The 142,782-nt window shown below is 40.1% G+C and overlaps 11 protein-coding genes, 1 long non-coding RNA gene, 1 other non-coding gene and 1 pseudogene across 15 annotated transcripts in view; 5 read left to right on the top strand and 9 right to left on the bottom strand.

Moving 5' to 3' along the window:
- The window catches only part of rubcn (rubicon autophagy regulator), a 24,365-nt gene extending 15,166 nt beyond the window's left edge, over positions 1–9,199 (top strand). For all 3 annotated transcript variants that reach the window (XM_085247389.1, XM_085247391.1, XM_085247390.1), the window contains 9 exons: positions 1,626–1,686; positions 2,668–2,800; positions 2,877–3,022; positions 3,348–3,412; positions 3,508–3,746; positions 4,048–4,109; positions 4,201–4,354; positions 4,490–4,583; positions 7,427–9,199. In XM_085247389.1, the coding sequence (XP_085103515.1) occupies positions 1,626–1,686; positions 2,668–2,800; positions 2,877–3,022; positions 3,348–3,412; positions 3,508–3,746; positions 4,048–4,109; positions 4,201–4,354; positions 4,490–4,583; positions 7,427–7,563 (1,091 nt within the window). In that variant the 3' untranslated portion in view covers positions 7,564–9,199. The remainder of the gene's footprint in view (positions 1–1,625; positions 1,687–2,667; positions 2,801–2,876; positions 3,023–3,347; positions 3,413–3,507; positions 3,747–4,047; positions 4,110–4,200; positions 4,355–4,489; positions 4,584–7,426) is intronic.
- A 1,977-nt stretch (positions 9,200–11,176) lies between these two features.
- On the bottom strand, positions 11,177–19,318 carry LOC146558852 (5-hydroxytryptamine receptor 3A-like). Its single transcript, XM_085245922.1, has 9 exons — positions 19,264–19,318; positions 18,526–18,686; positions 18,377–18,421; positions 17,905–18,011; positions 15,537–15,706; positions 15,217–15,377; positions 14,510–14,720; positions 13,782–13,991; positions 11,177–11,506 (listed from the first exon to the last, which is right to left on the bottom strand). The coding sequence occupies exons 1-9, from the start codon at positions 19,316–19,318 to the stop codon at positions 11,202–11,204; spliced, it is 1,425 nt and encodes a 474-aa protein (XP_085102048.1). The 3' UTR covers positions 11,177–11,201.
- A 14,667-nt stretch (positions 19,319–33,985) lies between these two features.
- Positions 33,986–40,575, bottom strand: LOC146558851 (5-hydroxytryptamine receptor 3A-like). Its single transcript, XM_085245921.1, has 9 exons — positions 40,521–40,575; positions 37,592–37,755; positions 37,385–37,429; positions 37,156–37,265; positions 36,426–36,595; positions 35,702–35,862; positions 34,898–35,108; positions 34,441–34,728; positions 33,986–34,203 (listed from the first exon to the last, which is right to left on the bottom strand). Exons 1-9 carry the CDS (start codon positions 40,573–40,575, stop codon positions 33,986–33,988), a joined length of 1,422 nt encoding a protein of 473 aa, XP_085102047.1.
- A 3,417-nt stretch (positions 40,576–43,992) lies between these two features.
- LOC146558850 (5-hydroxytryptamine receptor 3E-like) lies at positions 43,993–50,559 on the bottom strand. Its single transcript, XM_085247593.1, has 8 exons — positions 50,446–50,559; positions 50,098–50,142; positions 49,715–49,821; positions 48,935–49,104; positions 48,649–48,812; positions 47,682–47,892; positions 44,967–45,176; positions 43,993–44,781 (listed from the first exon to the last, which is right to left on the bottom strand). Exons 1-8 carry the CDS (start codon positions 50,557–50,559, stop codon positions 44,507–44,509), a joined length of 1,296 nt encoding a protein of 431 aa, XP_085103719.1. The 3' UTR covers positions 43,993–44,506.
- Positions 50,560–55,982: 5,423 nt separating this feature from the next.
- LOC146558849 (5-hydroxytryptamine receptor 3A-like) lies at positions 55,983–59,233 on the bottom strand (annotated as a pseudogene).
- Positions 59,234–67,365: 8,132 nt separating this feature from the next.
- LOC146558848 (5-hydroxytryptamine receptor 3C-like) lies at positions 67,366–73,385 on the bottom strand. The gene is made up of 9 exons (XM_085245920.1): positions 73,325–73,385; positions 73,114–73,277; positions 72,902–72,946; positions 72,517–72,620; positions 70,241–70,410; positions 69,949–70,112; positions 69,460–69,670; positions 67,732–67,941; positions 67,366–67,649 (listed from the first exon to the last, which is right to left on the bottom strand). The coding sequence occupies exons 1-9, from the start codon at positions 73,383–73,385 to the stop codon at positions 67,366–67,368; spliced, it is 1,413 nt and encodes a 470-aa protein (XP_085102046.1).
- A 1,265-nt stretch (positions 73,386–74,650) lies between these two features.
- Positions 74,651–78,008, bottom strand: LOC146558847 (5-hydroxytryptamine receptor 3A-like). Its single transcript, XM_085245919.1, has 8 exons — positions 77,987–78,008; positions 77,670–77,763; positions 76,616–76,734; positions 76,320–76,489; positions 75,903–76,077; positions 75,451–75,633; positions 74,749–74,921; positions 74,651–74,671 (listed from the first exon to the last, which is right to left on the bottom strand). Exons 1-8 carry the CDS (start codon positions 78,006–78,008, stop codon positions 74,651–74,653), a joined length of 957 nt encoding a protein of 318 aa, XP_085102045.1.
- An 8,971-nt stretch (positions 78,009–86,979) lies between these two features.
- LOC146558846 (5-hydroxytryptamine receptor 3A-like) lies at positions 86,980–91,103 on the bottom strand. Its single transcript, XM_085247726.1, has 9 exons — positions 90,375–91,103; positions 89,882–90,045; positions 89,641–89,685; positions 89,408–89,514; positions 88,948–89,117; positions 88,692–88,858; positions 88,263–88,473; positions 87,627–87,812; positions 86,980–87,542 (listed from the first exon to the last, which is right to left on the bottom strand). The coding sequence occupies exons 1-9, from the start codon at positions 90,379–90,381 to the stop codon at positions 87,247–87,249; spliced, it is 1,353 nt and encodes a 450-aa protein (XP_085103852.1). The 5' UTR covers positions 90,382–91,103; the 3' UTR covers positions 86,980–87,246.
- A 153-nt stretch (positions 91,104–91,256) lies between these two features.
- Positions 91,257–93,128, bottom strand: LOC146558845 (receptor-transporting protein 2-like). Its single transcript, XM_085247727.1, has 2 exons — positions 92,834–93,128; positions 91,257–92,451 (listed from the first exon to the last, which is right to left on the bottom strand). The coding sequence occupies exons 1-2, from the start codon at positions 92,980–92,982 to the stop codon at positions 92,124–92,126; spliced, it is 477 nt and encodes a 158-aa protein (XP_085103853.1). The 5' UTR covers positions 92,983–93,128; the 3' UTR covers positions 91,257–92,123.
- Positions 93,129–93,990: 862 nt separating this feature from the next.
- Positions 93,991–96,304, top strand: LOC146558844 (receptor-transporting protein 3-like). Its single transcript, XM_085247395.1, has 2 exons — positions 93,991–94,212; positions 95,116–96,304. The coding sequence occupies exons 1-2, from the start codon at positions 94,067–94,069 to the stop codon at positions 95,447–95,449; spliced, it is 480 nt and encodes a 159-aa protein (XP_085103521.1). The 5' UTR covers positions 93,991–94,066; the 3' UTR covers positions 95,450–96,304.
- Positions 96,305–96,665: 361 nt separating this feature from the next.
- Positions 96,666–100,573, top strand: dynlt2b (dynein light chain Tctex-type 2B). Its single transcript, XM_085247396.1, has 5 exons — positions 96,666–97,032; positions 97,568–97,701; positions 99,395–99,464; positions 99,862–99,925; positions 100,001–100,573. The coding sequence occupies exons 1-5, from the start codon at positions 96,986–96,988 to the stop codon at positions 100,046–100,048; spliced, it is 363 nt and encodes a 120-aa protein (XP_085103522.1). The 5' UTR covers positions 96,666–96,985; the 3' UTR covers positions 100,049–100,573.
- A 9,665-nt stretch (positions 100,574–110,238) lies between these two features.
- LOC146558842 (U6 spliceosomal RNA) lies at positions 110,239–110,348 on the top strand. The gene has a single exon (XR_014888857.1). It is a non-coding gene; the product is annotated as a U6 spliceosomal RNA (small nuclear RNA).
- A 1,241-nt stretch (positions 110,349–111,589) lies between these two features.
- On the top strand, positions 111,590–119,143 carry LOC146558841 (uncharacterized). The gene is made up of 2 exons (XR_014888548.1): positions 111,590–112,686; positions 116,523–119,143. It is a non-coding gene; the product is annotated as an uncharacterized LOC146558841 (long non-coding RNA).
- Positions 119,144–140,511: 21,368 nt separating this feature from the next.
- Positions 140,512–142,782, bottom strand: part of nmur1a (neuromedin U receptor 1a) — a 9,327-nt gene continuing 7,056 nt past the window's right edge. The window contains exon 3 of the mRNA XM_085246584.1: positions 140,512–142,333. Coding sequence (XP_085102710.1) covers positions 141,954–142,333 — 380 coding nt within the window. The 3' untranslated portion in view covers positions 140,512–141,953. The remainder of the gene's footprint in view (positions 142,334–142,782) is intronic.

Here is a 142,782-nt window from a genome sequence, read left to right as displayed (position 1 = left end):
TGTTTGTTCATGTGGACAAAATAGGTTAGAAACACTTAGGCTTCAGCCTTTTGTTTCTTGTGTCCAAACTTTTTTTGAGATGTTGCTGCCATCAAATCAAAACAAGTTAATATTTATGAATAACCACTCTTAGCAGTGGCAACATGTAGTTTCCTTCCATAACTAAAAACCAAACACAGTTAAGATGCTATCGGCTCAGTCTCATACTCACTCAGTTATTTTATTTCCCTTGTGTCCAGTATCTAATCTCTTTACAAGAACTTGTCAGTTTGGAGATGAGCCACCTGCCTCCTCACCTCAGTGAAACTGTGCTCTTGCCTTTTTGTGTTAGTGCTTGTTGCTCAATGCTCCGGGGTTTTGGTGGTGCAGGAAGACGAATGTGCCTGTACCTGTCGGGGTTTAAAGAGGCTCTCGGGAGGAGACGAGGGAGTTAACCAGTTGCATCATGTGGCTGTTGTACATTTGAGGTTATCACGTATTCATCCATCCATCCATTCATTCATCCCAGTCATTATTCATTACTTCCAACATGTGTCCAATGACCATCTGGTGTTGTCACACATGCGTCCTTCCACCACGTGTTCATATTTAAAGAAGTTAGCTCAGTAACCAGAATGGTGCTAGGATTATTCCTGATAAGGTACACTTCAGGAGGAATAACAAAGAAGCGGTTATCTCTTAGGGGGATTTCATTTAGACATCACAGCTTTAATTTTCTCGTAGCATTTTCCTGAAAATGCACCGTTTAAAGGGAAGGCAAAGAAATTGGCTAACACCACTGACTACAATATCCCAACAAATCTAACAGCTTTCTAACTGTGCTGTAATTGCAACTCACTCCTCTGAACACAGACTGATCAAAAAGATCAATTGTCAGAGCTTCTATGCACACATGATTTACGTTGTGCCACTAATTGAAAATTGCACATTCACACGATGATTTTTAATCATCTCGAGCAATCAGAACAAATGCAACCGTTCAGACCTTTGTATCTGTAGGTCTTGAGTTTGCTTAGTAGAAGCTATTCATAACACACATAATCAAAAGATTTTTAAAATCCATCTTATCTGTTCTGCACCAACTTTAATTGCCTGCAATCCTGAAATTTTGGCTGTAACCTGCACTCATATGAGCAAACAGGAATGTTGATCCTGAAAGAAACTGGTAAATCCATGCAGGCGGTCTCCTGTTCTGCCAAACCTGTGCTGCTTTTGTCTTTGCTCGCTAGTTTCTTTTCTTTCTTTTTTTTAAGAACACGTTTTAGTGATGATATTGAGACTGTTTAGCTTTCACTGCATGTTTTCTGCTTAAGTGAATTTAAAATTAGCTTGAATTAGAAGAGAAGAGATGGTGTGGGGTTTTGTTTTTTTTTTTTTTTTTTTTTGTCAAATTTATCTTTCTCGATTTGTTTCACTTTTTAATCTTCAACCTCTTTGATTAATTTTTTATTATTATTTGTTTTTAACTCTGCTTTGCTGTAGCAAATAGTGGCAACAAACCAAAGAAACACCATCCACTCGCCAGTTGCTTGCAAGCCTTTGGAAGCCCTCTCTTAAAAATGAGTCCTGTTACTGTTTGTTTTCACTCGGCCAAATCTCCTTTAACGTTTTGCTGTGTCTTCTAGATGCAGACATAAAGCACAGTGTAAGCTCCAGCGGCAGATCTTTTCTCAGCTCAGATTCATTGTAAGTAAATTTTTCTCATTTCTCTTTACATCATAATTTTGTCAGTTTTACTTTAAAAACTGGCTCAGTACCTCACTAAGGAACAGCCCTCTGGCTCGACAAATCATGGAAGCTCCACTACCACATCGTCGTTCTAGACAGACCAATCACTGCAAGGACAGAGGGTCTCCTGACCCCCTTTATAATAGCCACTGGCCCAACCACAGGCATTTTCAAATAGCCCTTTTCCTCTAGTACTTACTGGGGGCAGCTCAGCTCGACTCGACTCGGTTTTTCAGGTTTTCTGTTAGGTGGCAGTACCTGATACCAGGTACCTTTTTTATTACCTACTGAGCCAGGGTTCCAAACAATCTAAAGCAATTGGAAAATTTGACATCAACAGACTGCATGCCACCAATTTGACACTCAGTGGCGTCACTTGATGAGTCATGAGCGTCTCCACAGAAACCTGGCAACGAGGGAAATGACTACCCACAAAACTCTATGGTTCCCGTGGCTGACAAAGTGCCGTACACTGAGTAGCAGGTATACCGTCACCTCAATGTCCTCCATTGTTGTGGTGTTCATGTCGCATGCAAATGACGTCACTGGACTTTCAGCTGGATTGCTGTATCAAGCTCGTGTACATTGGATGGTACTCAGGTCACTTTTTCATTACAACTAAGTCAAGTTGAGCCAAGTAGGTGCTAGGTGAAATAGGCCAAAAGTATTTCCTCTACGTGCCCATGCCCCATTGCTCTTACTGTTATTGTCATACTAATAACTTACTGATAATACACAAGGACCTATTTGGAGTTGAAGACCAGAGTTGAAGTCACTTAAACAAAACAAAACAAAGCGTGCTTTAGGTTTCCTACACTCCATTGACTTCATTTAGTTAGTTTAATCAATCAGTTGAATTCCAAATTTGAACATTAAAATGAATCAAGTTGTGGATTTTACTGTCCCTTTTTTAAAAATGTCTTGCTTTCCTGTGTGTAGCACCCCCTCCTTCCTCCAGTCTAACTCAGCTGAGTCAGTAGCCATGGGTTTACTCAGGCAGTTTGAGGGCATGCAGCTTCCTGCAGCTTCTGAGCTCGACTGGCTGGTCCCAGAACAGGATGCCCCTCAGAAGGTACATATCCCTGCCGCTTGCAGTTTTCCAAACATGGCACTGAACATTGTACTCAACTGATCATGCTGTCTCCCAGTTGTTGCCTATCCCAGACTCTCTGCCGATCTCTCCTGATGACGGCGAGCACGCAGACATCTACAAGTTAAGGATTCGGGTCAGAGGTAACCTCGAGTGGGCGCCGCCGCGACCACAGATCATCTTCAACATTCATCCTGCACCCAAGTGAGTCCACATCATATGCATCTTCATCTTTGTGAAAATAAATTAAAAAAAATAAATAAATGTATGTATGAAAAATAAATAAAAGCATACTACAGGGATTAAAGTGGATACAGTAGGTGGAGAAGAGGAGTCTAAATTAGGGTTCTGTTAGCACCAATGAACTTAATTTATATTTTTCAGGAATAATAGTGATGACTGTGGGCTCTTTCACAGAAAATTTAAAGATATGCTTATATTTATTAATCATTTCAGACATGCAGTAATCAAGTAAGAGACACAACTGTTTGCAGTTTGCATTTTTTTTTAACTTATTGTTGTCTTTCAGGAGGAAGATAATTGTGGCTAAACAGAACTACCGCTGTGCTGGCTGTGGCACCCGCATTGACCCAGGTATAACCAGCAACAACATAAAAGCTAAAGGAATTGTTCTGCGTGCACATCCTTACCTTACCTCCCTGTGTTTTTGTTGCCTGTCCCTGCCTCAGACTACATTAAGCGGCTACGTTACTGTGAATACATCGGCCGGTACTTCTGCCAGTGCTGTCATGAAAACTCTCAGGCTGTGGTTCCCGGCCGGGTGCTGAGGAAGTGGGACTTCAGCAAATACTATGTCAGCAACTTTGCCCGGGACCTGCTGAGCAAGATTTCTGGAGATCCGCTTTTCAACCTCAACGATATCAACAGCGAGCTGTACAAGAAAAACAAATCTCTGGAGACTGTTCGAGTGAGTTCAGAGGCAGCAGTGACATTATCATGTTCAGACTAACATCACCAACATGCAATATCATTAAGAAAGAGTGTTGGAAAATAATTCACACTCTGTCTTTATCTTATATCCTGTATTTGAATTTATTTTTGCAAGTGCTTCAATGAATTACTGCACATACTTCTGATTTTCCTGGAAAATATAAAGAGATGATGGTTGACTTGAGACTTTTGCATCATACAGTAACACAGCCTTACAAGTCATGTTTATTTTTCTCATGCACAGTGAAGTAAACATAATTTTCTAATGTGGTATTCAGGTTTTGAGGATGCAGCTTTTTCACATGAAAAATCTCTTCAAGACGTGTCGCCTCGCTAAAGAGTAAGAGATCTCTGCTTTCTCGTAGTCCACGATCATTTCACAAAGCTTGGTAACAAACTTAATTCGAGGTTGTGTGTGTCTCTCTCCTCAGCTTGTTGGACAAGTTCGACAGCCTGCCGGGTCACCTGACAGAGGACTTTCACCTCTTCTCCCTCAACGACCTCACTGCTGTGCGCAACGGGGAACTGGGTTCCCGAATGAAAGAGCTGCTGAAACTTGGTACCATGCACGTAGCCGGCTGTGTGGTAAGATGAGAGTCAGGTTCCTCTATAGATTAAAATGGGCTTTTGGACAATAACATCAACAAATACAATGCTTTTTGTTTTTTTTCGTGTTAATCTAAAATTTCCTTATTTCCTTTCCCCTCATCTTATCCTCAGCTGTGCCAAGCAAAAGGCTTTATTTGCGAGTTCTGCGGGAACGACAAAGACATCATCTTCCCTTTCCACCTGAGCAAGTGCCAGCGTTGCGAAGGTGAGCCCTCTCTGCTGGTGGCAGGCCTGGGTGGTGCAAGGCCCTCCTCCCGCCTCTTCGTTCAGTTTACCTGGCCAGATTGGAAGATCCCCAAGCCTCGTAGCCTGGCAAAGGCCCTCGCGATGGGCATGAAAGAGGGGGTGGGTGGGGAGGAGGATTTAGGGATGGGAGTAGATGAGGAGGTGAGGAGTGGAGAGCAAAAGGTGCGACAAGCATCAAGAGACACAGCACAAGTGAGACATGAGAAAGGGGGACTATTTCAAGGTTTTACTGCTGGAAAACTGGTTAAAGCTTTTTCCCGAAATAAGCTTAATGAGGAGGAGCAGGTAATGACAAGAGGGGGGGATTTGGGGAGGAAGGAACAGATGGCGCATGATGACAACGGAAGCGTTGGTCAGCACGGTGGGGTGGAGAGCAGTGAGGGGGAACAGAGCAAGGAAAAGGAGGACAGACATACAAGAAAGGAAAAAATGAACTTCTTGAAGGTTTTTCAGATGGACAGATTAAAGAAAAGCATCTTAAAAGCAGACAAAAGGGACAGCGACAGAGAAATAGGCAGCAGCGTGGAAAGTTTAAATGAAATTGGAAAAGAGGGGAAGGGAGGTGGCAAGGCATCAGTGCTAGGAAGTCGAGTCAAAGGTTCTTCAAAAACAGACGTGGAGGATGAGCGGAAACCAGAAGTGAAAGAGGAAGACAGAAATGAAGAGTTTAAAAAAAGATCCTCAGAGGAAGCACGGGGAACGGCAGACGAAAAGAAAGATGGGGCCCAAGCTGGGAGAACGGGGAAAACTGAATCTGTGGCTGACAAACATCCCGTTATGAGGCTAGAATCTCATCAGCTGACAACTGTTGTCTCCAGAGGGAGAAGCGAGGAGAAGGAGGAGAGTAGTGGAAGTGGGGAAAGTGATGGAGGAAGAGGAAGAAACCCTGGGGAGGAAGGCCAAGAAGAATCAGGAATTGTGACGCGGAGTAACTGGAGAAATCATAAAACTCGCAAAGGCAGGAAAATAACCAGAGGCAGGAAGATGAGGGAAGGCATGGAGGAAAAATAAGACAAGAGGGGAGAACACAAAGAGACGCGACATAGATCATGATGCAGGGGGAGGTGGAGGACACGAGTAAGGAGGGCTGTGTCCTGGGATCACAAAGGATTAGGAAACCTGAGTAAACCTGGAATCAGCTCACAGCAAACAGTTTAATTTCATACATTTGCTGGATTAAAACTAGCTCCTGTTTGTCCAGAACAAGCGATGGATTTCTGGTTGCAGTTAACCAAAGGCCTCACGGTTATTTATCCTTTGAATAAGACTATCGAGCAGTTATTGTACAGTGATTTAATTTTGTCTACCCTTGAGGTACATGTTTTTTTACAGTGTTCAGTCTTGATATTTAAAATGTTACTACCCCAAACGCACATTTTTGGCAGTTAACACTTGTGTAGCTGTGCATTAATGTTTACCAAAACCAGAAAGTCTTACAGAAACCAAGTTGGACAATCCTTATTGCCAAGAGTATGATGATGATGATTATATTGATACCACTCTTATATTTGCCTGTTAAAGGTAAAACAACGGCCTATAAACGTCTCTAAACTTTGCAGATGCACGAGTTGGGCCTCACGTGTTTACATCCAGTGTTAAATATGTAGTTTTAACTTTACTTTGCAGACATAAGAGTGGTGTTCTCTAACTGCACAGGACAGGCTGAACTGTCCCTTTAGGTGTTGTAATATGTCTTGTGTGTTAAATTATTATTAGATGTTGTAGTCGTACCTTCATATTTCAGCCATCTTTTTCCCTTTACAGTTGGTTTTTGTCACTGAGGTCTGGTGTGTTTCTGTAGTTACGGTGCTGGTGGAGGGGCGATGTTTTTGGGCGGGGTTTTTTTGCGGTGGATCTCTTTCGGCTGAGGTTGTGGAGGTGCTGGCGCTCTACGTTCCCATCTTTCTCTCTGAGCTCTGAGCTGCTTCCGTGTTGTTGGTGTGTGTCACTGTGAAAGAGACGCTGCTCCTTGTAGTTGCTGCTTTTATTCTTCTTAAGAGCTTTTCTGGGAACGGGTGGCAACTGTACTACAGTGGTGCGTCGCTCTGAAACGTTTACATCTCTGCATGCTTCGTTTCGGTGGGTGTTTGTGTTTGTCTGAGTCGTTTTCTCGCACGTGTTCCACCTGAGCTGGTGATTTCATTCCCTTTGTTCGTGTGTGATGTCGGCTGAAGAAGAGTCAAGTAAATCTGGACTCTGCTGTTGTTGTTGCTACGCTGCCTCGCCTGTCTGTGTTTTTAAACCCTTTTCTTTTAGTATTTAGGCTTTTGTCGAAGGAACTACTTTAACGTGCGGAGGTGACGACATGGATGTGAATGTGTAATTTATGCTTTTTAGTAGCTTCTGCTTCTGATTGCTATTATTTAAGCTGGTTTTTATTTTATGTCCTCATAAAATAAACATTGTTTTTGAATTTGAGTTGCCTGTTTTTTCATGAGTCCATCATCAACAGAAAAAAAAGAGATCCCCGTTAGAGCATCGTATGGGAATGAGGCTGAGTAATGAAACGGGACATGTCTGGACAAGTTTCCTTGTGCTGAGCTTATCCCGGGATATGACTTGCCTGACATACCTGCTCCTTGTGGCTTTCTGCCTTTTTCTTCTGCGGCTTTTATACCTTCCCCGCTCCACCCATCGTCCCTCAGCTCTAATTGTGATTGGCTGCTGTTTGTGCAGTCCAAACATGAAACTAGTTAAACTGGTTTACACTGCGCAGGTGTTGCTTTCTTGTTAAGATGACACACAAGCTCAGTTAAACTGGCTTTCTTTTTAAAAAAATGTTTTCTCTCCGCTTTTTTTCAGACTGCCACGCGTGTTACCACCGCACCTGCTTCCGCACAGGTAAAGACTGTCCTCGCTGCCAGCGGCTGGCAGACCGGAGAGAGAGGATGGCACGCAAAAACATGGAGGAGCAAGAAGATGAGGGAGGCGGGCCTTAAAGCTGGCAACAGGGGAACCTCAGAGAAAGAGGAGGAGGAGAAGCACAACACGACGATGATTGTAGTGGCTGACCATCTCCCGTTCTGTTCCAGCCTTTGTAACCCGGCGAGACGGCCTTTGCAAACAGCTGATTGCCTCACATGCAGGTTTTACTACATCAGGGCAGCCGCATCACTCAGAAAGAGCACCAAGGCTGGTGTTGATTTTTTCCTATGAATCTCTTTTAGACATGCACTTTACTCTAAGAATGCGTCCTGCTAGAATGGTAGTGATTTTTAGAAATCAGCTCCCTGATTTGGCAATTGGATTAGATTTGTCTGTCCTTTGCTGATGACTTTATTTAAATTTCCTTGTAAATATGAACTGAATATTCTTGCCAGCATCTCCGTATGGTAGTGCTTCTGTTGCTCCAAAGGGAGTTTTACAACAGGGCACCTTTCTTGCTTCAGCTGTGCTGAATCATTCCTGAATTAATAAAATCGCTCCGTGTGTGTGAATGAGAAAACGTGCTGCCTTACACAGATGTTTGATGCTCTTATGTTGTAGTTTCATGTGTGAAAACAGCCAAAGATTCTCGACCTGTCAGAAAGTCCCCATTTTTCACTTTTAAATCTTTAAATTGGGATTTCAAAACGTTAGATTTGAAGAGCTGATCAGTTTCCCAGTTAAGACGGTGTATTTAAATAACCCAGGAGTGCTCTCTTCCTCGCTCCTTACTGTCCTGTTTTTAGCTATTTTACACACATTTGTGTGGCTCTTGGACAAAGCTGCATTCAAAAACACTGGACATTAGAGGAGGTGTTTCAAATCAGCATTGAGTTTTTTTTTTGTTTTGTTTTTTTTAAAGAATTGTGCTGCTGCTTTGTGTGCATTTGGTTACTGGAGAGAGGTGTGTTGTGAGTGTGGGTGCTTGTGTTTATTTGCGCACACGTCTACCTGCTGTGCGTGTAGCCCAACTGGCACACGGCTGCTCGTTGTAGGTTTTGGAATATTGGAGAAGGTTTGGTTAATTGCACTGATCCCATGTTTTTGTTGGAGGGGCCGATGGTGGGACATCACTCTTTGAGTTTTTAGATGTGTCAGGAACATGAACCCTGATCTTGAACGGTCTTAAAAGTTCCTGCCGGTTGAGTTTCTCAACATTGTGAAGATGCACAAGGTAGAAGAGACCATTATCACTTCTTGGGCTAAATTTAGTTTTTTCTTCCAGCAGTTTGAAAGTGTAAACACGACGGTTCACTGTTTGAACACGGAGTTGTGTGCGAAAGCAATTTTTCCAATGGGACTGCTAGCTTGGAGTCTCCTTTAACTGTTTAAACTGACCGTAAGGTTCTGACCACGTATGAGCGTGCTGTTATCACCTGTAGCAGATGATTAATTTCAGTAGTTGAACCAAAAAATATCTTTACAATTCTGATCGTTTTATTTTGATGACTTTTTTTGCAAACCCAGTATTGCACAGAGGAATAGAAATGTCTGATTATTGGCTCTGTTGTGAGCTGAATTGATCACATTTGTAGTCCTGAAGTCCTTTGATAGACTGGATAAAACTCCAGTGTATGTATCCCATCTGTAGATTTGAGTTGTTGAGGTTTTGGGCACATAAGGATAAAATATCTTTATTTAAAACTGCCAGAGACTGATTTTTGAATTTTGAGATGCTTTTTAGAAGAAACACTGAACAAAGTGACTGCTGAGCTCTACTGACAAACCTCCATTTAGATGATTATTACTATTGGTTTTGTTGCCTTTAACATGGACGAGCGAAGGAGCCTTACAGTGCACTACAGATCCAAATGTATGCTATTAAAAAAGTTAATTATTATGATTAATATTGTGTGTTCATTTGCTTTGGTTCTGTAATCATGTTAATAATAAATGACTGGCTAGACTGTTAATAAGTGTCATTCTTCACTTGAACTTTTCTTGGTAAATAAAACTGAAGTCTTGGAAGTTCATCTGCTATGTATGTTCATAATTAGTATTTCATACATCAGAGTCACAGCTGCCAAGACCCAGAGGTGGAGGTTTTTCTTTGCCTGTTTTGTTTTTGTGTGATTGCAAAACAATAGGCTGGCGCCCCCTGGTGGGCCATGAAGGTACTTCAGATCGACTATAGGAGATCATTAACAATAACCCATTTTGAACATTTCCTTCATACATGTAATTTGTATGCAGTTTAAATAAAAGAGAATGTATAATTTTTAATGTTGCACTTCTGAACCTTTAATAAGCCATAATCCTATTTATACGGTGAATCAAACGATTATCATTTTGGTTTGATTTCTATAAGAGTCTATAGGAAAACTTCATTGGAAGTGGCTCCAAAATCTCATAGATTTTTCTGTTTAAAAACTCTGATTATGATAATTTTGGAGTCCTTCCATGAAAAAGAAACTGAACTAATAAAATAAAGCCAAGTTATTTTAAAAATGAATAAATCCGTAAAAATTAATCGCTGTTTTGTTTGTTTGTTTTTTGGGGGGGGGCTACTTTCATTTTTGATCTATTTAAAATAAATTAAAAATAAATAAATAAAAATCCTAATTTGCAAAAGTGAAGCTGTTAATGAAGAATCAAGTCATCAGAAAATCAAAATAAATGAAAACCCAGCTGAAAGTCTTCATTTTCTGCTGGTGTGGTGATTGGAAATGATTGCCTTAGGTGATATCCGGTCACACTGATGAATGCATTTGGAGCAAATTTGGGGTTCAATACTGAAGTGGTTTGCAAATCAAACCTGATCGGTGGACAGCCTGCTCCCAGTCGTCTCCGTACAGGTACTAATCAGGCTTGGCCCAACCCAACATGTGGAGTGCTCGAGGTGGCGGTATAACCTCAAACTGAAGCAGCTTTAATTGTCATAAAATGTAATTTTTAGTTACTCAGTTTCGATGCCAAGCTGTTTAAGTAGCAGAGCTGAAACCATCGCTTACATTTCATTGTCACAGAAGCTGATGTCTCATGTATTTATTTTCTTTGTCACAAATTGCTGTTTATGATTATGCAGGTAAACCACAACCTGTGAAATTGAAAAACAATACAATAATAGTTGTAATAGTTTTAATTGCTAATGAATCTTAAAGACAAGTACAACTTCTATTAATGGCATTAGAGTCTAAATGTGTTCAAGGTTCTGATCTGCAAGGAAAATGGTGGTTACTGGATGTAAGCCGAGGCCTGTAAGTTTATGAATGTGTCCCTCTTTCATTATTTTTCTCTGGCTACTGATATGTTTGGGGGGGGGGGGGGGAAGCTCCAGTAAATAGTGTCAGGATACAGTAAACCACAGTTTGTGACTGTAAAATGCAGAGTTTGCCAAGGCCAGCTACCTTACAGCTCATTAACTGATGCTATTTTGATTACAGGAATGAAATGCAGATAACAGAAGCAGGGCTATTTTCATTATACTAAATAATGCTGCAATTCCTGATCTCAGCAAATCTAACTCATGCCCTCTTTGCTCTTGGTTTGTGTATTTGTCACACTAAAATGTTTCAGGTCATCAATTCCTTTGATCTGAAACATGTACGTGTGACAAATATGCAAACAAATAAGGAATCAGCACGGGGTCAAGTGCATGCGTGAAGTGAAGATTGCCATGGCACTAATCCATGTGATGCAGTTTTTGATCTAATCATGTAGCAAATGAATTATTCCATATCCAGATGCTTATTATTGTGATAAAGCTCACAAAAATGAAGATGATGTACAAGCCAAACAGCAGACGATCGATCACTGTCCCGATCATTTCCCACTCCTGCGTGGCTTTGGTCTCTTGACAGTATTTGTCCATCTGAACTCGGATGGCTGTGAGCTCTCTGCCTAACATCCTCAGTTGTTCCAGAACTGGGTCCGGAGAGTCCAGAGAAGCTGAAAGTGTAACATCTGAGATGCTCTGATGGTCGGAGAGGTTTGTGGCGCTGGTGTTCGCTGATGGTGCTGTGAAACACAAACAAAACACCCTGAGACCACAAAAAGTGGTTACTTTTTCTTAAGTCGTAGATGGTGATTAAAATCGACTCGACTATATTACTACCGGCTTAAATAAGGATAAGCATAACGTACTTTTCAGCTGAGAGATACGTGGCATGACTGTGGAGAGTTGTGACCTAAAGTTTACGTGTCCAGATTCATCAGGATCAAATTGTTTACAAGTTTTAAAAAAAATTGGTACCTCGAACTGACTGCAAGAAAATGATTCATGCGTTCATATCGAACGGGTCAGACTGTTGTAACGCTCTGTTTGTAGGACTACACCATCATCAGAGTTCTTGCATATAGGCAAATATAACCATTACCCAAGCGTTTATGTCACTTCACTGGCTCCCAGGACACACACACAGATTTGCCTTAAAAATCCTTCTATTAGTTCTTGAAGCTCTCAGTGGTTTGGCTCTCTGGTACAAGTTAATATAATTCAGTGAAGGAGAAACTTTCAACTCGTTTATTCTTCTTGCATCCCTCCATCCATGGTTTTCAACTTATCCGGGGCCGGGTCACGGTGGCAGCAGCCTAAGCGGAGAAGCCCAGACCTCCTTCTGCCCGGCCCCCTCCTCCAGGTTGTCCAGAGAAACAGCAAAGCGTTCCCAGGCCAGCTGACAGATATAATCTCTCCAGCGTGTCCTGGATCTGCCCCAGGGCCTCCTCCCAGTCGGACATGCCCGGAACACCTCACCCAGGAGGCATCCTTGTCAGATGCCCAAACCACCTCAACTGGCTCCTTTCAAAGAGGAAGAGAAGTGTTTCTACACTGAGCCCCTCCCGGATGGCCGAACTCCTCACCCTATCCCTAAGGGAGACGCCAGCCACCCTTTGGAGAAAGCTCATATCTGCCACTTGTATCTTGCTCTTTCGGTGGGAACGTACACCGATGGATAAACTGAAAGCTTCGCTTTTACGCTCAGCTCTTTCTTCAACATGATGTACAGCCTCCGCATCACTACAGTCGCAGCACCAATCTGTCTGTAGATCTCCAGCTTCCCTCTCCTCTCACTCGTGAACAAGACCACGAGATACAGTCGTGGCCAAAAGTTTTGAAAATGACACAAATAATATTTTTTACAAAGTTTGCTTCTTCAGTTTTTATCATAGCAATTTGCGAATACTTCAGAAGGTTATGAAGAGTGATCAGATGAATTGCAAAGTCCTTTTTGACATGAAAATAAACGTCATTCCAAAAACCTGCATTTCCACTGCATTTCATCGCTGCCATAAAAGGATCTGCTGACATCATTTCCACAATCTTCTTGTTAACTCAGATGAGAATGTTGATGAGCACAAGGCTGGAGATCATTATTATTACTCATTTATTGAGTTAAAATAGCGGACTGGATTTGTTAAAAGGAGGGTCATTTTTGAAATCATTGGTTACCTGCAAAGAAACACATGCAGCCATCATCGCGTTGCATAAAAGAAATTGATTCCATCCTGTTTTTTAAAACTCCAATTGCTTATTTGTACTATGCTTTCATTTTAGAGTGTACTTAAACTCCTTTATTTGGTGCAGGAACTCGTCCCTGACCCTCAGTGGGCACTCCTTTTTCTGGCTGAGGACCATGGCCTCAGATTTGGAAGTGCTGATTCTGAATCCTGCCTCTTCACACTCAGCTGCAAACCACTCCAGTGCCAGCTGGAGGCCGTCACCTTATGAAGCCAACAGAACCACATCATCTGCAAAAGGCAGAGATGAAATTCTGAGGCCACCCAAGTGGAAGCCTTCTGCCACTTGGCTATGCCTAAATATTATGTCCATAAAGATTATGAACAGATTCAGTGACAAAGGGCAGCACTGTTGGCGTCCAACGCACCAGAAACATGTTTGACTTATTGCTGGCTATGCGGACCAAGCTCCTGCAACATTTTTATAAGGATTGAATGGCCTGTATCAACGGGGCTAGACACCCCATACCATATCCTCGAGAGGGTAAACAGCTGGTCCAACCAAAACATAAACCAAATTGTTCCTCCTGCATCCGAGGTTCGACTAACGAACGGACTCTCTTTTCCGGCACCCTGGCATAGACTTTCCCAGGGGGGCTCAGGAATGTGATCTCCCTATAGCTGGAACACACATTCCTCAGCCATAATGCCAGCATTATGTTGTTTAACCTAACACATAGTCCACTACAGTCAATACAGGCCACAGCTGTTTCTTCAGCTTGGGCTCTTAACAAAATCTTCTAGTAATAACGGGACTATAAAAATAATAACGTACCTTTGTGAGATGGATTGAGGGAGACTGTGACTCGGTTGCTCTTTTGCTTTGGAGGGATACAAACAAGAACAGCTAGATAACGTAACACGAGGACACTGAGCCAGTGAGGCACTGCGCTGTACTCTCTGGGCTTGTACTGAATGTTTGTGATGAACAGCGTCTCCAACAGGCTGGCAACCATCAGCGCCAGACTGATGGAGAAGAAAACATCTGCAGGAAACAGCACCAAAGACAGGAAGAACTCAGAACAGTTTTCATTAAATCATTTTCACATGTGAGCTCATATTCTCTTTCTCAGTCTTAGTTACCATCGTGTTTAAGAAATGTCTGGATTACAGCCATAGATGCCTTATCTTGCTGTGTGTCATTGACATGACAACTAGAGCTAAAAAAAAAAACCCACACCCCAAGAATAAATGTGTCTTTAGTAGGTGGAGCCTTTTGGCAAGTTGACACTGATCGGGATCATCCAGTTTTGCAAAATGTACTTCGGTGAAGAGTTTCACAGTTTAGAAAACTTGTTTTTTTAGGAACTGACAGTTTTGGTGAAAATTTGATTTCGAGACGTCTGTTCCACAGATGTTTGAATTCAACCCTTCATAATCCAAAGGACACTGTATTGTCTTTCAGAAACACTGTCTCTAACCTCCTTAAGTGTATAAATACAGCACAGTGTATTTCTTCAAAAGAAGAACTATGCAGCCGATACTACATTTATGTACACTCACTGATGAGCGGTGTTTTCTCCCCGGTAACAGGCAGCAGGTCATTCATTATGAGCAGGAAGACGGTGTAGCCCAGGATGAGTGTCATCTTGAAGGAGGATCTGTCCACGCTCTGTGGGGGCAGCACAAAACTGAAGAGGTCCACTGTGATTAGGAAACAGCTGGGGACCAGGAGGTTGACCACATAGACGATTGGTCTCCGTCTTAGCACGATCTTGGGAAGAGACAAAAGTATTAAACCTGTAAGAATTTTGTTAGATTGTATGCATCAATCAATCTTTTTCCTTTACAGCGATGTGACTGACAGAAAATGATTACATCAAGTTGTTGCTGCTAAAGTCACTGAATCATAGGATGTACTTAGTTTTTACCAACTGCTTCAGAATTTTGGTCAATAAATGAGATGTCTCATTACATCAAATATTAGAAATGAAGCTTTTAAAACGGAAACTACTTCCAAAATGCTGGACGTAATCCCTGCTGTCCTGTGCCACCACAGCACAGTTCAGTTTCTTTATGTTTCACTCATGCATCATCTGCACCTGATTTTACTTTACTTTCATTCTCACGACAAACATGTTCAATATGATAGCGACTGGTTTATAAAGGCTTCCCATAATTAGGAACTATTAAACAATAAAGTGTGATCAGCTATAACAGTACAAAATAAATTATCAGAAGGATGAAAAAGTCAGTAAAAACACGCTTACATAGTATGTGATCTCAGAGTAGCTTCCACTGTCTAAATGCAGGCTGGAATCGGCAATATTTATATCTGTCAGCTCCCACTCCCCACTGGTTACTATCACATCTTGGGACTCTTTCAGGACCTTTTCAGCTGTGGCGCCTTGAATCATCTGAATATCCGTAGCTAGAGTGACATTCAAGACTTTTGCTTATTTGCATATTAGCACATAGTTTTGTGTTAAAATCAGAATATGGATGCTCTATAGGGATGTTTTAGAGTTTAAAAAATAATTTTTAAGACTCTTTGAGATTATTATTTTTTTAAATTTTCAGGCAGCCTTACCAAAGTGTATATATGATCCGAAGGTCAACGAGCAGTTTTGGATATCAAAGGGAAAGGTGTAGATTCCCAATTGGCAAGAAGTGACCACTGTGATGGGCTTATCATCATATACATGACCTGTATTATATAAGTAGACATAGGGAGTTTTGGTAGAGCTGGCTTCGTCCAGGCTGGAATAGAACAGAATACAATAATAAAACACTGAAAAAATATATATGAAAAACAATATATTCAAATCAGGTGATGAGTGTAAGAGAACAATAATTCATTATTATCAGGATGTCCTAAAAACTAAATGAAAAGTCTTCAGCTAATCCAAAATGCTGCAGCAAGAGTCCTGACAGGGACTAGAAAGAGAGAGCAGATTTCTCCTGTTTTGACTTCCCTTCATTGGCCATCCATCCATCCATCCATCCATTTGCTTCCGCTTATCCTTTTCAGGGTCGCGGGGGGCGCTGGAGCCTATCCCAGCTGTCATAGGGCGAAAGGCGGGGTACACCCTGGACAGGTCGCCAGTCTGTCGCAGGGCTAACACACAGGGACAGACAACCATTCACACTCACATTCACACCTAGTGGCAATTTGGATTATCCAATTAACCTATCCCCACAAGCTGCATGTCTTTGGACGGTGGGAGGAAGCCGGAGTACCCGGAGGGAACCCACGCAAACACGGGGAGAACATGCAAACTCCACACAGAAAGACCTGATGGTGGAATTGAACTCAGGACCTTCTTGCTGTGCGGCAACAGTGCTAACCACCGTGCCACCGTGCTGCCCCCCCCCTTCATTGGCTTCCTGTTAAATCCAGAATTGAATTCAAAATCCTGCTCCTCACATACAAGGTCTTAAATAATCAGGCCCCATCTTATCTTAATGACCTTGTAGTACCATATCACCCTATTAGAGCACTTCGCTCTCGCTCTGCAGGCCTACTTGTTGTTCCTAGAGTATTTAAAAGTAGAATGGGAGGCAGAGCCTTCAGTTTTCAGGCCCCTCTTCTGTGGAACCAGCTTCCAGTTTGGATTCAGGAGACAGACACTATCTCTACTTTCAAGATTAGGCTTAAAACTTTCCTTTTTGCTAAAGCATATAGTTAGGGCTGGACCAGGTGACCCTGAATCCTCCCTTAGTTATGCTGCAATAGACATAGGCTGCAGGTGGATTCCCATGATGCATTGAGTTTTTCCTTTTCAGTCACCTTTCTCACTCACTATGTATTAACAGACCTCTCTGCATTGAATCATACTTGTTATTAACCTCTGTCTCTCTTCTACAGCATGTCTTTATCCTGTCTTCCTTCTCTCACCCCAACAGGTCACAGCAGATGGCCCCGCCCCTCCCTGAGCCTGGTTCTGCTGGAGGTTTCTTCCTGTTAACTCATTCACTGCCATTGACGTCTATAGACGTCAATTACGTTTTTCAATGGGAGGGGCCAGAATACAACCTCGGGCAGCTTGTCAGTGAATTTTATTTTTTCATATATTTGTAAATAAATTGTTTTGATAAAACATAACCTTTCTCAGTGTTATTTCTGTTTTATAGAAGTGAAAAACTATTTTATATGTTAGAGGTGTCACAAAGCAAGAAATATTAGTGTCAAAGGCACTTTTCTGCTTGAAATGTATTTTTCACAAAAAGCTCATTTTCTCCCTTTTTTTGGTCAAAACAGGCATTTTTGGTGGAACCCACCTCTCTTCTACAGCTGATTACTAAAGAATGGAAAATGGTAGAAACAAGCTTTTTTTTTGGATGAAAGAAGAGAGTCTGTTCTTCATTTTGGTAGGTTCAGCGTTTATATGATCATAACACACAGTTTTCTGTGGCTCTTCAAAAATGAGTAAAAATGCTCAAAAACCCTGGCAGTGGGGAGTTACCTGATTTGAAAATGGCTGGCAGTGAATGAGTTAAAAGGGAGTTTTTCCTTCCCACTGTCGCCAAAGTGCTTGCTCATAGGGGGTCATATGATTGTTGGGTTTTTCTCTGTATGTATTATTGTAGGGTCTACCTTACAATATAAAGTGTGATTTGGCGCTGTATAAATAAAATTTGAATTGAACAACACTGAAAATAAATGTCGCAGCCTGTCCAGTAGGTGGTGCAGAGGGTGGTCGGGGTTCCTGATTAGTTTATTTATCTCCTGCTCCCCCAGCAGACCACAGCAAAGTACACTGCACTCATCAGGACGTAAGCTTCCTTAGCAAAGAAAACCTGCTCTTCCACTTTCTGTTTACAGAGCAAGTGTTGGTCTCCCAGCTCAGTTGTGGACGGCGATGTCTCTCATGACTGCTTTGTCATTTCTGACATTTTTAGTGTTTTAATTAAAAGTTAGTTTCTTCGACTTGATTTAGAAAATTCATTAAACTTACAGCTGTTTTAAGTGAATGTCTGGGACCCAAAGGTTGTCCCGAGGAACCGAAACTCTTTTAGCTGCACATTCCTTCTCATCCCAGTTCAGTCCTTCGATATCCCACTCCTACATTAAACAGAACAACAGCAAAACTGTTCCACAGCACTACAGCTATCATGCTAACTGCTGAAACAGGGAAACACAACATCTGGCATTAAGTCATGTTAGACTGTAAGAAAAAGTTCCCAAGTGATAATAAATATTTGAAATTACTGTTACAGACTTAAGGAAATCTAAAATAACAAGTAATGTATTCTTTATGTTTTAATTCAGTGGCCAAACATTTTGATTCATTCTTATGATCGCTCTGGATTGGTTCATTGTGCTGAAAATACAAATAGCTGCAACAGAAATAATTTACAAAATGTCAGTATAATCATATAAGAAATGTGACATTATTGTATTAGTTCTGAGAGCTGTTCAAAACATACCAGGACCTGCCATATGACTGAAGACAGTGTTTGGGATTTTTCATTCTAAAGATGAGTAACATTAGAAAGTATATTAGAGTCATAAGGATTATTAGTTCCACATAGATGACATGATGTTAATATTTTGTGTATAAGCTGTGTAGACTCACCACTCCTAAAATTCCTGCCACTGTTATGCTGATGGATATGTTTATTGGCTTTGCAAAGGTTTCGACAGGACGCAGCAGTTTGTTAGGGAACAAATGATTTGTGAGTTCATCAAACAGGGCAGCAGGAGTTGGGCTGGTGCAGTTCAAAGCCGCCACAAAGCCTGAGATCAAGAAGAGAACAAGCAAATTAAACGTACCATTATGTTAAATGCTTGAACATGAAAACACGCAGGCTCAGTTCTTCCATTTGTATTTTTTTTTTTTAGTGCAGCAGATGCTTATTTTATTACAGCGGGTAAACACGTGAGAGCCGAGTGTGTTTACTCGTTTCTTTTGTTTGTAATGAAAATGTAATTGTACTGAAAACACTGAAAAATAAAAGCAGATCCAGTGCTGCCCTTTATTGAGATAGATGTAACTGAATGACCTCCTTCGTTTGAAAATTAATGACAAAAATAATAGTGATGGGAAAGTTTTTAAACATTTAACCATTTAGCTTCTCTGTTATGTATTAATCTGCATGTATATCACGTATAAAGAAATGAAGGCAATACTTTAACTTTAGTCTCTAAGTTAGGTTTGTTTTTCTTACAGGAAGTTTTAATGCTAAATTTTAATAAATCCTTCATACATTAGTAAATATGTGTAAGGTGTTACGACTGTGCAGGAAGTAAATCAACACATTGCTGTCGCTTTCTTTGTTGTGAAATGTGTTGATAAAATGTTTTCTTGCCTTACCTTGTAGCAACATGAAACAGATGACGATCAGCTCAGCAGCTTTCACACCGGCCATTTTCTGTCTCAGCTTTATTTAGCCCTTATTAACATGACAAGTGGCTGATACTCTAAATTACAACAGCTTGGGTGCCGTCACATACAGATAAAGCTGTGAGGATGCGCAGGTGAAACCAGTAACCACCTTCAGAAACTAATATTGACTTTGCAGTGTGACACACGTACCTGATGCACGCGTCCATCCACACATTGTTGCAAGTGTTTGGATTCAAAGCAGGTTTTTATCACTTATCATCTTCACTTGGATTTGTTCCGTATGAGTCAATCACATGATGACTGTTGTGACAGCTTTTTTTTTGGCAACAGGCTCTGCTGCTTTCAATTTTCAATAATGTGACATAGGTACGCAATTATAATTTGTGGTGTGATATTAGGAGATCAGTGAAGATTTTAACTAGCAAATAGTTTTTACAGACCAATTTGAGCTGGTTTGATGGAGATAAATGGGCAGCAAGCAGCCTCTCCATTGCCAGAGAGCTCTAGTTTTGTCTCGTCTGACTAAAGGACGCACTTCTAGTGTGCATAATCTTTCTTCAGGTTGTCCTTAGTATACTTCAGTCTGCTGTCTCTTTTGCAGAAGTTGAGTTTTTCTTGGTTTGCAATCTTGCAGTCCATTCCTGTGCAGGGTTCTAGTGATTGTCTTCTTTGAGACCACAGTTCCTGACTTGACTAAATCATTCACTCATCTCTTAGCATTTGTTATGGAGTCTTTAAACACACATTCTCTCTCTCACTAGTTTTCTTTCCAGAGTCTTTGAACTCTCTTGATTCCTGCCTCTATGTTGGAAATCCTGTTAAAAAGTCCTTAGGACAATTGTGTTGGTGACAGCTTTTGTTATAGTATCAATAATATATATAAATATGGAATACTGATACATGTTTGCATAGACTTCTGTGGAATATGGAGACACTCCTGGCATTATATGAGCAAAGTGAGACTCATTTTGTCAGGTTTCGTGGAGATGAGTGTAAAGACCCAAACAATCCCTGTTATGATCTCAGTGATGGAGAAGCTTTGATGAAATAATTTGGTAAAAAGTTCAAACTTACTTAGGAGGACCCCACCACGCCTGCTTAAAGAAAAGTAAATGTGCTGATGTGATGGCTGCCCTTACAGCCACACAGTGGTAATATCACCATATTAGTGTAGAGGCTTTTACATAACATTGCATTCACACTTGTCTTTAAGTATAAGAATTAATTTACAGGAGAAATAACTGATTTGGTTCAGAATTAATTCACATTTCCACATAACACTGCATTCTAAAATAAGTGCGCACATTTTAGTTTACACTGTTATGTATGACTAATCTTTTGTTTTCTGAGTTACCTTAGTTGCAGCTGCTCCAGTCTCTTGTTTGAGGAGCCAAGAGGTGGAAAAGGGGCGGAGCGAGCTTTAAAGGAAGACTGCAAATTGGTTCATTCCATAACTCGGGACCATGGGGGGAAATTGGAGTTTATTATGTTGGTTTCAGTTAGGCTTTGTGTTAGGAGAGTTAGGAGTTAGGAGAGGTGGAGGAAGATCTCAGCCTGGGCGTCTATTGTCTTGTGTAGTCTGGAAGATGAGTGGATGACGGGGTGGGTGCAGTTTTCTCTGTGGTGGGGTCGGGTAGGCTGTCCCGGGCTCTGTAGGGCCAGGCGGCGCTGCTGAACTGGGCCCCGGTCCGGATGGGCCTGGGCCCCCTTTTGCTGGTGGGTTGCAGAGTATGCGGGTGCCTACTGGGGTCAGCGGCTGGCCCCAGGGAGGGGTCACTTGCCCCGCCCTTCCTTCCCTCCCCATCTCCAGCTGCCTCCCTCTTCCCACTCCACCACAATCACCCACACATGCAGGGCCTTGGGGTAAAGGTATGTCACCAGGGTGCGGGGGAGGCATCTCCCCCTCTGTCCCCTTCTGGCTGCCTGTACTTCAATTTTATCCCACAACTTAGACATTCACATTACTCACACTCTCATTACACATACATATAGGATCTTGGGGGTGGGCACGATACACGGTATCCAAAAGACCATCAGGGGGTACACCTCACCCCTGGCGTCGTTGCCCACCTCTCAATTTTAAATACACGTAGACATTGAGGGCTAGCAGGAGGGACCATGCGCTTACCTGCTGCTCTCTGGCAGGTAGCTCCATGCCCTCCTGGGTTTTAAATGCACCTTAGAACACACATGCATCAACACTACAATGAGCGGGTGGAGGGAGGTTTGGAGTCTTCTCTCACCCCCGTTCTCTGCGGCCTGTTGGAGCGGGGGGGCTAGGAGGAGGAGTTGGCTGTCCGACTGCGGTCTGGAGTGTGGGGCCTCTCTGCTGCTGCCGAGTCGGGGCGGTCTGCCTCTCCCCACCGCAGGGAAAAGGGTAACACCACCTGGGTCTGGGTGCAGTTTCCCCCTCCAGGGGCAAGGGTACCTAGACCCGGTTCGTAGAGTACGCTTGGGGAGTGTGATCGTGTGTACAGCGTCTCTTTATGTCTGTCTCCACGTTGGGTGAGTGTGGAGTGAGTGCATATGAGAGCATGAGGGTGGGAATGGATGTTTGTATCTGTGTGTGCCTGTATGTCTGTGTCTATATGCCAGTGGCGGACTCCCTCAGACATCGGTGCGTTGGTGGTTCTTTGTGTCCGGGGATGGGCGTCCGGGTAAACACCGGCTCACTCCTTGGCGGCCGCTTATCGGGGCCTGGAGCCTGGGGCTTGCTCGGGCCACTTCTGAGGTGGGTGGCTCGGTCACTCAGGCACAGCTGGCTGCCGGCGGAGCTCACGGGTGCGTCACTGCAACCCCCCCTGGCTTCTGCTCCGCGGCTGCTGGGTGAGCCCTCATCTGGGACTCTCCTCAGCTCTTTCTGGGACAGTGGCGCGGCTGCCCCTCTGTTGGTCTTCCTTGGTCTCTTGTGTTCTGGGGGCCTCTGGATGTCTGGAGTTTTGATCTCCTCCATACCTGCTTCATGCCCTGGAGGACGGGGCTGTGGCCCCCCCACACCCTCTAGCAGATCATTACATGAAGGAACCTTTTAAAAAAAACAAGCGCGTCCATGCTCACAGGTGTACACACGGGTGATCACACCCACAAACTACACCCTTTTTGGCTCCTACCTCAAAGCACACTGTGTTCTGTTGATCTTATGTGCTGCACAATAATGTTTAATATTTAGTATTTACTGTCATATTCCCATATATCATTGTGATGTTGTTTATTCTATTACTCTTGTTCTCTTCTGCTTGTTTTCTTTTTTCTTTCTCAACAGGTGATCCAGGTGATCGATAGATGCATTTCTTTTTCTTTTTTTTTCTGCCCGTTCTGTTGGTTTTTGTCTTTTGCCCTTCTCCCCCGTCCCTCTTCTCAGCTGTTTCTCTTTCCCTCTTTCTTTCTCCCCTTCTTTCCTCCAGTCAAGTCTGTCCCGTATTCAGCAAGTGAAAATAAAATAAACAATAAAAGGTGAATCAAATGGACCATTATGGCAAGGCTGGGATGGTCAATTTGGTAAAGTAAATCCGTTGGGCATCTTTGTTTGCCTTTAGACAACAATTCTGATGGCAAAAGAGCCAAACGGGACAGGCAAAAAAAAAAAACAAAAACAAAAAACGACTAAATAAAACAGGCAATAAATTAACCAAAAGCAGTTTAAAAAAAAAAAGAAAAAAAAGAAAAGCCAGTGTGCATGGATTCATCCGTGTTTGCCATTACACACTTCAGCACCATTGGGCAGTGATTTTCAGGTTCCTTTTCACATGTAATGTACAGCTGGCCACTACACTCTTTGCAAAAGCCTCTGATTTTAATAAAACAAGATACAGTTCTACAGAAGTTTGACTCTTGCAAAAAATATAGGTCGGCCCTTTCATGTAACATTGACAGTTACCTAAGGTTCACAGTTCTGCAGGCTGTTTGGAGCCTTTGAGTCCAGATTTGCTGAATCACTGAAGTGCACTCCTGTGTATGTTAATTTTATACAACTTGCTCATGACAGCCCACATACAAATGACAGCACTTTTGTTAATATTAGCATTTGACTTAAAAGCTACAGTTCACATATTATTAGGTTAATGTTTTAACAACCATTAGCATTTTAGCATATACCCTGCTGGTAGCACACTAGATGGAGTAAGGTAATGTTAAGAAACATGGTAGCCAGTGATCCACAACCAGCTTATTGGCTCAAAACACCTTATCTAATTATAAACTGATACGCACCTACTGGCATGCCCCTTTAAATTTCTTCATAAATGTTATTTAATGTTATTATTACGGCAGCACGGTGGTTAGCACTGTTGCCGCACAGCAAGAAGGTCCTGAGTTCAATTCCACCATCACGCCAGGGTCTTTCTGTGTGGAGTTTGCATGTTCTCTCCCCGTGTTTGCGTGGGTTCTCTCCGGGCTCTCTCCAAAGACATGCAGCTTGTGGTGATAGGTTAATTGGTTAATCCGAATTGCCCATAGGTGTGAATGTGAGTGTGAATGGTTGTCTGTCCCTGTGTGTTCGCCCTGTGACAGACTGGCAACCTGTCCAGGATGTACCCTGCCTCTTGCCCTATGACAGCTGGAATAGATTCCAGCACCCCCTGCGACCCTTAAAAGGATAAGCAAATGGATGGATGGAATTTTATTAATATCTTTAAAATAATAGCACCACAAACAAAAATTTTTGCAGCACAAACCTGTGACATCAACTTCTGTTTGATTTGGGTGATGTGGGGGGCTGGTTGACCTTTTGACGTTTGCATTTTCATTAATATCTTTAAAACAGAGGCAGCACAAACGACAATTTTAGCAGCACAAACCAGCACAAACGTAGCACAAACGCTTGATACCACTTTTGTTGGATTTGAAGAAGGTGGGGGGGCCAACTTCACTCACATGGTATCACGTTGTTCCACCCTCACCTTGCTGTGTTTCTTCCTTCGGTTTCTTGGCTAAGCTTTAGCTCTCAGTTCCTGGTTTGTTTTCTAGTTTGTGTTTCCAGTTTCGTCTCTAGTTTTCTGAGTTTTTTTCTATAGAAAGTCTTCCCAAAATTAAAAGCGGCTGCTCTAAGTTGTCAGTCTGTGTACGAGTCCTGCATTTTGGATCCTTCATCCTGCCACTGCACCCTCCTTGACACAGGCTCAGTTCTTTTAATTTTATTGGTGTTTCAAATGCTTTTTTTTTTTTTTTTACTGCTGCACCAAGTTTGCTTAAGTACTTTAAGGCTGCCTGTTCATTCAAGGGAGATGAAAAATACATTATAATTGTAGCTAGTAATATCACAGATGATTAAATAAATATATTTTAGGTAGATGCTTGTGCATTCTTAAAGTCTTATTGAAGTATGTCATCCATACATGCCAACCCTCTCGATTTTTCCGGGAGAATCCCGAATTTCAGTCCCCCTCCCGAATATCTGTACAATAATAACATTTAACTTATTTTATCCGATAAACACTGTAAAATTCAAGTTTTTTGTATATATATGTATATGTACAAATGTCTCCCTAATTCTGAGGTCTCAAGGTTGGCAAGTATGATGTCATCTGTTCAAAGACCCTCCCAGTCAGTGCTGTTCTCCATGCCTGTCTTACTGTACATGATGTTGTTACACAAACACTTTAAAGGTGATCATTTAGGACTTAAACAATAATACAGACAGCAATGTAGTTAAACATCTTACATTCAGTTTTATTAGGAATGAATTAAAAAAAAATCTAGTCTCCTATTTTTTTGTGTCATATAGGAAAAGAAGCATCAATATCCGATGAGAAGACTCATCGGATATTGGCCTTACTGTGTGTTATTTTGTGGTGTTTGGTGCAGTTTTCTTGTTTTGTAGGATTGTTTTTTTTTTCCCAATGGGAGGTGAATATCTCTAACAAGTTTTTTTCACATTTGCACATCTTAATTTTTAAGTGAAATATGCGTTTTGAGTTTATGTACTTTATGCATATAAGGCAACGTTTTCCTTTTGCAGTATTTTTGTGTAGTGCATTTTTCTGTGTTTTAATAAAAGGGGAACAAAGGTCAACCAAAAATGATGTTATTATTTTCACATACTTACTCAGGTTATGCGAAGTGAAACATGCATTTTTTTTTTGGGGGGGGGGGTAATGTGCTGGAAAAGCTTGAAAATGGACTTGAAAGTGCTTAGAAAGGGCTTGAATTTAACCCTGAAGAAGGTGTATGAACCCCGCAAGGCAGGAAAGTAAAAATCTCAAGAAGGAACTGATGAAAGTGCAAGATGAAGTTGAAGAGGAGAAAATGGAGTTGATGGGATTCCTCAAAGCGATGACAGACGCTGAAGTGACCAAGAAAGACTGTAAAAATGCACTGAAAGACCTACAAATGCACAAAAAAGAAGCTAAAGAGCTCCTGAAACAGTAAAACTGGCCAAACAGCAAAAAGAAAAAGTTAAAGATGCCAAGCAGCACCTAAAGAAAACCTTACAAGAGCTGAAGGCAAAAGAAAAGAAAGCCGAGGACAGGAGAGTGCAGAAGAAAAACTGTCCCAGCAACATCGAGTTTAAGGGGAATGATGGATCCACAAAGGAGGACCAATAGTTTCTTCTTCCTTCCCCCTTTCTCTCACCCCAAACCTTTTTCATGATCTTCTCTACCCCCACCCTGGCCCATGACAAGTGTTATGTAAAACAGTACCACACTTTCCACTCTGTAACTGTGAATAAATCCATTATTGCTTTATTTTACAATGCAGTGCAAAAATATTATGCTCCCAATCTTTTTTTGAGCACAAAGCTTTTTTTGCCCCTTCCTGACTTCTTAAGTTTTATTAAGTTTCGTTTTTTTTAAAATGATGATTTCGTGTTTTGGATTATTCAAATTCAAATTCAAATCTTATTTGTCACGTACACAGTCATACACAGTACGATATGTAGTGAAATGCTTGGACAACTGCTCGTGACCTAAAGAAAACAAAAAAAAAGAAAAGGCTATGAATAAGATAGGAAATAAATATGAAAAATTAAAAAGGGTAAATTTAACTAGGAGGGAATAAAATATAAATTAAGGTTAAAAATGAAATAACTGTACAACACAAATTAGAATGAAGGGTAAATTTAACTCCCCTCCTTGAATCGCTACCTTATCGTGGTGGAGGGGTTTGTGTGTCACAGGGATCCCAGGGGCTATGTTGTCTGGGGGCTTTTGCCCCCTGGTAGGGTCTCCCATGGCAAATTGGCCCTGGGTGAGGGACCAGACAAAGAGCGATTCATAAGACCCTTATGAAAAGGAAACCGAGGGAACAGTTTACCCTGCCCGGGATAGGAGGCAGGCCCGGGGAGGGTGCCCGAGGGCGAGCGTCTGGTGGCCGGGCCTTAGTCCATGGGGCCCGGCCGGGCACATCCCGAAGAGGAGACATGGGCCCATCCTCCCGCAGGCCCACCACCCGCAGGAGGCGCCATAGGGGTCGGGTGCATTGTGTGCCGGGTGGCGGCCAGGAGCGGAGGCCCTGGCGGACTGACCCCCGGCTGCCAAGACTGGCAATAGGGACATGGAATGTCACCTCTCTGGTGGGGAAGGAGCCTGAGTTAGTGCGTGAGGTTGAGAGGTACCGGCTAGATATAGTCGGGCTCACCTCTACACATGGCTTGGGCTCTGGAACCAGTCTCCTGGAGAGGGGCTGGACTCTGTCTCAGTCTGGAGTTGCCCCTGGTGAGAGGCGGCGGGCTGGGGTGGGTATCCTAATATCCCCTCGGCTTGCTGCTGGTGCGTTGGGGTTTTTCCCGGTGGACGAGAGGGTTTGCTCCCTGCGCCTTAGGGTCGGGGAACGGGTCCTGACTGTCATCTGCGCTTATGCGCCGAGTGGCAGTTCAGAGTACCCCGCCTTCTTAGAGTCCCTGGGGGGGGGGTGCTGGAGGGTGCTCCACCTGGAGACTCTGTTGTCCTGCTGGGAGACTTCAATGCTCACGTGGGTAACGACAGCGAGACCTGGAGGGGCGTGATTGGGAGGAACGGCCTCCCTGATCTGAACCCGAGCGGTGCTCTGTTATTGGACTTCTGTGCTAATCACAGTTTGGCCATAACGAACACCCTGTTCGAACATAAGAGTGTCCATAAGTGCACGTGGCACCAGGACACTCTAGGCCGTAGGTCGATGATTGATTTTGTAATCGTATCAGCAGACCTGCGACCATATGTTCTGGACACTCGGGTAAAGAGAGGGGCTGAGCTGTCAACTGATCACCACCTGGTGGTGAGTTGGATCAGGTGGCGGGGGAGGACGCTGGACAGACCTGGTGCACCTAAACGCGTAGTGAGGGTGTGCTGGGAACGTCTAGCAGAGGCCCCAGTCCGCGAGATCTTCAACACACACCTCCGGCAGAGCTTCAACAGCATTCCGAGGGAGACTGGAGACATTGAGTCCGAATGGACCATGTTCAGCGTCTCCATTGCCGAAGCTGCTGCATTGAGCTGCGGCCGCAAGGTGGTTGGTGCCTGCCGTGGTGGTAATCCCCGAACCAAATGGTGGACACCAGAGGTGAAGGGAGCCACCAGGCTGAAGAAGGAGAACTATCGGGCTTGGTTAGCCTGTGGGACTCCGGAGGCAGCCGACAGGTATCGACAGGCCAAGCGGAATGCGGCTCGGGCAGTGGCTGAAGCAAAAACTCGGGTGTGGGAGGAGTTCGGAGAGGCCATGGAAAAAGACTTTCGGACTGCCTCGAAGAGATTCTGGCAAACCGTCAGACGTCTCAGGAGGGGAAAGCGGTGCTCTACCTGCACTGTGAATAGTGCTGGCGGAGCGCTGCTGACGTCGACTGAGAAAATTGTCAGGCGGTGGAAGGAATACTTCGAGGACCTCCTTAATCCCACTGACACGTCTTCCAAGGAGGAAGCAGAGTTTGGGGATGAGGGGAATGACCCGCCAATTTCCGGGGACGAGGTCACTGAGGCAGTTAAACAACTCCTTGGTGGCAGAGCCCCTGGTGTTGATGAGGTCCGCCCCGAGTTCCTGAAGGCTCTGGACGTTGTAGGGCTGTCCTGGTTGACACGCCTCTGCAATGTTGCGTGGAGATCAGGGGCAGTACCTGTGGACTGGCAGACCGGGGTGGTGGTCCCCATCTTTAAGAAAGGGGACCGGAGGGTGTGTTCCAACTACAGGGGGATCACACTCCTCAGCCTCCCTGGGAAAGTCTATGCCAGGGTGCTGGAAAGGAGAGTTCGTCCGCTAGTCGAACCTCGGATACAGGAGGAACAATGCGGTTTTCGTCCTGGTCGCGGAACACTGGACGAGCTCTTTATCCTCTCCAGGATACTTGAGGGTGCATGTGAGTTTGCCCAACCAGTCTACATGTGTTTTGTGGACTTGGAGAAGGCATTCGACCGTGTCCCTCGGGGTGTCCTGTGGGAGGTGTTGCGGGAATATGGGGTGTCTGGCCCATTGCTACGGGCCATTCGATCCCTATACAACCGTTGCAAGAGCTTGATTCGCATTGCCGGCAATAAGTCGGACTCATTCCTGGTGGGTGATGGGCTCCGCCAGGGCTGCCCTTTGTCTCCGGTTCTGTTCATAATTTTTATGGACAGGATTTCTAGGTGCAGCCAAGTGGAGGAGGGCTTTCGCTTTGGTGGCCTCAGAATCTCATCTCTGATTTTTGCAGATGATGTGGTTCTGTTGGCTTCATCGGGTGAGGGCCTCCAGCTCGCACTGGAACGGTTCGCAGCCGAGTGTGAAGCAGCGGGAATGAGGATCAGCACCTCCAAATCTGAGGCCATGGTTCTCAGCCGGAAAAGGGTGGAGTGCCCACTCCGGGTCGGGGATGAGTTCCTGCCCCAAGTGGAGGAGTTCAAGTATCTCGGGGTCTTGTTCGCGAGTGATGGGAGAAGGGAGCCGGAGATCGACAGACGGATTGGGGCTGCAGCTGCAGTAATGCGGACGCTGCACCGGTCCGTCGTGGTGAAGAGGGAGCTGAGTGTAAAAGCGAAGCTCTCAATTTACCGGTCGATCTACGTCCCTACCCTCACCTATGGCCACGAGCTGTGGGTAGTGACCGAAAGAACGAGATCGCGGATACAAGCGGCAGAAATGAGCTTCCTCCGAAGGGTGGCTGGCCTCTCCCTTAGAGATAGGGTGAGAAGTTCGGCCATCCGGGAGGGGCTCAGAGTAGAGCAGCTGCTGCTCCACATCGAAAGGAGCCAGCTGAGGTGGTTCGGGCATCTGACAAGGATGCCCCCTGGGCGCCTCCTGGGTGAGGTGTTCCAGGCATGTCCCACCGGGAGGAGGCCCCGGGGCAGACCCAGGACACGCTGGAGAGATTATATCTCTCGGCTGGCCTGGGAACGCCTTGGTATTCCCCCGGATAAGCTGGAGGAGGTGGCTGGGGAGAGGGAGGTCTGGGCCTCTTTGCTTAGGCTGCTGCCCCCGCGACCCGGCCCCGGACAAAGCGGATGATGGATGGATGGATGGATGGATGGTAAATTTAACTGGGAAAGAATAAGATAAAATATATAAATTAAAGTTGAAAATAAAATAACTGTACAACAAAATACACAATATAGAACTATATAAGAATGTATGAAGAAATATAAATATAAATAAATATATACACAATAACAGCAGCTGTACAAGTATTAACCGGAAATGAAGAATATAGTGACCAGTGTTGTGCAATCCACATTATGTCTTGTGCAGTGCAAATATGCTTAAAGTGATTTAAGTGATGAAGTGAAAACAATGTCCAGAATGTCCAGTGTGTGTAAGAACCATATGTGTGGGTCAGTACTGTGTGGTGGTGTGATTGAGAGACCGTATCACCTGCGGGAAGAAGCTCCTCCTCAGTCTCTCTGTGTTGGTCTTCAGGGAGCGGAATCGCTTTCCTGACCTCAACAGAGAGAACAGTCTGTTGTTGGGATGGCTGAGGTCCTTCACGATCTTCCTGGCCTTGGTCCAGCACCGCCTGCTGTAGATTGAGTGCAGGTCAGGGAGCTCGGAGCGGATGGTGCGCTCAGCTGACCGCACAACCCTCTGTAGAGCTCGTCTGTCCTGCATGGTGCTGTTCCCGAACCAGGTTAAGATGTTTCCCGCCAGGATGCTCTCTATGGTGCACGAGTAAAAGTTCCTGAGCACCTTGGAGGGCAGTTGGAAGTCTCTCAAGCGTCTGAGGTGGTAGAGACGCTGACGGGCCTTTTTCACCACGGTGTTGATGTGACAGGACCATGACAGGTCCTGCGTGATGTGAACTCCGAGGTATTTGAAGCTGTCCACTCTCTCCACTGGGCACTCGTTGATGACGGGGGTCTGGTAGTTCCTCTCCTGCTTAGTGCTGAAGTCCACTATGAGCTCCTTTGTCTTACTGACGTTTAGAAGGAGGTTGTTCCTCTGGCACCAGTTCTCCAGATTCCTAATCTCCTTCAGGTAGGCCGTCTCGTTGTTATCAGAGATCAGGCCCACCACGACGGTGTCGTCAGCAAACTTGATGATGGTGGTGGAGCTGGTAGTGGCCACACAGTCATATGTGTACAAAGAGTACAGCAGGGGGCTCAGAACACACCCCTGGGGGGCTCCAGTGCTGAGAGTGGTGGAGGCTGAGACATGTCCGCCCATCCTTACTGCCTGTGGTCTGCCAGTTAGGAAGTTGGAGATCCACTGACACATAGATGAGCTGAGTCCCAGATGCTCCAGCTTGGTGGTGAGTGTGGAGGGAATTATGGTGTTAAATGCAGAGCTGTAGTCTATGAAGAGCATTTTAACATAATTCCCCCTTCTAGTGTCCAAGTGAGTGAGTGATGTGTGGAGGAGATGAGAGATGGCATCGTCTGTGGAACAATTGCCCTGGTAAACCTAAAGTGAAGCCTTTAGGTTTTTATTTCCAGTTCTTTTGTGACCCCCTGGATGAAACGTCGATGGGCTACGTCCACACGTGCACGGGTATTTTGCACCCAAATGCATATTTTTCTATGCGTTTGGGTCTTTCTAGACTTGTGATTGCTCACCATTTAGTTTATAGCGTTTACATGTGGACGGAGATATTTTTTCAAAACTGCACGGCTCAACAGGATTTTCTTTTTAAAACAATTCCATTTTCAAAAATACCCATGTACGTGTGGACGTAGCCTTGGAGTAATTTTAGTAGGTCGGTCAGTTCAAGTCCCAAAGTCACAAAGAAATGCCTTTGTAACCCTTTCCGGTAGTGATGTGCGATACCACTGATTTCCTTTCCGATCCGATAACAAGTAATATTCAGGGTGGTATCGACGATACTGATCCGATACTTTGTAGAAAACTTATTTTATTTATTGTATAATAATAATAGCGTCATAATGATTACAGGACATCAGATTACTTGTTCTTATCACTTAATAATGCAGGGTTCATCATATAGAAATAAAAAACTGAAGTTGTGCGCTATTTGAACACCTTGCCTGCCTGCAGCACTAAAGGACTCCCTGAGAGACGTCTGTCTCGCCCTAGCAGCACCTGTCCCTCTCCCACTCTTCAGTTCGCCTCAACATACGCTCGTCATATTCTGTGATATGATTTACTCTGAGGTGTTTGACACGGTTAGTGATGTTGCCACAACCATACATGCCAACCCTCCCGATTTTTCCAGGAGAATCCCGAATTTCAGTCCCCCTCCCGAAAATCTCCCGGAGCCACCATTCTCCCGAATTTCTCCCGATTTTCCACCCGGGCAACAGAATTGAAAAACCATATCGCAGAATTCATAGCGCGGCCCAGCCAATTCCAGTTTCCAACAATGACGGCAGCTACTTAGTTTTAATATTACTCTTTTTTCTCTTTCTGGGTCGCAAAAAAGCTTTTAACATATTTTCAGGTGAGCATGTAGCTGTGTAAACTTCAAATATCTGAGCCGACCGACACATCGTCTTCAAACCCCCGCGGCCTTTCACTACTCGGGTTAAACATGATATATAAGTCACTTTGATAACTTAAATATGTTATTGTTTGGCTTTTTCAGTGTTTTATTTGTTCGTGAGTAAATCGGTTTGGCTGAGATTAAAGTTATTAGATTAGATTAAATTAAATTTAACTTTATTAATCCCTCGGGAGGGTTCCTCCGGGGTTTTCACACAGCTGAATAAACGTTAAACAAAAAACTAATTAAACAAAGTGTGAGACGGTCGAGAGTTTACGTCAGCGCCTGGTTATATTTTAGATAGCAAGGAGCAGACGGCAGAGTTTCACTCCACCGAGGGAGCTCGTGATGTACTACCCGGCTTTCTTTAGACCACGAAGGCCGGGTCCTCAGGTGGAAGCAGCCTCTGAATTTGGACACCCCCGCTGTTTCCGGGCCGGCCAATAATAACGGTGACATTTAACGTATTTTATCCGATAAATAAACCCTGTAAAATGCATTCATCCCCCCTCAACAGCCCTTTTGAATGTCTCCCTAGTATGGCCACAACACCTCACTCTTGGAGCACTTTTTTGCCACTTTTATCGCAAACCACGTCTCAGCTGTTTGTGGAGGTAAAATAAGTCCGCACATGACTCCAATTACACTCAGCCATTGTTGTGAGTGGTGATGTGCGGATTGATCCTGAAATATCGATTCCTCCGATACCAGTCATTTATGTTCTAGAATTGATTCTCATATAAAATATCAATATTTTAGTAATTTAGGGTAAATATGTAGTTCATCATTAACAGGAACAGTGGAAAGAAACTATATCATTCGGATCGTTTACATTCAAAGGAATTACTTCCTCTTCCGCCTTTCATAGTAATGTGCGAAATACGGCTGTATAAATGTCTCGCAGCCCCTTGGCGTTTTTTTAAATCCTGCATATTATTAAAAGGTGGTGATGGCGAATAAATAGTCCATCAAAAGCTTTGTGGGTCAGTCCATCTCAGCCCAGGATCAACTTTATTGCTGGCTTATTGTTAATATCAGGTAACAACAACAAATTTTCATTTCCTACTTTATTGTTCATACTTTTTCTAAAGTAGATTTTCCTCTGTGACTTGTGTCTTTGATTTAAAAAATAATGGTAAGCATCACTGTTTTTATTTTCAGAATTACTAATTAAGATTTTATTTTCATTAAAATTTCTTTCTTTGACAAAATAAAAATAATAATAAATACGTGTGTGTGTTTAAAATGGATTAAAAATGTAATGCGTCTGAGAATTTATTACCACACGACTCTTCTTCAGCTGATTTCACACATAGAGACAAGAAAACTGCATTGTTATAGTTCACTTCAGTTATTATGTTACTGTTTTCTGTCATCAGATCTTGGGTTAATTTTAAAAAATTTGTAACTGGTAGGGTTAATAAAAGAAGCTACTGCTGTACATGATTAATGGTAAAAAGCAATAAATCTAAAGGCATGCTATATATATATTAGCACTTTGAAAATCTTACTGATCATGCAAAGCTCAAACCACATCGAATCATACATTCATCCACTTTAAGCAATATGATCTATCCCCAAATGCACAGCCAGTTTACAATCACCCGTTAACCTAACATGCATGTGTTTGGACTGTGAGAGAAAGGACCTTGTTGCTCTGAGGGAAGATTAACTCATTTATTACTGTGGCAGATGATGGTGATGATGACCAGCCCCTGTCCTAAAACCACTGCACTGTATTTATCAGTTGGCCTGTTTCAAAATTACAAGTAAATTATACTTTATGTTAGAGAAAAAAAATACAGTCCTTGTCATGCATTCACGTTTTCTAATTGTTTATACAAGACACCCATCCTGGATCATATCAATATTCATTTAGGTTTGAGTGATCCAAACGCACCACATTGTGACAATAACCATAGCATAGCAGCTGATGATCAGTAGATAGATACGAAACAGCAGGAAGTCAAGGACATATCCTACATGGCACCACTGGTCCAACAGCTGGCTTTCCTTCTGCAGAGAGACGAGGTGGGCACGAAGTTCAGCAAGGTACTGACAGATCTGTTGCAGTTCAGGCAGAGCAGATGTACCTGGCAGAAAAGTGGAGATTAAAAAGTCAAATAAAGAACACTCCATAATATATTTAACACCACAGATATCTTTTAATTTAATACAGAATAGAACATTTGCCCATGTAACCTTTTTGTATCTGAGTGAACCAAGTGATGCCTGCCAGTATGTTTTCTCAAATACTTTTAAGGTCACAAGATTTTTCAGCACCAATTGGCCATTGGCAGTAATGACAGAGTATTATGTAGGTTGGCTACCGTTACTAACTGGGTGCTGGTCAGGTGCCCGGCTGGCTGGTTGAATGATCCAAGGACCAGAACTGCCATTGGAGTTTCCAGGTTTATCCTTCTGTGGTGTAGAAGGTGGCTGGATATCTTCTGGCCAGCGGTAGCAGATGAGGTTTGCTATATGTTTGAGCACAACAATCCTAACCCACTTTGGAACCTCCCGATATTTCAAGGAGTTATGGTGGAGGACATTTGTAATGATGACTGTTTCCAGTAGACTGATAACCATGAGGGCAAGACACACTGAGAAATAGATACCTAGATTGAAGAATCAAAGAACAAACATTAAAGTAGTCATACATTTAACTTTTAAGATGTTGGCCGAGTTGTTTATCAGCACTTTTAACAGGCAGCTAAATTTGGGGCCTATAAGCCTTCCAACCATTTTCTTCTACTTATCAATAAGGTGGTTTATAACAGTATGCACCTATGATGGGAGTGCCATTTGCTGTACTTGGCAGCAGGTCGTTCATGATGAGCAGGAAGACTGTGTAGCCCAGGATGAGGGTCATTTTGAAGGAGGCACGGTCGACGTTATGGGGAGGCAGGTAGAAGGACAGGATGTCAATGAGCATGAGGAAAGAGCTTGGGATCAGAAGGTTGACCACGTAGAGCACTGGGCGCCGCTTTACGACCACCTAGTGAACAAGAAAGCACATGCAGTTTAGATGCATCTTCACAGGGTGTGACTTCTGTATTCAGAAAAGTGAGTTTTTAATTTTGCATTCACTTTCTGTTGGTTCTTTTTTAGTTTCTATAAACTGATAGATACTGAATTAGTAAATGCTAAATTCTAAAATCTGTTCACCGACTCCTGTTTGGGGATGAGAATGTACAAAACCATCTGCCTGTTGCAGTTCAAAAAGTTTGTATAGGAGACGTAAGAAAGGAAACAGTTAGCTAAAAATCACTTTAAAGGTCTACAGTGATGCAGTGGCTTGCAGATAATCTGTGGTCAAGCAGTAAAGCCTTTTGGATGGTTTTAAAAACAACTTCTGACCTTAATAATAAGAGACTCAGCTACATGTCACACTCTGTGTTGAGCTAAACTATACCTGCTGGCTTACATTGTATATTTGCCATACAGACACTAGTGGTAAATAGCATTAATAAGTAAGCATCAGTCCCATTGTTGCTGTGCTGTGGAGTCTCTGATGCCCAAATTAGTTTCAGTCTGTTATATTTGTTTTATTTAAAAGTAGGAAATTCAGTGAAAGTGTGGCTCTCTGACCCAGAAGGTGATGATGTCCCATTCGTCGATTCCAAATTTAAGTATGGAGGTCTTTCCCAGTATGTCCACCAGCTCCCACTCTCCACTTGCTTCCAGGTATCGTTTTGAGTTTAGAGACATCTCCTTAAAAGGCAGAGCTGGACTGACCCTCACATCCCGTACTATGTAAGACAACCACAGCAACACAATACACTGTTAGGTATACATACAAAAGTAATTTTGTAATTTGCACACAATGTATGATAGTTGTGTGATTGAAATGAAGATGTTTGGCTTTCATTTAAGCGGTTTAATAAAGGTATTCAATTAACCCTTTAGGAAATACAGACATTTTCAAACATAGTCCTTCAAATTAATTGGAGTCAGTCTCATAGCAGTTACCTAATCTCAACCCAAACAAACATGTTTTTTATTTATTTATTACAACCCAAAGAGACCCAAAAACAAACAGCAACTGAAGGTGGCTTCAGTAAAACCCTAGCAGGGAGGAAAGGGAGGAAACAGTATTTGGTTAGATGGCTTCTGCACTTCAGGCAGTCAGAGAATTTGTATCCCAGTATTAAAAACAATTATTATGTTTAAAATTATGTTACTTTGTTCCATTAATATTATTTAGCCACTGAAGATGTGAACTATGTGTAAAATTGGCTGTAATTCCTAAAACGGCTGATGCAATTTTTTTGTTAAACCCTCTGAATTAAAGCTGAAAGCAGCCCATTCTTACTGGTGTGCATGTAAGAGCCAAATGTAAATGTGCAGTTTTGCACATCAAAAGGAAAACTGAAGATCTCCAGATTGCAGGATGAGACGAGCCGCAGCATCCTGTCCCAGCGGATGTGACCCGTGTGGTTAACGTAGACGTAAGGACATGCCTGGGAGACGTCGTCATCCACACTGGCAGGGGGAGGTGGGGAAATTAGGAAATAGTATAATATTGAACAAAAACAATGACAGAAAAGAGAGATCGTATTTGTATCAGTCCCACTGTGGATACATATGTATGAGACAGTGTAAAGTAAAAATAGAACTAAATACAAGTACAGTCATTATTTATAACTCCATAGTTTTATAAGTGCCCCTGTAAGTAATTACAGTAATCAAGTACACACAATACTAGGACCATAAGAGGTCTGTATCCATCCTTATTACACCTGTGGTTCCTCCACTGTGACAAGCTAAAATGTCTGCATGAAAAGGTCGATAATGTACCTGCAGATGACATCTTAGAATATCGACATGGTTTGTATTTTGTAACTGGACTTCAGGATCTTTGGCTGATTCCAAGCCTGTTCACAAAAATATCTTTTTCAGATCTGTATCAGCATTTCATGCTTATCACTCTGTACTTATGGCAACTATGCATGTGTGGTTTTGTGCTTAAAGGTTCATTTTGCTGAGCTGATTAAATGTATAAATGTTATTATTTAAAAAAATGTTTTATTTGAAGTGCTTACAACTCATAAACAATGATGTCCGGAGACCAGAGCTCCTTCACAGGTAGAGAAATCTTCGTGACACCATCACACTCCTTGGGGTCCCAGACCAGGAACTCATTGTGCCAGTACTGCCACAGAAGTAATGCATTCATTTTAAACCTCCAGTGTAACATTTAAATATGTGAGCAGCTTTTTACAGTGTCCATGGTTATACTTACTATAAGTTTGACATTTATTGAGTACTTACCAGTCTCAGCCACAAGAAAGTAGTGAGCATCTGAGTTTTCTCATTCTGAAATACAGTGAATATGAGTAAACCTGTTGTTGACTGGTACCACTCAATTCGAGTTAAAACAGCATTAAATAAGAATAGGTATGATAATAATATGGGGTTTTAGAGAAATTCCTTAAGAAGTCTTGGTGCATTTCTTAAAGTGGTAATAAGGAAACTCACCACACCGAGGACAGCATACAAAGTGAAGGAGATGTTGGCTATGGTGGGATTGCTGAGGTTCACGGCTGGCCTGAAGGGTTGGAGGTCAAAGACAGCCTGCAAGGACTCGTGTGTTGGGCCACTGTGGCCATTTTTACAAGACAGTATACTGTAACATACAGACACTGACCACAGAGAAAATGTATTTCATAAAAACAACAAAACACAAAGAATAAACTTTGCTTTTGAGTTTTTGCCTTTATGGATTTTTACCTATAGTGTCAGTTTAGATGGGGTGACCAAGAGGGTCACCTCAAGGCACTTTATATTGTAAGATAAAACCCCTAAAATAATGACCCCCTTGGAGCAAGCACAATAAATTGAAATCTATTAATTACTGTATTTTTCTGACCATAAGGCACACGGATTATAAGGCGCACTGTCGATGAACGGGTCTGTGTTTTTATACATAAGGCGCACCGAATTATAAGGCGCTTGTTAAGCAAAACAAGCATTAGCATTCATCCTCCAGCTTCACTGTTTATGCTATGCTATGCTAATATAGCTGTGCTGCTAGCGATCACGGAGCACATCATTATATACCAGCTAGCCCAGGGGTGTCAAACTCAAATACACAGTGGGCCAAAATTCAAAACTGGAACAAAGTCGCAGGCTAACGTTAATATTTATTGAAATATATTTATTCCTCCAGATATAAGAATGAATCTTTTCTTATGGACTCAAAAACGTTTTGCTGAAAAACTGAATATGGAACAAGCAAAGCTTAATACTAAACTGTGGTGGACCACTGGAGGGCTCCACTCACACCCAGTTCTCAGGAAGTGTTGTTGCTGTGTTTTGGAGGGAAAGTGTTCAGTTCTGTGGTGATGAGTAATAAATGAGCAGTGTTTATCGAGAGCTCTCGTGTCGTCTGTGTTTACCTCCACAAAACAATATATATATATTAGCTGTATAATACCAGTAGGCCAGCTCTAATAGTAATTTGGTATGGCTTCGCGGGCCAAATGTAATTAGGTTGCGGGCCAAATTTGGCCTGCGGGCCAGAGTTTGACACCTATGAGCTAGCCCAACTTCAGTAACCCTACAAACGTCACTGCTGTTTAGTTTTCTGTCTTCATTTATGTTGGAAGTGATAGCAGAGCTGTATGTTTGAATTGTTTCAGAAATCTCTCAGTCAGAACATGCTATATCATATTTAGGTGGAAACTAGCGAGCTAACTTACGGCTAACTTCTATCTCTGTTAAATTTAATAAATCCTATTTTCATGGATGCCTGGATGTTAAACGTAATTGTTACATCTGGTAAAGCAGCAACGCTGATCATTTTATTAAAGATGAAAGAATTTAGACAGTTTTTACCTCTCATTGATGCCGCAGTGTTGATTTGACTTTGGGACCCGAGGCGGATGGATTGTTGGACCCAGATTACTCCGCGAGACTCCTGACTACGGTAGCCATAATGCTCCAACAATCCATCAGCAGTGCGGCTTCATAGCTTACAAAAGTCGTACTAAAACATTTTTGACAGTTTTTTGAACGCTGTGCCACATAAAATCGGTTCCAGGTCAGTAAGCACAACCAGAATTCATACATAAAGCACACCGGCGCACTGTCGTTTTTTGAGAAAATTAAAGGATTTTAAGTGTGCTTATAGTGGGAAAAATACAGTAGATATGATTCAGAAAGGTCATTGGAGAGAATTGTACTAAACAAATATCAGTAGTAGTGCAAGTAGCTGTACATAATATTAGCTGTGAGATGGCGATGACTAATTTATTCTCTGATGGTTTAAATGTATTTTGTGAAAATATTCATTTAGTCATTAGTTGTTTCGATTAAAGAAAAACTTGATTCAGCAGCTCTGACTGTTTGTCAGCTTGGTTACAGTGTTGAAAAGAAACCTTATGATTCTATTCTCTTTTTTCAGCAATGAACAATAAGTGCCCTAGCTTCACCGAGGAGTTTTTAATTTTTGGTTTTTAAAGCGCAACAAACTTTTTTCTTAAACTAAATAAGCGTCTTCTAAATTAGTGAGATGACTTTTCCTCTCCAGTTTACAGCTTATCTGCTTTCAGGTGTGTGTTTATGAGTTACACTAGGCACTTCTGATTGTAGACTTTATGATGGATTTTTATAGGCGTATTTCATACATAAGACATAATAATGTGTATGTACAAAATGTTACTTAGTTCTATCATTTTCAATCAGCCAGATTTGTTTTGATTCTTAACTGAATATTTTAAAATGTATGTACTAACACTGTATGATAATTCTTCATATTTAAACAATAAGAACAAGAGTCTAATGTCCTGTATTCATTATAAACGTATAGTTTGAAATACTCTCATTTTTAATCCAAACACATCAAGTTTTTGCTCAAAGTATCGGTATTGGATCAGTATTGCTGCCTGAATTTTACTGTATTATCAGATCAGAAAGGAAATCAGTGGTATTGCACATAAGATAAAGGGGGGGGGGGGGGGGGGATGATTGAACTTATTTATAGCACTTTTAGAAAGAGATCTGCTGTAATCAAATGTTATTCATCAAATGTCAAATCAAATGTTATTCATTAAAAGCCATTAAACAATAACGACAGTTGCCAACTAGAAGATGAAATAACAAAAAATATTTATAGCAGTAAAAAAAACAAACGTCTTTGCAGTACTTATACTTAGAAAGTGTGATTCTAGCATACCACAGTGACATAAACTAAATGTACAAAAGGGAAAAGAAACAAATATATTTGCACAGTAAGACTGATTTTAACCTGAACCTGACAGATAAAACCTTTACATTAGTAATAATTAAAATAATAACAGTCATGCTTATCATTATTATTAAAAACATTTGTTGCAGATGAAAACCTGCTTAGGTTTAGAAAATAAAGTATGAACACTTAAGTAGGAAATAGAGGTGTTATCATTACCTGACATTAAGAGTAATCCTGTGATGAAGTTGATTCTCTGCTGAGACGGGCTCATGCTGAAAGCTTTTGATAGACTAAACTTTCTCCACCACCACCTTTTAATAATGTGCAGTGAAAAGCTCCTCCTGATAACACACACACACACACACACATACTTGTTTTTGTCTCTTAAAGAAATATTGTAATGATGAACCTCTGGAGATTTAGTGCCTCCTTAACCACAGCCACTACCTGCCTTACCCCGAACAAAACAGCAATCTTAAGACTAATAAACACTCTATTGTTTAAATCATCAATGTTTTATACACATTTTATAAGTGTCTCACAAATAACAGATTTCACTAAAAAAGAACAACAAAAATAATAAACAAAACAATATATGTGCTAGAACTCTGTTGTGCATACCTGTCAAACTTTCAGGACCCTTTAACACGTTTTTTTGTGTTATTATCTCTTTTATTGGGACAGCTGTTGAACATAACAGTAGTTTGCCTTTTTACACTTTCTTTGCTGTCACATTTTAACTTGTAATTGAAAAATAAAGAAGACAGAAAAAGAAGAGAAAAGAAAAGAAGAAGAGAAAAAAAAAACTAGGGTTAGGAGGCAGCAGGGCAGGTAGGTTTACGTAGTACTCAGGGTTGTAACATCATATACAAAATCACACCTCATATGCTTAACATAGTCTGTCCATTTAGACCATATTCCATAGAAGGTATCCCTCTGAAGTTTAAGAGAAAATGACACTTTTTCCATCGTATAGATCTCTTGTACAGAATGTATCCAGTCTTCTATCGTTGGTGGTTCAGGCTTAAGCCATCTTCTCGTAAGAGGCTTTTTACTTGCGGCCAGAAGGATATACAGGAGTCTTCTGTCATTGGAATTCAGTTTATCCACTGGTGCATTGCACAAAAATATGGTCTCAAAAGTTGAAGGAAAAACAAATGAAAAAACATTTTGTAAATGATCATGGATTAGAGACCAATACTGGCGAATAACTTTACAGTCCCAAACCTTTAACGTGTTTTATTATGCAAACAGTCACAATGGCAGATTATTTCAGTCTGTTTGAGGTCACTGAGGCCTCGTGAATAGATTAAAAAACAAACACACAAACCAAAAATCACCAACAAAAATAGCAGTAAATAGAAAACTGTGGTCTATGCAATGCGTCACAAACACATACAGGGTAGCACAGAACTTGTTTTTCACACCTACAGTAACCGTTCACCCATTTTGTTTTTCAGCACCTCCACCTGTGGGAGCAGCAGTCTTTTCCGATACCTTTCGGTGTGTACTGTGCTAATGATCCACACAATTATTTTTGGATTTATGCTTTTTTGAAAACCTATGACAGGCTCTGACCCTGATACATAGCTTAAAATAAAATGTATGATTCTTAAATTGTACATTTTGTCATAAACAAAGACAAGAACAAGGACCCAAGGTGCCAATCAAGAAAGACACCCCTACTTCAAAACTCACACCTTCAAGCTTGAATGAAGTTTGCATCTGTCCACGTGGACAAACCAAACGCTTTCTAGAGAACATTTTTATGGTCAGACAAGACAAAGACTGAACTATTTGGCCTCAATAACAAGCGGTGTGTTTGGAGTAAAGGTGAGACTTTGAAACCAAAGAACACTAAACCGTCAACCATGATAGTGGTAGCAAAATACTCTGGTGCTGTTATGCTACCAGTAGTACTTGTAGATAACACAAATGGACGGAATATTCAAACGGAAGACCACCTTCAAATTATTTAACTTTACTACAAATCAACAGCTAGATGTTTGCAACACATTTCAATGTTCCCAAAGGATAATGAAAGCAAACACACATCAACACTGGTTTTGGAATGCATAAAGCAGACTAACATTAAGCTTCACCATCCAAGTCAGGAAACTAACCACTATCAAATCTGCCAAAAAGAGTAATCAATTATCTTGAATTATGCCCAACCCATATGGAAAAGAAATAGAAAAAACTTATAAAAGACTTGCATCAGATGTGGCCTACTTCATATAGTGAATCATATAAGACTTATATGATTTACTCATGAAAGTGGCCACTTTCATATATTGTTTTAGTAAGTATCCAAAACATACAAGTTTCATTTATATAATTTTTCTAGGGTTCTTATATCTGTTTTCACTCTTGTATGCTTTTCATACAAGTTTCACACAAGACAGATACAAACTTTATAAGATTTATATATATCTTTTCCATATGGGAAGGCTTGTTGATGGCTGCACAAAACCACACAAAAAGATATATAACCAAAAATTAGTGGGGGTGGCTATTTATATTCGACTGTGTGTGTATACTCTTAACCCTGTGTGGATTAGAGAAAATCCAAAATAATTCTAACTTGTTGTTTTTAAAAGTCATTAAAGATGTATGATGTAGAACTCTTGGAAGGCTCAAATTACCCCGATAATCAGGTTCATAATGAAATTATATATTAAACTTGGAGCTACTAGTCAGGCAAGTGTGAAATGAAACACAGAAAAGTAACATTTTGAATATTGTAAACACTTGCTAAATCAATAAATTCAGCATATTATAATCCTTTTTTTTAACCAGATGAACTCTGTAGGTGACTGATCTGTTGATTTCATCTGAAGCCAAACACAGTGGTTATAAAGCAGACAGAAGACAAGATTCATGACTAATAGATGGTCAACGACCAACCCAGTTCCTTCAACACGCTGTCCCCCAGGTGTGGTTGGATGGGTGTGAGGGTTTCTCTAGATGCGCATACTCTGCAGATCTGTTAATGAGAAGCTGTCTGTCTTCATGTTGCTAAATATAATGTACTGAGTGAACTGCAGTTAACTTTTCCAAATGGCATTGTATTTTTACTTTTTGTATTTAAATTGAATTTCTTTATAATTCCAAAGGATATTAATCAGTGGGACACCAGTAGTGGAATTTTAAATGCTGTTTAATCAATTACACCATCCATTCATGTATTTTAAACAGAGATGAGAAGACAGGCTTCCATGCACTTCCATAACTCAACCAAACAAAAGAAAACAACAACAATCTGAGCAAGTATTGCACTTTTTCCATCTCAGTTGCTTGTTAAAATTAATTGTAAACTGCAAAACTGACAACTAACTGACCAAGAGTGACAGCTTTTTTATTATAATAATTCATAATAATATAATGACATGCTAGTAATGCCATACTTTTAAAGTCAAGGTCTTTTTAATTCTAAGATTAAACAAGACAGAAATTTACCACTAACTTTTGAATTAAACACAAAATAACAAACAGCAAAGAAAATGTGAGAAAGACCTTTAATATTTTCACACAGATACAAAACAAAAGATCATACTAGTTACACAAGATCAGAAATTCTTAATAGTAAGTAATAGAATAAAGGTAAAGGCAACAAGTAATTGATACTTAACACATAAAATATTAATTTTTGTCAAACGATATTTAGCTGTTTGTAAGTCACGCCGTATATATTAGCAGCTTAATGTATGCCAGCTTCGGTCTTTCTACCCTTTGTAACTGACATATGTCATGGACCTGGATCTTTGACCCAGTATTTTCAGCTTTTCATTTTGGACCTTTTGTTACTTTTGATTTTGAGAGATGGTGTTATTTTTATGGTGTTTTGTTTCTGGTGTTATTTCCTGTGTTTCCAATAATTAGTTCTTTATGAAATTATGTTAGTTCTCTTCCCAGTCTCGTCTGTGTCTGGTCCTCAGCGTTTCTTTTGGAAGTCAGTTTTGAATCCATGTTTGTCTACCTTTCTGCCTCCCAAGCCTCCAAGTTCATTTGTCTTAGTCCTGGTCTCAGTGTTTGTTACTTCCTAATTTATTTTGAAAGCATCTTGTCCCATCTGTGTTATGTTCAGTTTTGCTTTCCCTGTCTCATTGTGGGCGTGATGTTAAATATTATTTGAAAACTAAAAGTTAATGCAAAAAGTTTAAAGTTTAAAGTTTAAAGAACAGACAAGCTAAAAAGTTAAATTAGGCCGCATTGTATGAAACCACCCAGATAATGATGATGGTAATGAAGCTGACTGTTATGAAGATGATGTAAAGGATGAACAGCAGGCGGTCTATGATTAAACCTATCTGGATCCATTCCTCTGTGCTCAGGCTTTTGCTCAGATGCTGCTCCACCTGAAGGCGGACGGCCTGGAGGACTCTGCCCAGGCTCCTCAGCTCTTGCAGGGTTTTGTCCTCACCCAGTGGCCCCTTCTGCTCCAGAGTCTTGGATTCCTCTGTCACTGGAGAGGAGACTGGCATTTTGTATTGCAGAGAAAACAACAGAGAAAATTATGTCAGCTTTGTCATTTTTTAAGAACTTGCTCATCCCGACATTCTATCTAATAGATTGGCATTTCTATTGAGCGGAGACAAGTCAGAAGATTATGTCAGCTTTAACATTTGTTAATTATTTGCATATCCTGATCTTGTTTCCTACCCTGTGTGACTGGATTTTGGATCACTGTGTCGTTCCGATCTCTGGGCTTTGGAGGAAGGCATACTAGTCGACCCAGGATTTTAAGAAAAAGCACTCTGATCCAGCGAGGAGCTCGAGAATAGTTAGAGGAACCGCAGAGGAAGTTTGTAATGACGATAGTTTCCAGTAGACTAGCCACCATCATAGCCAGGCACATAGAAAGGAAAACATCTAATAACAATAATAATAATAGTAGAGAAATAATTAATGCCAATATTTTACAGACAAATACAAGTTAAATCCAGACAAAAACATTTAAAACTAAAAAAAGGACATGGAGATGGAGGAAGACAGAGAGAGATACATTCCTTCAGTTCACTGTAAAGAGTGTTGCATAACTAATAATGTTTAACTGTAGGGATGTGTGCAACTATTTGATTAGACAATTCATTTTCAGTATTATCACTAATTGATACCAGACATACTTGTTGTTTAATCTCATTATTAACATTTTAATTGATGCCTAATGTCGGTAAATTGTTGTGTCCAAAATGTTATGTTGTTGTTGAGAAACGTCAACAAGGTTTTTAATCTAGGCCTGATCTTGTTACCACTATTATTGTGAAATATTTTAAAAGCAAATGATTGTGATTACAAATGGCAGAAATTAGCTCTCAGTGGGTTGATGGCCTCTCACTCAGTCAATTGGTAGGGGCTCAAAATAGAGCCGCTACTCCTCCATATTGAAAGTTTGATAGTTGAAGCAGTTGCCTCCTGGGTAAACTGTTCCAGCTGGGCATCTCCTACCAGGAGAAAGCCCCCGGAATACCCAGGACACACTGGAGCGATTTAATCTCGTGACTGGCCTGGGAATACCTCAATCTTTCCATGGATAAGCAGTAGTGATGTGCGATACCACTGATTTCCTTTCCGATCTGATACCAAGTAATATTCAGGGTGGTATCGATGATACTGATCCGATACTTTGTACAAAAGCTTGTTTTATTTATTGTATCTCAAATTATAGCGTCATAATGATTACAGGACATCAGATTACTTGTTCTTATCACTTAATAATGCAGGGTTCATCATATAGAAATAAAAAACTGAAGTTGTGCGCTATTTGAACACCTTGCCTGCCTGCAGCACTAAAGGACTCCGTGAGAGACGTCTGTCTCGCCCTAGCAGCACCTGTCCCTCTCCTCCTCTTCAGTTCGTCTCAACATACGCTCGTCATATTCTGTGATATGATTTACTCTGAGGTGTTTGACACGGTTAGTGATGTTGCCACAACCATACATGCCAACCCTCCTGAATTTCAGTGCCCCTCCCGAAAATCTCCCGGAGCCACCATTCTCCCGAATTTCTCCCGATTTTCCACCCAGGCAACAAAAGTGAAAACCATATTGCAGAATCCATAGCCAATTCCAGTTTCCAACAATGATGGCAGCTACTTAGTTTTAATATTACTCTTATTTCCCTTTCTGGGTCGCAAATTTTTTTTAAACATATTTTCAGGTGAGAAGCTGTGTAAACTTCAAATATCTGAGCCGATCGACACATCGTTTTCAAACCCCCGCGGCCTTTCACTACTCGGGTAAACATGATATATAAGTCACTTTGATAACTTAAAAATGTTACTGTTTGGCTTTTTCAGTGTTTTATTTGTTCGTGAGTAAATCGGTTTGGCTGAGATTAAAGTTATTAGATTAGATTCAATTAAATTTAACTTTATTAATCCCTCGGGAGGGTTCCTCCGGGGTTTTCACACAGCTGAATAAACGTTAAACAGAAAACTAATTAAACAAAGTGTGAGACGGTCGAGAGTTTACGTCAGCGCCCTGTTATATTTTAGATAGCAAGGAGCAGACGGCAGAGTTTCACTCCACCAAGGGAGCTCGTGATGTACTACCTGGCTTTCTTTAGACCACGAAGGCCGGGCCCTCAGGTGGAAGCAGCCTCTGAATTTGGACACCCCCGCTGTTTCCAGGCCAGCCAATAATAACGGTGACATTTAACGTATTTTATCCGATAAATAAACACTGTAAAATGTATTTATCACCCCAAAACAGCCCTTTTGAACGTCTCCCTAATTCTGAGGTCTCAAGGTTGGCAAGTATGGCCACAACACCTCACTTTTTTGCCACATGTATCGCAAACCACGTCTCAGCTGTTTGTGGAGGTAAAATACGTCCGCACAATTACGCTCAGCCATTGCTGTGAGTGCGCCCGCCAAGGGACTGCGAGACATTTATACAGCCGTATTTCGCACATGACTATGAAAGGCGGAAGAGGAAGTAGTTCCTTTGAATGTAAACGATCTGAATGATATAGTTTCTTTCCACTGTGTTCCTGTTAATGATAAACTACATATTTACCCTAAATTACTAAAATATCGATATTTTAATGTGAGAATCGATTCTAGAACATACATGATTGGTATTGGAGGAATCGATATTTCAGGATCGATCCACACATCACTAATAAGCAGAAGGCAGCTGGTGAGAGGGAGTTCGGGGTTTCCTTGGTTAGGCTGCTGTCCATTTGACCTGACTTTAGATAAGTTAAAGAAAATGGCTGGATGATTTATTGTTTGGAGAGAACTTTATCCTCTTTATCCTCACAAACGTTCCAAACAAGTCATCCATCCACTTTGTATTTGTATACCCTTTTGTATTTGGGCCAAAGAGTCACATTGGGAATAAGTGTATACCAATCAAGACAATTTAAACTTACTTATGAGAGGTATGGCATTTCCAGTGGCAGGCAGCAGGTCATTCATCATGAGCAGGAAGACGGTGTAGCCTAGGATCAGTGTCATCTTGAATGAAGACCGGTCAGCATCATTGGGAGGTAAGATGAAACTGAAGAGGTCCACAGTGATGAGGAAGCAGCTGGGGAGCAGGAGGTTCGCTACATACAGCATGGCCTGGCGCCGCAATGAGATCTGCAGCAAAGTGAGAACTTAACTAATCTCACATAGCTCTTTGTGCTTTGATTATACAGTACCTCATACATATACAATAGTTAAATGACAAGGCCCATAAATTTGCAGATATAACTTAATTGTGAAATGGTTTCCCCATCTTAAGTGTGTAAAACAAAGCCTTTCAATCTGTTTACTGTGGTAGAGAACTAGTTATGATCAGAATACTTGTGGCAGCAGGTAATGAAGTTTCTTTTTATTAGTAACTAAACAATTGAACTGCAATTAATCCATATGGAAAATAAATAGAAAAAACTTATAAAAGACATGCATCAGATTTGGCTTGCTTCATATAGTGAATCATGTAAGGCTTATATGATTTACTCATGAAAGTGGCCACTTTCTCATTACTTTCATATATTGTTTTAGTAAGTATCCAAAACATACAAGTTTCATTATATAATTTTTCAAGGGACCTTATATCTGTTTTCACTCTTGTATGCTTTTCATACAAGTTTCACACAAAACAGATACAAACTTTATAAGATTTATATATATCTTTTCCATATGGGAAACTGCAACTATACACCCAAATTCTTTATATACATGAAGCAATATATCCTAGGTTCCTATCAAATATACAAACAATAGAGTCAAATGGTAATGAAGAGAAAACTCTTCTACTTCCTGAAAGAACTTGTCTTCTGTTTTCTTATAGTATGAATAAGTAAATCATACAATAACATTACATTTTTACAGTGCAATGCAGTTTCTTACAGAGAAGCGAATTTCATCGTAAGAGCCCGATGCTGTAGATGGTAGTGTGTATTTCTTTGCTGCAATTCCAATTAATTCCCATTCACCCATAGTTGCCATCCTAGATTTAGAGTATTCAGTCATCCTCTCTGGAGTCTCTTTCAGGTAAAGCTGCAAAGCATTACCTGCATGGAAAACAGTCAAAGTCAGATAAAACCATATACATATAAATAAAAAAACAGCTTTAAAGACTAATCCACTCAATTCACCAGGATTGCTTGTGATACATCCTCGTGGTTATACTTACTCTTGAGTGTGTATGAGTTGAATGATAAAGTGCAGTTCTGAATGTCAAATGGAAACAAGTAGATGTCAAGCTTGCAGGAGGTGATGGCTTTGATAGGCTGTGAATCACTTACAGTACCATCAGAAAGCAGGTAGGCATATGGCACCTTTGGAGCTGTGTTTTCATCCATGCTGCAGGAAGATAAAAGACATTAATTGAAGTCAGATATCTACATGGAAGAAATGGAAAATGTATGGAGAAATAGCTTAAACTGGACTGTAGCCTATATTGATTTTCACCAGAAGTGATAACCAGGTATGATAATAGATCAAAGACTTGAGAAACGTGCAGCCTAATAATAAGTGACTTATTATTGTTAAATTATCTGCTTCTTTCTGTCTGCTAAATATTATAGGAGGCAGATGATAAGGATTATACCTTTATATAGCGGATAGCAGTGTTACTGTAACAAAAAATAATTTCCCCCAGGGATCAATAAAGTATTCTGATTCTGATTCTGATTACCAAGCTGCTCTATTGTCCTGTGCATGCCATTATGATTTTTTTTTTTGTACAATGAAACCAACTGGAGTCACAAGCCCCATGTTTTCTGACAAAATTCTACACATAAACTGTACCTTTGTAGTTTCACTTGTATGCACTTTCTCCATTTTTTCTTTCCTACTTAGCAGAGTTAGCTCTTTATTGGCTAATGATGCTTCAGGGCTAGTTCTCAAGATCATAAAAATACATAAAAAAGAAACTGATTGTAATCTGTGAATTGTTGAAGATAGGACTTACAATTCATTGATTATTATATCTGGTAGCCAGAGATTTGTTCTTGGAACAGACATCCGACTAGTTCCGCACTCTTCTGGGTCCCATTTGGTAAATTCATTTTGCCATTTCTGCAACAAAGAAACCCAAGAGTCTGACACCGTCCTTCTTCTTTTTAACTTTCTCTCTGTATTATTTTATGGTCTTTACCTTACAATGTAAAGAAAGGCAACTATTGTTGTGATTTGGGGCTATATAAATAAAACTGTACTAAACTGAAAGTCACTAGTGGATTTGACCTTCTACTGCTATTTTGGGACAAAACTTACACTGTGATCCCTAAAAACGTTTTCATGGATAGAAATCAGCATTATTGCTTGAAAACTTACTATGAAGAAACTACTTACAAAATCTTGCCAGAGAAATGTTTTGAGGAGTTGAGCTTTCTCATTCTGAAAAAGAAGATTTTTATCCATAACTGGATAGTTTTACTGAACCTTAATGTCTGTAGAGCACATACTGAACTGAATCATTCATTTGTCTTAATTATTGATGTTCAGATGTATTATACTTATTCATTTTGATTTAAAACTCAAATTAAAAATATGTGGAATGAGAGGGAGACAACATTTTTAAAAAAGCCTCTCATGAGAAGTTTCTTTTGACCATTTTATGCTCTTTATCTTGTACAGTATGCAGAAAAGCACATGCGACCATTACTGAATTGATTTTAAGTTAATAAAGGTGTTATTTACCACTCCCAAAATGCCAAACACAGTTATAGAAATGCCAATGTTAGTGACGGTTGTTATGTTCACCACAGGTCGAATGGCGTTCAGGTTGAAGACTGGCTTAAGGGCCTCCAGCATTGAAGGTGAATCAGGGTTAGAGCAGTTCAGCAAGGTGGAGCTGTACTGGGCTACAAAGGATAGAAGAAATGTGCCCTTATGATTTATATACATTGACATTTGCTTCACTATCTAGGAGCAGATATGTTTTTTTGCCCCAAATGAATAAATGGCCCTAGCAAAGCATCAGAAACCCACATAAACATTTGTGTGAAATGAAGAACCATAACCCTGAATCTCAATGTATACAGTGGTTCGGTTTGGATGAACAATTACGACTGGTAATGTTTTGTGCAATTTTGAATTTTTTCATCAAAATGTTTTTCAACCCTACATTTAGGTGAAAACAGAGTACAGAGTAAACATTGATTAACATTACAGTAAAAGTCCCACTCAATTTATTGCAAGTTTTCTTAATATCTAAATATCATGCCTCATTTTTAAAAACACAAACGAGGCATGATCAGTCTAAATGTGTCTAAATCTAAACGTGATTTTATTCAGTGGTCAGATTTCCGAAGATTTTGAATATTTTGTTTTTAATCCAGCCATAGAAAATCTTTAAAATGTGGACACGAACACACATTCTGACTAAATGTGTGATTTGGACATGTTTTGGCTAAACTGTCATTGTGAGTTATGCTAACAAAATAAACAAGTCATGACCCTGGATTAACAGACAAAATAAAAAGTTCTAATGCTGAACCATTACCATGCATACAATCATTTGCATATTTTTTAGTATTTTGGATAACTGACTTGAATGAAAACTGTAAGAAAATCAACACTCAAAAATTGATTAAAAATGTAAATCAAGGAATCACATAAAAGATGTGTATACATTTTTAAGACAAATCAAGTTGATTCATTTTATACATTTTAGCAGCTGTACTTACCATTCACAAGCAGAGATATGAAGATGAATAGAAGCTTAGAAGGTCTTACTTTCAGCAGGCAGCACTAAAAACATTAAAATTACATCAAAACAGGTTGTCAGTTTCAGTGGTGTGCAAGTGGTGAGGAATGCCTGTAAAGATTCTTAGTGGCATTTTAAGTGTTTTTTAATGATTACATCTCTTCTTTTTCTTCGTCTGTTTCAAAAATCTGATACTTATCCCCAACAGTAGAATCAGATATTTCAAGATATGAAATAAATATTTTTATTTAAGACAAAACAGAAAATAATGTTTTTCACTTTTAATGTAACACTGCCTTTATTGTTTTAAGAAAATCATCACAATTAATTCAAAAACCATTCAAACTGAACCAGGGCATGGGCAAACGAGGGAACACACCACAGGAGGGAACACAGCTGAGTGTGATCCAAATAACAAGACAGGGAGAAGCAAATCTGAACATGATGCACACAGGACAGGAGACTAACTTAGTAAAACAGGAAGTATGGGAAACACACAGAGACAGAGATAGATGAAACCCAGGCAACAGAGGCAGGAAAGAGTGCGAGAGCTCAAGGGACACAGAGATTACTTTTACTTTGCTGACTCATGTTAGGGTACCTGGGTCATTGACTCAGTGTTTTTTATATGTATAAGAGCTGTTACAACTATATATTCATGTTTTAGATTACTTGGGTTAAGTGCTGCACTGTAACATGACATTATATCAATGATATTCTTAAGTTGCAGGAAAACTGCAAAATTACCTTCGTTAACTGGTAACATTTTGTAAACATATTACTGATAGTATCAGGAAAATACAGAAATATGCTTAGGGGTTTTCAGGATATCACAACATTATAAATGTTTTCAGTCTCATAAAAAACTTGACTATTCAAGAAATTTGAACTACCATAAGATTCAGCAACCATACTTCATGTTGTTTTTTTCCGCATTCATCAAACAAGCGTTTACTGCATAAAAGTCATTTTACGCTTGTTAACACTCTTCTGCTAAAGCCTTTTCTTTTCCTATTTTTGAGTGATGAGCATGCTTTATGATTGTATATGCACCCAAAAATGCTAAAAATATTTGAATATCAATTCTTATCTATGTACCCATTTTCAAACGCTCTAAGGATATTACTCAAAATTAAGTAAACATTCATGTCACTAGCATAAATTGGGACCTCTAAAACATAGCAGCCGGCTACTAACAGTATGTAACCGAGCAAAGAAGCTGATTGAGACAAACAGAACGCAGAGGCCAAACAAAAGGCAGTTTTTACTTATTAGTAACATAAAGACAAGAATATTTCTTACCATGATGTTCCAAGTGAAATTGTATTCTTTCCGTTCTGAGAAGTTTGTCTTCAAACTACTACAGAATATTTATCTTCTTTAAAGAATTGTCACATTCAAAACATTTTGCTGTCAGATGCATTAGTGAGCAGCTACAGTGCAAAAGTATGTCTGTAGCTTGCCTGGGAAACTAACTCTTGCCCCTCTCAAAGTCAGCCTTCATGGCCAAGATATACATATTGTCACTAAACAAAGATTGATTTGGCGGATTTGGAGAAACCACGGGCAAATGATGTGGAGCAGGAAAAACTAGGCATGGCAGGGCAGCTGCTTTGGCTGTATGTGTTTTGAGACAAAGTGTAGATAAACCACGGTTAATGTGGTTTTCAAGTCAGTGTGTGACGTCAGTGCCACACCTGCTTTGCTCACAAGCAAATGAGAGTAACCGTTGAGAAAGGTGGTGGTTTCAAAACCTCCTACCAGTGAAGCGTTGTCATTTTTTATAACACGGTAATTAAAATTCACCAGTTTTGTGAGAACATAAAATCCTCTGTGTGATAGTTTACATTGTTTTCCTGTTAATAGTAATAATAACTTTATTTGTACAGCTGCTTTTAAAACACATTCTGAAGTGCTTCACAGTTTTGACCTTATTGCAGTATGGATTTTAAATAAAACCAATCTACATCATTAAAATTACGTCTACAGTCGACCCCTGCCTATTTGCAGTGCAGCATTCGCAGATTCATGGAGATTCACTCCAAATTATTTGCGGAATATTTGCCTATTCGATGTATCTAAAATATTCACAAATTATTTTCAATTTATTTTCATGACTAAATACATTTTGGATGACAAAAACATTCAAATATTAATAGGAGTATTAACAACAAGCCACTAAATTATCCCATCCACCCTTTTATCATTGTTTTATTTTCAGTGCAAGTAGCTGTAGTCCCATCCCAAATATTTTCTGACAACAGCATTCAGGTACTGTTGGAATTTATTTATTTTTTATTTTTAAGGCTTATGTCCCCCCATTACTGTATCTTACACAATTACCTCATAATTAGCATTACACATTTGTTTTATCATTTACTACACACAGATATGTATTGTAGAATATTTGAGATTTAGATTGTTACACTAATAACAGATATAAACAGAGAGAGGACTTCTTCTCTGAGGAATTTGTGGGGGATGGTCTGCCTGGACTCTTGATGGCACCAGAAGGTACAAAACTGGCTGACTCTCCTACACCAAAACAGGGCTGTAATATCTGGTGTTAGGAAATGGAATTGACTCTCTCCTCTTCTCTAACTGTACATGCCTGACCAGAGGACAAGAAGGGGTTGCCATGGTAATGGTAGTGATGCCTGGAATAGGGTCATCTCCATGTAAGGAAATGTCCAGAGAGGTGCAGAAGAAGAAACATGAGCCGATATCAGACCACCCTCAACTGATTCTACTAATCATGTTCACGTTGTGTTTCTGTGAGCCCACCAATAGAAGTGTTTGCTGCCTGTGTGTGGCTGGTTGTCTCTGAGTCAGAGAGACAGAGGTCCATTGCGCCATGTAAAACTAATCTGAAATTCTAACCGTTTGATAATAAATTGTGAAAACGTATAATCTGAGCATATTTGTCTTCTCTCATGAAAAAACTCTCACTTGCATTTTTTACATTTTTTAATTTTTTTTGCTACTTAGGTCTTTATGAGCTAATAATGCTTCAGTTCTAGTTCTCAAGATCTTACAAAAACATAAAATATACACGGATTGTAATCTTTGAATAGTTGCTGATGGGACTTACAATTCATTGATTACAATGTCTGGTACCCAGAGATTTGTTCGTGGAACTTAAATCCGACTACAGCCGCACTGTTCTGGGTCCCACTTGGTAAATTCGTTTCCCCATTCCTACAACAGAAATTATGCAGAAAACATGAAACCTGTTGGTTATGTTAGAATTTATTTATTTTTTTATCTTTAATCATTATTAACCCCATTATTTTATATTTCACAATTAGCTCATAATTTCGATCACACATTTATGCTTTATCTGACATCACACATTCAAATCTGATTTGGATTTAGACTGTTGGACTGTGATGCTAACAGACACAAGACAGAAGACCCGTCTTGAGGATTTGGGTGTGGGTTGTGAAACCTAAAAGAAAACAACTGTATAAATCATGGTCTAAATCTACCTCTGCTAGCCTAGCCAGAGGACAAGAGATGTTTGCTCCATACAGGGTGGAAGATGACCTGAGGGATGGACCCAAGCCAAAGGGAGGACCAAGTCTAAAACCGTGGTACACCCTCAACTGTTTCAACCAATCACATTAACATTGTGTTTTTATGACACACAGTAAAAGCGTATGCAACCTGGGTGTGGTGCTCTTTGTTCATTTCAGTCTCCTGTAAGAGACATAGCACTGTTTTTAACTTAAACCTTTAACCCTTAATAAATTTAACAAAATATACTTTGAGCATATTTGTCTTCTGTCTCATAAAATGAACCAGACAGTTACCATTTCAAACCTCAGATGTTTTCATATGAAAAGAAACTCCAGAGACTAAAGAGCCTGGCACCGTCTTTCATCATTTTAATGTGTTATTGTACGGTCTTTACCTTACAACTTGAGGCAACAATTGTTGTGATTTGGGGCTATATATATAAAACTGAATTGAATTGAATTTAACTGAAAGTAACTAATGGGTTTGACCTTCTGCTGTACAGAATTTCTTTTAATGACAAAACTTACACTCTGATCTATAAAAACATTTTTATGGATAGCATGGATAGAAATCAACATTATTGATTCAGAATTTACTATGAGGTACTTAAAAATATCTTGCCAGAGAAATGTTTTTAGAAGTTGGGCTTTCTTATCCTGAAAGAAAAGATTAATTTTATGCTCTTTATCTTGTACAGTATGTAAAAGTATGGCTTAAGTGTCTCCAGCATTGAAGATGTAGTTGAGCTGTACTGAGCTGCAAAGGAAAGGTAAGATGGCGCCGCCATTGCGTGCAATAGGTTGGCAGCCTTAACATGAAATTTCCCCTTGTGGGACTAATAAAGGTATTTTATCTTATCTTAAGTCCAGTTAACTGTCAAAATCCAAAAATGTCACACTATCCTTTGATAGGTGTTATAATCTGGCTCTTTGACATCGATTTTGCAATTTTGAATTAATAATATAAGAAACATAAATAAATGTGTATTAGCATGTTATACGAACTTTAGTTACCATGCATGAGCAGCGAGATGAAGATGAATAGAAGCTTCGAAGGCTTGACTTTCTGCGGGATTCAGCTGGATCCACTCCTCCGAGCCTTGGTTCTCTTTCTGCTGCTGCTTGACCTGCAGGTGGATGTCCTGGAGGTCCTTGCCCACTTTCTTTAGTTCCCGCACAGCCCTGTCCTTCACTGCTGGCCCCATTGTTTCTTGAGGCTTCATTATTCAGATGGCAGTTGTGGTCTTAAGGTCTACTTCTAAGTTAATTCAGGAAAAATATTTTTTAGCTTTAGTTTTTCAGTGTGATTCTCTTCTTTTACAACTTTTCATAACAAAATAAATGAGTTTCAACTACTCCGTGAATTCAGTTGTTTTTGTTAAAATATAAACTACATACCTGAAGCTCCTGATCTCTTATTCAATCGAGCTGTACAGACAAGAAAACCCAGAAACTGCAGAACGAGGACTCAGCTCCAGCTCCAGCGAGGGACAAGAGAGAAGTCAGCAGACCCACACAGCAGGTTGGCGATGAGGTTTATTTCCAGCAGACTGGCCACCATCAGAGCCAGGCAGATAGAGAAGAACACGGCTACAGAGAGACAACGGTCTGTGTTGAGACCCAGAAACAAAGGTTTACAATTTCACAGTCTAATCGACTAAATATATGTAAACTACAATAAACACTTTTAGTAATTTTGCCCTTGAGCCACATTAATTGTCCTACATGCTCATGAAGGAAGAGCAATACATGCTGTAGGCATTAAGTGTAGACGTTACAAGCAAGGTTTCTATTTTTTATCTACACTCAATTTTTTTAGACACTCTTGTAAGAATGTAATTTTAAGAAATCACTGTAGACTTTTTGTTGAGTGTCACTGACTTATGAGGGGTGTGGTGTTTCCAGTGACTGGCAGCAGGTCATTCATGATGAGCGGGAAGACAGTGTAGCCGAGGCTGAGGGTCATCTTGAAAGCATACCTGTTCACGGTCTGTGGAGGCAGCAGGAAGCTAAAGAGGTCAACTGTGATGAGAAACCTTGGGTGCAAGAGGTTTACCATATACATAATGGCCCGGCGCTTCAATCTGAGCTGTGGAAGGAATGAAAAGAAGAGATGAGAGGCGTCCTTAAGCTGTCTTGTCATTACCTGTACATGTATCTTCACTATATAACTATATAATTCTGGTTTTAATTGAATTCATATTTTTAGGTGTGTTTGACTTATACAAGAAAAACTTTTTAAAAATGAAAATAAATTTCCAATATAAATTTGCTTACTTTTGACTCTGACTATTTATAGTAGTTTATAGTTACAATCAACTTACATAAAATTCAAGCTCATTAACACATAAACCATCACTGCCAGTATCATTCTCTGTTTTTTTATCCAAGGTGATATCCAGTAGCTCCCATTCACCGATGGTAGAGTCTGTATGTCACAGGGGAAGGTGTAGATATCAAGGTTACAGGAACTGACAACTTTGACAGGCTGAGCATCATCCACTTTACTGTTGCTATGCAGGTAGGGAGTAGGTGGTGTTTTGTTTTCCTCCATACTGCGAGACCAGATCAAATGTGTGAAGTGAGAGAATGGCACCCAAAGATTTAAAGTATACAATTATATTTATTCATTTACCTATTAACCTAAGCTTAACAGGTCTAAATACTGGAAAGATTTTTATGATAATAGTTGACAGTAAGGAAAACACAGGTTATCTCCACATCTCTCCTTTTAAAGAAAAGTTTTCTGAAGACTCAAAATACTCGTGCAGAATTATGCACAATTGTTTACCAAAACCTAGTGTACAGTAGTTTTAATAAATTATATCCCTATTCAAAGAATTAATAAACAATTAAACAAACTATTTATTTATTTAGAGGTTATCTCAACATTTCTCCTGTTCTTTGGAAAATACTTGTGCAGTTTGATGAGCTTTTGTATGATGATACTTACAACTCAGTGATTACAATATCTGGAAGCCAGAATTTGGTTCTGGGGAGATGCAGGAGGTCAGTACCAAACTGAACTTTGTCCCAACTGATGAACTCTTTCATCCAGGACTAAAATAATAAAATTGGTGTCAGCACAAAGAGCAGGTCTGAGTAGTCATCACATTTACAAAATATAAATCTAAACCCTTAAATCACTTTATGGGACTTATAGGACTATCATACTACTTTACATATCGTAGCTAAATAAGTATTTGGGTAGATTTTGGTTCTGGACATTACCACAATGAATTTAAAATGAAACAACTCAGATGCATGTGAAGTGCAGTTTTTCAGCTTTAATTCAGTGGAACTGAACTAAGAATTTTTAAACATAATCTCTTCATTTCAGGGCCTCAAAAGTCATTGGACAAATTAAATAACTGAACATAAAACATTCATTTCCAATACTTGGTTGAAAACCCGTTGCTGGCAATGACGGTCTGAAGTGTTGAACTCATGAATATCACCAGGGTTTCCTCCTTTTTAATGCTCTGTCAGGCCATTAGGCTTTCAGTTACTGTTTTTTTTTTTGTGGGCCTGTCTTTAACAGGTGAAATGCTCACTTGGGTTAAGATCAGGTGACTGACTTGGACATTCAAAAATATTCCACTTCTTTGCTTTAATAAACTTCTGGGTTTCTTAGGCTGCATGTTTTGGGTCATTGTCCATCTGTACTATGAAACACCGCCCAATCGGTTTGAATGCATTAAGCCAAAATCGAGCAGACATTATGTCTCTGAACACCTCATAATTCATTTGGCAGTTTCTGTCCTGTGTCACATCATCAGTAAACACTAGTGTCCCAGCGCCACTGGCAGCCATGCACGCTAGTGCCATCACACTGCCTCCGCTGTATTTTACAGATGATGTGGTGATGATGTGCTTTGCATCATGAGCTGTTCCACGGCTTCTCCGTACTTTTTTCTTGCCATAATTCTGGTAGAGGTTGATCTTGGTTTCATCTGTCCAAAGATTTTTATCCCAGAAGCTTGCTGGCCTTTTTTAGATGTTCAAAAAATGTTCAAAGTCCAATACTTCCAGTACTTTCATGCAGTCTTAAGGTAGACTTGGATATCGCACAGTTGGCTATTGTGGAGGGGTTTCTCTTGACCATGGAAATGCAAGCACCACACCTGAGATCAACTCCAGGAAAACAATAACAATGTGTGTTTTAAAGTCTATTTAGAACATAACATTCAAATTCAAAGAACACACATTTCACACATAAAGACAGAAAACCATTCACACTCACATTCAAGGCTTTGGCCATGTTTGCGAACATATGTAATATTTATTTATAAAATCATGAAGCTTTTCTCTCAGTAATTTGTCTACACTTGAAGAGTTTTAGAAAGCAGTTCTGGAAAATGTTGCGGCCTGTATATACTCTCATTAAATTATATATCAAGCTCATCTTCAAAGAGGTGAACATACCACTCCTAGAATCCCACACAGCATGAGGAAAGGGCCGACATGGGGCATATGTCACTTACTTCAAAGACTGGAGACAGACAGTCCAGCAGTGCAGGTTGGTTTGGCACAGAACAGTTCACCATGTAAGCACTGCACAGAACTGATGAAACAGTTGAACAATAATATTGAGTCTAATTATGTTCCCATGCATGTTGTCTTTTTTTGTCCATGCTGCTAAACTAATTTCTCCTTGTGAGAAAATAAAGTATTGAATTGAATTTTCACCAACTGGTTAAACAGAAATTTATATATATATATAACGATCATGGTTGGCTTGATGATGGAAGGACCCCGTATAATTAAAAGGAAGTATAATCAAGATGTTTTATTAATAATAGCTAGCAGTAAAACATTGCATTAAAGTAACAGATGCACTATTGCTATTAGTTATTATGTACATTACCTATTAGTTACACTTCATAACATAAAGACCAGAAGATTCCTTTTCATGACTTCAGAGTCTGCAGCTTTTCTGGGAAACCAGCTCCAAATTTCCAGCCTTCATGGCCAAGATATACATATTCTCATTAAACAAAGCGCGATGAGGACAAACCACGGGCAAATGATGTGGAGCAGGGTAAACTAAAGGCAGAGCGACTGCTTTGGCTGTATGTGTTTTGAAACAAAGTGCAGATAAACCACAGGTAATGTAATGTACCTCAGTGTGTGACTCAAAAAATGGTGAAGACTGACCACAGCAACGTCAGTATCACACCGGCTGATCACAAGCAAATAAGAGTAACCTGTGAGAAACAGGTGGTAGTTGGTTTCAAAACCTTCTACTAGCCAAGCTATTTATCATTTTATATAACATGTTTATTGAAAAAGTTTTTTTGTCTACTATTTTTTCAGACTTGGTTTAAGTTATATACAATAACAATGCATGCATACTTCTTAATATTAATTTGCTCAGGAACAAATAAAACAGCGAAATAAACTTAACCCAACAGATATAAGTGAATTGTGTCTGGTGGCAGTCAGTGTTTATGTAAGCTGAAAATAAATAATTAAATAAATAACTGAATAACTAATTAAATGTGTCATTAATGAATTAATTAAATTGGGAAATAAATGAATCATTTCATAAATGTTTTAAATGAAATTGCCTGATTTTTAGTTAACTATTTATATATTTATTTTTGTCTATTTTAATTTATTAATCACAAATGTAATTAATGGTCTAATGATGTATTTATTGAATTCATTTTGGCACTTGTGGCCAAACCAACCAGGGTGGGCTCGTTTGGCTTACAGCAGTTCGCCTTGCAAGCAATGCAAAGTGCTGATGAGACAGTACAATAATATTGAGTCAAACTATGTTGCAGCATTTGGTTTGCAATATGAGTTTCACAATAAAACAATTTCAACAATCTCGTACTTCTTAGAAATAATTTGGAATTTAATGAATTTTTATTTCCAATTACAGCTCAGTCCAGAAAAAATGAAATATTCCAGGCAAAACCTCCCACAATTCTTCTGCAGTGATGTGAAAAACTCATTGCTAGATACCATAAATGTTTACTCATCATAATTGTTTTTAAAGTTTTAAACCATGAATTGGTTTTGGTGCAAAAGTGGGGCCTTCCTCTGGTTCCTGTCTTCTGTTTCCACCCACCTGGTGTAATCACACACCTGTTCTTGATATTCTTGTTTGTGGCCAATACTTTTACTGAAGTTTATGTTGACAAAGGGTTCATTATGCAAAATTTTTCAACACAGTCCTCTTGGCTGACATCTGGTGGCCAAAAATATAAATAACAGCTTGAATCTACAACTTGAAATAAACTGCTTCATTATGATTAGTGATGGATACCGGTGTGGCACCGGTTCTGACATAAACGGTAGTAACCAGACTGAAAAGCAGCGCACATTTCGGTGCTTTATTTCTGTGCATTTTTTTCTTGAGATGTCATACACTTTGGATTCTAGCCAATCATTTTACCTTTCCAAGGATAGTAGGCGGGCCCAGGTACGTACGTTCTTTTAGAGCAGAGCTACAGATTAAAAACGCCCAAGGCCAAGCGGTCAAAAGTGTGGCTGTACTTCACAACAAAAGATGCAAACTCAGCAGCCTGCAAGAAGTGCTTTAAGGTGATACTATGCAAAGGATGTAACACCTCGAATCTGATGAAACACCTGGTGTGTTTTTTTAAAAGCCAAGAAATGGTAAATGGCCTGTATTTGTATAGCGCTTTACTAGTCCCTAAGGACCCCAAAGCACTTTAAACAACCAGTCATCCACCCATTCACACACTGGTGAAGGCAAGCTACATTGTAGCCACAGCCACCCAGGGGCGCACTGACAGAGGGGAGGCTGCCGGACACTGGTGCCACCGGGCCCTCTGACCACCACCAGTAGGCAACGGGTGAAGTGTCTTGCCCAAGGACACAACGACCAAGACTGTCCAAGCCGGGGCTCGAACCGGCAACCTTCCGATTACAAGGCAAACGCCTAACTCTTGAGCCACGATCGCCCCTTTGCACCATGTTTGATAGCTTGCTGAAAGACCTCACACCGAGCACATCTACTGCGGGTGTGGTGCCTATTATTGTGGTGTAATTGCATTGTACAGTAGATGTTAATGCAGCCGGTAAGTGTAGTTAGGCTGACGGCAGCTAGAGGGCGAGACCGGTATGTTTTGAATAGAATGTTATGTTATGTGGGGAGAAGAATTGTACAGTGGACCCGCGTACAATTGAATAACACAACAGAAGTCCTGTACTGATCCATATAACCTCGACTGAACGAACCTGTGTCTGGTGGAGCTTGCGTAAAAACGAGGGGGAGAATGTGGCGGATGAGACTGCACAGAGAGCACCGGCGGGGCCGAGTGCGACATTCAGCATCCAGCCACCGGAGTCCTTCGACTTTTCAAAACCGCAAGAGTCCAAATGGATACGGAGGTTCGAGAGATTCCATCTCACCAGTAATTTGAACGTCAGTTCGGAGGAGAACCAAGTCAACACGTTGATTTACTGCATGGGAGACGAGGAGGACGATGTGCTTTGCGGTCTGAGTTTAACAGCTGAGCAAAGGACAACATATGAGGGGGTACATGATGGTTTCCAGGCTTTTTTCATTGTGAAGAAGAATGTGATCTACGAGCGTAAATGAGACAGTGGATGCTTTTGTGACTGCACTGTATGTGCTAGCAGAACATTGCAACTATGGAGTGCTACATGATGAGCTGATACGTGACAGGCTCATTTTGGTCTCACGGACAAACGGCTGTCAGAATGCATGCAGCTTGACCCAGATTTGACTTTGCAGAAGGCTATCAACATGGCGAGGCAAAGTGAAGAGGTAAAGCGACAACAATCCTCCTTACGAGCTGACTCTAGAGCTGTGGCTAGCGATGCTAAGTCTGTAGATAGAGTGCACAAAATCAGTCGTAAGCCTGTTAGAACCGAACCTCTCCAGGCTGATAGTCGTCAAGCTAAAACACGTGGATTCCGAGAAGACGGCAAAAAAGGGCCAACCTGTCAGAAATGTGGTGGCGCTCCATCCCATTCAAAGCAGGATTGTCCAGCGAATGAAGGGAAATGCCATGCATGTGGGGAAAAAGGACATTACAGGAGCATATGCAGGGCACCCAAAACCGTGCATGAGGTTGAAGAGGATGAACGTGGTTTGTTCCTAGGCATTTGTTAAGTGTGAGGGTGAGCCGTGGACTGTCGGCTTAAGCATAAACAACAAGAACGTGTCAATTAAAATTGATACGGGCGCTGATGTGACAGTCCTACCCCTTAAGGTGTGTCATGGTGCTGGGTCGTTGACCCAGCGTTTTGTGTTTCATATTATTATTGTCTTCTGTTCTAGTTTATTCTGATGTTGGTATTCTGTGTCCTCCCCTTGTGCCCTGTTCGTGTTGTGGATTTCCTGTTTTATTTTGAAGGTCTGTGTTTGTTGTCACTGTGTTCAGCTTGTATCCTCAGGTCGTCTGTGCTCCCACCTGTATGTCATTTCCTGGTCTCCTTGTTTGTGTGTATATATAGTGGGTGTTGGCCTGTGCTCATTGTCGGCTTGTCTGTGTTCCATGGTGTTTCGTTCCTCTCTCTGCCCCGCACCCCGTTTCTTATGTTCTCAGGTTTGTTATTTGGTTTTCCCAGTTTAGGTTTCTTTAGTCATTTGTCATTTGTCACTGCCAGTTCCGTCACCCCATTACTTGTAAATAAACATCACTTGCATTATCAGTCAACTGCCTGCATTTTGGGTCCTTTTCCTCCAACACCACGCGGCTTGCCTCGGCAGCTGTGACAGTACGAGCCGACCAAACATGGACCCAGCGGCATCCGCACCTTCCGAGGAGCTTCGGGCTTAAATTGACTCTGTTTCGAGGTTGGTTAACCTGTGGCTCGAACCTGAGGGAGAAGGATTTCACCGCACTGTGGAAGCCAGGCTACTAGAGGTGGGAATCACCATACATCCCACGATACGATATTATCACAATACTTAATGCACGATACGATATTATTGCAATTTTTTTTTATATTTTGCGATATTCAGATTCTGTACATAAAGGTAAACTTTATCAATATTCACTTTATCTAATATCAAAGTCTCACACTCAGTCTTTCTCTCATTTCAGTCAGTTTTATTGTTGACAAACTGAACGGTTTGTATTACAGTCTAGTCCAACTTAACTGAATGCAACCATCTGGTACAATTATAGCTATTCTGAACTATGCAATTTATGAAAACTATGCAGCCCCTTCAGCAACTGAAGAATTTGAAAGTCAATTAAAACAAAATATAATTTTACATTAAATAAAAAAGTTTTAAACTTAATTAAAATAAAACATGTCTTAAATTAAAATAAGTAAACTGTCATGTTTATTGCTGCCAAAAAAAAGTTAAACACATTTGGACAGTGAAGGAATGTCAGGATTCTTGCTCAGAAAAAGGATCAACATGCTCTGAAGTCAGAGCACAAAAACCTTTTTTGTAACAAAATATCGATTTCTGCTGTCCCTGTATCGATACATTACTTTTCACTGTCTATAAAAAAAACAGGACATTTTCTATGAAACAACAAAAACCTTTCTATTTTATAATTACATGACAATCTGGCCAGTGGGCCGCCATAACTTTTAGGTCATTTTTAACATTTATTTATTACAGTTTAAGACTAAAGACTTATGCTGAATGATTTCATTTATGTACTACAACAGTTTGTCTTTAAAATGTAGAAAAACTGACAAGTACTGTTGAAATTGTACTGTCATATAAAGATATCTCTGATAACTTCCTTACACTGACAGAAATTGTACTGGTCTGTCCCACTTAAAAAGTGGTCTGCATGTGACCAACATTGTAAATGAGTTTGAATGAATTTGTGAAATGTAATACAGATACTTTCTGAATTAAAAAAAAACTAACAAAATATGTAATTTTAACATCATTTTGGTACAGTTTCAGTTGTATGTGTTGACTTTTAAATGATAATTTTTCAGTGTTTATAAAACAGTAAACTGTAAATTCAACAAGGACATTTGATATTTAAAACATATTCCTACTGTAAAATTAACACTTTTATTTGGTTCAGGACTTTACAGGTATATATGTATTATTTACAAAATGTTGATGTAAATTAAACATTGCTTTCTTGTTTTTCTATTTAAACATTTTTGATGTCAAGATTTTACACAATTTTACTGTTAATTTCACAAACATTTTTTACAGTGTAGGCTTCACATAAACATCTACTGCAGAATATTTTTATAAAATCCCAGGCCAGGAAAATTGCCTTCATGTTTTTCTGTGTTTCATCCTCATCTACTTTGACACAAAGGCATCTGCTGTGATGCTTATACCTCTGATGAAGTCTTGCAAGTGTCAGCTTTCTTTTTATAGATATAAAAATATGGAAATGTACTGACGCATGATCTGAAATATAATATTTCTGACTGTCTGAGGCAAAATTTCCCCGATTCAAATCGAATTGAATCGAATCGTATCGATTCAGGACCTTGTGAATTGGAATCTAATCGATTCTAGATATCAGTGATGATACCCAGCCCTAGTACATGCGGCTGTCTTCTTGTTTGATAGAGTGATACCATATATGCCCTATAGCTACAAAAAAGGCTAACATTGTTATCTTTTTACAAAGAAAAACAGCTAAACATGAGAGGTTTTTGGACAAAGTTTGTGTTCTCCATTCTTAAAACACCGGTTCGAGCACCATTTAAGCACCGGTATCGGATAAAACCTAAACGATACCCATCCCTAATTATGATTGCCCCATCTGCAGAGCTGATTTGACAGCTTCTGTTTAAGATCATATGACGGTTCTGTGGGATATTGGGCTACCGTTCTGGTGCTTTGAACATATATTTTTTGGTGAAAAAATTATGCTATGTCAATTTGATTAATAAATCATTTTGATGAATACAATTGTGTGTTCTCCTTTTGCTTGTGTCTTCTTGATGTTTTTTTTCTTAATAAAAATCCAAAAAACAATTTGAATGTAATCTATACAACACAATCTTACAATAGGCTGGAAGTATGCTTGTGCTCCATGTGATTATATAATTCATTAATCAAGCTTTATTAACAGACTTAAGTTCATGATTATACAAAAGAAAAAAAAGCACAATATATAAAACCAACCAAATATTAACTTTCGTAAAAGTGCTTTAAAAGTGCAAACACCTGCAGTTCCAAACATCTGAAAAAACGTCTTACAACCCCCTCTGGCTATTTTAAAAAGGATTCTCATTGCATCATTGTATGTGACATGCAACTTCGGCATGCTACATTGTGTGTAAGATGACCACAGGGGGGCAGTATAGAATGGTGTGCAATATGCTTCAAACCAGGTGTTTCCAACTCCAATTAGTCCAGAGCTACTGTTCTGCAGCTTTGGATCCATCCCTACTCCAACACAGCTGAATCAAATGATTGAATTACCTCTTCAGCATACCATAAAGTTTGGCAAAGGCATGGTAACAAGACCAATCATGTAGATCCTAAGATTTTCAGTGTGATGACCATGGTGGTGAGAATTCGAATGGAATAAATCAGAGCATTGTTATATCCCAAGATCAAAGTTGACCACAACCCCCCCCCCCCCCCCCCAAAGCACACTGAGTAATATATCATATGAAAATGCCTGTAGAGAACTGTGCAAAACATAGTTTTTCCCAATCACAATGACGCAATAAATGTAGCAAAATCACACAGTACATGAAAACATCTTAACCCTTTAAAACCATCCGTGTCATATTTCCTACATGAGTTTGGGGGGTTTTGAAACTTCTGCATCGTCAGCGTGAAATAAATTGGAATTTTTTTTTCTAAGCATTAAAATAACAAACAAATGCAGGATGTAGCAAATATGACACAAATGAAAATTATACTGAATTTAATATTTAAGATTTTTTAAAAATGTCATCAATAGAGTCAATAAACAGTCCATTTTCAAAAACAAAAAAAGGATCCTCTAGTGTGGTTCAGGCTCTAAAGGAATTTTACAGCTTATAGAAGCAAACAATTTCAGCCAAAATGGGTGAAGATAATAAAATACACCATAGTGTGGGGGTTGCACACTATGAGTGCTTTTGTTTTATTATTTAATTTTATTTTAATTTTGAAGCCTTTTGAGTAATTTAGCACCAAACATCAAATACAGAAAACTGCTGCTATAGAAGATGTATGTATAGGGTTCACAAGAACTCAATATAAAACAATCATCAGTTAAGATGCTTTTACACAGCTTAGAATATTTGTAAGATTTATTATCTGGACTTTAAAATATCTTGATTTAATTGTCTTATTGGTTCACAAAGTCATTGAAATTTAAGACAGATGAAGGGCTTTGTTGGAAAACAGGGCTCTGCTATATATTTATTTGCATAACTGGCATACTAAAAAGACAAAACATATAATACAAAGAGTTTAAAGAACAGACAAGCTAAAAAGTTAAATTAGGCCGCATTGTATGAAACCACCCAGATAATGATGATGGTAATGAAGCTGACTGTTATGAAGATGATGTAAAGGATGAACAGCAGGCGGTCTATGATTAAACCTATCTGGATCCATTCCTCTGTGCTCAGGCTTTTGCTCAGATGCTTCTCCAACTGAAGGTGGATAGCCTGGAGGCCTCTGCCCAGGCTCCTCAGCTCTTGCAGGGTTTTGTCCTCACCCAGTGGCCCCTTCTGCTCCAGAGTCTTGGATTCCTCTGTCACTGGAGAGTAGATTGGCATTTCTATTGAGCGGAGACAAGTCAGAAGATTATGTCAGCTTTGACATTTTTTTAAGAATTTGCATATCCTGATCTTGTTTCCTACCCTGTGTGACTGGATTTTGGATCACTGTGTCGTTCCGATCTCTGGGCTTTGGAGGAAGGCATACTAGTCGACCCAGGATTTTAAGAAAAAGCACTCTGATCCAGCGAGGAGCTCGAGAATAGTTAGAGGAACCGTGCAGGAAGCTTGTAACGACAATAGTTTCCAGTAGACTGCCCACCATCATAGTCAGGCACATAGACAGGAAAACATCTATAAAAATGATAGTGGAATAATAATTAATGTTTACATTTTACAGACAAATACAAGTTAAATCCAGACAAAATATTTAAAAATTAAAATCATGAATATTTTTGGTCTATTCAGAGGAATGGAGACAAGCCGTAAACTATTTAAGAAATATCCTCAGCCCCTGTCAGCTCAGTGACAAAAATTGTCACAGTTGACGCTTTAATCTGCCAGACTGCAGCTGCACCTTATGTACATTTTGTAGTATTCATTCCACCTCATTCATTTCTGTATTTTATGTATATAAGTTTAGATTCGTTATTTATAGTTGGTTTACACAGCTTTGTGTATGTATGTGTATATATAGACGTGTGTGTGTGTGTGTGTGTGTGTGTGTGTGTGTGATTTACATTGCTGTGCTTGAGAGCCACCATCTACCGGAACCAAATTCCCTGTATGTGTCTGCACATATACTTGGCCAATAAACACGATTCTGATTCTGATTCTGATCTATGAGACTGTGACTCAACTGCTCTCAAAAATTTTGTGTGTTGTAATGCATATATTGATTTTCCTAAATCTCGAGTCTGACATATTTGTTATTCATTATTAATAATAAGAATAATTAAAAAGACCCAAACTAACACTGAAACTAATTTAATTTAATAACAATTAAATTAAAACTAAACATTTTCATATAATAAGAACTAAACTGAAATGTGCAGACCTAGAAACACATAGCTGAAACAAAATAGCCAAAAATAACTGTGCAGTATAACCAAAAACCTGGCACTTTGTTAATGATTAGATATGATGAATTGTACTTTTTAAAGGTAAACTTTGGCTGGTATTGGCCAGAGGGGCTGATGGTGCGATATGGCAGCCTCGCTTCTGTCAGTCTGCCCCAGGGCAGCTGTGGCTACAACTGTAAATGGTAAATGGCCTGCATTTGTATAGCACTTTTCTAGTCCATAGGACCCCAAAGCGCTTCACACTACATTCAGTCATTCACACACACATTCACACACTGGCGATAGCAAGCTACATTGTAGCCACAGCTGCCCTGGGGCGCACTGACAGAGGCGAGGCTGCCGGACACAGGCGCCACCAGACCCTCTGACCACCACCAGTAGGCAAACACGGGGTTAGTATCTTGCCCAATGATATTTGGCATGCAGCCAGGATGCAGCCTGGGATCAAACCACCGACCTTCTGATTAGTGGCTGACCTGCTCTGCCACCTGAGCTACTGTAGCTGCCTCCACCAGCGTGTGAATGTGAGAGTGAATCAATAGTGGAATTGTAAAGCGCTTTGGGTGCCTTGAAAAGCGCTATATAAATGCTATCCATTATCATTATTATTATTATTACTTTTAAGAATATATTATACATCGTTTTCTTTCTCACATGTAGCTTCATCATTACATTATGGTAGTTATACTGTTAAATCTCTAGGTAGGTCAGAACAAGCAACCCTTTTGTATTTGGGCCAAAAAGTCACATTGGGACGAAATGTATACCAAACCAGACAATGTAAACACACTTATGAGAGGTATGGCATTTCCAGTAACAGGCAGCAGGTCATTCATTATGAGCAGGAAGACGGTGTAGCCCAGGATTAGTGTCATCTTGAACAAAGACCGGTCGACTTCACTGGGAGGCAAGATGAAGCTGAAGAGGTCCACAGTGATGAGGAAGCAGCTGGGGAGCAGGAGGTTCACTACGTACAGCATGGCCTGGCGCCGCAATGAGATCTGCAGCAAAGTGAGAACTTAACACTAAGGACGGTGCTGATGTTCCTGGGTGTTTTTGATGTTTTTAGAACTTTTAGATGTATTTGATTTAAATGTTCTATAGATCCTAAGTTCCTCTGATATACTAACTGAACAGTTAAATATCTGATAATGAAGAGAAAACTCTTGTTTCGGATTACTTTCTAAAAGCCTTTGCCTTTGTGTCCTCCGTTTTCTTATAGTATGAATAATTAAATCATACAATAACATTATAGTTTTACAGTGTAAGAGTGTCTTACATGGAAGCGAATTTCATCATAAAAGCCCGATGCTGTAGATGGTAGTGTGTATTTCTTTGCTGTAATTCCAATTAATTCCCATTCACCCATCGTTTCCATCCTTGATTTAGAGAATTCAAACATCCTCTCTGGAGTCTCTGTCAGATAAAGCTGCAGAGCATTACCTGCATGGAAAATAGTCAATTTGTCAGACAAGACTATTCATATTAATGTCAGTGAAATAATTTTACTGTATTATAAACTAAACCATTCATTTCATAGGACAGACTGTGAAAGATCCTCATGAACTTACTCTTGAGTGTGAATGAGTTGAAGGTTAAAGTGCAGTTCTGAATGTCAAATGGAAACAAGTAGATGTCAAGCCTGCAGGAGGTGACAGCTTTAACAGGCTGTGAATCACTCACAATGCCATTAGAAAGCACGTAGGTATATGGGACGTTTGGAGCAGTGTTTTCATCCATGCTGCAGGAAGATGAAAGACATAACATTTAGAAACACAAGCACCTGTATGCTGATAGAGCCCTCATTATTAAAATTAAGTTTACTCAGATAGCTACATGGCAGAAATAGAAAATGTATGAAGAAAGGGCTTACAGTTGATATGTAGAGTGCCGCCTAATATTAAGTATGACTGCTAAGTGTTAACTTGTCTGCTTCATTCTGTCTGCTAAATATTGTAGGAGGCAGATCAAAAAGATTATACCTTCATATAGTGGATAGCAGTCTTACCAAGCCGCTCTATTATCCTATCCACACTATTGTTATGTTATTCCACTGACATCAGTTGGACACCTATGTGAATCGCTACCTTATAGTAGTGGAGGGGTTTGTGTGTCCTACTGATCCCAGGGGTTATGCTGTCAGGGAGCTTTGTCCCCTCGCATGGCAAATTGGTCCTGGGTGAGGGATCACACAAAGAGAAGAGCCTTCAGAAGACCCTTATGTGTACACGACCAAAGGAACCATTCACCCTGCTTGGGATGGAGTTACTATCCTAGCTCAGGACCACTTTGCTCGGACTAGAGCCGCTACTTCTCCATGTTGATGTCAAGGTGCTGGGTCTGGTGACCCAGTGTTTGTGTTTTTGTTAAATATTCTTTGTTTATTGTTGTTCTTGGTTTTGGTTATCTTAATTTCTTAAGCTCTCAGGAATCTTAGTGCTCCCTCCCTCAGTGTTCATCTTAGCCTGTGTTTAGTTTCTGTTCCCGTGTCCCACGTTTCATGTCTACTCTCCCCTGTCTCTGTGTTCCCTGTGTCTCCCCAGTCAGCCGTGTCTCCATGTCGCAGTTTGTACTCTTGCCTCTGTGCTTCACGTTCACTCTGTTTTCTCTGTCAGCCTTGCCTCCTTGTCAAGTCTGCGTCTCTGCACCTGTCTTTTGTTTCCTGTTTTACTTTGATAGTCTTGTGTCCTGCATTCACTGTTTTGAGTTTTGCTTCCCCTTTGTCTCATTATGTCAGATTAGTCCCAGCTGTTTCCCTCCTGTTTTCCATTCCCTCTTTACTCCCTGGTGTATTTAAGCCCTGTGTTTTCCTCATGTTGTTAACCATGATGTACCTCTGTGCTGCGTGTGTTTCTTCTGTACTCCCACGTTAAGTTTCCTAGTTTCTTAGCTTTTTAGTTTGAGTTTCATGATTCTAGTTTCTTGTTTTTGGTTTTGTTTTTTGTATCAGTGTTGGAGTTTTTCCAGCAATAAAGGTGCTGTTTTGGGTTTACTCCCCCGTGTATAAGTCCTGCATTTGGGTCTGTCACACAGCAAACTACGACAGTTGAAAGGAGCCAGTTATGATGGTCAGGCATTTGATAAGGATGCGTCCTGGTGAGGTGTGCTTGACACATCTCAACGGGAGGAGGTCCCGGGGAAGACCCAGGACAAGCTGGAAAGATTATTTTTCTTGACTGGCCTGGGAATGCCTCGTTGTTCCCCTAACTAATCTGGAGGAGGTGGCTTGGGAGAGAAATCTGAGCTTCTCTGCTGATGCTGCTGACCCCGCGACCAGATAAGAGCAAGAAAATGGATAGATGGAAATTAGTTAGGGGTGGCTGTAGCTCAGGTGGCAGAGCAGGTCAGCCACTAATCAGAAGGTCGGTAGTTCGATCCCAGGCTGCCTCCTGGCTGCATGCCAAATATCCTTGGGCAAGATACTAACCCCGTGTTTGCCTACTGGTGGTGGTCAGAGGGACCGGTGGCGCCAGTGTCCGGCAGCCTCGCCTCTGTCAGTGCGCCCCAGGGCAGCTGTGGCTACAATGTAGCTTGCCATCGCCAGTGTGTGAATGTGTGAATGTAGTGTGAAGCGCTTTGGGGTCCTTAGGGACTAGAAAAGCGCTATACAAATACAGGCCATTTACCATTTAGTTGGAGTCACAACTCAAATATTTCCTGACAATAGTATGCACAGAGACCATGCCTTTCTACTTTCACCTGTATGCACCTTCTCCATTTTTGTTTTTGCTGCTTAGTAAAGTTAGCGCTTTATTGGCTAATGATGCGTCAGGCTAGGTCTCAAGATCACACATATACATAAAAAAGAAATGATCTTAATCTGCGAATTATTGAAGATGGCACTTACATTTCATTGATTACAATATCTGGTACCCAGAGATTTGTTGGAATTGAAATCCGAGTAGTTCCACAGTTTTCTGGGTCCCACTTGGTGAATTCATTTTCCCATTGCTGCAACACAAACCATGCAGATGTAAACATAAACACAATATAAAACCTGCTGGCTACCATTTAAAAACTCGAGATAATTAAATTTAAAAGGGAACCCCAAAAACTTTTCTTTTATCTTAACACTTTTATGTCACTAATGGGTTTGCCTATTTGCTGCCCAAAAAGATTTCAAGGGCAAAACTTAAACTTTCATCTATAAAAACATTTTTTTATGCATAGATATGGGTAGAAATCAGCTGTTTCATTATTGCTTGAAAATGTACTATGAAAAAACTGCTTACAATATCTGGCCATAGAAATGTTGTGAGGAGCTGGGCTTTCTCATCCTGAAAAAGAAGATTTTAATTTATTTATTCTCAAAAAAATAGAAAATTGCCCTCATGGAAAATTGCTTTTGACCATTTTATGCTCTTAATGTTGTACAGTATGCAGAAAAGCGCATGCACATGATCTAATAATGAAATGGTTTCATGGTAACAAAGGTGTCATTTACCACTCCCAAAATGCCAAACACAGTTAAGAAAAGGCCAACGTTAGTGACTGTTGTTATGTTCACCACAGGTCGAATGGCGTTCAGGTTGAAGACTGGCGAAAGAGCCTCCAGCACTGACGGTGTATCAGGGTTGGAGCAGTTCAGTATGGTGGAGCTGTACTGAGCTACGAGGGAAAGAAGAAATGTGCCCTTATGATGTCGCAGCAAATACCTTTGTCTGAACGCCCACAATTACAACTCTGGCAAACGCGACCCAAATACGAGTGAGGCATCATGTATATCTACATTTATCTAAATCTAAACTTGACTTTATCAAGTTTCAAATTTGAATTTCAGTTTTTAATCTAAAAGTAAAATCTTTAAAATCTAGACAGGAATGAATTGGACAACATGGTCCATAACATTTCTGGCTAAATGTGTATTTTAGACAATTTTTGGCTGCTAGGACCTCATGTTTCCTCTTCCTTAAATATTTATAAGACTAGCTAACTGTCAGTGTGAGTGGCGCTGACAAAGTGAACAAGTCAAGTACAACAACCTTAAATAAAAAAAAAATCCTCCAATACAAAACATGTACACTTTATCCTTTAATAGGTGTTATAATCGGACTATAGGAAATCACATTTGCAGTTCGGAATTTCAACAGGTATAGCATCATTTTGTAATAAGATTATTTTTTAATAAGATGTCTGACACTGTAGATTATGCACATAAAATAGGCGGTATAGTGCAAATAATAACACAGTTTGATGAACCATTACAATGCGTCATTTATATGTTTAAATACTATTTAGTATTTTGGATAGTGACTGTGAGAAAATCAACACATCAACAATTAATTACACAGGAGATTCAAATAATCAGTAATATAAGAATTAGTTATTTTTTAATAATATAAATAAATGTGTATTTGTACATTATAGGAACTTACCATGCATGAGCAGAGAGATGAAGATTAATAGAAGCTTTGAAGGCCTGACTTTCAGCGAGCAGCACTGAAAACATTAAAACTGTGGTTGTCAGTTTGAGTGGTGTGATAGTGGCGTGGGAATCTTTTTAAAGACAGTCATTACAGGTCATTAAAAAAATCAACGTTCAAATCGAACCTAACTGTTAAACCTTGACGTTGTTAAATATTTCTTCATCTTAGATCTGTTAAACATCTGGTATGAAATTTATGCAAACCTTCCTTGTATGCCCACAATGTAAAAGCAGGTTTATATCTTTTATCTGTTAGATATACACAATCAACAGTAGTTACAAGTGTGAATAATGAATGAGGTGTATCTTGGTCTTGAAACTGATGTTTTAGATTACTTGGGTTAAGTACCACACTGCAATATGGTTTAATCATCATTGTATTCTTAAGTTGCAGATAAAATTAGATTTTGTAACTGGTAACACTGTGTAAACATATTATTGATATAATCTCAGGAAATACAGAAATATCTGTTGGAGTTTTCAATAAGAGGGAGAGCCTCTGTTTTCATGATATCACAACATTATTTTTTCATGTTTTTCCAGTCTTAAAAACAGATTAAATATCCAAGGCTTCATCCTAAAAGACCATAAAGGTTGGCAAACATATTTACAATGTATTTTTTGTACACTCAAAATAGATAAATATTTGAATACCTGCATCCAGTCCTCTGAGCCTTGGTTGACTTGCCGGTGGATGTCTTGGAGGTCCTTGCCCCCTTTCTTTAGCTCCTGCACAGCCCCGTCCTCCACTGCTGGCCCATTTTTCTCTTGAGGCCCTTCGTAATCTTCAATATTTTCCACAGCAGTCGTGGTCTTAAGGTCTATTTCTAAATCAATGAGAGAAAAAGTATCAGAATCAGAATCTTTAGTGCCATAATGCTAATAGCACAACAAAATTATGTGCTACTCCATTCAGTGCAAAGCAAGGGAAGCAAACAATCAGTTTAACTATTGAAAAAATACATAAATAAAAAATAAAAAATATGTTCTGAAAATAAATATTGTATAAACAGTATAGAAATATAAACAAATAGATAGGTACATGTGTGGTTAATTGAGTCATTATTGATTGCACAGGTTGTGAAGAGAACATATCAATGTTCAGTTATTGTTTATTATTTACAATCACAACAGCCCCTCAATATGTGCCGTTTATTTTGGTTTTTATTGTCCTGTGCTGCCTTCCTGTGGAGTAGTTCATGTGCCGAGGATTGTTTGATTTAGGTCTTTTTTTTTTTTTTACAACTTTGCAAAATAAATTATTTTGAACTCTGTAAAATCAATTATTTCTTTTATCCTGAATTTCCTCATGCTACTGATTGTTAACCACTTCAAAGCGACTTAAAAACTACATACCCGAAGCTCTTGATTTCTTATTCATTGGTGCCATGGAAACAAGAAATCCCAGAAATTGTGTGAGGACTCGGATCCAGTGAAGGACGGGAGAGAAGTCAGCAGACCCACACAGGAGGTTGGTGATGGGGTTTATTTGTCGCAAACTGGCCACCATCAGAGGCAGGCAGATGGAAAAAAAAACACCTACAGAGAGACAACGGTGTGTGCTGAGGCCCAGAAACAATACAGATTTACAATGTCGCAGCCTAATTGACTGAAATTGTGCGTGTGCCTGGGCATAAGCATTAAATACTGTTGGCATGGAAACCTGTTCCATGTAAGATTACATATTTTTCTCTATACTGTAATTTTTTACACACTCTAGAAGAATGTTCCCAGTCCAGTTTCTATTCAAACACAACTGTAGCCAGTTTCAAGAAATCAGTGTAGACTTTTTGTTGAGTGTTACTCACATATGAGGGGTATGGTGTTTCCAGTGCCCGGCAGCAGGTCATTCATGATCAGCGGGAAGACGGTATAGCTGAGGATGAGGGTCATCTTGAAAGCGGACCTGTCCACACTATGTGGAAAGCAGCTGAGGAACAGGACGTTTACCATATACTTAGTGGCCCGGCACCTCAATCTGATCTGTGGAAAGAAAAGAAGAGATAACTGAGGTACTCTTAAGCTGTGAACCATGCTTGTCATTACCTGGTACATGAATGTTTGCTATATAACTGTATAATTCAGGATTTAGACTGAATTTATATTTTTAGGTGTTTTAATTTTGCAATAATGTTAAACATTTAAAAAATATAGGGAAAAAATTACAACATAGCTTTGATTTTTATCTTACTATTTATTGTAGCTTCTCATTAGAATCAACTTACATGAAATTTAAACTCATCAGCACATAAACCATCACTGTTAATATCATTCTCTGTTGCTTTATCTGAGGTGATATCCAGTAGCTCCCATTCACACATGGTGGCCATCAAACTCTTGGAGACTATTGCCTTTATTTCTGCAGGTCTTCCAAGAAAAATCTTTATGTCCCTCGCTATGCGGGGAAGAAAAGTGAAGAGAAAAATGCTGACTTTAGTCAGAGCTCACTTAAAACCCACATTCAATTTAGATATAATTAAAAAGGGTGAAACTGATATGCATAAGTGTTAAATGTTCTTACCAAAGTGCAAGTAGGGGTTGAAGGGGTTGCAGTTTTGTATGTTAAAGGAGACGGTGCAGATATCAAGGTTACAAGAGCTGACAGCCTTGACAGGTAGACCGCCATCCCCCGTACTATTACTACACAGGGAACAGGGTGTTTTTTTGTGAATAGATGTGTGAAATGAGGACATGGCATAAATTAAAAGCACCGTTGATGTTGACAAACAACCCCAACAATAACCCCATTATGTCACAGCGAAAAACTAAAACTAAATTATTTTGTAAAAATACTTCTTGATGTGTCTTTTTGCACAATATTCAGGAGAACAATTTTCAAAATCCAAAAATTCAACATTCTCAAATCCCGGGATTAGATTTAGGGTTTTTAATTAAGTGTAATCATATTCTCTTGTTTGCATATAAGTTAGATTTGTAATTTCAAGACAAAGGCACAGAGGATTTGTGGCATTTACAACAACAGAGTATCCCACATAATGCTGAAACATTCATTTTAGTTTCTAGATGTCTGCTCTTTTGGAAATACTTGTGCGGAGTTTGAGATAAAGAGTAAATGATTTTGTACTTACAGCTCGTTGATTACAGGCTCTGGAACACACAATTTGGTTCCGGGGAGATGTAGTAGCTCAGTACGCCACTGAAATGGGTCCCAACTGACAAACTCATTGATCCAAGACTAAAACAACAAAATTGGTATCAGCACAAATAGTAAGCAAACCCCTGCATGGCTACTAAAATTATTGCAGTACATAGTGCAATAATAAGTGAGGAGAAGTTCAGCCTTTTCATCCTGGAAGACCAGAACAAAAAGTCTCTACCACAGAAAACACAGAAAGCCTCTCTTTGAAGAAGTTTGAACTAGTTTGTGACAGTCCTTCAACTCAAGAGTTTCAGATACAATAGATACCAAAATATAAAATATGCATACACACTGTTGGGAAGCACTAATGACATTGTAAATAAGCTCATGTGACAGGTGACATACCGCTCCTAGTATCTCACACAGAGCGAAGAAAGTGCTGACATTGGTGGAATTTGTCATTTTCTCCACAGACCATATGTCACTTACTTCAAAGACTGGAGACAGACACTCCAGCAGGGCAGGTTTGTCTGGTGCAGAGCAGTTCACCATGTAAGCACTGCAAAGAGCTGATGAGGCAACAAAATCATGAATCTGAGTGTAATTACGTTGTAGTGTTTGGCTTGCAATGGGATTTGGCTGAAGTGAATTCAGTAGTTGTCAATTCAATTGTCTCTCTCCAGATTTAATGCTCATACTTTTACTATATTTAACGTCATTGATTAACTACTGAACACACTGTTGTTAAAACTGAAACTCAAACACTTTCATTGTGCTTAACAAAACACATACCTGTCTTGAAGATCAAAATCATGGTTGGCCTGAGTGACGGAAGAAGCTCCTGTAATCGCAATCAGGAGGATTTATGGATAAAAAATGGTAATAACATTTTGGATTCAAGTAACAGATATGCACTATTATTAGTATTTAACTTCAGCAGTAACACTTGTGACAATGTAACGAGAAAAAATTCCTTACCATAATGTTGCGAGTGAAAGTGTTGTATTCCAGCTGTTTTTTGAATGGAAACTGTTTTATTTGGTATACTACAGAATAATCATCTCCTTAAATAATTGCCACATTTAAAAAAAAAAATTGTTGACAGCTGTATTAGTCAGCAGCAGCAGAGCAAAGGTGTGTCTGCTGGTTATCTGGGAAACTTACTCTTGCAAGACTAAACTGCGAAGATATACATACTGTCACTAAACAAAGCGTGATGTGGACAAACATTGGGCAAATGATGCGGAGCAGAAGGCAGGACAGCTGCTTTGCTTGTAGGTGTGTTCATACAAAGCACAGATAAACCACAGGTAATGTAAGGTACCTCAGTGTGTGACTTGAAAATGCTGAGGACTGACCACAGTAGCATCAGTGTCACACATGCCCATCACAGGCAAATCAGAGAAACCTGTGACAAGCAGGTGTTAGTCTGCCAAACAAGCTTTTATTATTTTATGTAACATGTTTTTTTTTTTTTTAAATAAATTAAAATTCACCCATTCGATGAGAACAAAGAAATAACCTGAGATGATACTACTACTACTACTACTAATAAAACAAAATTCCTCATGTCATCTTGGCTATACTTGCTTTGATTATAATCACTTTCTGTGTTTCTGCGTCACTACTACGTCAAATTCTCTGTTGAATTTAAAATGTAATTTTCTTTTCTCCTTTATGAGTTATGTATCAAGATACTTTGTATCAGGTCGGATTTTTAGTCCAACTGTGGAAATTTTCGATATGTGATCATAATGCACCACAACAAGATTCCCAGCCTAAGCGTTACTTTGTTTGTTTATCAGTGAGCAGAAAAGTGTTAACAGACTAAATTATATTCTAGTAATTAATTTAACTATAACACTATTATACCTATACTGCAGTAGCATGGCTACAAGCTATAAAACATAATATTAAGCCTATTACTTTTCCATATACATTTAATGACTGTCTTCCTAACTGTGATGGAGAACTTGCAACATTTTAAATAAAATACATATTGGGATCATATCAACATATCAGATTCTTATATTTGTTGCAATATCTGTTTTGTTTTTTTGATTGATGATAGTTTGATTTCTTACTCCACAAAGTAAAAGCCACCAAGAATTCATTGTGCTCCTGATTATTTAGTTTTTAGTTTAGCTTCAGAGCTACTGAGTGGACAGATGTGTAAAATTTCACACAGTTCTCTGCTTGGATGATATGATACCTCATAGACATCCAGTATTTCAATGAAATTTTCAACAACTTTTACACTCAGTCAGATTTACAGATGTTGTCTAGCAAGATAAGTATTTATTCATAATCAAACCTCATGATAAATATCGGCATGAACTACATGATCTATAAATGCTACATCAGTACATGTTAAAAAAAAAAAAGTGACCTGTCCTGAAGCATCATATCAATATCGCCTTTGTCATTTAATTTACTAAACACTGAAACTCCTAATATTTGTAAAAATATTTTTTTTAAAAATACTGGGGGAAAGTGTTTAGAGTGTGCTTGAATGTCTTAAGACTATACTCACAGTTCACCATACTTGGAGTGAATATCCTATATAGCCGGACTTCCGGGTGATGCGTGGCAGCACAATGGACGCATAGTCACTGAGCTCTGTTCCAACTGAACTAAATTGCGGCCTCCAGACTTGAAAGTAATAACGTCAGCCCTTTCAAAAAGGGATGAAAAAGGGAAAATCTAAAAGAGGACAGAAAAACACTAACCAATCAAAGACTGAGGAGGCAAAGATCCAAAAAAGAATGGAACCACACGACAAGGAAGATGGCGGCTGCTTGCTACCTAGCCACGAGTCAGCGTTGCCTGAGTTAGGAGGAGATAGCATCATCCTCCGGGAGATCGCAAAAGTGTCCAAGGAGCTTGGCAGCTTTAAAGATAAAGTCCAAGAATCATTGCTGGGACTCACGGAGGACACTGGCAATAAGCTGGCCGATGAGTTGGCAGCGTTTAAACAGGAACTAAACCAAAAGCTACTCGAATGTGTGGCTACACAGCAGTCACAGGGTAAGGCCATTGCGGAGGCAAAGGGACATAGAAGGACTTAGGGCAGAGGGACTTAGGCTTGCCTGGAAGAAAAAAGTGTTTCTGGGAAACAAGCAGATTTCTTTTTGACCACGACTATGCCTTTGAAGTCATGGAGAAACGCAAATCCTACACGGGAATAAAAAAGGCACTAAAAGAGAGGAACATTCGGTTCCAAACGCCCTTCAAGCGGATTTGCATCCACTGGAGCACCGACCCATGGACTTACGAGGACACAGTGAAGGAGCTGAGAGCACGGGGCATTGAGTTGGAACCCGGGACCCAGCACTGAAGAGAGAGTACGTAACGCATTTTCATGGCATGGAGTGGATACGGAGAGGGACAGAGGGCCATGAATGGAAACTCAAGTCCGATGCAAACTGCGGGAATATAGAAGAGACTATTAAATATGAATGACAAGGAGGATAAGAGCTAAACTCACAAGCAAACAGACTATATAAGAAGGGAATATGCACCATTTGGTTTCATTGCTGTTCAAGTTGGTGCGTTGATAGTTCAGTTGATCAGATTTATAAGTTGCCATATATGTTGGATTCATCTAGTGTAAGTGGGATGTACCTGCTGGACAGTCGCCACAACACTAGGGAGAGCTCCCACCGTATGGTGGGTCCTTACTCTCCTCTCCCCAACAGGGACCTAAAGGGGTTGAACGATCCTGAGTAATTGGAGGACTCCATATGGGCTCTATTGTTTTTTTGTACCTATCTTAGTTTTGTGTTAACAGTGGGGGCGCAACGTTTTACCTCAGTGACATTTGGAATGCACATTCATGGCTCTATCTGGTTATAATAAAGTCCAACGTTAAAGGTACTCTCACTTACTGTAAATGGGCTCCAAAGCCCGGCAAAGCAGGGAAAAATTCTTAGTAAACTGAAAAGAGAGGACATCGATGTGGCATTTCTACAAGAGACTCATTTGGTGGGCCTTGAGCACGAGAAACTTAAGAGACAAGGTTTCAAGCATGCTTATTACTCTTCAAATGGTTTAAGACATACAAGAGGGGTGGTTATTTTAATATCAGGTAGGGTTATTTATGAACTTTTTGCTACAATTAGGGATAGAGAAGGCAGATTTATCCTGGTACAGGGCAAATTGGATGGGGAATTGATCATGTTCTATAATGTTTATATTCCTCCAGGTTCCACATTTGATTTCTATAGGCAAGTATTCGAGAAAGTAGTGACAGAGGCACAGGGACTACTTGTCTGTGGAGGAGACCTTAATATTACATTAAAACCACATCTGGACGCAGCGGGGATGAGAATATCTCTATCACAAAAACTAACTAGAAAACTAAACCTTCTGATAGAGGAGATGGGATTGGTGGATACTTGGAGGAACCTTAACTCAACAGCAAGGAACTATACTTACTATTCACATCCACATGCAACCTATTCGAGAATTGGCTACTTCCTCACTTTTGGTACTGACATGAACAGAATACATGAGTGCCATATCAGGTCAATGGACGTTTCCGACCACTGCCCTCTATATTTATCTTTAAACCCTACTCAAAGGAGAAAAATAACCAACTGGAAATTAAATTCTAGTATACTGAATGAACGGACATGTGAACATTTGACAGAAGACATTGCTGAATACCTGGAATTCAATGATAAAGATGAGTTTTGTGGGATGCGTGCAAAGCAGTGATGAGAGGAAAAGTTATTACTATAACCTCTAATATTAAAAAATCCAAAGTTGCAAGATTCCAGAAGTTGCAGTCGGAACTATTACAATTAGAGGCCACACACAAAAATACTATTGATACTAAGACAAAATTAGAAATGGCAAAGAAGAGAAATCTAATTGATGAGATATACACCCAAGACGTCCAAACGAAACAAAGATATTATGAGGGGGGAGCTAAATATATGAAACAATTGGCATATAGATTAAGGAAACAACAAGCAGACAGAACAATATACACGATAAGGGATCTGGAAACCTGTACTCACTCTACACCTACGACTGCACAGCCACTAACAACTCCAACATCATTGTGAAGTTTGCGGACGACACTACAGTGGTGGGTCTTATCACCAACGGTGATGAGACAGCTTACAGGGAGGAGGTCAGCGCCCTGACCCACTGGTGTCAAGACAACCATCTCACCCTCAACGTCGCAAAGACAAAGGAGTTGATAGTGGACTTCCGGAGGTGCAGAGAAGTACACACCCCCATCACCATCAGCGGCGCTGCTGTGGAGAGAGTGAGCAGCTTCCGGTTCCTTGGCGTACACCTGGCTGAGGATCTTACGTGGTCAGTACACACAAACAAAACAGTGAAGAAGGCGCAGCAGCGCCTCTTCTTTCTCAGGAGACTGAAAAGATTCGGCATGAGCCCCCGCATCCTCAGGACCTTCTATCACTGTGCCATTGAGAGCATCCTCACTGGATGCATCACCACCTGGTATGGCAACAGCACCGCCTACAACTGCAAAGCTCTCCAGAGAGTAGTGCGGTGCTCTGAACGGATAATTGGAGGTGAGCTTCCCTCCCTCCAAGACATCTACAGGAAGCGCTGCCTGAGGAAAGCGGGGAGGATCATCAAGGACTCCAGTCACCCCAGCCATAAACTGTTCAGACTGCTTCCATCAGGAAGGAGGTTCTGCAGCATCCGGTCCCGTACCAGCAGACTGAGAGACAGCTTCTTCCACCAGGCCATCAGACTGCTGAACACGTCATAGACACCTCAGCTTCACTACTGGAACTTCAACATTATGCACTCCACACTGTATATAAATGCCACTTGTTTTGCACATATTCAACTCTGTATATTTTATATATTTTATTATTATTATTATTATTATTATTTTTTTTTTTTTATTTTTATTTTTTTACTATTTAATTTGTAAAAATGTGTATACACACACACACACACACACACACACGTAGGAAAATATTTAGTATACACATCCAGAAATGCATACACTATTATATATTGTACATATATTTATTAGTTTCAGATGTAGCCATTCTTGTATTTTGCTTGTTTACATTATTGTATTTTGCACAACTCTGTTGCTTGTGAAGCTCGCACACAAGAATTTCACTCACATGTGCTGTACCAATGTACCTGCACATGTGATGTGACAATAAAAGTGATTTGATTTGAAAGAAAAAAAAAACCAAAATGGAAATGCAGGGTATAGAGGAAATTAAGGATTGCTTTAAGAGATACTATGAAAAATTATATTTATAACCACCCACAAACGATGACGATCAAATGGAGAGTTTGCTTGACATGCTACACCTCCCTAAACTTACAATAGAAGAAAAATCGTTAGTGAAGCAAATTACAAGGGAAGAACTTCACTTGGCAATTGGTAAACTCAAGGCAAACAAATCTCCGGGTACAGATGGTTTTACTGCGGAGTGGTACAAGAAATTAAGGGAACCTTTGACACCGGTCTTACTTAAAACATTTAATTGTGTCCTTACAAAGGGAGAAGCACCCTCCACATGGAAACAAGCCACAATCTCTATTATACCTAAAGATGGTAAAGACAAATTAGAATGTTCCAACTACAGGCCAATAAGTGTATTAAATGTAGATTACAAATTGTTTACGTCAATCATAGCACATAGACTTGAAGGTATCATCCCAAGGATAATAAATCTAGATCAAACTGGATTTGTTAGGTCGCGCCAAACCCATGATAGTGTTAAGAGAACTCTGCAAATTATTAGACATATTAATTTAAATAAAATACCAGCTATATTATTGAGTCTAGATGCTGAAAAAGCTTTTGACTCTGTGAGATGGGAAATTTTATTCCAAGTAATGCGTAAATTTGGGTTTAATGGGTCGATCATTACAATATTGAGTGCTTTGTATAATAGTCCAACTGCAAAAATAAAGATCAAAGGTGAACTTTCAGATGCTTTCAAGCTTGAAAGGTCCACAAGATAAGGATGCCCACTGAGTCCACTCTGATTTGCCATTTTTATAGAGCCATTGGCTCAAAGCATTAGGCAGAATGATAAAATAAAAGGGATTAATATTGCTGGAAGTGAACAGAAATTGGCCTTGTTTGCAGATGATGTTTTGGTTTACATATAAAAACCTACTGAATCATTTATGGAGCTCATGTCAGTGTTAAAGGAGTATGGGTCCTACTCGGGATAGAAACTGAATATACAAAAAACACAAGTTCTTAGTAGCTTTTACAACCCCCCCCCCCCCCCCCCCCCCAATTTGCTCAGCAAATACAAACTAGGCTGGGACAAAAAAATGATCAAATATTTGGGCATTAACTAATCAATGGATATAACCAGTTTGGAAGAAATCAACTACTCCCCACTTAAAAAAGATATCATGGTAGATATTACAATTTCTATAGAAAACCCTGACAGATACTTTGCAGAATGGAATAGGACCCAAGAGTTAAGTTTAAAACACTTCAGCTTCCCAAAGATAAAGGAGGACTAGGCCTCCCTTGCCTATATGACTATCATAGGGCAACACAAATAAGAAATCTGGTGGGCTGGTGTAAACCTGGATACTGTTCAAGATGGAAGGAAGTGGAACTTTCCTTGGGAGGTAACTTCCCTGTCGGGGCACTGATAGGAGATCCCTCAGAGTTATGATTCCCGGGCAACCCTTGGATAGTAAGCTCAATAAAGACATGGAAAAGAGTACTTAAAAAGTATAAATTAAACCAGAGGGCCGGATTCCTTAGTTGGTTTACATATGACCCAGAGACCGACTTGACATTTAAAACATGGGCTAATAAAGGTCTCATCACATACATTACCTTGTTGAAAGATGGAAAAGTGATGAGTTTCCAGGATCTTAAGAATAAGTTTAGGTTGCAAAATCAAGATTTTTTTTAGATATTTGCAACTGAGGGACTTCCTGAATAAAAAGCTAAAACATCCCCAGTTATCGACTGGGAATGAAGAAATTATTTATATATTCAAGAATGCATATAGAAATGCACCCTATCAAAAAATTATTTCCAAATTATATTGTTCACTGACCAATCTAAGGGGTCATGATACAAGATATGTTAAAGCAAGATGGGAAACAGAGGGTAATATATCCCTAACAGGAGAGGAATGGGATGGGATCTGTTGGCAGCAGTGGTCGGTAACAATCTCCCCCTCGTGGAGGGAATTCAGTTGGAAGAATGTAATTCGTTATTTTAATACCCCGGCTCAAAAATCCAATTATTCTCATAACACAACATGCTGGAGGCAGTGTGGACATGCAGCAGCAAATCATTTCCACATTTTTTGGGAATGTCCTCGTGTGGCTCCATTTTTGAAGGAAATACATAATGTCCTGGAAACAATCTTCCAAAAGAAAATACAATTTCATTTTGCAGTATTGTACCTAGGAAACTTAGAGAGTCTTAATCTATGCAAACCGGTTAAATATTTGTTCAATGTGCTGTTGGTAGCTTCCAAAAAGGCCATAACCCGCCGTTGGCTTAAAGAGGACACTCCTACTATAAATGAGTGGATTGATGTGATATACAGGGTGGGCCATTTATATGGATACACCGTAATAAAATGGGAATGGTTGGTGATATTAAAGTCCTGTTTGTGGCACATTAGTATATGTGAGGGGGAAAACTCCTCAAGATGGGTGGTGACCATGGTGGCCATTTAGAAGTCGGCCATCTTGGATACAACTTTTGTTTTTTCAATAGGAAGAGGGCCATGTGACACATCAAACGTATTGGTAATGTCACAAGAAAAACTGCGTTCACCAGATATCAACACAATTTCGATCCGCTCCTCACGTGTTAACCTCTTTGACATGTCAATGGCTGTGAACAAAGAGAAACTTGTAAATAACTCATGAAAGAATAAAGTTACGTTGAAACCAAGCACACCATTGTTTTTCTTGTGACATTACCAATAAGTTTGATGTGTCACATGGCCCTCTTTCTATTGAAAAACAAAAGTTGTATCCAAGATGGCCGACTTCTAAATGGCCACCATGGTCACCACCCATCTTGAGGAGTTTTCCCCCTCACATATACTAATGTGCCACAAACAGGACTTTAATATCACCAACCATTCCCATTTTATTACGGTGTATCCATATAAATGGCCCACCCCGTAGACTATTTTTTTAATGGAAAGAATAACTTTTAGGCTAAAGTTGCAGGTGGACTCATTTGAGGATTACTGGTTGAAATGGTTGAAATATGTACAAAATGGGAGGCCCGATTTTGTATAATCTCATTGTATTTTCTGGTTTGTTTTTTTGTTTTATTTTGTCCCCCCCCCCCCCCCCCACTGTAATTAAGTTGTATTGTTGTACATGCTGTATAAATAAGAAAAGCAATAAAACATAAATAATAATAGTAATAAAGAATATCCCATATAGCCTACCTTTGTGTTAAACAAAAACTACAGTGCTGAAACTGGAAGTTTTAAATATCAAATGGAAAGCAGAAGATGATGCCATGATTGGCATAACGTCTCAAAGCTAAATTCCCTGTTTGAACGTGATTGCTTTGGGACCTGTCTGTGGGAAGTTTTTATGTTGTGTGACTCGATAGGTTTGGTGCTCCTGCTTCCTCCCACAGTCTAAAGAGGGTTAAATGTATGATTCAAGTGCAGCTTGTAGTCTGAAGTACTTAGAAGGAAACCATTATACTATATGATACCATTTATATAATCTACACAGGGATATGATTGTGCGTTTCGAAATGAATGTCACTCACAAATTGAATTAAATTTTACAGACGTTTTATTTTGTATACAGTGGTTTCCTCCATTTAAAAATTGTACAGTACAACACAGAAGGGTAAAGATGAATGATTATTAATGCAGCAGAGCTAATTTAAAGTCCAGTATGAAACAATAATGCAAATTACAGTATAACTATACTATACATACTGCATAAATGTGCTCTAAGAAGGTAGTTTTTCACACCATCTACAAAAATGACAAAATTTTGGTCAAAATGCACTAACATTCAACCCACTAGCACAAATGGAGAGCTTTAAAACACATGGCAGTTGTCTACTTATTGTACGAGTTCACCCAGATAATGATGATGGTGATAAAGCTGACCGAGATGAAGAGAATGTAGAGGCCAAACAGCAGGCGGTCTATGATGAAACCCACCTGCATCCACTCCTCTGAGCTTTGGCTGTCCTTTAGCTCCTGATCAACCTTCAGGCGAATGGCCTGGAGGTCCTTGCCCAGTTTCTTGAGTTCATACACAGCCAGGTCCTCTGCTGATTGCCCCTTTGGCTCTTGAAGCCCCACATAAGTTTCAATTGCTGCCACAGCAGTCCTGGTCTTAAGGTCTATTTCTAAGCAAAGTCAAGAAGAAATATTCATAGTCACCTAATCTTGTAACCTTAGATTTCTAAACTCGCTACTTATGTTTGACATACCTGAAACTCTTGGCTTCTTATTCATTCGTGGCATACAAACAATAACACCCAGAAATTGCAGAACAAGGACTCGCATCCAGTGAGGGACAGGAGAGAAGTCAGCAGACCCACACAGCAGGTTGGTGATGAGGATTGTTTCCAGCAGACTGGCCACCATCAGAGCCAGGCAGAGAGAAAAGAACACGTCTACAGAGAGACAAAGGAACCCAGAAACAATACAAGTTTACAATGTCACAGTCTAAGTCACTAATCTATATATTTTTATCTTAAAAGCTGTTCTTTAAATGCACATGTAAATATAGTTTAAAAAAAAGTGAACATTATTTACAAATTTGGACATAATAATATTGATTTGACTATTTCACACATGTTATGTATGTGTATCTATAACAAGTATATAAGTATACAATGCTAATACTGCATTACAGTATGTATGTGAGTACAGATTTTCAACTTGACTCTATAAGATCGAGGTCTGATATGGGATGTAAGGGTTCCCTTAACTTTCTTTAACCAGTACCTTTCATATTATATATATATATATTTTTTTTAGTATAGGATAAGTTAATAATTAAAAAACATAACTACAAACAGTTTCAAGAAATCACCGTAGACATTTTGTTGAGTGTCACTAACTTATGAGGGGTATGGTGTTTCCGGTGACCGGCAGCAGGTCATTCATGATGAGCAGGAAGACAGTGTAGCCGAGGATGAGGGTCATCTTGAAGGCGGACCTGTCCACACTCTGTGGTGGCAGCAGGAAGCTGAAGAGGTCGACTGTGATGAGAAAGCAGCTGGGGAGGAGGAGGTTGACCACATACATAGTGGCCCGGCGCTTCAATCTGATCTGTACAATAAGGGAAAACTTGGTCAGGTATGTTTGTGCTGTGAAATCTTCTTATCGTGACCAAGTGGATCGTGTATGTAAGCAAATCGTGATTTTAGCTGTGTTGGATTTACAAAACAGGCATTATGGACACATTAATACGAGGTATGTGAACAAGCCCAAGTATGTGCTCCTTTCTGCCTAATTACAGCAGTTTATTGGCACTGCAATCCACCTACTTGAAATTCAAGCTCATCATAATAAAGATTCTCATTCTCTCCATCATGATTGACTTTATTGGCGGTGATTTCCAGCAGCTCCCATTCACCCATGGTGGCCATCACACTCTGGGAGATCTGTGTTATTAGTTCTGCAGATCTTCCAAGATAAATCTTTATATCCGATGCTGTGGAAAAGCAAAGAGGAAAATACTGAGCTAAAGGTGAGCTCACTAATTGTCCACATGTAATGTATATGTATAAAATATTTTCTGACCATAGTGCAAGTAGGAGTTGAAGGTATAAATGCAGTTTTGTATGTCGAAGGGGAAGGTGTAGATATTGAGGTTACAGGAACTAACAACTCTGACAGGTATAGCGAGATTCACTTGACCATTACTGTACAGGTACAGATAGGGAACAGGCGGTGCCTTGTTTTCCTCCATACTGTAAGAACAATTAGAAAAATGATGGCGTGAATAACAAACATGGCACCTATTTGAACATTTGGTAAGAATTACAGTGTCTAGTAGTTAGACAATTATGGACCTATAAAAAACATGGCAACTGCACAGTTACATGTAATAAATATTGCTGTAAGATGGCCAAACATTAACAAAGACAAATACAAAATGTATTTATTATTAGGAAAATATAAGGAAAAGACTTGTTTTGGTTCCATAGATTATAATATGTGTATGCTTTGAGAGGCACAGGCTTGGTAATATATCACTTACAATTCATTGATTACAATATCGGGAATCCAAAGTTGGCTTGATGGAAGAGCCATCATGTCTGTACCACACTGAACTGGGTCCCAGCTGACAAATTCATTTATCCACAACTAAAAGAACAAAACTCATGACAATGGATAGATCACGCATGCTACACGTAATCATGATGTTTTAAAAAATATGATTATTCCTGTATCACAGAAGAACAAACGTAGCCGGATCATTGCAGTACTCACACACTGTAGCCAAATGTAAGCGGTCAAGAGTTGTGCCTTTTCATCCTGAAAGACAACCCAGTATATGCCAAGGGATTAAAAAACATTGGTGTTGCTATGGAAAGAGAATCATTTGAGCAATGTGGATATGGTTTATCCATTTCTCTAAGTATTTTGCCTTTACTTAAAGAGTTTTAGAGTGCAGTCTGTATACACACTTGTTACATTTTATGTGATGTGATGTTCTGATCGGTGAACATACCACCCCTAGAATCCCATACAGAGTGAAGAAAATAGTGACATTGGTGCATGTTGACATGTTCCTCACAGGCCGTATGTCATTCAAGTCAAAGACCGGAGACAGAGCCTCCAGCAGGGCAGGTTGGGTTGGCTGAGAGCAGCTAATGGTGTAATTACTGCAAAAAGCTGATGAGACAATAAAATAATATTGAGTGTAATTATGTTGCAATGTTTGGCTTGCAATGAGATTTTAACAAGAAAAAAAAATCTGTGTTTATTTTGTACTTTGTAGAAATCATTTGGAATTTAATGAATTCTATATTGATTTGAATTTCCAATTTATAACTCAGTACAAGATAATTTCACTAATCCTGAAGTTCTTTTACTATGTTACACAAACATTGTTCAGTAGACACCAAAAACTTTCTTCTAGACTTTTTCTTTTTGAAACTGATGCTGACTTGTTGTTGAAAATGAAACTCAAATACTCATAGTATGGTTCAGAAAATTCTTACCTGGCATGAAGATACTGAGGGAAATAATCAGGGTAGACTTGATTGATGACAGGAGACCCTTGAATAAAAGCAAGTACAATCAAAAGGTCTGATGGTTAAATGATGAAATGTTTAAATAAAGTAACAGAGGATGTATTGAATTGGTGGTGCTTTATTGATCCTAAGGAATAACATAACATAAACACATGCAGGTATACCTTACCATTTTGAAAGTGAAATTGTTGTATTCCAGCTGCTTTGGAAACTGTTCTTTGATATACTAGTGAATAATAATCTTCTCAAAAATGGACACATTCATTTGCTGTCAGCCCTATTAGTCAGCGCCTACAGTCCTAAAGTGTGTCTCTACTTATCTGGGAAACTAACTCTCGCAAGTCTAAGTCAGCCTTCATGGCCAAGATATACATAATGTCACTAAACAAAACGTGATGTGGACAAACCCATGGAAAAGTTGTGGAGCAGGCAAAACTAAAGGCAGGGCAAGTGCTTTGCCTGTAGGTGTTTTCAGACAACATGCAGATAAACCACAGTTAATGTACTGTACCTCAGTGTGTGACTCGAAAAATGTTGAGGACTGACCACAGCAATGTCAGTGCCACACCTGCTGATCACAGGCAAATGAAGAGGTGTTGCTGTGTGACAAACAGGTTGACTTTGCTTTCATGCAAAACCTCCTATCAGATAACCTTTTCCTTTTTTCAACAATTGTGCAAAGAACAGTGGGCCAGAATTCCTCCACAGTGACGTTAAAAACGCATCTGCAGTTACCACAGATGCTTGATTGCAGTTCATGCTGCCAAAGGATGACATAACCAGTTATAAGATTTAGGGGGCTTGCACTGATGTTTGAATATCTTTTTCTAAATCATGAAAAACAGTAAGTTATAATTTAAAGGCAGATTTTTATTTATTCTTTGTATTATCTTTGTCTGCACTACAAACACTTCATAAAGGCAGTTTAACTACAGTTGCAGGATCAGTAAACATGACGCACTAAAGTCTCCTCTTGCACTGACGAGTTTGAAAAAAATGGAGAAATAAAATACATTTCCAGAAGATTTTCATTTTTTAAAATTTTTGTAAGAAAACAATATCGAGACAACAGCACGTGTTCACCCCCTTCCTTTTTTTTTTTACAATTAAAAAAGTAACATAAGAGAAAGTGTACTTATTAATATTTATGAACATGCACATGTTTGTTCTTAAAATACCAATCCAATAATATCTTTGCATATTTTTTCTTGAAGAATGGTGTTTTTTTCTCTTTGAAAAAATTACCCAGGCTCATTGTAAAACAATGTATTATATTTACCAAAATTCATGGTATGTACCATGCTTCATGTGTAAGCTGTGTGTGTGGCTCTAAATCAAATTAAAAAAGAAGATGTTGCCCACCTCTCTTGAACAATAACGTCATGCTTATTTTTTCAAAAATATGTATTATTTATTTACAAAATCAGAAAATACGAATTTAAATGTGAAAAGTGACTCCTGTAGACCTTCATGTCATATTTAAATCTTGACTTGTTTAATTCATTTATAACAGTAAATGTATGAGAGCTTTTGTGCTAATTAACGTTTTTAACAAAGAAAGCAATATATTAGCTAAAGCTGTCTGCTACCAAGCACAAATAAAGGATAAATACAACAATGTGCATCTGCTTATTACAGAAAGAAGAAATACAATAAAACAGAATGAAAGAAGGCAAAGTTATGATCGAACAGAAACAGGCTGACTTTAAAAGCAGCTCATTTTGTGCACACGCCTTTGATGCACCCCTCACAATGTGTGGGCTCATGCGGGCTGTCAACGTCAAAGCTTCTGAAATACCGCTTCCGTCCACCAGGGTTTTTATGGTAGCACTTTTGTTTTATTTTCTCCACCAGATTCTCCATGAGGATGTGCACATTGTCAGATTCCACGCTGGGATTCTCCATTGGAGCTTCGGAGCACATCTTGCAGTTCTGGCGTAAGGGCCTCACCTTGACAGTGCCCTGCCCGTTTTTCAGGCGCATGTGGAAGAGCACCTTCACCTTGTTGGAAGGCCATTCTCTTCTGCACATGGAACATTTAAACCTTGGAAATGAAAAAGAGCATGTGTTACTTTACTAGAAGAGTCTAGAGTGATTATATGATTATTTTTAATACGAGTTTAAACTTGCATCGAATTGTTTTTTAACGAGATGGCACCCACGCAAGGAAGTGAAAGGAAACAAATGATGTCAGCTCCATCTTACATCTTCAGTTCTAGTGTTGCTAGTCTAAAAAATATGCTCCCATCATTGAAACTCTGGAATATTCTTTTTACTTTTAATGAACTAAGCCTCCTTAGCAACTACATTTATTCCCTCATCTTTAATGTTGCAATCTTCATGCACAGTAATTGGCATAATGCAACTATATTTTTTATATATTAACCTATGAAATATACCATACTGAATATACAAACCACACTGACCTTGCACCTGTGTTCCTGATGTACTGCTTCCAGCCCATGTCTAGGTTGTCAGGCTCAATGTTTTCATCATACTCTAAATACCAAGAGTCTCCTCGTTTAAGACTCTGTGCTTTAATACGAAAGATACGTATCCATTCAGGTGGCAGCATCTTTTAGGTTAAAGTGGTCGCTGGTAGCTGAAGAAGAAGGATAACTCTAACAGCTGATGTGTGCAGTAAACAAACAGCTGGTGAGAATGAGTCATCCTCCTCAAGCTGCGAACTTTGACTGTGGCTCTGCCAGAAGAGTTTGTGGGGAAGACAAAACTTACAACTGTAAAACACGCTATCTTAAGTTTCAGTTACAGTTTTGTACAATCGATACTTAAAGCGTTTCTTGTTAAGCAACACTGACACCTTCTGGTTGCTCTCCATGCTCCTCTTTGCCCAGGTAGACTCAGAAGGCTTTTCTGTATTGCTATACTTTTTGCACTTAGTCGGTGTGACGAAAATGTGCAAAATGTTTTCACTGTGTATAAAAAAAAGACATTAGTGAACATTAGTGGGAAAAAGAGCTGATAAAAAACATTAGTGAACACGTGATTCTTATCATCGTGCTTATAACTCAACTCAGCACTATACCTGCACTCTACTGATTTTGTTTTTCTTTTTGTAGCTTCTCCCTGGTAGCAGGTAGCTCTGCATATGTCTGTGCGCATGTTCAAGCAGGTAATCTTTTGCTTGTTAAGCAAATGTGTGAAACTCTACAATATGGAGTCATTAATTATAATAATGTAGAATAAGAATATATAACATTCATTTATTTATTTGCTTTTTCTGGTAACATAAGAGCAAAAAAGATGTTAATTTTACATGTTCACAACTTTATTTATTTATTTATTTTTGCCAGAGTGAGAATATTTCACTCAAAGTAGTGACTGACAACAAATGTGTGCACAAAGGCTAAACCATAAACCAGCATAAACCAGCAGGTTCCAGTGTTGCTACAAAACATTTCAGTTTCATTTCACTTACAATCTAATGATTCGCCATCTAATATTCTGATGTTCATTGTATAAACCATAACTGAAACTTAAGGAAGCCTGCTTTGCACTGGTAGCTTTCGGTTTCCTCTCAGCTGGTACAGCCTTATTTAAAGTTCGCAGCTTGAGGAGTCATTCTCACGAGTTCCTTGTTTACAGTACAGATCAGCTGTTAGGGGTTTCTTTCTTCTTCAGCCGATTTAATTGAAAAGATGTCACCAGAATGGACACAAATCTTTCAGATTAAAGCAGAAGATCTTAAGCAAGGAGACTCCTGGGAATTACAATATGATGAAAATATTGAGCCTAATAAGCCAAACTTGGACTGGAAGGAGTACATCAGGAACACAAGTGCAAGGTCAGTATGCTGAACAACTGTTAATTACTGCAGCAGGTTTGCATTGAGTATTTGCATGAGTGTTAATATTTACACTATTGTATATTTGTGTTACATTAATATGCCTTACATTACGCAATGTGCGTGATAAAAGTACACCATCAATACATTTTAGTTATTAAGGAATATTTGTTCATTCCTTGTTTGGTACAATTCCAGAGTTTGAATGATGGAAAATAATTGGAAGTGGTATAAATACAACTTTACCTAAAAATACAGATTTTAGTCTACCAATACTTGCCTTTAAGAGCTATTCTAGCGATTCTAGCTCTGTCTGGTATTGTGTAAACTGGAATAAGTAACATCAGATGGTTTGTTTTCCTTTTATGTTCTTGTTCTTCACTTTTCAAATGTCATTATTACACTATTAATTAGCCAAAAAGCTAATAATTTGGTCTGCTCAGTTACATCTAAAGATATATTTATTAGATTTTCCTCTTTCTTTTATGACATGTATTGTATTACTGTGGTGGCACATCACTGTAACACTGTAATGAATATAGCACAAGCTTCTTCCCTTTGAAATATATTCAACTTTCATAGCTCGATAGTAATTTTTTTAAACAAATTTAAACATAAACATCATATGAATCACACATTCATCCATCAGAAGGGACACAGTTAAGCATGAGAAGCTCAGTTATATCTCCTCCCACTGCCCTTGTAAATGCATTTGATTCCACCCAACATCTCTACTACTTACAGATGTGATTCTGAGTGCAACACATAGGGCAGCTATCAGCTTTTACACAAATCATGAGTTTAGTGCAAGTTTGTGTGGTTAAATGAAAAATTCTGAATTTTTTAAAAGTAATTTTGACTTCTACTGAAACAGACATTCTCTTTCTCTTTTTTAATTTCAAGTTTCAAATGTTCCATGTGTCGAAGAAAGTGGCCTTCCAACAAGGTGAAAGTGCTCTTCCACATGTGCCTGAGAAATGGGCAGGGCACTGTCAAAGTGAGGCTCTTACGTCAGAACTGCAAGAAGTGCCCAAATGCTCCAATGGAGAATCCCAGCGTGGAATCTGAGAACATAAACACCCTCATGGAAAAACTGGTGGAGAAAATAAAACAAAAGTGCTACCATGAAAACCTTGAGGAAAGCTACCGACCTTTCAGACTCTATGAAGTCAAAAGTCCCCATGAGCCTGAACACTGTGAGGGGTGCATAAAAGGAGTGTGTACAAACAATCTGTAGTTTTAAATCTATTTACTTATATTATCAATATCTGATTCGGGGGCTTTAATTATGCTGTTTGCCTCAAATAATGGTAATGTTAGTGCTCAGTCATTACTTCAAAGCTGAAGGGTATACAATTCACAAATTCTGCACAAGCAAAACATGAAGTCCATTTGTGATTAGACATGTGAAAACTTACTGTTTACAAACAAAATGCACATAAGTCAAAATTGTCTACTATCAGTAAATGTAGCATAATGTTTACAGGAGTCACTATGTCAAAATGATTTGTAAATAAAATAAAAAAAAAAACATAGTGGTGATGTTGCAATAAGAATTTGGGAATTTATGATATTGTTTCTTCTGTTGAATGCATTGTTGTTGAGGTGGATAGCAGTTTATTTATTTATTTGTCTTCTGTTTAATGAAGTAAGCTAAATAAGATAAGATAAGATAACCTTTATTAGTCCCACACGTGGGAAATTTGTTTTGTCACAGCAGGAAGTGGACAGTGCAAGAGTTATGAGAAATGACATGAAAGATCATATACAACTGTATATTATTATTATTATTAAGATTTATATTTTTCTTTGTCCCCTGTTGGTCTGAAGTGTTCTATATAACGAGCAACTGAAATGAAACAAGTGCATCTTTGTGCCTCTTTGCTAACAACCTCTGTGGTTTAAAGTAAGAATAAAAATTGCAAAAAGATGCAGATTTTGCACATATAATGACACTATTTAGCAAGCATAAATTAAAAATGAATTAAAACTTTTGAAATCGCTGTTGAAAATGTGTCTGCATCTGTATATTGCCAGAGCTGGAAGTTGTTCTTTAAAGACAAATTTACTCACATCTTATCAGTTTTGGGTCTGTTTCTTCAGGGGCTTTGAGCAATGGGAAGCATGATTTGATCAGGCTGCAGCTAAAAGGCCTTAGAACCAGCTGCATTCAGAAGTCACGCAGATACCATGAGTAGCCCAGCAGTTGAAATTATTACATATATTAAAAAACATCATTTTAAGACAGTGTGAATCATGTATGAGTAAAGGCAGTAAAACATCACTAATGGGGACAGAGTATAAATGCATTAGGTGGAAACAGAAACGATTTCATAAGTAGTAGAAGGTTTATGTGTTTAGGTTTACAAGATGATGAAGGAAGGCTTGCAGACAGCTATCCACATGTTGTAGCTGTTTACGATCACCAGGGGGCAGTGTCACTGACAACCGGTTTGAGGCCTACTACAGCTTCTACTGCTGTTGATCTTTCAGCTAGTCACCGAGAAGAGCGGAGTTAAATCGAAACTGCAATCGAGTGTTAAAAACTGTGAAGAGTGTCCAGTAGCGCCATTATCTGTGATTTTCGTGCTTTTTTGATCAACTTTAATGTACACACGGAAGAAAAACGAACCGGTTAGCTAAGCGGTACTCTTATTTTGAAACAGGAAACAAGGGAAAACGTCGCCATGGTTACGGGTAGCATTTGGCTAGCTTCTTAAAGACGCTCTTCACATTTATTTGCTCGATACTGTAGTTTGAGTACTCATATACCATGGGGGAGTCCGATACTTACCACATACGACCCAACCATCAGCAGAAGTGAGTTGATTCATGTGGTTAAACGGCTTTTTTCCCACACAAGTAAAGAAAACTAGAATTTAGCATTTTAGCTAGCTGATTCGCGGTCTACTTTTAGCTGCGCAGTTGTTCCAGCCTTGAATAAATGACATCTACCGTCAAACTTAATTTAGTAGTATAAATACTACCAATCGTCAATCAAAATAATGTGGTTACGTGTGCAAACTTGAATTTTTAACCGAAGTTTAGTCTGTTACAGCGTTCATGCAGATTTATCTGCAGGAACTTTACCTATTTTTCCTGTACAATGCAGATGTACCAGGGCATTCAAATGTGATTACTTTAGGCATGTAGTTACAATATACAGTGCCATAGGTAAATAAGTTTAAAATGCAAATGAAAAAAAACTTATAGCCTATTGAATATAGAATGTATTGTTCACATGACGTTTATTAGCATGCATGTTGCCATTATTAAGATATTTGTGTATCAGAGGCTCATTGTGCTCGTTGGAAGGTTCATTTGCTGTCTTGTTGTTTTCCTGTAAATCTTGCAGGTTCAGGCCAGCTGTTGTGAAGGAGTGTATTCGTGAAATTGTGAGGGAGCGACTGTTTGGGGTGCAGTACAATCCAGAGGAAGTCCCAGAGCTGACCCGTTCACTGGCAGACTCTGTGAAGGACAAAGTAAAGAGTGAGTGAAGCATTGTCGCTCTCATGTGCTGTCAAAAGGACAGAACATTCAATTATTTCTAAAAATTTTAGCCGCAGCTTATAATGACCACTTTAATTATAGGATGTGGCAACCATCTGTGTATCTGTTTAAATAACAGTAAACTTGTGTTTCACGTAGAGGTACCCAGGTGTCATAGGCACTTTTTTCCAAGTAACTGAAAGGTTCCTTCAAACGGCTGTTTTCTGCATTTCCACTGTGGTACTCAGACCTATAAAGATGAGGCATTTTAATCTGCTGCATGTAACTTTTTTCATGCAGCTACCACTACATCTCAGGCCAATATGTGTCATGATTTCCAGGTTCAGTACTGTGCAGAAATCTTGAGTCATCCCGCATTTCTTCATATTTTTCTTCTTAGGAGCCAAACTTTTTTACATTTTTAAAAACTGGTCCTGAGCAATAGTTCTCCAGGCTTTCTGAATGCCATGGCCAACTTATTCTCTCATTTTCAGTCCAGTCCTTTTTACCTGACCATTTGCATCATTTTCGTAATTTTTAACTTAACTACTAGTTAACTACTTAGCACTGATCTATAAACCATTCAGGGGATGAACCAGTGTTTGTGTCTACTTATAACAGAAAACTTGCCAAAGAACTCGTTTTAAATTGTGTCTTTAGGCACTTTGTTACAAGCAGCCTGTCACAAAAACACATGATTGTTCCCATTACTTTAGTTGAATATAAGAAAAATGAACATATAATTTGACAGTCATAAAATATTTTTTGAGCCAACATGGTGATTCCCAACAAGTTATTTTGTCAAAATCAAGAATATCTTAGGATAGTGTCCAGTGTGCTAGCATTATATTGGGGAAACTGACAAAGTGGAAGATAAAAGAAGACGTGCCAGGCTTAAAAAACTATGTACAGCAGATGAACTGTATCTGAAAGTCATTAAGACATCCTTAGGTAAATAAGGTTTTTTCCTTAAGAAGTTGGAAAAAAAACCCTGCAGAGACCTGACACAGGACCTGAGAGATGGAACTGCCCCTTCTGCTGATCCATCTGCTCTTCACTGAAGGTTCATCAGAAATGGTCTCACTGAATGGTGATTGTCAGGAAGCCATTCTTTAAGAAAGGAAAAAGAGAGAAAAGGCTGAAATTACGCCAAATTACACAAGACACAAGATCTGGACTGAAAATCAACATGTCTTAATGAGTAATGAATCTAAATTTGAAATTTTTGGTTCAAGCCATCAGTATGTATAGACAGAGGACAGTCAGAACAGAGACACAACAGTGAGTGTGTACACATCTATAAGACACGGTGGAGGCTCTGTCATGGTTGGGGGCTGTATTTTTAGCCAGTGGTGTTGGGGATCTATCTTTTTCTATCGGTGTTAGCTTTTTGATGCGTGTTGACTTATTCAGGGCTCCAGTACCACAATGGTTTGAATGCAAACATTTCTGAAAGTTTCAGCAGTGGAAATGCAGCAGTGACAAGACTAAAAGGATTGTGGATCTTCACAACAGCCTGTTGGAGCAATAAATGTATAACACCATAAATTCCTGGCCCCACAATGTTAATGAATTATTTCCCATTTAAAACAAATTTGATTAGTAAAAAATATTGACTAATATTCATATTACACAGTATTTTTTTTCTTTTGGATGTACATATAAAATACTATCCTATTCTCTTTGTGAACAGATTCAGGATTTGACAAATATAAGCTTGTTGTGCAGGTGGTCATTGGAGAACAACGAGGGCAGGGAGTCAAGTAAGTCTTCATTTGGTACTGGAAACATTAGTCTTGCTCTTGACTTTCAGAAACTGACTTTGACACAGGGATTACGGTTAGGGCTCAGGGCTCAGTGTATTTTTTAGACATGTCATATGTTGTACCAGAGAACGGAGACCGGATCATTTAGGTTGTTATCAAAGATCTGCTCTTCATATTTACATCATCAGTATCAGCAAACACCTGATTAAGGTAAAACTGTAGTGATTCAAAGTTACTAAAAATTTGAAGTATCAGTAAAAGCAAACGGTAGGACCGTCTCAAGAAGACACAACCATTATTTTACATTTTTTCAACGTAGTTTTTTTTTTTTAAGTAGTTCAAACTTTAAGATTTTCTTTGCTTGGTCTCTGTTTGTGTGTTTTTTTCTCCCCAGGATGTCTTCCAGGTGTTTTTGGGATGCTGACACAGACAGCTATGCAGAGGATGTTTTCATGAATGTAAGTGCTCTGCTCAGTCACAATTTCATCACTCGAGTCCGCTTTCTAAAAAGCACTCTGATTGTCCTTCCACAGGACAGCTTGTTCTGTGTGGTAGCAGTTTTTGGAAGCTATTACTACTGAGGAAGAGAGGATGGACCACAGGAAAAAAAAGACTTTTACATGAAAATGAGCTGGCCTCAACTAAAGAAGCGACGCACATCTGGTCTTAAAAATGAAAAACCTCATTGAGATTTTGTGACTTATTAAGGACAAAGACTTGTTATGGCTTTTTTTTTTTTTTTTTTTTTTTTTTTTTACCTCAAAACATTGTAATTGTTTAAAATGATACATATATTGTTACTGTATACAAGGTTACAATACTTTATGTTCACTTGGGTCTATTATATGCCCAAGTTACTGTTTATGAGAATAACATCTGAGCTCTGTGAGTTCTCTGAAAGCTGACTGCTTTCAATGTGCAGTTTCCAGCATTTTTTAATACAGGTAATAACATGGTCATCTGCTCTATGCACAGAGAAAGGCCAGGCAGGTTTATTCCAAGCCAAAAGCCTTTAAAGTGTCATTATCTTCATACAGTTTCACAAGAGTCTTTAGTTTGTTTTATGCAGTAAACCTAACAAATGAATAAAGGTCAGATTTAATATATTTGGTGACATTTTAATTTTTCACCTCTACACCTGTTAATATAACTTTATTTATCCCACACTGTTGAAATTCAACTATCACAACAAAAAGTGAATCAAAGACATACAAAAGGCTATTGTTGGTACAGGAAAATGTTATTGTGAAAAAACAAAAGATTGTATTATTTCGAGCAGTTGACTGAGCAGAACTGGTCCAGCAGAGGTCAGTATCTGCCTGTAATCGCCAAAATCCAGATGCACGGATTTTTTTTTTATTTTTTTAAATTAAAGTTATGTGTTCGGGTCGGAACCGCCACGAGTCCCGACTTCGTCAAAGGAAAAACAAATTGTTCAGCAGTTTACGGCGGGACTCCTGGTCCCTGTTTCTGCACAGAGCACGAAACAACTCGGAAACAGTTTTAGGTCCTGGTTGGATTTAGCTATAAAAAAAACTTCATGGTAGAATTTCACCAGCAGTTGCAGTCTAAGATGATGGAGTTAGTTTAGGAAACCTCGGTATGAATGTCTATCCATGTGATAACTGGTCAGCAGCTTTCAAAATAAGAGCTCAGAGACTGTCTAAGTATTTCCAAGATGAAGTAAAAGAAATCATGAATTGCCTAGGAAACCCACCTTCTGTAAATATACAAAATATTAACAAATTATTCTTTACTATATATTAACATATATTCATTAAGTGATGCCGTTTTGAACAGTGATGGCATCAAGCTGAGAGCTAATTACACAAGGCTCCGCTGACAAACAGGTCATAAAAGAGCAGGAAAAGAAAAGATTTCATTTGTATGTTTATAAGTTGTATCTTTAAATGCTTAGTTTTATTTACTGATGCAGGAAATTTATGAACCATCCATCCATCCATCCATTTTCATCCGCTTTGTCCGGGGCCGGGTCGCGGGGGCAGCAGCCTAAGCAAAGAGGCCCAGACCTCCCTCTCCCCAGCCACCTCCTCCAGCTTATCCGGGGGAATACCAAGGCGTTCCCAGGCCAGCCGAGAGATATAATCTCTCCAGCGTGTCCTGGGTCTGCCCCGGGGCCTCCTCCCGGTGGGACATGCCTGGAACACCTCACCCAGGAGGCGCCCAGGGGGCATCCTTGTCAGATGCCCGAACCACCTCAGCTGGCTCCTTTCGATGTGGAGCAGCAGCTGCTCTACTCTGAGCCCCTCCCGGATGGCCGAACTTCTCACCCTATCTCTAAGGGAGAGGCCAGCCACCCTTCGGAGGAAGCTCATTTCTGCCGCTTGTATCCGCGATCTCGTTCTTTCGGTCACTACCCACAGCTCGTGGCCATAGGTGAGGGTAGGGACGTAGATCGACCGGTAAATTGAGAGCTTCGCTTTTACACTCAGCTCCCTCTTCACCACGACGGACCGGTGCAGCGTCCGCATTACTGCAGCTGCAGCCCCAATCCGTCTGTCGATCTCCGGCTCCCTTCTCCCATCACTCGCGAACAAGACCCCGAGATACTTGAACTCCTCCACTTGGGGCAGGAACTCATCCCCGACCCGGAGTGGGCACTCCACCCTTTTCCGGCTGAGAACCATGGCCTCAGATTTGGAGGTGCTGATCCTCATTCCCGCTGCTTCACACTCGGCTGCGAACCGCTCCAGTGCGAGCTGGAGGCCCTCACCCGATGAAGCCAACAGAACCACATCATCTGCAAAAATCAGAGATGAGATTCTGAGGCCACCAAAGCGAAAGCCCTCCGCCACTTGGCTGCGCCTAGAAATCCTGTCCATAAAAATTATGAACAGAACCGGAGACAAAGGGCAGCCCTGGCGGAGCCCATCACCCACCGGGAACGAGTCCGACTTATTGCCGGCAATGCGAACCAAGCTCTTGCAACGGTTGTATAGGGATCGAATGGCCCGTAGCAAATTTATGAACCATTTTATGTTATATCTCGTGTTAAGCATTGAATGTTCTTGGATTCTGAATGAATAATTCAATTTAAAATTCATTGACGTCAACACATTTTTCTGTCTGGTTGTTCAGTGTTCCTTTGGTTCCTGAATCAAAGTCAGTCTGACTGCGATCTAGTGCATCACAGATTCAGCCATCGTGAGTTTGTTGGCTTATTGCGAACATTATTTCTGTGGTGTTTTCATTATTGTGATTATTTAACAGCACTTTCAGAAGTGAAGTGATCATAGCTTTGCATGCTCGACTGTCTTTTCATCCTTTTATGTCAAAGACAAATGGACTGTATAAAGCTGCAGAAGTAATACTGTGTGTGGATAGAACAGCACTATAATCAAACCGTGCCTGAAAAGCTTCCCTGTACTTTGTGACCATGTCATTACGTTCATCATCATCAGGCTGGTTCCATCACTTTGTAGCTTGAATTTTAAATGACACTTTAGCTAATTGTTAGTTACTGGGTCATTAATACTAAATTAAACTCTTTAGCATTTAGTTTTAAAAATATGGCATAGTGTCATGTCTAAAGTTTTTTTTTTCCATCTTGATGACATGTAGGCATCTTCCATACTTGTGCCCAGAAGTCTCCCTGGACTGTGGCCAGAAGCAGTACTGACACCCTGTCTACACTCATAGCCCCCTGGCTTCTTATTGTAAATAAAGTGAATTGCAGGTGTTTCTGTCTGTGTGAAAAACATGTAAGATCTTCGTTCAACAAAATCCATAGGTGTTTAATTGGACTGAGATGTGGTTTCATCTGCCCTTTGGATGGAGGCATTGTCAGTTTGGAAGCGAATTCTCACATCAGGATAAACCTGTTCAGTAACTGAATACATTGGATTACAGATAAAGGTTTTATTGATTTGCAGTGACACTTATATCTAAGGAAAGAAAAAGTCAACCCGTCACAATATCCACCACAGCACAACAAAGTCTCAAGAAGCACTCAGGACAGGGGTCAAGGGTTAAGATGTTTCCTTTAAGTCTTTTTTCTGTCCGCAATTTAACATTTTAGGGACTATAATATATCAGTTTATACTAACATATACAAGATATGGGACTGTTGTGTAATAAAAGGTTAGTAAACTCCAGATGATTGCATTACACAGTTCAGGCTTGTTTTTGCAGTAGAGAAACTGGAATTAGCAGAAATGGTTGTTATGGGTATATGGTACACTGGTTATTAAAAAAAATGGTACAAATGATACAAAACATTCTAAACTGACTAATTAGTTCATATTTGGGGCAGGGATAGCTCAGCAGGTAGAGTGGTTGCCCCATGATCGGGAGGTCGGGGATTCGAATCCACTGAATGGTTACCCTGCGGTACCCCTGAGCAAGGTACTGTCCCTACACTCTGCTCGCCGGTGTGGCTGCATTACTGTTATTTTAAAATAAACTATAGTTTACAACAACAACAAAAAAATAAATACCAATTTGATGGCAATGATAAAAGTGCCATAATGGCATTTAAAACAATAATAAAACCATAAAGTCCACAAATTACACAGCACTATACAAAATACCTTAGGTTTAGTTAAATGTATGGCTTTTGGTAATTATTTGGTCACCTAGCAACAATCCACAGAAAATGGTGCATGCAGTGACTTTCTTATTTTTCATACAGTCAATATAACTCATGCATGCTGCAGAAATTGTGGAATGCAATATGAAGACAGATATCCACCAGATAAATGAAATATGTTTTGTTTTTTTTTTCTAGAAAATTGAAAAATGTACATTTCTTTGCTTAAACAGCCCACCTGTCTCTCGTCCTCAAAACTCGGAGTGCCAAGCAACCTTCAAATGTTTAAGCTGTTCCAGAAACTCAGTTGGGTTTGCTTTTGGAGCTCTGAGATTAGGGGTCTCTCACCAAAGCAGTATAGTTTACTGAGATTATAGGACAGACCTTTAAACTGTGGCCACAGGTATTACATAGAGGTGTAACTTTAAGCCATCACCCTGGTTCCATTAAGATCAGGCTGGCCTGAGTGACCTGGATTGTGGCTATAAAAGGGAGGGTGAATGCTTATGATGAGGGAAGCTTCTTCCAGAAAATCCTAAAAGGCTATTTCAAAGGCTTACTTGTGTTCCTTAGCCAGACTGCTCAACTGTCTTCCTCCAGTCTCTCTGTGTATTCTGTCATCTCTTGGGCTGCTCTCAGATGTTGATTGAAGCTGTTTAAGTCACAGGTTAAATGATCAGCTTATGATCAGCTTACCACTAACATAATTATTTGTTATCCTGTGAACAGTCTGTAAATCTTAAGTGTGAAGCAGATAAGGCCAAGTCAAACGTGCACAAGGTTGTCACAGTTGTCTTTGTTGGTATGCAAATAGTTGTGTAGTAGTTGGGTTCTGCCAGACATCAACGGAATGACAAATAACAACTTAGACTGCACGCTAACATAATGACTTCAGGGCCTTGCATTACTTTGCCAGCCCAGCACAACACCAAACTTGGTAACTTCTTTCCATTCAGAAAGGAAATACTGCAAACATTGTGAGACAAAGCAGAAGAAGCTTAAGTGCGTTGGTATTTGAAGCACCTCAGGACTGCTTTTTCTCAACAGGCTGGGTCATGTTGAAGCAGACAGTTACTTAACCAACAACACTGACACTTTGACCAAATATAATAATTGTATGACACACCAGGATATTCAGTATACAGGAAATTCAGAAGTCATGGCTGATAAGGAAGTCTACAGACTACTTAAAGCCAGGGATACTGCTTTCAGATCTGCTGACAGTCTGAGGGCAGCCAGGGTCAACCTGTCACATGTCGCATCAGAAGAGCCAAACACCGCTACTCCTACAGAGATAGGAAAGGCTTTAGGAGTCTGGGGAAAGGCATTTAGATCACCACGGACTACAAACACCCACCAGAGACCTTTGACAGTAACATTGCTTCCTTTTTCCTCCACTCAGCTCTCACCCACCAGGGCACACATGCGCACACACACGAAAAAATAAAACTTATGTCAGAATGCTGTTCATAGACTTTAGCTAGGCATTCAACACAATCATCCCCCTTGGAGTTAGTATGCAAACTGGACCCGCTGAGCCCGAACACCTCACTTTATAATAGACCTCATCAATGGGGGACCACAAGCACTTTGGGTCGACAACAACACATCGACCACCATCACGCTGAGCACTGCAGTCCTCCAAGCATGTGGTTTCATTAACTTTGTGGATGGCACAAACGTAATGTGGTCTCACCAAAAAAACAACACAGAGAGGCCAACCAACTGGTCGTGTGGTACAGTGGCAATAATGACTTCTTAAATGTGGAGACAACAAAAGGGATTGTTCTGCTATGGAAAGGTTGAGCAGCACCAAATTTATGGATGTGCATAACACAGATGACCTTTCCTGGACAAACAAAAATGCATTTATGGTCAAAAAAGACAGTACACACAGTAAACTTCCTCTGCAGATTGAGGAGAGCGAGAGCCCCGGTGCTGATTTTGTGCTCCTTCTACTGAGGCAGAATTGAAAGCATCTTGACTACCTACATCACTGTGTGGTTCAAAAAATATACTTCCTCGAACCGCAGCAGCGCCATTTACTGCAGTGCACAGTAAATAGCGCAGGAAAGCTCACTGCTGTCCCCCTGGTCTTCTTCATGGACCACTTCGTGGGCTCAAACCTTTACTGTACATGCATAATTCATATTCTTCTAACTTTGAATTATTCTTATTTTGTTTGTGGACTGGGTGAAACAATATTTTACTCCTGTGTATGACTGGCAAATATGGCAGAATTGACTTGTATTAGCTATGTATTAGGTTATTGCAGACAAAGGTGTGATGAGTTGATTACCTTGTTTCACTGAGTTATATGGAAATTAGAGCTGATGGAAGATCAGTTAGAATCCAGCAGTGATGGTGGCATCACAGTGGCAGTGGCACCATTAAATGATGTCTGAAATCATACTTCTCTAGATCAAACAGACAATTAACAAAACAACTGAGTTTGAACAGGGAATTTATTTCATATAACATTGCTTGCACAGATGGAAATGACTCAGGCGGCACTTATGTAAATGTATATAAAACTTCTTTAAATACATTTAATCTAATATTAAAGTATTAAAATGAATTTATTGATCTTTTGGTCTACTGTGGCTTTCACTGTGAGCACCATTACATACTTTATCTTACTTATCCCAGTGATTACCAGCCATTTATCTGTCACATGTGCCATTTTCAGTCTGTTTGATGTAGTCAGTTTTTTTTTTAAAAGTGGTTCTAAAGGTATTAGATCAAAAACAAGTGAGACACATTTGTATTTACTTTTACTTGATTACATTCCTGATGTACAGTTTTTAAAATGTGGGCTAAAACACAGTTTGGATTTTAATAATAATAATAATAATGGATTGCATTTATATAGCGCTTTTCGGGGCCCTCAAAGCGCCTTACAATTCCACTATTCATTCACTCTCACATTCACACACTGGTGGAGGCAGCTACAGTTGTAGCCACAGCTGCCCTGGGGCAGACTGACAGAAGCGAGGCTGCCATATCGCGCCATCGGCCCCTCTGGCCAACACCAGTAGGCGGTAGGTGAAGTGTCTTGCCCAAGGACACAACAAGTTCCCTTTAACCACAGTTAGCAGTTATCAGTTGTGACAATTAGGAGTTATTTAACAAAGATCATCAGTTAAGGAATTGAGATCTCTTCTGTCTCAGTTTGTCGATGAAATTGAAAAGTTGTGTTATATCACCCTGGAGGTCACTTTCATATATGTTTCTGTCTTAACAAGTGCCCAGCCAAGCTGAACTATCCAGTGGGTATTCTGGGCAGCATGAACCCAGAGACTCATGTACAGTAAAACCTTTGTTGGTAATCACAGAGGTTAGACGTGTCTTGTAGATGGCCACTAGTTTTGCAAATGCTCTCCAAGCCGTTAATGTTTCATGGCTGATGTTTGGCAACTCAAACCTTCAGCTCCCTCCACAGATTTTCTGTGGGATTAAGGCCTGGAGACTGACTAGGCCACTCCAAGACCTTAATGTGCTTTTTTCTTGAGCTAATATTTTGTTGCTTTGACTGTGTGTTTTGGATCATTGTCATGCTAGAATATCCACACATGATTCATTTTCAATGCCCTGGGTGAGGGAAGGAGATTCTCATCTACATTTTGTCCCCATCCACCCTCCCTGTGATGTGGTGCAGTTGTCCTCTTTTTCTTTGCATAAAAACACCCGAAAGCACAATGTTTCCAGCTCCATGTTTGACGGTGGGCACAATGTTCTTGGAGTCTTTGGTAGCGTTCTTCCTCCTCCAAAAGTTAAGTTGATGCCAAACAGCTCGATTTTGGTCTCATCTGACCACCTAACTTTCCCCCAGTCCTCCTCTGAATCATTGAGATGTTCAATGGCATACTTCTAACGGGCCTATGCATGTCCTTTTCTGAGCAGGGAGACCCGTGAAGCATTTCAGTCCTTCACGGCGTAGTATGTTACCAACTGTTTTCTTGGTGACTATGATCCCATGAGATCACTGTGCCATTATGGCACCGGATACCGGTACCCATCCCTACACCCGATGAAGCCAACAGAACCACATCATCAGCAAAAATCAGAGATGAGATTCTGAGGCCACCGAAGTGAAAGCCCTCCGCCACTTGGCTGCTCCTAGAAATCCTGTCCATAAAAATTATGAACAGAGTCGGTGACAAAGGGCAGCCCTGGCGGAGCCCATCACCCACCGGGAATGACCCCGACTTATTGCCGGCAATGCGAACCAAGCTCTTGCAACGGTTGTATAGGGATCGAATGGCCCGTAGCAATGGGCCAGACACCCCATACTCCCGTAGCACCTCCCACAGGACACCCCGAGGGACACGGTCGAATGCCTTCTCCAAGTCCACAAAACACATGTAGACTGGTTGTCAGTCTATTTAATTTAAAAGTCTGAATATTTAGAAGCTTAATCTTTAGGCCTAATCTTTATTTTCCTGTTATGCTCTGTAAACTTTGTAAGTAGGAGAAACCCAGAAACCAGTTAAATTATTATTCATCCAAGAACTCAAATCTAGCATATATTTGCATCTTTTTAACTAATTAAAGCATCTGCTTTTTAAATGCATCCCATTCACACTAATCATCTCACAGCTGATAAAACTGAATATATATATTTATAATGTATTTGAGTTCATTTACAGTTCAGCTGTGCTTCACAGCCAGATTAAAAAAATCTAGCTTTTCAGTGCAACAAAATAATAAGTAAGTAAATAAGTTCAAACTGAGCATCAGAATGAGGCAGAACGATGATTTAAGTGACTGATAGGAAGGATAAAAGTAATTCACATGCAACTTGTTACAACCAAGGTATGCAAAACAGCATCTTTGAACAGCAGCAGAAGACCACACCGGGTGCCACTCCTGTCAGCTAGGAAAAGGAAACTAAAAATATCCATCCATCCATTCACTTCTGCTTCTCCTTTTCAGGGGGTGCTGAAGCCTATCCCAACTGTCTTAGGGCGAGAGTTTTGAGCTTGTTAAAAATATTATGAAAATTAAGTTCTATAGTTTTTAAAAACATCAGATTTAAACCGAAGATTTTTAATATAATAGGATATAAGTGTCTTCAAAGTGCAGGTTACTTTTAATTAAACTTCAACCACCTTTTTCTTCACCAATACCAATATTAAGACAGACAGTGCTATTGAGAAGTTGATGAACTTCAGACGGATGTCCAGCTGACAGGATGTGAATGATCACAATCATGTGAAAAATCTGCACTTTTTTTTTTAGTTTCATTCAGAAAACAGTGAGCTTTGTTAAGATTGCACTAAAACATCAAACCTCCTCACATTGCTTCTGTTGTATGTTGTATGTTTTTTCAAGAACTGCACAGCGAGACTTTACAATGTAAGAAATGATTTAGATCTAGTTTTTTTTTATGTAAATGCAAATACTAACTGCTGTGTGTTTGTCACTCAGGAGACAGCGACTGCGGCATCTTGTTCATACCCTCTATTATAATTTGCTTTCATCACCCTACTGGCTGCTTTTCTGGAAGCAGTATAATTATGTTTTACGCTAGATACACCTGGAGGATGTTGTGCCTGAATGTAGTAAATGGTTGACATGCTTTACTCAGGGATTCTTTTTTCTTTTTTTTTAGCATGGATCATTTGCATTACTATGTTGTCCAGTTAGTCCTGTGTTTCATCCTTAATTCATTAAAAAAGAGGTTTGGATGGGCATATGAATTCAAAATTCACATTTTGGTTCTTTTTAAATTATTCAAGCAGTGTTTCACCGAGTGGTGAAACCCTTCACATATTTAATTCTTTAAAATAATCATAAAAAAAATCAAATACTGGATTTAAAAGACTGGCGAATCTTTTTTTTTTCATTGCGATTTTATAGACACTTGATTTTGGGAGGAAACAGTGATCTTATTTTGACTTAAAAACGACTTCCTGAGTTTAATTCAATTATGTTTGTGAACAGTTGTTAAAGATTTATATTCTCAGTAGGAGGGAAGGGCTTAGAGCTGAGAGCCACACTAGGGGAGGCTGGAAAGTGGTGAGGAAGCTCTAACAAGCAATTTGTTTTTCTTTTAGTCTTTGAATGGGATTTGCTGAGAACAGCAGCCCAGAAGAAGCATTGCTTATTATGTCCTGTTTAAAATAGTCTCAACCACCACTTACTGGACATCACGGTGTGGGTTTTAAAGCTGTATCACAGGAACCAGCTGTGCCTTTGTCTTTGTCACAGGTATTAATAGTGCTTGCTTCGGCAAGCGCGTACGCTAAATTGGATACGATACAGAGAAGATTAGCATGGCCCCTGCGCAAAGATGACACGCAAATCCCGCTGTAGCACTCCAGCCTCCTTTTATTGGGCGGGTCCTCCAGCTGGATCCAATCACGCCGGGGCAGTAAGTCCATGCACCAATCGGAACAGGGCCCTGGCACAGCTAAATTAACATAGACAAAAACACAGCACCTGCACAAACAAACACACGGACATACAAGTTCGTAACACCCCCTTCCATAAGAATTAAACAATCCTTCTAGTGTTTAATCCTAGACTACAAAATTGCTCTCGACAGGGCGTCCGCGATGACATTTTCCGTCCCTTTCTTATGCCTAATCTGCAGGTTGAAGTCTTGCAAGAGAAGGGACCAACGCATAAGTCTCTGATTTGAGTTCTGCATCTGGGAGAGAAAAACCAATGGGTTATGGTCAGTGAACACTTGAACAGGGATAGAGCTGGATCCGATATACACCTCGAAATGCTGTAGGGCTAACAACAAGGCAAGGGCTTCCTTTTCAATGGTACTGTAGTTCATCTGATGTTTGTTGAATTTTTTTGAGAAGTAACAAATTGGGCGATCCACGCCGCAATGGTCTTCCTGCATAAGGACAGCTCCTGTTAGGTATTTTGATACCACGGTTAGCATTTACAGGATATTGTTTTATACAGGAAAACTGTTACTCAATAAGGCCCAACTACTAGTTGTTTTTCTCTTTCTCTGTGACCCAAGAATTAATGTGTAGGACTCACAAGCTGGTACCCCAAGGTCGAAAACACCACAGAGATGAGACCACTTCCTTACTCCCATCCTCCCTTTTTCTTTATCTCCTGGAAAAGGCTCGTTAAAGGCTAGGTGGTTTGTTTCAGAATTCACTGATGAAAGAACTCTGTATTTTATGTCTAGGAGTGTATTTTGCTGGGATGATCATAAATTGTAGCTGAACTGATAAACTACACAAGGGATACTTTGCTCAGAAGGCAGGAAGACGTTTCCTTATTTGGTCTGTACCGGTTTGAACTGGGAAAGCTGACACACGAACCTTTTTTTTCATCTATATAAACTGCTGTGTATCAAATAAACCTTTGAGTCGATTTGGGAAGACAACCTGAAGCAGTCTGTGTTTCCTTGTTCTCCCAAGCTGCTCCCGACGTCGTAACTAACCCAGCTGAATGGCATACCTGAGTGTTACTTTAAATAATTAGGAATCTTAGAAGGAAAGGACAGAACTCTGCTTATCGCTCACGCCACGGAGGAAACCCGGGAAGGCAATTTCCTTCAATTTTGGTGTCAGAAGTGGGATCCTGACAGAAGGTAAATATGTGTCTTTCATATTTATATAAAGACCTATTATACCTCTCTCAGTGATCGACCATAAAAAAACGGGATATGCTGACGAAGTTTCACTTAGTGATCCAGAGAGATACACTGACTGACTTCCTCAGTCCCCGAATAAAAAAACGGGATATGCTGACGAAGTTTCACTTAGTGATCCAGAGAGATACACTGACTGACTTCCTCAGTCCCCGAATAAAGTAAATTAACCCTTGTGTGGTGTTGGTGGACACAGGAAGTTGCCTGTTGTCTTGAATATTTTAATTTTGTTTAAAAAATAATAATAATAATAATAATTAATTGTTTAATTAAACGTACGTTAAAAAGTGAGAAGTTGCTCACTCAGAAAAAAGTGACACAGAAAGTTGCCTGTTGTCTTAAATACTTCTCGTTAAGTGAGAAGTTGCTCATCAAAGAGTGACACAGGGAGTTGCCTGTTATCTTGAAACGTACGTTAAAAAGTGAGAAGTTGCTCACTCACAGAAAGCTAGTAAATAATTAAATTTAATTTTGTTAAAAAAAAAAAAAACGAAAGAAAACTGAAAACGGGTCTCACAGACCCGATTACCATACAAGGGTTAAAAGCAGTAAATTAAAAGCAGAAAGACACAGGAAGTTGCCTGTTGTTTTACGAGAAGTTGCTCGTTAAGCGAGAAGTTGCTCGCTAAGTGAGAGTTGCTCACACAAACAAAAAATTGCTAGCAATAAATTTAAAGTGACCTCAGCTGTGCCGCAGCGAAAATACTAACATAAATCCTCCTAGCGTGTAAACCCCTCTGGAAATCACTGAACATGGGTCAGAATTATTCAAAGACCACAGACAGGTCCGATAAAAAATCTAAAGTACCTGTAAAACCAAAAATTAATAAAATACAAAATAAAGTCTCAAATAACGGCTCAGTACAACTCCCATTTCCGGTTACGTGTAACCTACGTCCGCGAATCGGTGAAGACGTCCATGATCACGTATCCAGAACATGCGGGAGTGCTTATGTGACTGACTTTGTTTACAACTTAAGAAGTTCAATGCATTCTAATTTCTTTTCGGAGCCTTATCCCGAACGATTATCGCCAGAAAACAGGTCAGTAGAAATGTTGAATATCATTTGTGATAAGAAAAGTAGTCTGCTTAAAAAGTCCTGTAGAAAATATATGATAGAATGCCGCGACGTGATACATCAAATGTTACCACTATGGAAAAAGGGACCGGAACCAGGTGTAGATACTTTTACATCAAATAAAACTAGTGCAGGCTCTGGCATAGAAAATAAACCTACCGCAGGAAAAGCTAGTCTTGCATGTTCAGCCGTTCAGCCTACAGCCCCACACCCTTACGATGAGACCGAATTAATAGTCGCTGTAGCAGCTGCACGTAAACAATGTCAGCATTCTGATCCAACCAGCTCAAAAGAAAGCGACGAAAAATCTGAATCACATGCAACGGATCTTAGCCATCTCTTTAAACAGGATCAGGAAAAACAATATATACGCCGCAAGGAAGAATTAGCAGAACATAAAAAAAGAGAAAAACTTTTGAAAGAAGAATGTGAGGAACTTATGAAAAACAATTTAGACGACTATGAAGAAAAACTTTTGCATCAGGCAGTGTCCACAATAGACACCCACATGAAACGCCACGATATCGTAGCTAGAGGTTTAGAGGTAGCTAAAGAAATACCTGTTACCCGAACTTTAATAAAGACTTATCTAAAAGGAAAAAAGGAAAAACAAAGCCGGAATGACAAAGGTCCTCACGCCAACACTCGCGGTAGTAAACAAACAGACCCAAAGCATGATAAAGCATCCACAACTGCAGAGTTTTTGTGGGTAAATAATGACAAAATCACCGATTTCTTTAAGAATCTAAAGAAATTCCTGCTAACAATGTCCAGAGACAAAATTGACTTAAATGCAGTAACTATGTGTAAACAGAAGCCTGATGAATCTATCCTAGTATTCATGAAACGCTTTATGCACTGTTGGACAAGCTAGAGGTGCAAATTTAGCTCAGTTTTCCAGCAGCCGCAGACACCCAAAGCAAAAATGAATTTGTGTATTTCATTTAACATAAAGGGTGAAATGTTTGCTGACACTGATAACAGCTTATGTTTTCTCTGCCCTATGTACCGACATGATGGAGAAGGAACATCCTCTGTGTCAGCTGGACCCTCAGCAGAGAATGAACTCAACATCCTTTTTGTCCGGTACTCTATGTCACACACTGTGCCAAAAAAAAAAACGTGTACAGACGCCACTACCAGGTAATCCCATGACTGGGAGCCACACTTTTGTTTCTCTCACACTGTTCAACAACATGATAACTGCTCACACAAGTGAAGGTCAAACAGTGATTTTGTCACATAACTCAGACATAGGTTATGATATAACTACACCATGTCGTCACATAGATCTAACCTATCCTATCCACTGTACTATTTCTGCACTTATGTTGCCAGCTGAATACCAGAATATGACATTGTGGTCTAAAAGTGAGAATGATATAGGATTTATTGACTGTACACTTTATCACGTACACCTATTAAAACACAACAAGCAGTATATGTCAAGCAGCATCCCATTTCCACGGAAAAAGCCGCAGTCCTAGATGTCATGATAGGAGATTTATTGACTACAGGAGTAATAAAGCCCACACTCCTGTCAATCCTGTGCCAAAGCCTAACAAACCTGGCGTATGGCGTTTCATACAAGACTTAAGGCAAATTAATGCAGTCAACATTCCTCTGCCACCTCTCGTTTCAGATGTTCACAGCATATTGACATGCATTGCATACACATTTTACCGTGGTGGATTTATGCTCCGCTCCTTTTTCTCAGTACCTGTGACACACAGCCGTTATTTGCATTCACACATAGAAATAAGCAGTACACTTGGACTCGTTTGCCCCAAGGCATGATAGACAGCTCTGCTGCTTTCTCAATGGTGCTCCACTCCTCCAGGGCTGCACCCTGATCCACATGTGGATGACCTCCTCCTCTGTGCTGAAAGTGAAAAACTATGTCAAACTGCTACACACATGCTTCTCCAGCACCTCCAAAAGACTGGCCACAAAGCATCAGCAAAGAAAATGCAGTACTGTCAGACTTGTGTTCAATATTTGGGATTCACACTGTCTCACGGAAAACGTTCCATGACTGCAGACAGGGTCAAAGCTGTGACCTCCGTCCCTCGTCCCACTACACAGAAGGACATGTCGTCCTTCTTAGGCATGGTGAACTATTGCAGACAGTGGATACCAGACTGTTCTTTTCATGACCACATTCTGCGTGAATGCTGCAAAAAAGACAAGCCTCCTCGAATACTGTGGTCCACAGAAATGACTGCCTCTTTCAATGCATTACAGGGAGCGCTGACCTCCGCCACTCAAAGGTGCTGCCTGAATTGTTCAGGAATGCCGGCCTGCCTGAGGGCAGTAGCAGCTTGCTCTATCATGATAAGGGACTGCGGGAAGCTCACACTCTCACATGACACTATTCTACACACCAATCACCAGGTCACGACCATTGTAGCAAACATAACTAAACAACATATGCAAATCTCACTATAAAAGCGAGCAGCACACCTGATTCGCCAGCACATTTATTGATCCTATGCTGTGTTCTTCTGACCGACAGGATGGCTCAGACAGGCTTGATGATCATGACTGCATGACACGTATACAGGAATCCACAGCACCACGTCCAGATTTAGAGCAAACACCTATCCCAGACTCAGCCACGGTTTATGTGGACGGGTCCTGTTCAAGGCCGAGTGACAACTCATTTCTTTGTGGCTATTCAGTGGTAACAGTGCCTGACATCATACTAGAGGCTCACTCATTACCATTTCACTCAGCACAAAAAGCAGAGCTCATGGCTTTAATACGCGCCTGTGAGCTCCACTTGGATAAGCGTGTGACGATTTACACAGACAGCCGCTATGCATTTGGCGTTGTGCATGACTTTGGCACATTGTGGAGACAGAGAGGATTTAGATCTGCTGATGGAAAATAAATTGCTAAATTGTGATTTTGTTCAAAGACTTTTTCAGGCTATACAGCTGCCATCGGCCGTTGCAGTTGTAAAAACGAAAGGACACAGTACAGCTGACACAGACGAAGCAACAGGTAATGCCTTAGCAGACGTGACAGCCAAGGCTGCAGCTGCATCACAGCTCCCACCTCCGCAGGAAGTATTATCTGTGCCCCTACAGCTGCCACTTGTTACACTCCCAGACTATTTAGAAACAAATGTTGATTTAAAATTCATACAAGAGCAAGCCTCTGCATGTGATTACACCTATTGGGAGAATAATGACTGTACCTTAGATGACAGAGATGGCTTATACAAAATCTTAAGGGTTTGATTGCCCTCCCATATTCCCTGGTGCCAGTCCTTGCCCGACATTTTCACTGTGTGAGTCATGTCGGACAAAGAGGGGTAATAGGGGCAATGAAATCAAGATTTGTAATTGAGAAAACATCACATGCAGTAAAAGCATATTAGCAACCTGTCTAACATGTGCGCGAACTAATGTAGGTAGCTCAAAAGCAAAACATCAGCATTTACCACAACCAGATTTTCCATTTCATACATTACAAATTGATTTTACACAAATGCCAGCGCAAGGAAGTATCAAGTACTTACTGGTAATAGTGGATCAATTTAGTAAATGGGTAGAAGCTTATCCAACCTCAAAAGAAACTGCAGAAGTAGTCTGTCAAAAGTTGAGCAATGAAATAATACCCAGATTCGGAATACCTCACCAAATTAACAGTGATAGAGGACCTTCATTCACATGAGAAGTAATTAAAAATTGTGCTAAAACTTTAATGACCTGGGTCAAATTACTTACTCAAGTCCTGTGTGAGATTAGAATGACTCAATCTGAAGTAACCAAATTATTTCCATTTGAAATAAGACTATCTCCAAGACCATGGTCAGCTTCCAGAGGGGCACCGCTAGTAGAAGGTGATGTATATTGCATTGTCCACTGATGTTCACAACCTGGTAGAAAAACTGAATAATAACTATCAGAAAGTTTGTCTCTCTCAGCCTTTCCCCTCCACAGTTCCACCAGTGGAGACAAGGAGACGCATGTTGGAGAAGCCACTAAAACCAAGGACACTCTGGGAGGCCGCGCGTGTTCCAGCCCCCAGGCTTTACTGGCAGTGACGAAGAACCAGCATCCTCACAGACGGACAACCTCAGTGGATTCATGCCAGCAGGGTTAAGACCAGCCCAATCGGACCATCTCAGGCGTCGGATCAAGCAGACGACATCTCCGGCGAGCCAGCGCCCGGAACTAGAGCAAATAAACACACACGGGTAGATGACATCTCAGGCGAGCCAGCGCCCGGATCCAATGTACACACACACAATCACTGATTAACACACAACGCCTGAAAGAGCCACAACAAGGTACTCAAACATCCAGCAGGAACAGAAAGCCAAAAGTACCACATGATGTCTAACCTGATAAAGCTAGACTCATTCCATCCTGATAATGGAGAAAATGAAATGCCCATTGTCATCATACGACGCTTATTCTGTGTCTCTCGAACCTGGGACCAGGCCAGGAGACAACTGAAGAACTGTTTTTCTTATATATTGTCTTATATATTTAGGTTATTTATCATATCTATCGCATTAACTTTAGGATTTCTCTTTGCTATTTTGTATTGTAAACTGCAACCATGTTCACATTTCTGCAGGTCATATTTTGCTGACTATACCTCATGCTCCATTTTGCAAGACACCTACTTAATGCACTCCTCACGTTCCCTAAAATCAGTAAATAGCAACATAGACGCCACTAATAAACCATTTTATGCACCCTCTAGAACAGGAGCTAACGCCTGGTATGAAAATGCCAGAACAGCCGCTCGTGATTTAGGAAACAGTAACTGTTATGTCTGTTCAAAGGCTAATCCAGAACAGGTAATAGTAGGATACCCCATATCCGGTTTCCCCCTCACTGAGGGACTAGAGAAAATCAGCGGAAATAATGCTCTCTTTAAAGACGCTTTACAGTTGACTCTGAGCCCTCTCGACTGCCTACTTAGACACACACACACACCAACTAACCCTGAGACTCCATTAGGCGAATTATTGAAGTTATCTAATGACACCGCAGGGACCTGCGCCCCAATGAAACGCCCTAAGAATAGGTTAAAGCCCTCACTGCCCTTAGGACAGATCCCTCTCCATTTTAATACTAGTATGATATGTCTGCGCAGACTAAAGTTAACTGGCCCAGACACACACATAGATTATACAAAGGATAACTATACATTCTTCTCTGACTCCCCAGGTGCACGCTGTAATGAGACATGGCTAGCTGTCTCTGTGGCTGAAGTTGTATCATATCTGGAGGAACACACACACAGTTCAAGTTCGAGCAGAGACTCGATCATTGTTCCCCCAGACGGTGTATTAAATGACACTGACTGGGGGGAGTTAGTTAAATCACACATGGTCACGCGCCTGACCAGACCAATCCCACATGCTTATTGGATGTGCAATAATACCCTTAGATTAGCTTTACCTGTTAATTGGACCGGTACCTGTGGTCTAGTAACCGTTGATGTATGCTGTACTTTCATTCCCAATAATACCGCTCCTAACGGTTCATTCACACAAGCTATGAATAAACTTGAAGCATTGCAGATAGAACTAATTGCCAATACAGGTCACGGTCAGTGGCTACATAAGTGGCTACAGGACACGTTTGGAAGATGGAAGGAACTAATTGTAGCCTTTGTAACCGTTGCAGCATGTTTTTGATAATTATTGTCTGTTGTGTGGTACCCTGTGTACGTTCAATGATAACCCGTATAGCTACTAGTACAGCTACTTCAATGTATTTGCAATTGGCACAAATTGACCCAGATTATGTGTCAGATGTTACCAATGATGTTCCTGATGTGTATATTGAACATTAGGTTGTGAACTATTACATTTTATGATTTGCTTTTTATATTATGTTATTACATTTGTGATTTTTCCTTTCTATTTGAGTTATTATTTTTAAAAATAATAAAAGAGGGGAACTGTTAGGTATTTTGATACCACGGTTAGCATTTACAGGATATTGTTTTATACAGGAAAACTGTTACTCAATAAGGCCCAACTACTAGTTGTTTTTCTCTTTCTCTGTGACCCAAGAATTAATGTGTAGGACTCACAAGCTGGTACCCCAAGGTCGAAAACACCACAGAGATGAGACCACTTCCTTACTCCCATCCTCCCTTTTTCTTTATCTCCTGGAAAAGGCTCGTTAAAGGCTAGGTGGTTTGTTTCAGAATTCACTGATGAAAGAACTCTGTATTTTATGTCTAGGAGTGTATTTTGCTGGGATGATCATAAATTGTAGCTGAACTGATAAACTACACAAGGGATACTTTGCTCAGAAGGCAGGAAGACGTTTCCTTATTTGGTCTGTACCGGTTTGAACTGGGAAAGCTGACACACGAACCTTTTTTTTCATCTATATAAACTGCTGTGTATCAAATAAACCTTTGAGTCGATTTGGGAAGACAACCTGAAGCAGTCTGTGTTTCCTTGTTCTCCCAAGCTGCTCCCGACGTCGTAACTAACCCAGCTGAATGGCATACCTGAGTGTTACTTTAAATAATTAGGAATCTTAGAAGGAAAGGACAGAACTCTGCTTATCGCTCACGCCACGGAGGAAACCCGGGAAGGCAATTTCCTTCAGCTCCTGCACCAACCGCATAGCGTCAACCTCGAGCTTGAAAGGGGACATGAAATTCGGGGCCGTAAGAACAGGGGAACTGCACAGTAATGCTTTCGCAGACTCGAAAGCAGTCTGACAAACAGGCGTCCACACAAAAGGCTTCATCGGACTGATCAAATCGGTGAGAGGAACGACGACAGTGGCAAAGTTCTTACAAAACCCTCTATAATAACCACACATTCCTAGAAATCGGCGCAGCGCCCTTCTCGTTTGTGGGACTGGAAACTCAACGATCGCCTGTATTTTCGCGGTCACCGGCAGTATCTGTCCCTGACCCACCTGTTTTCCCAGATATGTGATGGTGGCTCTGCCAAATTCACATTTGGCTAGGTTCAACGTAAGCGAGGCCTCCTGAAAACGGCTGAAAACGAGAGAGAGTGTTTGTAAGTGGTCAGACCAGGTGGATGAGTAAATGACAACATCGTCCAGGTAGGCATCGCAGTTATTCACGCCCGACAGTACTTTGGCCATAAGGCGCTGGAAAGTAGCGGGTGCATTACGCAACCCAAACGGCATAACCGTATACTGGAGAAAATGGTCCGGTGTAACAAAAGCAGATATTTCAGAGGCTCGGGGAGTTAAAGGTACTTGCCAGTAACCTTTTAACAAATCAAGTTTGGTTACAAACGATGCCGATCCCACTCTATCAATACAATCCTCCATTCTAGGAAGAGGAAATGAATCAGGTTTGGTAACAGCGTTAACTTTCCTGTAATCATTACAAAACCGAGGAGTGTTGTCGGATTTTGGTACTAGCACACACGGCGAACTCCATGCGCTGGCGCTCGGAAAGGCTAAACCGTGTTCTAAGAGATAGTCAACTTCCTTCTGCATTATCGCCCTTTTCACTGGGTTCACTCGGTAAGCATGTTGCTTAATCGGTTTATGTCCTTCCACATCAATATCGTGGCACAGGACCGCAGTTTGACGAGGGTGATCAGAAAAAAGTGATAAGTTGTTTTCTATCAGATCAGTGATGTCAGCTCGAGCGGGTTCAGACAGGTGGACTAAATATGTGTCTAAATCATTTTTCAACCGGCCGCTACCCAGCGCTTCACTTTTCTGGAGTAGCCCGTCATCAGAGGGTTCATAGGGAGAAACAGTACTAGCGGCGCACACTGGAGACGGCGCACCCGAAGGACTCCTCGAGTGAAACGATTTTAACAGATTAATATGACAAACCCTAGACTTTCTCCGGCGGTCTGGGGTCTGGATCACATAGTTGTTGTCACTGAGTTTTTGTTCCACCACATATGGGCCAGCGAACTGAGCTGATAAGCTGGACCCTACCACAGGCAACCATGCTGGCATCATGCGCTAAGCTAAGCACCTGCCCTCGATGTGGCTTCGGCACCACCACCTGCGTAGCACCAGGCAAACCACACCGGTCAGAGGACCACCTCCTCATAAGAACTCTATCCTGCAAAAAATAAGAAGTGGGTGATTCACTTCCTGCACTCTTAGCTGCAGATAGAAAACAGGGAGCCAGTGATGAGTCATTCTGCTGAGCGGTTATCAACGCATCCCTATTCAATTTCTCATCCAGCTCTGGCATCAGTTTCATCACATCGCTTTTTGTTCTGTCACTCTCACGGCTGGGAGATATTCTCTCGTCTGGCGTCGCCATAAACGTGTCAGCAACATCCATAACGTCATCAAATTTGCGTGACTGCGCACGAGTGATTGCACAAACAGGAAACACATTTAACAAAGGGGCGGCAACCTCAGTGACAGAAGAAATAGGCGTTTCCACCACTTCAGGCGGTGGGAAAACTGTCCCACCAGCCAAGTCATTTCCTAAAATAAACGAAACCCCTTTAATCGGCAACTGGGAACTCACCGCAACTTTGACATGCCCCGTTTTCACGGGCGAATGTAAATGGACTTTGTGTAACGGCGCCCGAAGAACGCTCATCTTAATTCCCCAAACCAACACATCCGAATCACAAGCAGTTTTATCTGACAATGGTAGTACACTATCCAACATAAACGACTGATGCGCACCTGTGTCCCGAAGAATAGTAACAGGCACTTTGTCCCCCTCTTCTCCCGTCACAGAAACAAAGCCTTTCGTGATGAACGGTTTAAAACGTGGCTCTATTTCTGCATCCACATGGTGCAAATCACGGGTGAGAGTGGAATGCGATTTAGGCAAAGGGACAACTTTGATGAGACCTACGCCCGCTGGATTTCTAGAGCCTTTGCGCTGCTCTTTCCTCCGGAGCGCAGGACAGGCAGCGATTAGATGTCCGGGTCCGCGACAATAAAAACAGTCGCGATTAACACCATCCTGTCTATCTTTCAGTCCTATCTTTGGTGACTTTATCTTCCTTTCCTGTCCCACCCTAGTATTCTGTGAGACAGCGGCTGAAAATATAGTTTTGTGGGTGAGAGTAAACTCATCAGCCATCACTGCCGCTTTAGCAAGTGAGGTCACCTTTTGCTCATTCAGATAAATAACTACTTGGTCCGGCAAACATTTTTTGAATTCCTCTAACAAAAGAAGCTCTTTCAGCCCCTCGAAATCCTGTGCTTTACTGGCCTGCAACCATCGTTCAAACAGGCGACTTTTTTCACGGGCAAACTCCACAAATGTCTGATTGGCGGTTTTTTCACACTTTCTAAATTTTTGACGGTAGGCTTCTGGGACTAGCTCATATGCCTGCAACACAGTCTTCTTCATGACGTCATAATCCAGGCTATCTTCAATTGATAAACTGGTACACACCTCCTGGGCTTTGCCAACCAATTTGCATTGTAACAGCAGCGGCCAAAATTCCTTCGGCCAACTTAACGCGGCCGCTATACGCTCAAAAGCGTTAAAATAGGAATCCACTTCGGCCTCACGAAACGGGGGAACCAGTTTAACGTGTTTGGTGATGTCAAAACTTGTCGGGACCGCGGTGGACGTACTAGGATGACTAGAGGCAGATGTGGAGGGCTTTCGCTCCAGCTCCAAAGCTCTGACACGGAGGTGCATTGCTTGTACCTCAAGCTCTTTAGCACGGGCTTCCACCTCCCTAATACGGAGGGTCAAACGGAGATCTTCCGTAGACCGCCCCGCCAGGGGTTCCCCGGCCGTACCAGACTCAGCTGCTTCAGGCTTCGCCCCAGCAGCATCAGGGTCCGCCTCGGCTGTGTCAGAGCCCGCCTCAGCCGCATCAGAGTCCGCCTCGGCTGGTAGCACGTTAACAGGCCCTTTGGCATCCGACCCCGGCTCAGCCTCCGGAGCCACCTTCACACCCCCGCCATCAGGCTGCTCTACAGCTGCCTGCGGGGCAGGAAGAACGCCTCGCTCCACCAACTCTGCACACAAAGCGTCCCTAACCACCGCTTTGCGGGCACCATAGGACACTTGAACATCATAACAACTAGCAATGATAAGCAAATCCGCTTTCCTGCACTTCACAATTCTATCCCACGAAGGCGAAGTAACAAAATCATCCAAAGAAAACTCCATAATTCCACACACCTACCACCCCCACACCCAAGAAAACCGCCAACAGACCAAACACACGCAAAAACCCACAGAAAAAGGCAGAGGACGAGCCCCCAATTCATGTTACGACCCGTCTAGGGCCAGGCCATAACATGAGCGAGGCACTCGCTTCCCTCCCCAAGACCCAAGCAGTCACACGCAACAAATCCGTTAGATGTGAAGTGATTTATTTACAAGGTGAATAAAGAGAACAAAAACGGGAGTGTCAACACTTCAGGGTGAGCCAAGGCCAAAACAATAAACAAAACAAACCTACACAAATCCCGCACCCCTGACCTCACCAAAATAAAGTCAAAATAAAGACAGAGTCTGACCTCCTTAACCAACTCAAAAACAGGAGAAAAAAAGCAGATTAAAAAAATCTAGCTTTTCAGTGCAACAAAATAATAAGTAAGTAAATAAGTTCAAACTGAGCATCAGAATGAGGCAGAATGATGATTTAAGTGACTGATAGGAAGGATAAAAGTAATTCACATGCAACTTGTTACAACCAAGGTATGCAAAACAGCATCTTTGAACAGCAGCAGAAGACCACACCGGGTGCCACTCCTGTCAGCTAGGAAAAGGAAACTAAAAATATCCATCCATCCATTCACTTCTGCTTCTCCTTTTCAGGGGGCGCTGAAGCCTATCCCAACTGTCTTAGGGCGAGAGTTTTGAGCTTGTTAAAAATATTATGAAAATTAAGTTCTATAGTTTTTAAAAACATCAGATTTAAACCGAAGATTTTTAATATAATAGGATATAAGTGTCTTCAAAGTGCAGGTTACTTTTAATTAAACTTCAACCACCTTTTTCTTCACCAATACCAATATTAAGACAGACAGTGCTATTGAGAAGTTGATGAACTTCAGACGGATGTCCAGCTGACAGGATGTGAATGATCACAATCATGTGAAAAATCTGCACTTTTTTTTTTAGTTTCATTCAGAAAACAGTGAGCTTTGTTAACATTGCACTAAAACATCAAACCTCCTCACATTGCTTCTGTTGTATGTTGTATGTTTTTTCAAGAACTGCACAGCGAGACTTTACAATGTAAGAAATGATTTAGATCTAGTTTTTTTTATGTAAATGCAAATACTAACTGCTGTGTGTTTGTCACTCAGGAGACAGCGACTGCGGCATCTTGTTCATACCCTCTATTATAATTTGCTTTCATCACCCTACTGGCTGCTTTTCTGGAAGCAGTATAATTATGTTTTACGCTAGATACACCTGGAGGATGTTGTGCCTGAATGTAGTAAATGGTTGACATGCTTTACTCAGGGATTCTTTTTTCTTTTTTTTTAGCATGGATCATTTGCATTACTATGTTGTCCAGTTAGTCCTGTGTTTCATCCTTAATTCATTAAAAAAGAGGTTTGGATGGGCATATGAATTCAAAATTCACATTTTGGTTCTTTTTAAATTATTCAAGCAGTGTTTCACCGAGTGGTGAAACCCTTCACATGTTTAATTCTTTAAAATAATCATAAAAAAAATCAAATACTGGATTTAAAAGACTGGCGAATCTTTTTTTTTTCATTGATATTTTATAGACACTTGATTTTGGGAGGAAACAGTGATCTTATTTTGACTTAAAAACGACTTCCTGAGTTTAATTCAATTATGTTTGTGAACAGTTGTTAAAGATTTATATTCTCAGTAGGAGGGAAGGGCTTAGAGCTGAGAGCCACACTAGGGGAGGCTGGAAAGTGGTGAGGAAGCTCTAACAAGCAATTTGTTTTTCTTTTAGTCTTTGAATGGGATTTGCTGAGAACAGCAGCCCAGAAGAAGCGTTGCTTATTATGTCCTGTTTAAAATAGTCTCAACCACCACTTACTGGACATCACGGTGTGGGTTTTAAAGCTGTATCACAGGAACCAGCTGTGCCTTTGTCTTTGTCACAGGTATTAATATTCAATTCAATTCAATTTTATTGATATAGCGCCAAATCACAACAACAGTCGCCTCAAGGCGATTTATATTGCACAGTAGATCGTACAATAATAAATACAGAGAAAAACCCAACAATCATATGACCCCTTGGAGCAAGCACTTCTATTAATACTATACTAATACTAATAATGCTTAAAACTTGGCCCTTTATTGGTGAAAACTGCTGCCATTTATCACATGACGTTTACACCAGGTCATTGAATAAAACACCACAGACACATTTTCTATTATTTAAAAAAAAATAATGGACTGGTCAGCGTTCCTCACAGTTTATGTTTGGATGTGTTATTTAAACCTTTCACTTTTAGTTTGCCTATTCCCAAAAGCATACGCAGTGATTAAGCAGGTCTATTGATTTTTCAGAGTAAACACTTTTCTCTTGAGCCTTAATTGCTTTTCCGGCTTAAAGCCAGCAGATGCACCTAAATACCTGCCCCTCAGAAATGATTTCAAACTACTTTGGCTCAAATCAGGTAAGGACAAACATGTGGAAATAAATAAATCAATAAATGGGGACTGAATGAAGTTGGAGGGAATGTTCATTAAATCTTGACTTAAAATCCTGTTTACATTTTTCCTTTTATGTCTTTATAAACTTTTTTTCTGGCTCTATGATACTTCATTAAAAATGATGATTGTTGGAGGTGCTTGGTAAGGTTTACATTTAGAACAACATAATAGCATCAATTTAAGTGCATCAATAAATCAAACCGGGAGAGGGAAGAAAACAAAAACGGGAGTTTGAAAGAGGAGGAGGACATATCCACAAGAAGTCTTAAAATACTGTTCGATGTAGCTCAGATTTGTGTCATCTTTTTATACGCTGCCATATCCTCTGCATAGTTTAATCTGACAACCTGTAATTATCATTGTGGCTGACAATGATAATCAAACTCCCTCTCAGTAGCTATATTTATAAATTAGCCATAATTACTGGATTGCAGGATTTGCATGAACACAGTCGATGCAGTGGTCACCATAAGTTCCACCCAACTATTAAGAATTGGTCGTTAATATAATTAGGCGAAAATAATTATTGGTGGCAGTTTGTGTGTTTTTTTTGTGCACACTTTGTGAACACTCTGGGTTTCAGCTTTTTTTTCTTGGCTTTTTTCATTCCCTACATGCACTTTATAATCTTCTTATTGATTATACATTTCACTCAGTGATGCAGCGTGTTATACACATTGTCTGCTTGTATCAGATTTTTATACTTTCCACAGAGTAATTGTGTTTTTATTGCTGTTATTTACTTTGCTGTTTATGAGCAGCTTCGATGCGCCGCTGTTACTGTAGGAGAATATTGGCTGCAGTCACTCATCAAGGTTTCTGGTGAAAATGATTTTTCTTTGAGTTGCTTTATGTTTGGACTTTGAACAATCCTGACCTGCTTTGAAACCAAAAAACACAAACAAACAAAACAAAGACCAGCCACCTTTTTTTCTGCTCTGTATCTACTTCGTTCTCAATTACAGAATAAGTACAGAAATATAACCAAAGCTCATGTCCAACAACAGAGCCGTCTTTCTGACACCTTAAGCTACAGGATGATAATCAGGGTCAATCTTAAAATGTACTAAGCTTATCAGACTGCAAAAGAAAAAAACACACAGTGTACTGTACATATAAATACAGGCAAATATATTTCCAACACGAGTCCTTTCTTTCTAAAACCTCTGATTAATCAGCTAGTGTGAGTCTTAATGGGACTTTGAAGTGTTGTGAAGTGGCTTGCATGTTTCTTTGGTGTTCTTGTTTACTGTCATAGCTCTGTTTCACAGCCTCCACACTCTTTTTGTTTTATATATTAAAATTATGATTCTGTTAATGATTTATTTTATTTTAATACAGTGTTTTCTGAATAAACAATGACACTGCTAGGCTTAAATTGTACTAATGCAACAGAAACTTTGTCAGTTGTGGTTACAAATAAATGAACAGTTAATGCAGTTAATATAATTACATTGCTGTCATTGCATATGATCTTAAAGATAATCTGGTGTAAGGAGTGAAATAAGCATTTTTGCTCTCTCTCTCTCTCTCTCTCGGCCTTTAATCAGGAGGTGATGGTTAATCAATTTTGCTTTATAATTATGCATTCAAGGTGAAATTGCTTTTCTCTTAAAAACTAGATGAAAGGGATAATTACACAAAACAGCAGGTAACAATTTTAAAACGAGTACATGCTGTGTCCTGTCCTTCTGTATAACTGTGATATTAGTTCATTGTTAGGTGGTTTTGTCAACCAATGTGAAGACTTCAATAATAATAATAATAATAATACGATATATTAGTTAGCTTTTTTGGGTATGAATTAGATTTTTTTTGTTGTGAAGTAAAAACAATATAATACTTTTATATCATTTTATTATTGCAATAATGCTGAAAATGGGTCATTTTAGCCCACTGGTAATACGGTGACATTAGAGTATGAGTTAAACAGTACCTTTAGTAACCTTCAGGAGCACGACGCTTGATTTAGAATTTTGCAGGAAATCTACGTCCTACCTTATGTAGTAATCATTCCATCCTTACACTGCAGCCTTCCACACCATTCAAGTGGAAGGCCATTCAACCCGGCGTGTAGCTACATATCTCAGGAGGTGCAGCTTCTGTAGAAGGTTTAGGTGAATGTTTACAAAGGGATTCCAGTCTGCGACATAGATCTGACACACATGTACATTTACAGATGTAGCTCAACTGTGTAGGAGTTTGTGGGTGGATGAATAGGCGAACAGATGAAAGCGGTGGCTGTGCCTCAGGAAGTAAATCAGTGGGTATTTTAATTGGAAGGTTGGTGGTTTCATCCATGGCTGCTCCAGTCTGCATGCCAAACTATCTTTGGGTAAGACAATGCATAGAATAGAAAGCTCTTACAGTAGAAAGATAAGGAAAAAAAAGACATAGACATAGAAAAAGTGTTTGGATGAATGTGTGAGGGAATGATGTGACAAATACTATACAAGAACCAATCCATTTATGACTACAGAGGGACACAGGTGTACAGTTTATATCAAATAAAAAAAATCATATTATAAGTATATTTATTTAGTAATGAAGAGTTATTGAGGAATCCTCTCCATATTTTGTCTGTTACATTAAAGCCTTCAAAAAAAAAAAAAGGGGGGGGGGGGAGTTGCTAAAGGGCTTTAGTAGATGCTTGTAACTTAATAGCAGATTAATTATGAGAGATTGTTCCTGGTGATATCAGGAAACACTCAACTCTAAGCTCTGTCTTTAACTTGCAATGGCTGGTGGTGGTTAAATGGTTGGTAGCCCCAGTTGCAATGCAGGTGAATGCAATGTGCATGTAAATTCAATGAAGCTGAGTGCTTTTTTCATTTATTTGCTTACTTTGTCTCCTGATTGACAGACGTTATTACAAAGAACAGCACCAAATTCTCCAAACAAAAGGAAGGTCAGAGCACAACCTTGAAGTGGTTTTGTCAGGCTTCATTTTTCCAATTTTCGATACATATAGGACATCAGTGATGGCCTTTGAATTGAAAGATTAGATGCCAATTTACAAAACATTACATTCCCAGAGGGCAACGTAAGGAGGAAGCATTACCACAGAGAGCAATTTACTCTTTTTTGTTATAGATGGCTGTTTGTAGGGCACAGGGAACAGGTGCATTTATTTATTTATTGAAATATTGTCTGGTTTCTACAGCAACCATGATCTCTACCATTATCTGTTAGCCAGAGACAAGGCTGTGTAAATTGGTAATCTTTGAGTGTGTTAAAGAGAGGTAAATATTGTCTGGTTTCTACAGCAACCATGATCTCTACCATTATCTGTTAGCCAGAGACAAGGCTGTGTAAATTGGTAATCTTTGAGTGTGTTAAAGAGAGGTATCTAGGGAAACACTTATGAGGATTAGGAGCTTCTTTACAGAGATGCTTTTGGCACGACTCATAATCATATCAGTCAAGACAAATCCATACACAGTATGAGTATTGTGTAAGTCTTGAGCCATCCCGTCAGCTCTTTAATACTTTAATACACATCCTGAACTTTCTCAGACAAGTTTCCTTTAGGTAGTGTTCAGGAATAGTTCTCCAGCATTATTGAAGGACATTCAAAGCTCTTCTTGTTTTTCTTTTTTGCGCCTCTCTGCATTCAGTTATTTACATTCTCTTCCACACCATGTTTTTTGTCCTGTCTTCATCCCCTAACCCCAACCGGTCGCAGTAGATGGCCGCCCCTCCCTTAGCATGGATCTGCTGGAGGTTTCTTCCTGTTAAACGGGAGTTTTTCTTTCCCACTGTCGCCACAGCTTTGCTCATATGGGGCCATGTTTTCTTTGCAATATTGTAGAATCTTTACCTTACAATGTAAAGCACCTCAAGGCAACTGTTGTTGTGATTTGGCACTGTATAAATAAAACTGAATTGAATTAAAATATAATTCTTTGGATGTCGACTGCTTTTTGTTCTGTTCTCTCAAGATGATCCCACACTGCTTCAATAATGTTGTAGGCTCTGGGGGAGGATAGTGTTCCAGGTATGATTTTACTGCATTGGCAGTGTGTTTGGGATCATTTTCATACTAAAAAAATAAAGCTGTTGTCAAACAGATGTTGTACTAAAGGTTGGATGAAAATCTGACATTAGTTTTCTGCTTTCATAAATCCATCAATTTTGACAAGATCCCAACACAAAGTGTAACGAAGTGTCTAAAAGTTCAATTTAAAACTTCTTTGCCAAGTTGTCTGTTGTGAACAACACACCAGATGTAACAGCGGTTCATGCCTTGTGTTAGATGCCTTGTGTGGCTTAACAAAGAAACAAAGAAACGAACAAAACTTTATGGTGAAAAGCCGACAAGAAAACTCACCACTGCACTAGTGCCTTGTTTTACTGGTAACCTTGGTAACGAGACATTTAACCTCTTAAGCCCCAAGCCTACCTGATCTCCTGCTTTTAGCCCCCATATTTGTACCATGGTTTGATTTTTATAGCAGCAAGAGTGTTTTTTATGCAATCCTGTTTTGTAGTCTATCTTTATGCGCGTCTGCAGAGTCAGTAAAGTGCATCATTGTAATTATGTATAATGTAACTTAATTTTACATGACCAAAATGCAAAATAGTCACTCAAAAACACAGTTGTTAAAAGATAGCAAAGAAGAAACCATGCTTTCTCTTGCTTCGCTGGTTTTAGCAAGACTAATTAGTCTATAGTTTAGCATAAAGGTATTGTAAATGTTTATGTTTCTATTTATTTATTTTTAGCCAGTGTCTGGGTCTGTGTCTGAGCAGGGCTGGTTTCCCTGTCCCTCATGTGGACATTTTGACATCAGTCACAGCCTATAACGAAGGACCCAGCTTGTCTCTTTGATGCCGAAATGTTGAAAGTAGGACAGGAAAATAAGCCCCTTTCATGATTAACCAAATAATCTCCTTTTTTGGTCCAAGATGCACCAGATGTTATTACGGCTTCTTAGTTCTCAGTGTGTTCTTCTCATATCTCTGCCTTTTGTTCCTAACTCTTGTCTTAGATCATAATGACATCTTTAGAGTACACAAGGGGGATGAAATGAGCCCATAATGCACTCTGTGCACCTTGTTTTCTTTTTTGAAATCAAACAAGATCTAAGCTTATGTCAGCTGTGTGAGATTAATGTTGTTCCTATTTGACAGGGCAATTTCAGCCGAGGGTTCATCTTTTGTTTCCACGCTCCCAGATGGGTTTAAGTGGTTGCGTTTAAGGTCGTGCGTTTGCATTTTACATTGTACTGACAGACTCTGTGTTGAGAGTTGTGGCGATGAATTCATCAGGCTTTGTTTTCCTTGTCTTCACCTCTCCCCCTGGGGATGGCTGTCTATAGCCGTTTTCACACATGCACGGGAGCCATGAGCCTTTCTAGGCATTAGCTGGCAGAGCTGCGTGTGTCGATGAATATCTTTGAGCAGTCTTTGCAGCACTTGCTCCCCTGAACAAAGTCTGTTTAATGTCTGACTGAGCCAATATGGGCGAATAGCAGATAATATATTCAGAAAATTCAAAGCTAGCGGGTGTGATGTCCTGCCTCCTGCATGCTCTATCCAGGTGTCACACCTTGGCTAAATCAAACAGAGGATTTCAAGTGGTGAGAACGTGCCCTATGTCAGTCTACTCCTGTGTGTGATAAGTACTAGAGCCCCCATCTGCCCCAGCATCAAGTCTTCAGCCATTTTTATATGTCAAATGACACGATTTCTGAGTTTTACACCAAGTAAAAAGGCCTAATTAAGCAATCATGACATAAGATATTATTTGAGTTTGTGCACATTTCAGTTACTATGTTGTTAGATATACATTACATTTGCTACACAAATTCACAGATTACTTCATAAGAACATCTGTTTAGCTGCTTTATAATATGTCATTTAGCCAATCACATGGCAGCAGTTCAGCGCACTCAAGCATGTAGACATGGTGAAGGCAAACTGCTGATAGACTCAGCAGGTTAAAATGAGAATCAGGATGGGGAAGAAAATGTTATTAGTGCCAGACAAACTGTTCTGAGTGTTTCTGAAACTAGTGATCCACTGCGACCTCCACACACAACAATCACTATGGTTTGTTGTGTGTGGTGTATGGTTTATATAGACTGCAAAGAAGAAAATGTCCAGTGAATTGCATTTCTGTGATTGAAAATGACTCGTTGGTGCCAGAGGTCAGAGGGGAGTGGACTAATTGCTTTGAGCTGATTGAAAGGCAACGACAACTCAACTAGCCACTTGTTACTGGAGAACATGCCGAAGCTTGGAGTGGATAAGCTACAGCTCATACTCCTTAAGGAGGCGGCACAGTGGTACAGTGGTTAGAAATGTCAACTCACAGCAGGAAAGTTCTGGGTTCAAACCCTTAGCTGGAGCCTAACTAGGTGCAGTTTCCATTTTTCCCTGTGCAGGACCTTTCTGGGTACTTAGACGCCCTCCCAAAGACATCTGTATGTGTTAGGTTAACCAGTAGTTCTAGTAAATATGAGCATGAATGGGGCATTAATCCTCGTATCCACTGGCACTCTGTACACGGTTCGTCCTGCCTCTCAGCCTTTATGCCATATGGCATCTTAAAGTAGGCTCCAGCCTAGTTTAAAGACATTTTCAATCCGCAGTATGCAAATTTAGAGTCAATGAAAAATGAGCATTAAAGAAAAATGAGCAGCAGGCTTCTTTGGCAGACAGGTAGTGCTTTAATAGACTGTGCAAGGGCAATAGAATAATAGAATACAAGTGTTTCCTTTGATCTTCAAGTGGCTCATTCAAGTTGACCTCGTGTCCTGCTGAGATTTCATTTTCAGTGATTTTCAGACATTTTTATTGAGGGGGAAGGTGAAATTCTGACATTGCTAAAATGCACAGTTTGAGGCCTTTACAAGCTTTAAGGGATTTAAGCTACATCCTTCAGAGAAGTGCCATCATTACTCACCTCGCCGGGGGGCAAAAAGATAAAACAGGCAGCATCCAAGATGGAAATTTGTGTCATGGAAATGTCCTGCGTCTATCCAACATTTCTTTTCAGGAGGCACGTGCAATAGTATCAGAATTAAGTATTTAGTAGAAAAATACATGTGCACTACTTAAGACTGAGGGTTTAGCCATGCACTGGGTCTCATGAGCTTCTTGCAAAGACAGATAAATCTTCAGATGTTCATTAGTCAGTAAGTTTATTAGCATCATTGCTCATTCTGCAAATGAGAGAATTTAAACTGATGATATGATTTACGTTTTAATTTCCATTGTAAATCGCGACAGCTTTAATAGTAAACATAAAACTGATAGTATTTTGGTGAATGGCATTGCTTGTTTTTCTATCAACCCTCCAAAGACGTGTAAACACATTCAAGTGAGCAACAAAAAGTGATTACTTCGGTGTGAAGGAGGTCATAGCTGCATGTCCATTATGAAATAATTTCAGGTTCTTCGCTTTGTCATACAATTTAAATGTAAAACCATTACAAAGTGTTTTACAGGTGAGGCAGAATGAAACAAAATGACTAAAAAAAGTCAAAATCATGGAAAGCTTTTCTATAAAAGAATCCTTTCAAACATGACCTAAATAAAGCAACTGACTCTGCCATCCTAATTTCTTAATTTGTAGGTTGATACAGCGCTTCTGAGGTCTGATTGCAAACTCTGTCCCCTTCTTTTCCCCCGGGCCATGGAAAAAGACAAACCATTGCTCGAGGATCTCCAGGTATGACCTGGTGCGGTCAGTAGATCTTCTTATGCTTCTGCAGAACCAGAAAGTGTATTTAGTTAGAAATAAAGGATGTGACTGTGAGACATGAATCATTTTAGCTCTGTTGCTATGAAACAGATGTAACAGATGTAACAGATGTAAGAGCAAAGCCTCCCTCGTGTAGTTATCTTGTCATCCACTGCACCAGCCTCCTAATAATTTCTGCATGACTGCGTGGACTTAATCATTTCTCTCTGCAATTGTTCGTAACTTAAAGTAACTTTATAAAGAAATTACAGTTAGAGGAAGGTAGCACATTCAGAATACTGACGGGGAACAGAAAGACAGAACATGCTCTCATATCTCATATTTCCAAGGATGTAAGACCTCATAATATCTTACAGACTTGTATAATGTCCAGTTATCTCAGTAGGGCAGGATTACATGTGTTTTGGACACTCAACTCCCTGTCTGGCTTCTGGAGACAGGCACTCCCTGTACTTTTAAGATTAGGCTTGAAGGTGTACTTTTGATAAAGTTTATAGTCAGGGCTGGATCTTTTTTCCAAATCAATTCAATTTTATTTATATAATGCCACACTGCTTGACTGCAAATTATGCTGTGGCTATGCTGCTACAGTCTCGTGGCGCTTTTCACAAAGCCATACTTAAGGAAAGGAGAACAGGGGGAAAGGCTGAAGAATGTCAAATTACACAAGAACTGCACTGAAAATCCATGGCAACAGGTCTTACTGGTGCATCTAGAGGCTAGCACTGAACATTATTGAAGCATTGTGGGATCGTCTTGACCAAAAATAGAACAAAAGGCAGAAACATCAGAAGAGCTTCGAAGAAAGCTTGCCAAAGAAGGTTCAAGCAATATAAAAGACTGAAGGGAGGTCACACTAAATACTGACTTTCTCTCTATATGGTATTTTCATATATATTTGACGAGTAAAATGTAAAGAGAAAAGATGTGGATCAAGACTTTTGCATATATTACAACATAGAGAGCGAGAGAAAGAGTGTATATTAAGAGCTCCAGTGAAAGGCAAGTTTTCCTTTGATATGAAGGGTCCTTATGGTCACATGTCCAGGCTTCCTGAATAATTACCTTTCGGCAGGCTCATTTCTGGGATTAAAATCCACTGCAATGTTAAGAAATATTCAACAGTTAGGAGTTCTGTGTATTTTGCCTTTGTGGTGCCATTAAACATGGCAGGACTGCAGCTTTACCGCTGCTGTGGTTAAATTATTACCACTTCAAGTGGGTGGTACAACGATTTGCCCACATCACCCCATCAAGGTAAAATTCATCTTATCTGTGAAATTTAATAGTCTTGCTGCTAAGCCTTGGGATGATGCAGTTAGGCTAAGAACTTCAAACGTTTTGCACCTTTATGTTATCGTATTGCAATTTTATTACTATGTTAGCGCAATGACCACTATTAGACAGAATACTTTAGCTCCTTTATTTTGATCTTGGCAGAAGGTTTGTTCTAAGGCATTTGTTAAGTGTAAAAGATCATATTGAAGCTATAGCTTTTTTATGTATATGTTAGTACTGAAGATTTACCTTTAGAGGTAACCATTCCCTCAATCTCCCACAAGCTACATTAGTTACAATAGTAACTAACGTTACATTAGTTACAATAGTAACTAATGTAGCTGAACCCCTCCAGGAAGAAGGTGCACTTGAAAATTGAAATTGTTCCAGGGTATTTTGCAGCCAACACAGGTAATGATGATGGTGATAATACCTGTGGTCAAACAGAGCATTAGGAAGAGAGGTAATGTGGCTGACTGCTGGTCAGTAGAAATGAAAAGCCAATAAGCTGCAGGAGACAAAACAGCAGAAACATCACATTAACACCAACAGAATCAACTGGACATTGTCCACTTCTCTCATTTATGTTTTTTTCTAAATCATCATGCTGCACTTCCAGTTCCTTTTCATGTGGTATTTGCAAGTCCTATCGCAAAAGATGAAAATGGACACAAATAAAAATGTCTTATTCAAAAAACAGGCTGCAGTTATTAAAAATATATACTTTTAATTTCTGAGCTGGCTTTCTCTCCCATGATGCTCATCATCAAGTAAAGTGACCAAGTGAATGCACCAACTAACCACAAAGAGTGACACACTTATCAACCAAGTGCAGTTTGTGCTCATACAAACCAGCACATCAATCATGAAACATGTTTGTTTTTCTGTTACATTCTGCCTGAAGACCAGACCAACTCTTTACAGAATTAAATATGACTGTTTTTTTAACAATGTTCAGATAGATAAAATGAAGAAATGTGAGGACAGAGCCAAACCGCCCATCTATCCATTTTCTGAAGCCTATCTTAGCTGTCAAAGGACAAGAGGTGAGGTACAACCAGGACCAACAATCACACACTCACATTCACATCCATAGTCTGTTTAGACCAGTTAACTTCATAAGCACCTCTTTGGACCGTGGGAGGAATGACAGGGAGGGAGAACATGCAAATGAAAGCACCTAGGTGCTGAAACTCCTAAATGGGAAATTCCTTTTCCCATAGTGTCAGTATTAATGTTTAATAAATGCTTCCTCATTGCATGCCTCACAGCTGATCCACACAGTTTTATTCATTTAGCCATCCATCTGTTTTCTTCTGCTTCTACAAGCCAGGGTTGCAGTGGGGCTGGAGTCTATCCCAGCTGTCACAGAGCAAGAGGAAGCATACATGCTGGACAGGCCAGCGTACACACAGCGAGAGCCAGACAGTTATTCACAGGCACAGGAAGAGCACAAAATCTCCACTTAGCAAAGTGCCAGCCAGCCAGTGGATTTGAACCCAGGACCTTTGAACTGAATTGAATTGACTAACACAGCTGATTATTTTTAGCATCATCTGAGTTGCTGATGTAGGACCTCACTCAGTTTCCCAAAACTCTCCCTTTTCACACCTCCAACTGATGTTCACCCTGGGGTCCCATATACAGCAAGGACAGGTTACAAGGCTACATGATGTCACTTGATCAGACTCCTGATTACTCTTTGCTTTGCTTCACACTGGCCCAAAGAGAAACCCCAACCAGCAAGTGAGAACAAAGGGACCAAGTTTTTCTTGCCTCATCATAGTCTTTGGTTAGAGCAGGATAAGTTCGTTCAAGTATGTAGATATTTCACTACAGCTGTTAAATTACTGCAGGTCCCAAAGCTAATTAAGAGGAATAAAAGGCAATCAAGTCCCTTTTATTTAACCGTGTCGAGGACTCACTGTCCTGCAGCACACATGGATCTGGACAGAGACCGGCGTGATAAGTCAGAACAAATGGGCTCCATTCACCACTACGTTGTTGGATTACTCTTACATGGCTGGATAAGCACAGTGGGAGCATTGTTTCATGCTGCTGTCTGGATGGGGCAGTCAATTAGACTTAGTCATCATCTTAAATTAGATCAGAAGACCTCCTCAGGTCCTGCACTGATTTAAATATAAACTAATTTTATATATAGTTATTACAATTCAAATATGAAAGGATTGAAAAACCTTGAATTATGAATTGCCATCACTAGTAAATATTTGTTTTGTATGCACTGTATAACTTCTGGCGGGGCATCACGTTGCTGTCGGTACCCGGGAAAGTGTTTTGCCTCGCTCTTTTGAATCGGCTACGACACGCTGTGAACGAACGATTGCGAGAAGAGCAGGCTGGGTTTCGGAGTGGCCGGTCATGCGTCGAGCAAATCTTCACCCTCCGCATGATCATTGAACAAACATTGGAATACCAAAAGAAGATTTCTATTAATTTCATTGACTTCGAGAAGGCTTTTGACAGCGTCCACCGGCCGACTCTATGGGCTATCCTACGCCACTATGGAGTCCCTCAGCAGTTTGTAGATGCCTTTCGTTGTCTCTACTCCAACTCCCGTTGCTGCGTCCGGACGGATGACGGCTGCACAGCCTTCTTCAAGATCAATACTGGCGTCCGACAAGGATGCGTGCTATCCCCTTTCCTCTTCCTGTTGGTAATTGACTTCATCATGCGACGATCAGTTGACCAAGCTGACATCGGTGTGCCCTGGCACGAAGCGCGTAATCTCACTGACTTGGACTTCGCAGATGACATCGCCCTGCTGGGCTCGACTCAGGAAGACCTCCAAAAGTTGACCGCGGCCCTGCAGAGGAAGGCAACGAAAGTTGGATTAAGAATCAGCGCCAAAAAAACCAAGGTACTCCGAGTTGGCTATGCACGTGCCCGCATTCCTGTCATGATCAACCAACAACGTGCTGAAGAGGTGGAGAATTTTACATATCTTGGCAGCATCATCTCGAATGACGGGGTCTCTGATCGGGATGTCGACGCCAGAGTAGGGAAGGCAGTTGGTGTCCTGCGACGTCGCCAACCTATTTGGAACTCGACCTCCCTGAATGTAAGGGTCAAGATCAGACTACTGAACTCTATAGTCTTCCCTACTGCACTTTACGCTAGTGAAACCTGGCGCTCAACAAGTGCAATTATTCAACACCTGAACGTGCTTCAACAACGTGGCTTGCGGCGAATCCTGAGAATTTCCTACCGGGACCGAATAACAAATGAGGAGGTCCTACAAAGAGCAGGCACCCGCCCATTAGCCGATGTTGTTGCAGAAAGGCGCTTTCGCTTTGCGGGACATATTTTACGCCTACCCCCTCATCGCCCAGCTAAGATTGCCACGACATGGCGTCCACGCACTGGCAAGCGAAAGCAAGGCCGACCAAAGACCACATGGCGTCGAACATTTATGGACGATCTGAGAACTGTCGACATTGCCTGGGACGAAGCTGAAGCAGTCGCTGCTGACCGACATCGATGGAGATCACTAGCTGCCCGATGCGCCGCTCGGCGTAGGAGGAACTAAGTCTAAGTAAGTAAGTATAACTTCTATGTCTCATGATATGATTTATTCATGAATGTGGAAACGTTCATAAATGTTCTCATATTAAATTTGATCAAACATTATATGTAGGGAAACTGTGCATACTGTATATCTACAATACTTACACGTCTCAGTAATGAATATGCTGCTGTAATATAACATGTTTATCTATGGAGCGAGTTACAGAGTTGTGGGTTAGATATAATATGAAATCTAGTAAGTGGATGAAAGTATGAGGATAAAACAGTCTGCATTTCTGACATTTGTAAATTTTCCCCTCAAAAAGTCAGATTCAAGTAGCATTATGAGAAGTATCTCACAAAACTACAAGGAAAAAATGCTTCCCACTCTCACCCGTTCTCTCTTTTGCTCTCACTCCTATCGCACAACTTTACTCCAAAAGTAGCCTGACCTCGCACACAGTGTTACATTTGCAAAAAAGCCGCCTCCACAAATTACATGTGTATTATAAAAGAATTTACCTTTTTCAATTTGTTCAGATATGTCAAGTAGGTACATATGAAAACTGCAGATGTTCCAGAGAATCATGTGGCTGATGGTACCTGTTGGTAATGATTACGCTGATCCAGCAGATTCCTCAGGAGAAACGTTCTGCCTGAAAACCAGATATTGTTTTAACAACAGCTAAAACTACGCTGCCTCCAGCCCTGAGAGATTTGATTATCTTAAAAGGCCTTGAAAATCTATTAGCAATGCCTTTTCAATTTTAAGGAAGAGGCACACATGGTTAATACCTGTAAATACACATGACTTGTGTGAATTTCCTTCAGTGGACTTCTGGCCCTGAGCACAAATAGCTTGCTAAACAAAGCCAGATAGAGATGTTTAAAATTGTTTTGTGGTGTCATACAGTTATTTTAGCGAAATAACAGGCCGGCAGGAATTAAAATGCCAATGTTTTGAGATGTCACAAAAAATCCAGGTTTAAACAGAAGACCATTTGAGAGGTGATGACACATAGTGTGAACAAATCTGCATCCCTTGAGTTTTTAGTGAACAGATTTGAAGTTATTAGATGCTCTCGTTCTGATACACAGTCCTCATTCAATTAAATTCAATTGTATTTACACAGCGCCAAATCACAACAACAGTTGCCTCAAGGCGCTTTATATTGTAAGGTAGACCCTGCAATAATAAATACAGAGAAAAACCCAACAATCATATGACCCCTATGAGCAAGCACTTTGGCTACAGTGTGAAGGAAAAACTCCCTTTTAACAGGAAGAAACCTCCGGCAGAACCAGGCTCAGGGAGGGGCGGGGCAATCAGCTGCGAGAGAGAAGTAAGACAGGAGGACACTCATGTGCAGTGTGTGGTAAAAAGTTTAACTGAAACTTGTATTTTCCATTTTTCTAAATGGTCCTTTTTGAGATAAGAAAGCGCACCCCTTTACACCCCTTGTTCGCACCCCTTTTTATTTCAGGAGACGGACTGTGAAATTTGTTTCCTGCTGTTGTTCGCCCCCACTGGTTTAGTGTTGTCATGAAAAATGTCGAATCCGTTTATTGTAATTTTACCCTTTTGATTTAAAAAACAAAACAACTTTCATTACTTTCCCTGTTGTGCCACAGCAGGTTGTAAACTGGTAAGAAAGACAAACCGCTGTATTGCTCACACCATCTGTGACCATCAGCTGCATTTCTCACTCCTGCTGAGCTTTTGACTTGTCCGAGGTTTCATTCTAAAAATTTGCCTCAATTTAAACTTGTAAAAGCAAAAGCACACGCTGCCAAAATGCCAAAGCACTTACCCTATTATTTTCTACTTGCTACCCCACACTGCCTTCAGCTAGACATGTGGTGTTTTGCAAAGCAGCGCAACACTCAGCATCCCAGGAGCCTGCAGCACTTGCTAAAAGGGTCCTCTGTGGAAAAACAGTGACGTTAACATGCTGAAATCTGCAGCTTTTCTGAGTTATCTTCTAATGTAGACCTTTAGGTGCTTTGTTATGTGATATGTTGTTCTGGCACAGAAACAAAGTACTCAAAACTGTTTTTGGGGGGAGAATAAAATGGTAAGTGGCTGATTAATCGACATGAGGCCAATTTTCACTGAGAGTACCATGAGTACCATGTGACACGTGCCAGGACACGCTGACTTGAAAATCATTTAGAATGTTGACCCCATCATCTGCATGTCTGCAGATAAGATTGTTTTAGCTGTTGTCTTCGTAATGATGAGAATATGGATCCTATAACTTATGTGTTTCTTGACCACAACACATAGTCTCTTCTTTTCCTTGTTTCTGTTACACACAGGTGGCTGTTAAAGTTAAAGTGAGGCGATTTGTTTTTTTTGTTTTTTTTTGTCTTTTTCAGGTGTGGTGAGGCTGAAATAAGGACAATAACGTGAACTGTTGTGACGCATCATCACTCACCTAGTCGCTATTGTTATGAAGTCCCTTTGCTAATAACAGGAACGACAGGAGAGTGTGGAAGTGGGACCTTAGCCGGCTGGTGAGAAAGTTTAGGTGAATTTTCACTACATGCTTGACCAATTAAAATATAAAGTCAAGCTTTGCCATTCCTACATTTCACAGTGGGGCTAATCACTGTGAAAGTAACATTTTATTCCTGATACAAAACTAAACAAACAAATTCTAGACTCAATTTAAAAATGGGTTTGAATGTGTATTTTTAACACATTTACAGCCAAGATTGAATATGTTTTGTTTTCAACACAATACTCCGAAAAAATCCACTCAAAAGGTTTGAGTGTATATGTTACATCTTTGAGACTTTGAACGGCAACAGTGAGTAAAGAACATTTATATTACAACTCTAAGAAGCACACAAAGCATTAAAACACCAGTATAAGCAGTACACATACACATTTTTCAAATGCACATCAAGGTAGTTTGTGATGATAGAAATAACCAATATTTTGATATACATATTGTGTAGTTTACCTCTTACATCAAAAGACATTAATATTTTACATTCAAAATTATATTCATAGTATTTTAACAAATAACAAATAAGTTCAACACAACTGGTCATTTTATTATTTTGTCTGCAACCTGTATGTCTAGATTACTCCTCAATGATATCATCATTTAAAGCATTTTCTACTGTACACACAAATATGGCTTCTTTCTGACTTTCACATTTATTGGTTCACATAGAAACAAGTCTGACCACTTGGCAGCCATCTTGGTCATGTCTATTGGCAGAAATTTTGGAGTTATGTTTAAGGCCCTGCTTAAATAAACTGTTTTTTCAGTGGCCTCCTGCCGTTATTATATAAAGAAACCTGTAGATTTCAGGACTAGTTGAGTTCCACGCTTCTCTTTTGTAGTGCAAGTTGAGAATGCAGGTTCTCAGAATACACCGATGTCATCATTTAAAAGTATGCTATAACCAGCTATCCTTCATTCTAAAATGCTGCTGTGAGAGTACTAGACAGGGACTAGAATGAGCACATATATATACTTTTTATTTGCTCCCTGTTAAATCCAGAATCTAATTTACAATCCTCCCCCTGACATGCAAGATCTTAAATAGTCAGGCTGATCTTAAAGACCTCACAGGATCATATCATCCAAATCGAGCACTTCACTGACAGACTGCAGGCTTACTTGTGGTTCCTAGGATAATCAGAATTAGATTGGGAGGTTTATATTGTTAACTGGTAATTATGTAACAATGTGCTTTTTGGAGTAACAACAAAGTAATGTAACCACATGTACTGCAGTGCTTTTTTTTTGCAATGTATAGTAGTGACCTGTATTGAGAACTTTATAAACCGATGGGTGTGTACATTCATGGAACATATTTTATAGCTTGATCAGCATAAGCCTCCCCTCTTAAAAAAGTTTAGTGTTCATGTGGGGTGTGTGGTTTGCTGAGTTATGGGTTAAGTTTTCAAAACAGACAGCGGTCTGACAGCTTCAGCAGAGGAGTGCACTTTTTTTCTGCAACTCTTCCACTTAAGACTATTTTAGATATTTTGCTGATGCATCTGTGCAGACTGGATGTTGATGACAGCTGATGGATGCACTGGTTCAGAACAAGCAAGTCTCTCTTAATGTGTCCCCCATAACATGACATAAAATGTGTTTGTTTGTTTTTAACAAGAAAAACTGGTCTCATATTTCATTCTCACTTCTTCGTCTTCTGCCTCAACAACAGCAGCTCCGTTGCTGAGCGCCGCGTCACTCAGGGTACTGCGGAGCGTCACCCGGGTGACACTGAGCGAATGTTTTCTGGGAGTGATGGGATGTGGCCGATGGCACATGACCTCCTTGAACATTTCTCTAAAGCGTGTTGACATGAGGTTGTACAAGATCGGGTTGACTGCTGAGCTGAGATAGAAAAACACTCCGGAGGTGATGTGCACATACTGGAAGATTTCCAAGTGGGTGTCAGTCCAGTCACTGATGAAACTCCACATTAGCCGGTCAGTGTGAAATGGAGCCCAGCAGATTCCAAAAACCACAACCAAGACAACTGAAAAACAGCACGAGAGAGACAAGAACACAATGAGAGGGGATGTTTCAACATTAGTGTTTTCCTCATGCTTAACCGATGCAATATATGAGTATTTAAACCTTGATTTAGGTACCTGTGTTCATTTTTAGCCCTTTCCCAGCCAAATAACAGTCATCACTTCAAAGAACATCTCATACAAAAGACAACACGTCATAGACACCTCAGCTTCACTACTGGAATTTCAACATTATGCACTCCACACTGTATATAAATGCCACTTGTTTTGCACATATTCAACTCTGTATATTTTATATATTTTATTATTATTATTATTATTATTATTATTATTATTATTATTTTATTTCATTTTTTTACTATTTAATTTGTAAAAATGTGTATACACACACACACACACACACACACACACGTAGGAAAATATTTAGTATACACATCCAGAAATGCATACA

The sequence above is a fragment of the Mchenga conophoros genome, linkage group LG15 (genome assembly GCF_057382185.1).
Source record: "Mchenga conophoros isolate Kocher_MC1m ecotype Shallow Benthic linkage group LG15, M_conophoros_male_GT1.1, whole genome shotgun sequence".
Taxonomy (NCBI): domain Eukaryota; kingdom Metazoa; phylum Chordata; class Actinopteri; order Cichliformes; family Cichlidae; genus Mchenga; species Mchenga conophoros.
This window is presented reverse-complemented; position numbering and strand designations above follow the sequence as displayed.

Coding starts and splice junctions, on each gene's coding strand:
- dynlt2b (XM_085247396.1), top strand. CDS start 96,986: ATGGGGGAGTCCGATACTTACCACATACGACCCAACCATCAGCAGAA. Junction 97,033..97,567: donor CGACCCAACCATCAGCAGAA/GTGAGTTGATTC, acceptor TAAATCTTGCAG/GTTCAGGCCAGCTGTTGTGA. Junction 99,465..99,861: donor CAACGAGGGCAGGGAGTCAA/GTAAGTCTTCAT, acceptor TTTTCTCCCCAG/GATGTCTTCCAGGTGTTTTT.
- LOC146558847 (XM_085245919.1), bottom strand. CDS start 78,008: ATGATTTTGATCTTCAAGACAG. Junction 76,735..77,669: donor TTTGAAGTAAGTGACATATG/GTCTGTGGAGAA, acceptor TTCCCTGTGTAG/TAATAGTACGGGGGATGGCG. Junction 74,922..75,450: donor TAAGAAATCAAGAGCTTCGG/GTATGTAGTTTT, acceptor TCATTGATTTAG/AAATAGACCTTAAGACCACG.
- LOC146558848 (XM_085245920.1), bottom strand. CDS start 73,385: ATGCCTCACTCGTATTTGGGTCGCGTTTGCCAGAGTTGTAATTGTGGG. Junction 72,947..73,113: donor TGTTTGGCATTTTGGGAGTG/GTAAATGACACC, acceptor CTTCTTTTTCAG/GATGAGAAAGCCCAGCTCCT. Junction 70,411..72,516: donor GATATTGTAATCAATGAAAT/GTAAGTGCCATC, acceptor ATCTTCCTGCAG/CATGGATGAAAACACTGCTC.
- LOC146558844 (XM_085247395.1), top strand. CDS start 94,067: ATGTCACCAGAATGGACACAAATCTTTCAGATTAAAGCAGAAGATCTT. Junction 94,213..95,115: donor ATCAGGAACACAAGTGCAAG/GTCAGTATGCTG, acceptor TTTAATTTCAAG/TTTCAAATGTTCCATGTGTC.
- LOC146558846 (XM_085247726.1), bottom strand. Junction 89,118..89,407: donor GATATTGTAATCAATGAATT/GTAAGTGATATA, acceptor TTGTTCTTACAG/TATGGAGGAAAACAAGGCAC. Junction 88,859..88,947: donor CAACTCCTACTTGCACTATG/GTCAGAAAATAT, acceptor GCTTTTCCACAG/CATCGGATATAAAGATTTAT.
- LOC146558851 (XM_085245921.1), bottom strand. CDS start 40,575: ATGAGCCCGTCTCAGCAGAGAATCAACTTCATCACAGGATTACTCTTA. Junction 37,756..40,520: donor AGGATTACTCTTAATGTCAG/GTAATGATAACA, acceptor CTCTGTGGTCAG/TGTCTGTATGTTACAGTATA. Junction 34,204..34,440: donor CCAGCACCCAGTTAGTAACG/GTAGCCAACCTA, acceptor CTTTTCTGCCAG/GTACATCTGCTCTGCCTGAA.
- LOC146558852 (XM_085245922.1), bottom strand. CDS start 19,318: ATGGCCGGTGTGAAAGCTGCTGAGCTGATCGTCATCTGTTTCATGTTG. Junction 15,707..17,904: donor GACATTCACTTAAAACAGCT/GTAAGTTTAATG, acceptor GTTCTATTCCAG/CCTGGACGAAGCCAGCTCTA. Junction 11,507..13,781: donor CCTCAATCCATCTCACAAAG/GTACGTTATTAT, acceptor TGTGTTTCACAG/CACCATCAGCGAACACCAGC.
- LOC146558850 (XM_085247593.1), bottom strand. CDS start 50,559: ATGCTGGAGGCCCTTAAGCCAGTCTTCAACCTGAACGCCATTCGACCT. Junction 49,822..50,097: donor CATTTCTCTGGCAAGATTTT/GTAAGTAGTTTC, acceptor TCTTTGTTGCAG/AAATGGCAAAATGAATTTAC. Junction 44,782..44,966: donor CCAAAATCCAGTCACACAGG/GTAGGAAACAAG, acceptor ACAAAATGCCAG/TCTCCTCTCCAGTGACAGAG.
- LOC146558845 (XM_085247727.1), bottom strand. CDS start 92,982: ATGCTGCCACCTGAATGGATACGTATCTTTCGTATTAAAGCACAGAGT. Junction 92,452..92,833: donor ATCAGGAACACAGGTGCAAG/GTCAGTGTGGTT, acceptor TTCATTTCCAAG/GTTTAAATGTTCCATGTGCA.